Raw genomic sequence first — 144179 nt, forward strand, 5'->3', positions numbered from 1 at the left:
CTCCTGAGCTGCGAGCTCGTCTTTTATTTCCTCCGATAGTCCGTGAAGGAAGGTATCGAACAGAGGCTCTGGATTCCAGGCACTCTCGGCGGCCAATGTGCGAAAATCTACCGCGTAGTCTGCCACACTACGGGAGTTCTGACGTCCCTTCAGTCGTTTTCGGGCCGCCTCTCTCCCGGGCATCGGAGAATTGAATACCTTCCTCACCTCCACCATGAAATCTTCCAGGTTATGGCAAACGGTGGATTATTGCTCCCGAACAGCCGTCACCCAGGAGAGCGCCCTTCCGGACATTAGCGTAATTAGATAAACTATCTTCGATTGAGCCGAAGGGAATGAAGATGGCTGAAGCTCAAAAATGAGGGAGTACTGGGAAAAAAACACCCGGCAGGTTCTAGGATTGCCAGCATATCGCTCCGGAGGAGGTAAGCGGGGTTCTCGGGGAGCCAGGGTAGTCTGAACAAACCCACCACTAGTAGGGAAGTTACTGAGTGGCTGGAAGGTCTCAGATGTGGCGTGCTGTCTGCGAGCTAATTCACGGAATTGCTCCATTAACGCCTTGATCACCTGGTTGTGGTGTTCCGCCAGAGATCAGAACCCCTCCATCAGGTTCTGAAGTAGCTCCTCCTGTCTCTTAATGGTAGCTCCATACAGGGAGACAGCGACGGAGCTGGTCCAAGTCTGCTGGGTCAGTCGTGGTCAGTTCGTACTATAACGACACAAGGCATGACCCAGATACAGACATGGAAAGCAGATGGTTTGAGCTCTGATATTTATTATAATCAAAGGGGTAGGCAAAAGGCAGGTCGGGGACAGGCAAGAGTCAATAACCAGGTCAGAGTCCAAAACGGTACAGGGCAGCAGGCAGGCTCGAGGTCAAGGCCAGGCAGAAGGGTCAGGCAGGCGAGCTCAGAGTCAGGACAGGCAAGGGTCAGAACCAGGAGGATGAGAAAAACAGAGACTGGGAAAAAAACAGGAGCTAGGATAAAAATGCTGGTTGACTTGGCAAACAAGACAAACTGGCACAGACAGACAGAAAACACAGGTATAAATATACAGGGGATAATGGGGAAGATGGGCAAAACCTGGAGGGGGTGTGGAGACAAGCACAAGGACAGGTGAAACAGATCAGGGTGTGACTGACCTTATATAGACTGGTGTGTGCCTTTCCAAATCATGTCCAGTCAATTGAATTTACCACAGGTGGACTCCAATCAAGTTGTAGAAACATCTCAAGGATTATCAATGGAACAGGATGAACCTGAGCTCAATTCCGAGTCTCGTGGCAAAGAGTCTGAATACTTATTTCAATAAGGTATATTTATTTTATATAGATTTTTTTCGCAAAATTTCTAAAAACTTGTTTTCACTTTGTCATTATGGGGTATTGTGTGTAGATTGATAAGGGAAAAAAATATTTTATCCATTTTACAATAAGGCTGTACCGTAACAAAATGTGTAAAAAGTCAAGGGGTCTGACTACTTTCCGAATGCACTGTATGTCCTGATATCGAAATGTACCTCCAAATCGACATCATCTACCATATCTTGCCGATATTGCTTTTTACTCTTCAATCACATGACAGGGAAGCAGAAACGTTTAAACGTGTCAAAATGGTGTCCAAGATTGAGCGACTGGGACCACCAAAGTTAATGGTGCAAAAATGATGGAATGTTTGAGAAAGTAGGTGAGGCATGAAAGAGCCCATGAATAGGCTACCAGGCCCTGGGCTTTGCTGAAGTTCAACACAATATGGCTCTGTCACAACGTTCTGTAAAATAAGCACCAGACCTGGGTTGAAATACTATTTTAAATATTTTCAAATACTTCAGCTGTGCTTGATTGTGCTTGCCTGCTTGCCTGTCCCCAAGGTGCAGACCACGCCTACCTGGCACTCCTAGCAGACCAAAGCAAATGCTCAAAAGTATTTCAAAGATTTCAAATAGTACTTGAACCCAGGTCTGATAAACACAACTCAGGGTGAAGCAGGGCATCCCTCTGCCTCTCTTCTCTTCCCTCTCTCTCGTTCTTTCTTCTCCAGACAGACAGGGAGAGAACCAGGGCTGAACGACCACACTAACACCAAAATGCCTTGCGAAGCTAAATTAATGGGGTTCAGCACTGCGAGACAGTCGTGGTGATGCTAAACGCTCTGCACTGCCTGGTTGAAAAACACCGTTAGCCGCCGCAAACCCATTTATTAAAAGGGATCTTGGGGGAACCTTGGTTCTAATTTACAGGTCCTCGGGTCCACCACGAAGGGAGTGTTGTGGTTGCCCAAGGATGCCAGTGCTACTGCTCCAGATCTAGTTCTCGAGTCAGTCAGGTCAGAGAGAAACCATTAAAGGAGACGGGCAAAGGGTTGTTATAAAGGCACATACAGTACATGCTTATAAGAAGTTTATAAAGCAATATACCCGAAGGCTTTTAGTAGAATGTTACCAGTTTCTTTTTATGGACTAGAAACGTGGTAATGAAAGTAATAAAATGAGGAATGTGCGGTTTAGACAAGATGATATCGTGGCACTTCATATGTATGACTACAGAATATGAATGTGCTATGTATTGTGTATAACGGTAACAAGCAGGTTGCCATACACAAGGTCGCTGATTCGATTCCCACCCCCAACACCTTACCCTGAACTTAACCAATCACGTCTTGACTATATTTAGCCCAATCCCTAAACAATTAGGATTACTTCCCTAAATTTAATGTGGCACTCCAGTCTCCTTTTCACCTCATTTAACAGCTGATTTGATTAACAAAAGGCACATCTCAATAGGTGGTTCAGGTTAGTCATAGCATAGCACAAGTTGTCTATTGTTCTGTATGCTCCTCTAATGTTCCTCAAGCACAGGGGGAGGCCGTTGACGTCACGGATTCCCATCAGACCAACTCCTTGAATGCCCTACTGAACTCCTTGATGTTTGCAAAACAGTTTTTTTTTTTTACCTTTTAGTGTGTGTACTTTACTGTATTTATACTTGGGATGTCGCTTTTCAACAGTAAAAGTAAAAAATATTGCTGGAGGATGTCTTTAACCAATCTTCCCTAAACTTCACCAATCACATTTGTTTCTGCCCTCGTGGCAGAGCTGCCCTCAGAAAAAGATTGAATAAGAAAAACAACTCTGAAAGTTGCTGACACAAAGAAATGGAAAATATATAGAACTCTATGTCTCTGACATTAGCAAGCTACCAGTCACTAAACCTATAGGTGCTGAGTCATGTGGCTATATTATGTGGCTTTTCTTGAACACTGAATAATTTCCCACCTCGGGGAAGCCAAGCGAGCAGACAAGGGGTACAAAGACAAGAGGAGAGACAGCATGAGACAGAAAGAGAAAATGGAGAGAAGAGAGAAGGAGGAGTGCAGACGGACTACATGGGAACTAATCATCTGGGAACTAATAATCCATACACAATGGCCCCAGGCATGAAGGTTCTGATCCGCACCATGGTGGCTCTCCCTGGTCCCGCACATTCTTCCCAACCCAGGTTTAGTTCCTCTGGGAAACGGCACCCACGTTGGGTCTTTTTCCCACTCCCCCGTAGAAGCCAATATCTCTGATCTTTCCCCGGGTCCATATAGCACAAGGTTGGGGGTCGGAGGGAAAAACGTCTGACTCATACCCTTCATGCCTCTTTGTAATAGCTTTTTAAGTATCAAGGTCAGACTCTGCATCACTGTAATAGTTACACAACTTAAAGAATTGTTACAGAAAATCCATTTGATTTGTCTTTGAGTACTGATTCATTTTAGTCCATAATCTCTCTCTATGGAGTGCAAAATGTCACATAGGCATATACAGTAACATGTGCCATGGCAGGTCAATCATACTACTCTGTCTTGTTACAGCCCTCCCAACCTTTGTCACTCTGCCAGAATACTTTTTGGATCCTGGATCCAATTCAAAGATATGCAAATCATATAAATCATTGTTTTTGCATATTTGTGGACATACTTGGAGCACTAGCTGAAGCATGCGGAGCGATTGTTATATATTACAAGTCACCCCTCCCGCTCCCATCATGGTCTGTAAAGAAGAGAGGAGGCTGGGGAGTAGCTGTGGCATCCCTGACTCTAGGCCGTACAGCATCAAGCTTTAGCAGCCATTCCACAGCTAGTGCTAGACAGGGGTGATGTGAATTCCATCATGGCAAAGTGAAACTTAATTTACAGCGATGCTTCTGTTTCATTGGACATACAGAGAGAGAGCGAGAGATCCCCATCAGGCCTGGAGAGCAGCTGCAGCCCACACCTCTATTCCCTCGCGTTTCCCCCTAGACTACTTTGCCTCAGTCAGCATTTTACGTAAATAAAGCTCCTTAAAAGCTCTGTTTCTCTCTATGTGACAGCAAGATGTTTCAACAGAGATTAACATTCCACAACCGGTGTCTGTGTGTGTCCTTAGTCTTCACACTCCAGTATGTGCACACTGAATACTGGTTATTGATAGACTGCCATTCCACAATTCTGTGCTGTATTTGGTCTTCCAGCCTTTCCCTGACAAAGCAATCCGTGCTCATTCCACATTTTACACATCTGGCCAAAACGAAAAGGGAGAAAATAGACATAGAGAGGTCAAAGTGTGTTTGTGTGTGGAGGGGAATAACAACTTCTACTATAAATCTTGTTATTTGATCAGCTGGATGAAGAGGGGAGAAGAGGCACTCCAGTAGCATCAGAGAAGAAAAAAGGAAATGCACTCCARATAGGAGAGCAGGACAAGGGGATGATTTTCACCTATTTTATAACCACCTTTGCCGGGGTCATTAAAAGAAGCCAGAAGCATTGTGGTTTGCGGGGACCGTGACAGACCTTAGGTAAACATGTCTTGAAGCAAAATAGAAGGGCGCCGTTAAACCAGAGCTGTTTTTTATGTTCTCTGGCGGAGGTCGTTGCAGGTTAGATGTGGAGACCAGTGTCTGGAAGAGGTTCGGTGGAAACACAGACACAAAGAAACACACACGGCTGCCAGGGGTGTCACTGTCTCTATCTCTGTCCTTTAAAGGTAACACTTGCACCATAGTGATATTCTGTTGTTGCTCCCCCGGGACACATAGTTGCGATGGTCCCCATCCTGTAAGCACCCAAAAGGTTGTATCACGATACCTAGAAAGAAAATGATTTCTTCCATTTGTCCCTTCCAGAGATCCACTTAAAGGCGCTGTAAGCGTTCACTTCCGCAAATATTTAAAGTGAGACGGATACGATAGCTTCACCTGGCCACCTAGGAGGTCGGCATAAGTGGTCTGGATGAACACCAACATAGTCTCATGAGCTTGATGAAAACAGAAGCTAACAAACGCAGGAGGTCAGAACGGTCTGATGAGATTTGTGTTTAATGAACATTTCCTGGATGTGTGCCCGCAATCTTCCCAGACTGATCTCGCTTGAGTCATTACAGGCCTGTTGCAGAATTGTCCAATCAAATTTCCCTATTTACTGTGATCTCTAAAAGGTTTCTATCCGGCATTGTCCTCTAGCCGAATTCAAAAAGCGCTTCAGAGTGGTACTGCTGACCGAGGATCAGGTCCCCGCTGTCCATATGATGTTTTTGATTATGATCTAAAAGGCAAAATGTATCCTGTATCAGCAAATCTACTGTGAGACTTGTGCATACGGGCACAAAGAATAAAGAACTCTCATGGGGCCCTTCTAGCAATTCTGGTTGAATTGGAGCTCAGGTCAAAAGGATGCAAAACTCAAGCCATTCTCCATTATTTTGAAGTGAAACAGCAACCCACATTATAAAAGCACCATTATGATACACATGCAGTATGTAGTTTGGCGGTTTGATACGACCCCTGTATGACACACAACATAGATTTTTCCCGGTCATGTATAGAGTATTTTCAGACCCCGGGCTAAAAGGGTTATTCAGCTGTCCCCATACGAGAACCCTTTGAGGAACCCTTTTTGATTCCAGGTAGAACCCTTTTCGTTTCAGAGAACCATCTGTGGAACTGGTTCTACATGGAACCGAAATGTTTTTTTTCCTCGAACCAAAAAGGGTTCTCTTATTGGGACAGCCGAATAACCCTTTTACAACCCTTTTTTCTAAGAGTGCATTTCAAAATGTATGGAACCATGTTACTAATACACCAAACGTTTAAAACAACTGCCTCGGGAGAATATAAAGGAAAGGACACTTCTGTGTCTCTGTGAGAGTTGTTCTCTGTGTGGTGTCTGACTGGTTCCCTTGCTGTGACTGGCCCTGTCAGACAGACAGCTTTACACAGGGAGGGTCAGGACAAACAGCAGAGGCATGCTGGGAGTCGGACAAGGGATTGTTTCCTTCTGCGCTTCCCCTCTTCACCTGACATCCTCTCCCACGTTGTTACAGAATAAATATGTGGCTTACCAAGGCAAGTCCCATGTCATTTCAATGTGGAGAATTGGGTAATATTTGGTAGATACATTGATCAATGAGATTCCAACCTATTTTCACCCACTCAAAAAGACAGCCAAAAGTTGGCTGGATGATGCAATCTCTATTGCACTCCACACTGCCCTTTCCCACCTGGACAAAAGGAACACAGATGTGATAATGTTATTCATTGACTACAGCTCAGCATTCAACACCATAGTGCCCTCAAAGCTCATCACTAAGCTAAGGACCCTGGGACTAAACACATCAATCTGCAATTGGATCCTGGACTTCCTGACGGGCTGCCCCCAGGTGATAAGGGTAGGTAACAACACATCCGCCACACTGATCCTCAACACGGGGTTCCCTCAGGGGTGCGTGCTCAGTCCCTTCCTGTACTCCCTGTTCACTCATGACTGCATGGTCATGCACGACTCCAACACCATCATTAAGTTTGCCGACAACGATGAGACAGCCTATAGGGAGGAGGTCCGAGACCTGGCCGTGTGGTGCCAGGACAACAACCTCTCCCTCAACGTGATCAAGTCAAAGGAGATGATTGTGGACTACAGGAAAAGGAGGACCGAGCGCACACCCATTCTCATCGACGGGGCTGTAGTGGACCAGGTTGAGAGCTTCAAGTTCCTTGGTGTCCATATCACCAACAAACTATTGTGGTCCAAACACACCAAAACAGTCGTGAAGAGGACACAACAAAGCCTATTCCCCCTCAGGAGACTGAAAAGATTTGGCATGGGTCCTCAGATCCTCAAAACGTTCTATAACTGCATCATCGAGAGCATCCTGACTGGTTGCATCACTGCCTGGTATGGCAACTGCTCGGCCTCCGACCACAAGACACTACAGAGGGTAGTGCGTACGGCCCAGTACATCACTGGGGCCAAGCTTCATGTCATCCAGGACCTCTATACCAGGCACTGACAGAGGAAGGCCCTGAAAATTGTCAAAGACTCCAGCCACCCTAGTCATAGACTGTTCTCTCTGCTACCACACTGCAAGAGGTACCGGAGTGCCAAGTCTAGGTCCAAAAGGCTTCTAAACAGCTTCTACCCCCAAGCCATAAGACTTAAGACATAAGACAGCTAATCAAATGGCTACCCAGACTATTTGCTTTGTCCCCCCCCTCCTCTTTTACGCTGCTGCTACTATCTGTTTATTATCTATGCATAGTCACTTTAACTCTACCTACATGTACTGTACATATTACCTAAATTACCTCAACTAACCGGTGCCCCCACACATTGACTCTGTACCGGTATAACACATATATGTATTTTTTACTTATCTATTTTTTACTTAACACTTATTTTTCTTAAAATTGCGTTGTTGGTTAAAGGGCTTGTAAGTAAGCACTTCACTATTGTATTCGGTGCATGTGACAAATAACATTTGATTTGAAGTTTGTTGAATTCCCAATGTGTTATCACTATGCTTTCAACCATTTAAAAAAAAACATTTAAAAAAGCACAACACAGTTCAAATGGGAATACAATGTGTTATCACCATGCTTCATCTAATAGCACAACCAAATGACCTGGATTGCAGTTGAGTTTACAATAAAGTGCATAGTGCAAGTGATCAATGCCGATCTATGCACAATACCCCATAATGACAAAGCAAAAACAGGTTGTTAGACATTTTTAAAATACATTTTTTATGGAATATCACATTTACATAAGTATTCAGACCCTTAACTCAGTACTTTGTTGAAGCACCTTTGGCAGCGATTACAGCCTTGAGTCTTCTTGGGTATGACACTACAAGCTAGGCACACCTGTATTTAGGGTCGTTCCTGTTGGAAGGTGAACCTTCGCCCCAGTCTGAGGTCCTGAGTGCTCTGGAGCAGGTTTTCATCAAGAATCTCTCTGTAATTTGCTCTGTTATCTTTGCCTCGATCGTGACTAGTCTCCCAGTCCCTGCCGCTGAAAAACATGCCAACAGCATGATGCTGCCACCATGCTTCACCGTAGAGATGGTGCCAGGTTTCCTCCAGACATGACGCTTGGCATTCAGGCCAAAGATTTAAATCTTGGTTTCATCAGACCAGAGAATCTTATTTCTCATGGTCTGAAAATCCTTTTGGTAAACTCCAAGCGGGATGTCATGTGCCTTTTACTGAGGAGAGGCTTCCGTCTGGCCACTCTACTGTAAGGGCCTGGTTGGTGGAGTGCTGCAGAGATGGAAGAACCTTCCAGAAGGACAACCATCTCCACAAAGGAACTCTGCAGGTCTGTCAGAGTGATCATCGGGTTCTTGGTCACCTCCCAGCGACGCCCCCCTACTGTATATGTATTGTGTATTTTTTGTTGAATCCTGGGCTGAATTTAAACAACAACTGTTGCCCACTGAAGTCGGTTACGACGCCGAACTGCAGTCAGGTCAAGACCTTGGTGAGGACGATGAGCATGCAGATGAGCTCCCTGAGACGGTTTCTTACAGTTTGTGCAGAAATTCTTTGGTTGTGCAAACGCACAGTTTCATCAGCTGTCTGGGTGGCTGGCCTCAGACGATCCCGCAGGTGAAGAAGCCGGATGTGGAGGTCCTGGGCTGCCGTAGTTAAGCTTGGTCTGCAGTTGTTGGGTTGGTTGGACGTACTGCCACGTTCTCTAAAACAACGTTGGATGCGGCTTATGGTAGAGAAATTAACATAACATTTTCTGGTAACAGCTCTGGTGGACATTCCTGCAGTCAGCATGCCAATTGCACACTCCCTCAAAATTTGAGACATCCCTCAAAATTTGAGGCATTGTGTGACAAAACTGCACATTTTCGAGTGGCCTTTTATATTGTCCCCAGCACAAGGTGCACCTGTGAAATTATCATACTGTTTAATCAGCTTCTTGATATGCCACACCTTTGAGGTGGATGGATTATCTTGGCAATGGAGAAATGCTCACTAACAGGGATGTAAACAAATTTATGCAGAAAAGTTGAGAGAAATACTAGTTTTATGCGTATGGAAAATTTTGGGGATCTTTTATTTCAGCTCATGAAACATGGGACCAACACTTTACATGTTGCGTTTATATTTTAGTTTCATACATCTGAAACTTAAAGCATTGTATTTGGTTCAAACCATTCTGTAAGACCTAAACCTCAATAGGAGCTATGAATAAAGAGTGTGACCATTGAGCAAGTTGAGAAAGCTAAACTCTAGGTATAACATTGGATGGTCAATTATCATGGTCAAGTCATATTAACAAAGTTGTTGTGAAGATGGGGAGGGGTATTTATGTTATAAAAAAGATGTTCTGCGTTTTTTACACAAAAATCATGTTCATGCTCTGGTCTTGTCCCATTTTGATTACTGCCCCATAATATGGTCAAGTGCAGCAAAGAGAGACCTAGCAAAGCTGCAGCTGGCTCAAAACAGAGCAGCATGCCTTGCCCTTAATTACACATACAGAACTAACATCAACAACATGCATGCCAGTCTTTCCGGGTTGATGGTTGATGAGAGATTATCTGCTTCTCTTCGAGAAATATTACTGTGATGAAAATTCCAGATTGTCTGCATGATTAAATAACATTTACCTCAGACACTCATACATACCCTACAAGACATGCCACCAGGGGTCTCTTCCCAGTCCCCAAGTCCAAAACAAATGTACGGCAATGCACAGTATTATACAGAGCCCTGATCACATGGAACTCCCTTCCATCTCCAGCAAAATGACCTTTAAAAACAGATTAAACAACAACTCATTGAACGGTGGGGACTGTGAGGGGACACACTAACACACACATTATTTTGTGTTGTTGTATTGTTTGTATTATTATCTGTTGTATTATTTGTATATCGTATTTTATCAGTGGTTTGTTACTTGTTTTGTGTTACTTGTATTGTGTTTTTTTGTGTACCCCAGGAAGAGTAGCTGCTGCTTCTGCAAAAGCTCATGGGGATCCAAATAAACAAATACAAAAAAATGGCATTCATATCGACGTTTATCAATCAGACGGTTAACAAGCAAATATTATATATGTTTTCCACTCGCAACTAAACCTAGCTGATTAAGCTAGCCAGTTGATCGTAAAGCTATGATGAATGTCAGAAGTCAGCTACAGTAGCTAGCTAACGTTAGCTGCTGTCAATGGAGTTCATCTGAAATGTACCATTATATTTCACATGATAAACAAACTACACCAAAAATCGATGTACACATATAAAAGAGAATATTACCGTCAAATAGATCATTTTATTCTAGTACTTCAGGCCGAGGAGTAACATTCATAGCATTACTGATGTTCTCCTCTTCAAGATACTTCCTGAAATTTGATTGATGGATCAATCTAGCAATAGTTGCAGTAATAGGCAGCTGTGTTTTTGGCTGAATGGTCAGGAGTAAAAGGTCCTACCCCTAGAGCTGCTCAAACCTCGTTTTTAATTGCAAATCTCTTTCTACAAACTTAAAAAGAGTTCAACAAGCTTACGAATCTTTTAGTAAAGTGATAGAACTCTGAGCGTGCACAGATTCAAAATCTGCATGTAACGGCTGTCGTCGATGGAAGAAGGTGAGGACCAAGGTGCAGCGTGGTAAGTGTTCATGATGTTTAATAATCATCAAAACAGAACACTGAATAACAAAATAACAAAGAATCAACCGAAAATAGTTCTGTCTGGTGCAGACACACAAAGACTGAAAATAACCACCCACAAAACCCAACAGAAAACAGGCTACCTAAATATGGTTCCCAATCAGGGACAACGATTGACAGCTGCCTCTGATTGAGAACCATATCAGGCCAAACACAGAAATAGAAAATCATAGAAAAACTAACATAGACAACCCACCCAACTCATGCCCTGACCATAGTAAAACAAAAGACAAAACAAAGGAACTAAGGTCAGAACGTAACACTGCAGGTGTATTTTTTGATTCACAGCAGAATATTTATAGTCGTAAATGGACCAAAAATCCTATTGAATGTATTTAAAGTTTGCGACCATTGTTACATTTTTCACACATCATGATACAAGCTTGCGAAATTAAATTACACATTTGCGAATTGTATTTGCAACCACGAATCTCAATGTGTGACCACAAAATTCAAAATACAAACTCATGGGCTTCCGTTATCATTATCCCATAGAAAATTGGTTATCATGATGACATAATCTTGTGGTTTAAATTTTACCCTCAAAACAACAGTTGCTGACTTTTTCAAATCCAATGTATTTTCTACATAGATTCCACAACACAATACATTGACAAATTATGTTAAAACAACATTGATTTACACAGCTTGTGCCCAGTAGGTAGTTACTGAAAGGTCTCTGTATCGCATAGAAAGTTCTGCAAATGTGCTTGAGCAGGAGAGGTATTACTTTACCAATTGGTCTCACTTAATATTTTACCTCATAGATTGAGGTTATCAGCCAACCATTTGTTTTACTGGGTAAAAGGCACAAGATAAACAAAGTAAAGAGACCCTAATTGAAGCATCTTGTGGTTTTTAGTATCACAGGCGTTTCACTTTTCTCACAAAGTTCAAGATGGAAATGTGATGTATGGTGCCATAGTCCCTCTGCCCAGAGTCCCAGACCTTTTCCCTTCCTCCCCAGGCCCTCTCTCCTGGCAAGAAAAGTGAGGAGAAGTGGTTTCTTGGTTCTCTTTGATCCACACTGGACCATGACTCTTTGGAGAGGGCAGAGAGTCGTTGTAATCATCTGTGCTGTAGATACATCTCACTGCATGACCTCAGTGGTTCCCCCTCAAAGTTTCAGGGTGCCACGAACCTCGGGCACAATGGTCTTCTCTGTTGTCTATCTAATGCAAAGTGCACCAGATAAACAGTGGAGACAAGGTGGCACAGTGGGTAGCGCCCGCCACAGAAAAACTAGAGGAGTAGGAGAGAGTGGAGGTGCCCACTGGGGAACACAGCACTGTTTCGATTCAACTGGAGAGAATTATTGGCAGGGAGCAAGCATGGCTTAATGCCCTCTTTAAACTTACCGTGCAAAACATATTTTTAGCCTTCCCCTCCAGTTTTACATCACAGCATGACCGCAATCCAGTTACTGACATTCAAACTATAGCCCGCAGTCCAAGCTCTTTACATTTGCACGAACACCCCAGATGCACAGACGTGGTGCGAAGGAGAGGCCTGAACTCCATGAGAGCTCATCGTTGGACTTTGGAGAGTGAGGAGCGTCCGAGCGTGTTTGTTTTGGACCGACTATAGACAGACCTACATCTGCCAGCTTCTCTGAGCAAGTGCTCTGGCAGAAAGCAAATGGCTCGGGAAACTGAGATTGCGGGCGGGGAATCGTTTTCGCGTTTCACTTCAGATTAGCGTGGGGTTTCCGAGAAAACCTCGGCTGCACATATTTTTCTTATCAGAAGGTCATTCTTTTATTGTTACTTTAAACACTCTGGGATAGTTTGCATACTTGCCTTCCTTAGTGTGTTTCATTTGAAATACTAGGCCCGTAAGAAACAGATGAGTGTGTTTTCAGTCACATAAAGAAACAAGCGGTGTAGAATAAAAAAGGAGAGCAAGCTTTGAATCTTTTTGGTCCTAAAGGGCTGTGGGAGAGCAGTTTCCTTGATGTCCTGTTGCCTTGGTTGTTCCAAGACACAAGTCTCTCTCTGTTAGTTCAGTCATGCACCCTGTTTTACAGATTTTGTAGTCCTTGATATTGTTTCATCAAAAGACTCTTGAAAGTATAGTTATTTCGACTTTTTGGGCTTTGCTCGTAATTGCTCCCACATGTTTCATTGGAGATCGCTATCTGATCAGATAAAACACTAAACAAAAGTGGAAAACTATTTTCAGGCTAACTAATAAATGCCTTTCAATGTAGAAAATGACTTGTAAAACCCCTGACTCGCTATAAAACACTTTCAATCACAGGCTCAATGCGAAGAAAATTTCTTCCTTCAGAGGTGACAAAGGTGACAACATAGGCTGTTTTATTCTCAGTGGCCATGCACAAATTTCCACTAACTGTGATGCTCACTTGTGATTTGTGGCAAAGGGAGACTATGTAGGTGGCGAATTAGCGCGCATTATGAGTCAGTATGATGGCGGGTATTCCTCACTACTGTGAGGCCTACATCACTTCCCATTGGGCACAGACGTCAGTTCAACGAACTGTCACCCTTTAACTGGATTTAGGTTCAAAGTTGGGTGAAAAAGAATTACGAAAATTCCCTTGTGTTGATAACTTTTTTCAAATCCAATCAGTTTTCCCCATTTATTCAGCGTCGTCACATTAAATGTTTTTGTTGATATGACGTGGAAACAAAGTTGATTCATCCAGTTTTTGCCCAGTGGGTTGCTCCCAATATGATTCCAATGCAGAGGAAAAGTCACTGAATGACTGACTGTAAATTGGTAGCATGAAATTAACTGATGAAGTTAAACAATGGTGAAACAGAGTATATCAGTTTGGATTCTAGCCAGGTTAGCAGATTGGATCCTACCAACAATCTAGGCAAAGGTTCAGCTAATGTACTACATACACTCGGCCTAACCCTATTGACGGAGACATATAGCCCAAACAGTAGTTTATATGCCGTAGATTAGGCCCCATAAACACCATTCATTAAAAGAGTGGGCGCAGAGAATGCCTCTCAAAGCCCCTGCCAGCATATAATGCCATGATTTATGTGGTGTGAAAATTGTGGCCACGGCAAGCTGGGGAAGTGGGGCAAAAATAAACAGAGGATAAAACCCATTAGTAAAACATATCTCCTTAAAGAAGAAAATACAAGAAGTGCCGTAATTCCATTCCAGCTGGGTTTTTCCAACATTGTTTTCATTAGTTTTAGTGATTCACCGTTTGTTCCCGTCTTTCCATCTTTCTCTCGTTCGATCCCCTACCGTGAATTCCAAACCGGTCTAATCCCACATTAAACTGGCAATAGTCTGTCCACATATTTAATGAGGTGTAGGCGGGTGAGTGATCTGCAGACAGTGCTGCTGGGTAGCTGCTTTGGCCTGTTAGCCGAGTGTGGGTAGATGGAGATCGAGGAGCTGAGATAGCCGCTGCCTCATAGCAAAAACCACAAGCCCTCAAGAAGATCTTCAAATGATATATAATGACACAAAGTGGGAATGTTGGAACTGCCTTAACAATTGGGTTTAGCTCTGCTGAACATGCTCCCACCCAAAGGAGATGGAATCTCGTTTCTCTGCGTTTCCAACCCACAACTGCATCTACACCTTCTCTCCATCGATGGGTGATCCCATTCGAATGTGGTGGCAAACCTCTGGGTTATTTCGATGAAATGGCTCAAAGCAGCAGTGGCTCCGTCAGCACTTCGGAAGCACTTCAGTCCAGCTCTGAAACCCCCTTGTCATGAGAGCAGGTATTCTACAGCAGGGTCTCCACAGCACAGCACAGCGCTCAGAGTGCGAGAGAGAGCTTAGAGCATCAGCAATTAATCTCTTTTTGTTTAGTCAGGCCGGTCGAAGGCTGTACTCCCTCACCAGGTCCACGTATCCCATTTTGACTCAAAGCAGAGCTTCTTCGAGACCCTTCTAATTAACCACACTGAGATATTATCTACAAATGTACATACACAGTCAATTAGGAGCTTACTTCAATGCGACGCCACGCCGAGCCGAAGTGGAATAACTCACTAGGCCTAGCCTGTTTTGATCATCCCCTCTCGCTGCATGCTGTCGATTTTAAAAGGCAATTTTACCTTTTAGCCTCGTTGTATCCTCTGCATCTGGCATTTGTCTAGCTGGTGCATAGAGAGAACAAATGTTTTCAACGAAAAGAAAATGTTTATAATTCCTGCCACAGCGTATTAGTGCCCAGCCAAACAATAGCGAGGGAGGAATTGCCTAATTGCATTGCTTATGACGAATCAGTGTGCTTTTCGGTCACTGCGGTTTTATACCAGCTTTAATTTGATGCTGCTGTGGCCTTTTGAGATTTTTCAGGGCTTCACTGTACAGAAGGGGGGCTTTTAACGCCTGCCTTTGTGTTTTGGAATTACATTTTCCTGTAGGCCAAAATCTGTCCTCAGTTACAGATTCTGAAGAAGTTATGTGATTTGTTTTTCTCTGACAAAATGAAGACAGAGGCCACACACTACATGTTCCTGTGATGAACACCTAAACAACGCTGACCTGAGTTTGACCTGCATTCCATCAACAGCCATAGAACAGCAATAGAGCAGCTCAGGTTTCTCTGTCTTATATCATCTATGTTGCTAGGCACAGGTAAGCCATCAAGGGGAATTGGTTCTCATTCATTAAACTGCACCAGCCTTTCTGAACCCTCGTATACTTAGGTTAGCTTGAAGACACCACCTCTGCAGTCTCTGAACCTTGTTCTATATGGTAGCCTAAGTGTAGCAACATCAGAGGTGAATACATCATTAGCCCTGCAGTGTTACTTAAGACATAACTGAATAATCCCAAAGCAAAGCAATGATGGCCTAACGACAACGTTTACTGTATCCACAGGTGTAAGAGCAACTTAACGTAAAGTGTTACCCAACAATACAGTTTACTATGAGACGCCTTGACTCTTAGCACAATACGAGGTCCAGTGTTGTGTTTATTATAAAACATATGATCAGCTCTGATAGCTCTGCTGGGAAACGGTGTTGTCTGGATCTCACGTCCTACTTCTGTGACGTCAGTCACGAACACGCTCCACGGAGGAGTCCGCATCCATCCAAGAACTTGATTGAGTCAATACCAACCCGCAAGAGGGATGCCATGACCTCGCTCGTTGGCCCTGGGCAGAGGCAAAGACGAAATAAACAAGTTCTCATTCCCATGAGGCTCCAGAAGAGGACCCAAGAAGAAGAAAGGGAAGAGAAGCACTCTGCAAGTCATCTGTCAAATATTTCTCACACTGGCTCCTGGATGAGTGGCCAGAGCACATGGGGCTCCCCTACTTGCTAGCCCACTTTGTTATATAGTTCTATAAAAACTAATACACGCAGAATCCTGTAATTTAATACAAGATTGCTAGCTAAATCTGCAATTTATTGCAGTGGTGTAATTTAGCTGTGTCTGCCGCCGCTTGCTCTGTCTGCACGAGAGCACTGTGACCTCACTCTCCCTCCAAGACACGGCTTAGACGCTCCAGAGTCTGGGAGCACTGATACATGCTTTTGTAAACCTGCCTGAAGAGTAGGGCATAAATAACCTTACCACACAAGTGGAGGAGAATATAGACCCATCTCACATGGCAAACATCAACAGGATCACTTTGGTGTGCGTCCCAAATGGCACCCTACTCCCTAAATAGTGCACTCCTTTTGACCAGAGCCCTATGGGGCCTGGTTAAAAGCAGAGCACTAACTAGGCAACAGGGTTTCATTTGGGACGTACCCTTTGTCTGTTTAAAGTCAACCTACTGAAAATGTAAAATACTTTGCAAAACCCCTATGATACAAAGTGACATAGTACATAGTTTACGAAAGTTGAATCAAGAACGCTGGTCTGAATGCTTGTTAAATTCATCAAGTATTCAGAACATAATTTACTGTGTTTCCTATTAAATGGGCATAGTGGGAATGAATGCAAACATATCATCATCAGCATAGCGTCTTGCTTCTTCTCCTCTTTCCTTTGCGGAATGTCATTCACCTATTTACCTCATAGCCTATAAGCAAGGCACAGTAATGCACATTCCTCATGCTTGCTGTTCAACCTATGGGCTCACTCTTGCAATTATCACCAACTCTCTCAACCAAGGGGTATAAATCTTGGGAGGTATTTTTGTCAACTTACTCATGTTCTCTCACTTGCTGTTTTTCAGCAGCAGTTGTCGACAACCATCCACCTCCCCACCGCCACCAGCATAATAACCTTAAGGCCAGTCACTGGAACTCCTTTCCCCCAGCGAGGGGTTTTGATGCCAGCTGCCCAGCATAGGGCTACCTGTCATCAGCATCTGGCTCTGATGAGTATACCCCAAACTATTCAATAAAATTCCATATTGCATTCTGTCTTTGTTGTCTATTCAGTTTAGTACTCGGTTGAACTGTTCTGCTTCTGTTAGACGGTATAGTGTCTCCTACCAACTACAATGAAAACAAATGTCTTAGTCAAAATGTTTTCCGTATGTTGTAGATGGCTGGTTCCACATGGTAGTAATGACTGGTTACACTTTGCAACATTCATTTACAACACTTTATTGCTCAAAGAACAAAATGTTAACAAAGATAAAACAGGAATAGGGTATTTATTATCTGTGACGTATGATATGACCAGAGTAATACTCAGAAATTACCCTAAATTGCACTCCCACTCTAATCTAAACGGTTAGGAAAATGTGAAGTGGTCTTGAAGCAACAGCTCTAATGTTAAAAAGACAGATGAGCTCAAAAAGGCAAAAGGTATAAAAGCTGAAAGTAATTCAGGAGCATTTGTCTGTTCTCTCTTTGTTTGTCCTGACAAGACCCCAGCCTTTGCTTGAGATTTCAATACATTTTGAAGGGAAAACGCAGCTTTGTGATCTGAGGGTGCTTTATTTATTTATTTATTTGCAGTGCATTGCTGATGCCGTCTGTTCCAATTTCATCTGTATGAAAATTAACAGAGAACATTACTTGGTTTGGTCAGAACTTTTCTCCTGCTGCTGTTGCGAGCTTACTGGAGTTGAACACTGGCAGAGCCACCTTCAGAGGCAACGAAAATGAACGCTACGGCATGGCACTGTGCCATATAGTGTAGTACTACCACAGTAGCCAACTCTACACAATCTTATCTTTACTTCTATAAAGTGTTTAGTTGAGTGCAATTTATGTTATTGCGTCGTATACACTACCAGTCAAAAGTTTTAGAATACCTACTCATTCAAGGGTTTTCCTTAATTTTTACCATTTTCTACATTGTAGATTAATAGTGAAGACATCAAAACTATGAAATAACACATATGGAATCATGTAGTAACCAAAAAAGTGTTAAACAAATCAAAATATATTTTAGGTTCTTCAGAGTAGCCAACCTTTGCCTTGATGACAGCTTTGCGCACTCTTAGCAATCTCTCAACCAGCTTCATGAGGTAGTCACCTGGAATGCATTTAAATTAACAGGTGTGCCTTGTGGAATTTCTTTCCTTCTTAATGCATTTGAGACAATCAGTTGTGTTGTGACAAGGTAGGGGTGGTAAACAGAAGATAGCCCTATTTGGTAAAATACCAAGTCCATATAATGGCAAGAACAGCTCAAATACGCAAAGAGAAACGACAGTTCATCATTACTTTAAGACATGAAGGTCAGTCAATCCAGAAAATTTCAAGAACTTTGAAAGTTTCTTCAAGTGCAGTCGCAAAAACCATCAAGCATTATGATGAAACTGGCTCTCATGAGGACCGCCACAGGAATGGAAGACCCAGAGTTACCTCTGCTGCAAAGGATACGTTCATTAGAATTACCAGCCTCAGAAATTGCAGCCCAAATAAATGCTTCACAGAGTTCAAGTAACAGACACATCTCAACATCAACTGTTCAGAGGAGACTGTGTGAATCAGGCCTTCATGGTCGAATTGCTGCAAAGAAACCAGTACTTAAGGACACCAATAATAAGAAGAGACTTGCTTGGGCCAAGAAACACGAGCAATGGAGCAATTAGACCGGTGGAAATTTGTCCTTTGTTCTGGAGTCCAAATTGGAGATTTTTGGTTCCAACKGCAGTGTCTTTGTGAGACGATGTGTGGGTGAACGGATGATCTCCGCATGTGTATTTCCCACCGTAAAGCATGGAGGAGGAGGTGTTATGGTGTGGGCGTGCTTTGCTGGTGACACTGTCTGTGATTTATTTACAATTCAAGGCACACTTAACCAGCATGGCTACCACAGCATTCGGCAGTGATACACCATCCCATCTGGTTTGCGCTTAGTGGGACTATCATTTGTTTTTCAACTGAACAATGACCCATCACACCTCCAGGCTGTGTAAGGGCTATTTTACCAAGAGAGAGAGTGATGGAGTGTTGCATCTAATGACCTGGCCTCCACAATCCCCCAACCTCAACCAAATTGAGATGGTTTGGGATGAGTCGGACTGCACAGTGAAGGAAAAGCAGCCAACAAGTGCTCAGCATATGTAGGAACTCCTTCAAGACTGTTGGAAAAGCATTCTAGGTGAAGCTGGTTGAGGGAATGCCAAGAGTGTGCAAAGCTGTCATCAAGGCAAAGGGTGGCTATTTGAAGAATCTCAAATATAAAATATATTTTGATTTGTTTAACACTTTTTTGGTTACTACATGATTCCATATGTGTTATTTCATAGTTTTGAGGTCTTCACTATTATTCTACAATGTAGAAAATAGTAAAAATAAAGAAAAACCCTTGAATGAGTAGGTGTTCTAAAACTTTTTACCGGTAGTGTACCTTGATGACGAAAGTAAAAAATACTCAGTAGGCTGTTAAAGTGGAACCTTACAAGTCTCTTCCGACAGGGTAAAATACCTCTAAACACACAGTGAAGGTAAAACACTTTTAAATTCCTTTAAACGTCATATAAAATGGATATAGAGGACCATTATTAAGCTGGGTATGCTTGTTCCTTATTGGCAACGTGCAAGGCCTTTGATGCCATTATCTACGCATTCCACAAGGTATCTGCACAGGTTTCAAGTGTATTAGCCTATAGACTGTAGGCAAAACACATATATTTGTCAGGGCTGTACCGTCACACGCAAAAATACCTTGAAGACCACATTTTCATAAACGTATCTACTATGAGCACAGATTGTTGCAGAATAACAATGTAATCTAACCAACATTTGCATTTGAGCTTAAACTGATGCATTTAGGCTAACTTTTTAATAAGTTAGTGGATAAGTAATCAGAATGACAGTGTTTTCAGTTAAGAATGGAAACAACAGCAAAAAGACAGGTACGATGTATGACAAACAGTCCAAAGTTGGTAGTTAGGCCTATATAAATCGATGGCACACATGGGTAGGGTATAAAATAAATTGTTATGTGGTTAAATAAAGTGCAACTGTAAAACTAAAATGGGAAGGCTATTTATAATCCCAATTTATAACCTGAAAGAACAGTTGCAATAGGAATAGATGTATAGGATTGACAGTAAAAGGCTTAATGTACACTTTTGTGCACAATCCTCTATGACCCAGGCAAGCAAACCAATACAACTGTATTGCACCCTCTTCTGGAAAAAGCAGCAATGTGCAGAATTATAGCATTTAGTAGCTAGTATCACCAGTACAAGCTACTATATAAATAGGGTCCACATTAAAAAAAACTGCTTTCTCAATTGGTGATAAAAATAAATAAAAAATCTACAAAAAAGTGAAAGAGCAGAACATTTAGTTTGGGGAGGGGGAGGTCACCTCGAAAAAGACAGAACATGTATTTTATTGGTCGTTTTGGGACGTGGTTTGCATTGTTAGTATTTCGCTTGGCTAAACAGCACCCGTTTGGGAATTTGTTGGGGAATATAAAATAAGCAGAAGACCTTAGAACACCAGCTAAACGATTTTTGGACAAAACTGCATAGGACATAGCCCAGGATGTAGGTCTACGCTTAAGGAGCCTACCGCTAAGATCCAAGGATGTTATATATTATTTTCATAGGTAACTGGCTCTGCCAGCCAAAACAGCCAAAAGCTCCATCTAAATGTGAATTGATTCTCAATTGCTATACGGTTCTCAAAACATAAAGCCCTTTCCTTTCATGTCACATTAAAATTATTTCACAAATGCAAAAATATACACTTACTATGCAGTGTTTTAACTGGCTTCATCACAGTTGCAGCAGACAGTATTTTTCAATGATCAAGTTTACATTCGCACAGTATTCATGATAGTAGCTCATATCCCGCTTAAGGTGTTATTTGGGATAAGCTGTTTACATGCACCTTTGATATCCCGCTCATGAGTATCCCTGTATCTATGAATAAACAGAATTTACCTCATTTAAATATATGGGTTAAATGGATAGTAACTGAAATATGAACGCTGACTGTAGGCCTTTAACCTCTCACCTGTAGTGTAATATACACTGAACGAAACATGTAAAGGGTTGGTCCCATGTTTCATGAGCTGAAAGAAAAGATCCCAGAAATGTTCCATGCGCACAAAAAGCTTATTTCTCTCACATTTTGTGCACACATTTGTTTACATCCCTGTTACATCCCTGTTAGTGAGCTTTTCTCATTTGCCAAGATAATCCATCCACCTGATTTTTGTATAGTATAATATTAATTCCTGCAGAATTATACATTTATTGCAACGAAATTATACAACAAATGTTCATTTTGTTTTGGGAACAGGAGTGAAGAAATATATATATATTTTATTAGCATCGCTTGAGAAAATGCGAATGCACGTGTAATGTGTTGTCTTTGACACTGTTAAGCAAGCAGACAGTATTTCAACCACATAAAATATGCACCCATAGGTGTTTCATCGTTTCCTCAGCTTTTCATTTCCTTAAAACTGTTCAAAGTGATTGAATTGCCATTGCCATTTTGCACAGGACCAATCTTTGCACTGTTTTGGAGTTATTGTGTTTTCTCCCTGCTCCTTAAATAAAACAGAAACCTTAACCAGTGTTAACTACACTGAACAAAAATATGAACACAACATGTCAAGTGTTGGTCCCATGTTTCATAAGCGGAAGAAAAAAAATCTCCGAAATGTTCCTTAAATACAAAAAGCTTATTTCTCTCAAATGTTGTGCACAAATTTGTTTATATCCCTCTTAGTGAGCATTTCTCCTTTGCCAAGATAATCCATCCACCTGACAGGTGTGGCATATCAAGAAGCTGATTAAACAGCATGATCATTACACAGATGCACCTTATGCTGGAGACAATAAAATGCCACATACTGTATCTCGTAAGTTTTGAGGGAGTGTGCAATTGGCATGCTAACTGCAGGAATGTTCACCAGAGCTGTTGCCAGATAATTTAATGTTCATTTCTCTACCATAAGCTGCCTCCAACATCATTTTAGAGCAATTGGCAGTACGTCCAACCGGCTTCACAACCACAGACCACGTGTGACCACGCCAGCCCAGGACCTCCACATCCGGCTTCTTCACCTGCGGGATAGTCCGGGGGGGATTCATTCTTGGCTGGGCCTGGCTTGCCAGTGGGTGGGCCCTGGCTGACAAGTGGGTGGGCCTATGCCCTCCAAGGTACCCATGGCTGCACCCCTGCCCAGTCATGTGGAATCCATAGATTAGGGCCTAATAAGTTTTTTTTAAATTGACTGATTTCCTTATATGAACAGTAACTCAGTAAAATCTTTGAAATTGTTGCGTTTATATTTTTCTTCAGTATAGATTACTAATGCATTAATTCTATCGATGTAAGACATTATTCAGGTGAGCACTACATTATTTAGTCTTCTGGGGGAACACGTATTGATAGAAGAGAAGCTGCGTGTATCAAACTATAGTTGACAAACAAATGGCCTCCCAAATGTCGGAAATTATAATATGGCCTAGCAAATGTTGGAAATTATAAGCAGAAAGTTGTCTAAATTAGGGGTGAAAGTAGCCAGTAGTAAATTATAGTAAATTAATTATAGTAGGCTATATTATTATGTTGGATTGAACTGCGCAGGTTGAACTGCTTTTTGAAGTGATTTGTTTGACAATCAGATGAAAACATCATCACACAACATCCATGATATGTGAAACTGATCCTGCACAGACCGCAATACAACAGTAAACAGGATAAGATGTTTACATGCAACAGTATCCTGTTTTAGATCAGCATATTCCAGGCATCTTATCCGGGTTTTTTAACACCGGGATACAAGCTTTTTCGGGTTATTGTAAACGAGATATGAGGTTTATACAGTATGTGTCAACTCAAAAACAGAATACTTGAGTATCCTGAATAATACCATGATATTGGTGTGCATGTAAACATGGTCACTGACAACATATTTCAGGCGGCCTTAATCCATTAGCATGCTAGATAACTAATTAGCACAGGTGGTCCCTCTGTCTTCTGTAAATACATGCTGTAACATGGATGTATGGCTGTGTGGGAACAGTAACCCTAACCCTATAGATAGCCCCGGGAGGGCGCTACAGCATCCCCTGAGAAATCTGAATTAAAAAATGTGATTTAGTGCACTGCGCTTTTAATAGTCCTTTAATAGTGAAACTATATGGCCATGGGTTAAGAGTTATGTTTAAGGTAAGGGTGGAGAAGTCCTAATGATCCCGGATAGCACTGACCCTTACTTGAGCATCACATGGTCAGAGATTTCATGTAGCGTTCAAAACAACTGGGAACTCGGAAATCTCTGACTTCCGACTTCAGTGTGTTCAAGACAACTGGGAACTCTGGGAAAAAACGAGCTCCGATTGGGAAAAATAATTTTGAGCGGTCCTCCAACTCAGAATTCCAAGTCGTAAACTCTGCCATCTTTCTAGAGCTCCGAATTTCTGGCCTGAAGATCACTGACATCATGATTTCACCTTGTTTTTTTTTAGTTCCCAGTTGTCTTGAACGCACCATACCTATCACTAAAATCTGACCAAATAATGCAACGTTCAAAGTCACTGGGAGCTCGGAACTTGGAAATAACTAAATTCCAACTCGGGAAATCTGGCCTCTTCTAGAGTTCCGACTTTTGTTTTCCGAGATCCCAGTTAGCTTGTGCCACGTTCAAAACAACAGGGAACTCGGAAAATACAAGGTCAAATCATGACATCAGTGATCTTCAGGTGGGAAAGTCGGAACTCTAGAAGAGGCCAGATTTCCCGAGTTGGAATTTAGTTTTCCCATTCGGAGCTCTTTTTTAATTTTTTGTTTGTTTTGAATGCACTGAAGTTGGAAGTCAGAGATTTCAAAGTTCCCAGTTGTTTTGAATGCGGCATAAGCCTAATGCGTTTCGTCATTGTATACAGATCAGTGTTTTGGTACATGTATTGTCAATGTGACCCTTTTGGTCACATTCTTTGTCTTGTTATCAACTGTAACAACATCATTATTACTATTACCAACATTTACGGGTACAATTCCAAACTTGAAAATTATCAGTTACTTGAATCTTTGGAAAAGCGTTTTCTCCATTGGCTAACCAAGTTCCCTAATGCTTTACTTATAGTAGGTAGGGATTTTAATATTTCTATGAATCATTTAATTGATAGATGGCCTCCGGGACAGTCCACTTCTATGAATACAAGTTTGAGGCAGTTTTTGGAAAGGTTGAATATTATAGATATTTGGAGAGTAAAGTTTCCTAATGACAAGTCTTTCACTTGGAGTAATACGGCATGCTCCAGACAATCACGCATAGATGTTTGGCTGGTGTCTAAATGTTTTGATAAACAGGGTATTTCTGTTAACATCCTGGCCACTCCCGTTACTGATCATATAGCTATTTATATTGACATTAAACCTTTTATCTCTGATGATGGCCTTGGCAGAGAATCCTACTGGAAGCTTAATAGCTCTATATTAAAACACGAGTTGGTCAAGATGGAGATAAACAATTTAATTACACACTTCTGGAACAAAGCTATAATGACAATTCATACAGTAATAACTGGGAGCTTTTTAAACATGAGGTTGTAAAATATTTCAGAAAATATGGGAGTATTCTTGCCAAGACGAGCTGAAGAAGAAAGTGTAATTACAAAGATCACCTCTCTTGTTCAAAAGCCTGTTGAAACTCTCTCAGAGGAGGACAAATCTGTTATTTTTGAGCTACAACACAAGTTGGATGATATGTATGAACTGAAAGCAGAGGGAGCCTTTGTCGGATATAGGAAAAAGTGGCTAGAGGAGGGTGAACAAAAGTCATCTTATTTTTTCAGTTTAGAAAAATACCACTCAAAAAATAATACAATTCAACAATTAAATACAAATGGTCTCATCACAGATGATCCCAAATTAATCTCTAACTTTAGTTGCAACTTCTACAGGAATTTATATAGTTCTAAGTATTGTGAGATGTCCTCAACTCTTTTTTTTACTCTCTGGGGGATGTGAAATCAATTGGGGAGGCTGAACACCTTCAAAAGAATACGTCTCCTGATGGTATATCTGCTGAGTTTTACCAAACGTTTCCTCAACAGTTGGCCCCATTTCTGTTGGAGGTCTTTTCTGAAAGCATTGAAAATAATGCTCTCCCTCCCAGTTTGACTCAAGGTCTGATTACCAGAATCCGTAAGCCCAAGAAGACTTGCTTCTCCTCGATAATTGGCGTCCAATCTGTCTGCTCAATAATGACTACAAAATATTAGCCTGTATAGTTGCAAAAAGAATGAAGGCAGTATTGGACTCAATTATAGAAGAGACCCAATCTGGCTTAATGAGGAATAGACATATATCTAATAATATCCGACTTGTGTTACACCTTATTGACTATTCTGATCTAATCTTTGAAGAGAGTTTTATTGTCTTCTTAGACTTTTATAAAGCATTTGATACAGTGGAACATGAGTTTCTATTTCTCTCCCTTGAGAAATTTGTCTTTGGGGAATTATTTTGTAGTACTATTAAAACTATTTATATAAATGGGAACAGTTCCATTAAATTAAAGCATGGCATTTCTCCTAGATTTTATTTGAAAAGAGGAATTAGGCAAGGTTGGCCAATTTCGCCTTACCTCTTCCTGCTTGCAACCCAACTTCTTACAAGTTTTGTTAAATCCAGCGATATAAAAGGGATCTCTATTGCTGACAGAGATATTATCATAAGTCAGCTTGCAGATGACACCACCCACTTTTTGAAAGATGCTGACCAGATTCCTAGAGCAGCCGATAAATATTTTTTCCAAAGCATCTGGTCTTTGCCTATACCTTAATAAGTGTGAATTGTTTGCTGCTAAAGTGAGATACCCTCTATATGCAATATTCCAGTCAAGGAAAAAGTAACATACCTTGCCATTATCATATCTGAGGATCAACAGGAAAGATGCTCATTAAATTTCATATTATTGAAAAAAACAAAAAGTAGTTGAACCATTGGTTGCAAAGTGATTTATCCTTGAAAGGTTGAGCATTGCTTTCTAAAGCTGAAGGTATCTCCAGACTTACTTATGCAGCCCTTATGCAGAAAAATCGTACACATTATATTAGGAAATCTGTCGTTATGAACACATATGAATATGGTGGTCTCAATTTTTGGGATTTTCCTACTTTGAATAATACTTTAAGATAACTTGGGCTAAACATTTCTTAAAGAATCCAACTTCCATTTGGAATTTCATCCCTTATTATATCTTAAGATCTTAAGATAAATTGGGCTAAACATTTCTTATAGAATCCAACTTCAATTTGGAATTTCATCCCTCATTATATCTTCTCCCGTTTTGGTGGCTTCAATTTGATGTTACTTTGTAACTATTTTTTATTTCATTTTTTATTGAACCTTTATTTAACTAGGCAAGCCAGTAAAGAACAAATTCTTATTTACAATGACGGCCTACCCTGGCCAAACCCGGACGACGCTGGGCCAATTGTGTGCCGCCCTATGGGACTCCCAATCACGGCCGGATGTGATGCAGCCTGGATAACATTGATAAGATTCCTACAAAATTATCTGCTTTTCATAGACAAGTTTTCTTGGCGTGGTCGTTAATATATAAACATGATTTTTTCCCCCTGCATAGGTATTTCATTTGGAAGGATATTTTGTATAGAAAAAAGTATTTTTTAAGAACTGGTTTAATAATCATATCCTGCTGGTGAGTCAACTTTTTAATGCAGAAGGATTGTTACTCAATTATGAGGAATTTATATCTCGTTACAATATCCCTGTTACACCTAGAGTTTGCCATAGTCTTTGATGCTCTTCCATCTGGAACTCTCATGTTGTTTAGAGGTGTAACCAGACCTCAACTTCTTGACCTACCCTCGCTTAATCCAGTTGACTCTTCAGTAGGAAAAATGTGTTTCTCCTTGTTCCCTCAGAACAGATCTATACGTGCTTTATTTCAAAGGGATATTGTATCCATTCCTTATGTCACAACTTACTGGAATACATCTGTCTAAAATATCTGTTGGGGAAAAGTCTGGTTATTACCACACAAATACCTGCTTGTTAACAAGGTCAAAGAGGTCTCTTTCAGAATGATCCATAAGTATTACCCTGCGAATCATTACCTGAAGAAACTCAAAAAAGACATTCACAATTTTACCTCATAAATCAAATTGTGCTAATGGCAAAATTTCATATTCATAAATTTAAATTCACTAATAAAAAAACACTTCCATGTTTTCTGTAAGGAATTTGAACAGTACATTAAGACCATTCTGCATTCTTCTAATAAGAAAGCTGTTAAAACAATCAATATGTGTGTATATTTTAAGGTCTTTGTATAATCTGTAATTTGTTTTACCCCCTAGCATATGGTATCTTTGCCTGTTTGTATACATATATATATATATAAACTAAAAAAGAAACATTAAAAAAATAATAAAGAACACATGTATTGTCGCTCTCTGATGACGTTCTTCCGGAATGTGCGGGACTGATTTAGGACACGTGGTTCGGGTACATAGAAGAAGTTGAAGCTATAACTTGACATTTTGAGTGTTTTCTACTTGTGTCAGATAACCTGTCAAGATGGTGAAGCCACGGTTCAAGGGGAAAAGCACGATAAACACATCGGCGGCCAGCAGTAATCCTGGTAAGTTACAGTCCATGCTCTATGTAACGTTACTGTTTGTTTACAGTTAATGTTAGCTAGCTAACGCGATAGACTTTCTCTCTGATAGATCTGTCTGTTTCGTCTAACTACACAGACACATTTGGTCCATATGTGACATTCGTGTTAGCTACAAATAAAAACGTATACAATATGTTTGGCACTGACATAATTAGTTCAGTAACTAGCTAATTTAGCTACACATTCTGTTTAACTTTATGCCAAAAACACAACGTAACTTTCATAACAAAATTGAGAACTACACTTTTTATATCGATTTCCAATATTGTTCTGACACTGACAATGAATTAACCCAAAATACCACCACACACACACCTATAATCTCTAACACTGTGTGGCATATAATGTTGTCACCATAACCTTACGACTCTACCTTTTACAGACCGACCAAAGACTCCTGCAGGTTCAGGCAACAGCATGAGGGACCGGGCAACTGTCAGGCGTCTGAATATGTACAGACAAAAGCAGAGATGGTAAATGATGGAGAGAAAAAAACATGTGACACTTACTTCCATATGAACTCTTTCCTTTAATGCTAGTGTAACTCTCAGGTCAGGGGTTGACATCAGTTCCTGGTATTCTATATGTTGCTCCTCTTCATTTCTTTTTTTTAATGATTGTGTTGTAATATATTTGACTAATATAACCATGTGACCACTGACTATTTCCTCTGCCATTAGCAACAACAGAGGCCAGGTGATCAAGCGTTTGTCGTACCAGTCCACTGTGGCTGATGGGACACAGGCCAGAGTGGAGCCCAACATCAAATGGTTTGGTGAGTAGTGCTGTTAACTGCAATTGCCACACTGTCTCAGGTTAATCCACAAATTCTCTTGGGTCTGTTTTTATTATTGATTGGACAGGTATAATGGCAATTTGTCTAACAATTGATTGGCTAGTTAAAGCAAGTTGAAACTGCATACAGAATGGTGGAGTTCTTGTCAATAATGACTAGCAAACCCTTGATTTGTAAGAATAAATCTGTTTTATGTATTTTTAAATATCTGTGTATGGAGAGATAAGATGGCAGCCTCAACTCACACACACACTGGTTAATTCTTCCCCTCTGGTCTCAGCAAACACTCGGGTCATCAAGCAGTCATCCCTACAGAAGTTCCAGGATGAGATGGGTGCGGTGAAGAAGGACCCATACCGCGTGGTGATGAAACAGAGCAGGCTGCCCATGTCCCTCCTGCACGACAGAGTCAAGGCACATGTGGGTACCAAGCAGGGGCGCATTCATTTGCGCACACTGTGGTGTTGTCACGATACCAACATTTTGACATCGATACCAGGTTTAGTATCAGGACACTGAAACAATACCGTTGCAAAAAATGTCACAGAATAACCACTGGCCTTTATTTTTTTTAAACATTGAACAATATGTTTAACTAGTTTTTATTTTTATTTAACCCATATTTAGTACAACATCTAAAATAATATATTCAATTACTTTCAAAAAATAAAACTCCATATTAATTACCACCTATAGTTATTTTTTACTATTTTCTACATTGTAGAATAATAGTGAAGACATCAACACTATGAAATAACACATGGAATGATGTAGTAACCAAAAAAGTGTTAAACAAATCAAAATATATTTTAGATTCTTCAAAGTAGCCACCCTTTGCCTTGATGACAGCTTTGCACACTCTTGGCATTCTCTCAATCAGCTTCATGAGGAATGCTTTTCCAACAATCTTGAAGGAGTTCCCACATATGCTGAGCACTGCTTTTCCGTCACTTTGTGGTCCAACTCATCCCAAACCATCTCAATTGGGTTCAGGTCGGGTGATTGTGAAGGCCAGTTCATCTGATGCAGCACTCCATCACTCCTTGGTCAATTAGCCAGTGAACAGTTGATGTTACTTGAACTCAGTAAGCATTTATTTGGTCTGCAATTTCTGAGGCTGGTAACTCTCTAATGACCTTATCCTCTGCAGCAGTCATGACGGTCCTCATGAGAGACAGTTTCATCATAGCGCTTGATGGTTTTTGAGACTGCACTTGAAGAAACTTTCAAAGTTCTTGAAATTTTCTGGATTGACTTATCTTCATGTCTAAAAGTAATGATTTCATTTCTCTTTGCTTATTTGAGCTGTTCTTGCCATAATATGGACTTGGTCTTTTACCAAATAGGGCCATCTTCTGTATACCCACTTACCTTGTCACAACCCAACTGATTGGCTCAAATGCATTAAGAAGGGAAAAAAATCCACAAATTAACTTCTAACAAGGCACACCCTTTAATTTAAATGCATTTCAGGTGACTACCTCATGAAGCTCTTTGAGAGAATGCCAAGAGTGCAAAGGGTGGCTACTTTGAAGAATCTGAAATATAAAATATATTTTGGTTACTAAATGATTCCGTATGTTATTTCATAGTTTTGATGTAGAAAATGGTAAAAATAAAGATAAACCCTTGAATGAGTAGGGGTGTCAACTTTTGACTGGTACTGTATGTTCGTCATTCAAATTTAGTTGCTAGTAGAATAACGTTACAATGCAAATGTTCTGTGTACAGTGGCAAGAAAAAGTATGAACCCTTTAGAATTACCTGGGTTTCTGCATAAATTTGATCTGATCTTCATCTAAGTCACAATAGACAAACTCAGTGTGCTTAAACTAATAACACACAAATTGTATTTTTCTGGTCTATATTGAATTTAAACATTCATAGTGTAGGTTGGGAAAAAATTTGAATCCCTAGGCTAATGACTTCTCCAAAAGTTAATTGGAGTCAATGAACTTGGAGTCGAATCAATGAGACGAGATTGGAGATTTTGGTTAGAGCTGCCCTGACCCATTAAAAAAAAAAAAAAAATCCACATAATTTGAATTTGCTATTCACGAGAAGCATTGCCTGATGTGAACCATGTCTCGGACAAAATAACTCCGAAGACCTAAGATTAAGAATTGCTGCCTTCCATAAAGCTGGAAAGGGTTACAAAAGTATCTCTGAAAGAAAGTCCACGGTAAGACAAATTGTCTGTAAATGGACAAATTTCAGCACTGTTGCTACTCTTCCTAGGAGTGGCCGGCCTGCAAAGATGATTGCAAGAGCACAGCGCAGAATGCTCAGTGAGGTTAGGAAGAATCCTTGAGTGTCAGCTAAAGACTTACAGAAATGCTAACATCTCTGTTGACGAGGCTACAGTAGGTAAAACACTAAACAAGAATGGTTTTCATGGGAGGACACCATGGAAGAAGCCACTGCTGTCCAAAAAAACATTGCTGCACTTCTGAAGTTCGGAAAAGAGCACCTGGATGTTCCACAGCGCTACTGGAAATATATTCTGTGGAGAGATGAAACTAAAGTTGTGTTGTTTGGAAGGAACACACAACACTGTGTGGAGAAAAAAAGGCACAGCACACCAACATCAAAACCTCATCCCACTGTAAACTATGGTGGAGGGAGCATCATGGTTTGGGGCTGGTTTGATGCCTCATGTCCTGGACAGCTTGCTATCATCGACGGAAAAATGAATTCCCAATTTTATTAAGACATTTTGCAGGAGGCTATCTGTCTGCCAATTGAAGCTCAACAGAAGTTAGGTGATGCAACAGGACAACAACCCAAAAGACAGAAGTAAATCAACAACAGATCAACAATATGCCTTCTGAAGTGGCCCAGTCAGTTCTGACCTCAACCCAATTGAGATGCTGTGGCATGAACTTGAGAGCGGTTCACGCCAGACATCCTAAGAATATTGCTGAACTGAAACAGTTTTGTGAAAAGGAATGGTTTAAAATTCCTCCTGACCGTTGTGCAGGTCTGATCCGCAACTACGGAAAACTTTTGAGTTTATTTCTGCCAAAGGAGGGTCAACTGTTATTAAATCCAAGGGTTCACATACTTTCCCCAACCTGCACTATGAATGTTTATACGGTGTGTTCAATAAAGACATGACAAATTATAATTGTTTGTGTTTTTACTTTAAGCAGACTGTGTTTGTCTATTGTTGCGACTTAGATGAAGATCACGTTTTATGACCCAATTTATGCAGAAATCCAGGTAATTCTAAAGGGTTCACATACTTTTTCTCCACACAATTTTTTTTTTTAGGTTTTGGAATCAACCTTCCTTGCACTGCTTTGTAGCACGTTGTGCTTAGTTGTTTCTGTTGGCTGGCCCTCATCTGCTCTGTACGCAAAGTATTCCCATAGTTCACTTCTGGATATAGTTTTGTCAACAACCTGGGGGCGTGGAGATATGATGTTTTAGTTTGAAGAAGCCATGCTGTCGGCATTTTCTCTCTCCTCCCGCTTGCTTCTCAAATGTGGCTTGCGCTGTGTCTGCTGCATGCGCAAGTAGCCTGGCTATCTTATTACTGTCCCCCTTGAAAAGATTCAGACAAATTACTAGATGGACTAGCTCCTCTCAATCCGTATGTGACTTGAGAAACATTTGACACAAGTGCCGAAAGTAACAAATTCTAGTATCAAACCGTTTTTCATGTTTTTAGTATCGAAAAGTACCAACGCTTCGGTAGCCCGTGCTACATTACATGTAGCAAATGTTTTGCGACTGAAAATTAAAAGTGGTTCAGAACTTTTAGTCTTCTGTTTGGTGCCTAATGAATACGAGCCCGGTCAAATTAGGACACCAAGTGACTCAACACTGGGGTGGAGTTGGCTACTTGATGCTGAGCAGACGGCACTCTCCCCACTGTGCTTTCATATTTGTGGTGGTGATGTTTTTGACTACAGGGAGTTTTCAATTGTGTTCGATCCCACGCAATTCAATATTGTCCCATCTGGCAAAGCTGTAGCGGTCTGTCTATCTTGTGTGATATGAACATGAATTTTTATTTATTTGGATCCCTATTAGCTTTTGCAGAAGCAGCAGCTACTCTTCCTGGAGTCCACAAACTCAAAACACTGATGGACAAGTCACACACATTTTAAATACAACATGAAACAAACAATACAGCTATAAAAAAAAAAAATATGGCTCCTCATTGTCCCCGCTGTTCCATGAGTTGCTTTTTAATCTGTTTTTAAAGGTAGTTTTGCTTGAATAATTGGAGATGGGAGTCCCATGCGATCATGGCTCTGTATAACACTGTGCGTTGCAGTGAATTAGTTTTTGAACTTTTTGAAGAAACTCCTGTTGGTATGTCTTGTGGGGAATGTATGGGTGTCTGAGCTGAATGTTATTTGATTATATAGACTAGAGGTCGACCGATAACTTGAGAATCGCCATGCCAATTATTAATAACAATCGGTAATCGGCCTTTTTGGATGCCGATTATGGCCGATTTACATTGCAATCCACGAGGTGACTGCGTGGTAGGCTGACCACCTGTTACGAGAGTGCAGCATTAAAATGACCTTGTGGCTGCAAGGAGCCAAGGTAAGTTGCTAGCTAGCATTAAACTTATATTAGAAAAAACAATCATTCTTCACATAATCACTAGTTAACCTAGTAATATCAACCATGTGTGGTTAACTAGCTTGTCCTGCATTGCATATAATCAATGTGGTGCCTGTTAATTTATCAACGAATCACAGCCTACTTCAACTTTGCCAAACAGATGACAATTTATCAAAAGCGCAATTGCGAAAAAAGCACATTCGTCAGACGGAGGCCCCAGCTATGATAGTCAATGTTTATTCACGGGCGCGCTGGTTAGTTGTACAAAACCATTCATTTTATACTAGCTCCTTACGCACACAAACAGAATTCATACGCACATACATTTGCACACAAACAGTAGTTGTCCTACGCACATACTGTCCTGCTACCCAGCCGACAAAGATTAGGGAGTCCGTGAGAATCACTCCCCATCCTCCCTCAAGATAGGGAGACCCTGGGAAGTACTCTGTGGCCCCCAGCCAAGGTCGGCACCGAATCTTGCTCAGACAGTCTGTGTTTAAGATACTGTAGAGACATATTGTTTTACTGACAAACTACACACATCATTATTTATAACTTTATGATTCTAGTCAATTTCATACAATTATATAGTTTCAGGGTGGAGTATTCTAATCATTCATTTAACTTCTCTGCGCACAGATCCCGTTAGCGGGATTAAATTTGACAACATACGGTTAGCGCTACATAAATAGTCATATTAAACATTCCTGAAAATACAAGTGTCTCACATGGTTCAAAAGCCTAGAATCTTGCTAATCCAACTGCGTTGTCAGATTTAAAAAAGGATTTACTGCGAAAGAATACGATGCGATTATCTGAGGACAGAGCCCCATACCAAAATACTATTTTAACCAGCACAGGCATAACAAAATCACAAATTGCAATAAAATAAATAATTTACCTTTTGAAGATCTTCCTCTGTTTGCAATCCCAAGGCTCATTGTTACACAATGAATGGTCTTTTGTTTGATAAAATCTGTTTTTATAGCCTAACACGAAACATTTTGTGAACCGCTTGTGTCATGAATTCCGTCTCATTCAATTTTTGACGGAACATTCAATGTAAATACACACACTAAACGTGCTTTTATCCAGTCATGTTTGATTTCATTGCAATCAACTGGTTGTGTGTAACACAACCAAACATGATGGGTCTCTTCGCGGGACGTATTGACCGAAAGAAATCGATTTGAAGACAAGTAATAACCTCATTGTGCACCAATTATATGACCGCTGATTCGTTGATTGACTGTATTTTAACCCAATGACCACTGATCGTCTTGAAATCTTACTTGGTAGATAGCCAATGAGCTGAGGTAAACGGCAATATGTAATGGATATGTGTTGGAAGACCAGCCCATGTAGTAAACTCCGGCGTAAAGAGGGTCATTCGCCATTGAAGATTCATACTGGAAGGAGCCACGTGTGTTACGCACAGCACTATTTTGGTAAAGCGCATCTTCAGCTGTTTATATATCAAACAATATGGCGACTAAGTCAGGGAAAGCTAAATCTAAGTCTAGATATACAGATGTACACAAAATTATAGAAGAAATTGATAGGGAAAGTGAGACAGAGAGGCTCTTGGAGGACGATTCAGTTAGCGAGCATAGCTATGACTCCCAAATGGAAGATTATTTTTTGAACGGAGAGGACATCGTTTTGGACTGGTAAGTTCTTCTCATGCTAATGCCGTTGTTTGAAATTAATAATCTCAAATATTATTATTATTATTATTATTTTTTGTTGCAATATATAAAAATGTAATGAAATGTGTAAAGTACACATTGGCAATACATTGTGGGTGGGGGTATGTATGTGTATGACCCATAGCCTGTGTGTGTATATATATATATATATATATATATATATATATATATATATACTGCTGAAAAAAATAAAGGGAACACTTTAAACAACACAATGTAACTCCAAGTCAATCACACTTCTGTGAAATCAAACTGTCCACTTAGGAAGCAACACTGAATGACAATAAATTTCACATGCTGTTGTGCAAATGGAATAGACAAAAGGTGGAAATTATAGGCAATTAGCAAGACACCCCCAATAAAGGAGTGGTTCTGCAGGTGTGACCACAGACCACTTCTCAGTTCCTATGCTTCCTGGCTGATGTTTTGGTCACTTTTGAATGCTGGCGGTGCTTTCACTCTAGTGGTAGCATGAGACGGAGTCTACAACCCACACAAGTGGCTCAGGTAGTGCAGCTCATCCAGGATGGCGCATCAATGCGAGCTGTGGCAAGAAGGTTTGCTTGGTCTGTCAGCGTAGTGTCCAGAGCATGGAGGCGCTACCAGAGGACAGGCCAGTACATCAGGAGACGTGGAGGAGGCCGTAGGAGGGCAACAACCCAGCAGCAGGACCGCTACCTCCGCCTTTGTGCAGGAGGAGCAGGAGGAGCACTGCCAGAGCCTGCAAAATGACCTCCAGCAGGCCACAAATGTGCATGTGTCTGCTCAAACGGTCAGAAACAGACTCCATGAGGGTGTAGTAGAGGGCCCGACGTCCACAGGTGGGGTTGTGCTTACAGCCCAACACCGTGCAGGACGTTTGGCATTTGCCAGAGAACACCAAGATTGGCAAATTCGCCACTGGCGCCCTGTGCTCTTCACAGATGAAAGCAGGTTCACACTGAGCACATGTGACAGATGTGACAGTCTGGAGACGCCGTGGAGAACGTTCTGCTGCCTGCAACATCCTCCAGCATGACCGGTTTAGCGGTGGGTCAGTCATGGTGTGGGGTGGCATTTCTTTGGGGGGCCGCACAGCCTCCATGAGGTAGCCTGACTGCCATTAGGTACCGAGATGAGATCCTCAGACCCTTGTGAGGACCATATGCTGGTGCGGTTGGCGCTGGGTTCCTCCTAATGCAAGACAATGCTAGACCTCATGTGGCTGGAGTGTGTCAGCAGTTCCTGCAAGAGGAAGGCATTGATGCTATGGACTGGCCCGCCCGTTCCCCAGACCTGAATCCAATTGAGCACATCTGGACATCGTGTCTCGCTCCATCCACCAACGTCACGTTGCACCACAGACTGTCCAGGAGTTGGCGGATGCTTTAGTCCAGGTCTGGAGGAGATCCCTCAGGAGACCATCCGCCACCTCATCAGGAGCATGCCCAGGCGTTGAGGGAGGTCATACAGGCACGTGGAGGCCACACACACTACTGAGCCTCATTTTGACTTGTTTTAAGGACATTACATCAAAGTTGGATCAGCCTGTAGTGGGTTTTCCACTTTATTTTGAGTGTGACTCCAAATCCAGACCTCCATGGGTTGATAATTTGATTTCCATTGATAATTTTTGTGTGATTTTGTTGTCAGCACATTCAACTATGTAAAGAAAAAAGTATTTAATAAGAAAATTTCATTCATTCAGATCTAGGATGTGTTATTTTAGTGTTCCCTTAATTTTTTTGAGCAGTGTATATATAATATATATATATATATATATATATATATATATATATATATATATATATATATATATATATATATATATATTAAATGGATGGAGTAGAATTAACAGCAAACCCACACATCTCAACACAGCGACCATGCTTCCTCCACTCAGTCAACATATTGTGGATTAGAGGGAGCATGTTTGAGATGCGTGTGTCTGCCGCTCCACCCCACCCCCACATGAAATAGCCTATTTGAGGCTGTTGAGGCAGGCCCACAACAATGGCCAAGGTGAAATGGAACAGCACTTCAACCTAATGTTCCCTGTACTCTATATATATATATATCTGTTTATTATACCTGTTGATACAGGGCTCATATGTGAAACTATTCTAACTGAACATTTTCTTTCACAGTGACACTGACTCCGAATGAGAGCCCCCTGTGCCAAGGTGTCCATCCCCCACTGAAACTGGTTCATCCAGCCGGAACCCTGCTGTCTCCGGCTCCACACCTCCCGGTCCATCTAGAGGTGTGAAGGCACTGACAAAGAAGTGGAGGAGGGGAAGTGTGCAACCTGCTAACGAAGGGCGTTGGCACACTGTCCTAGAAGAAACAAACCAACCAAGTGGGGTTACAAGCTGTTTGTGTTGGCTGATTGTGTGTGTGCTTACACATGCAATTTTTTTGTCTGAGGGGAAGAACAGTTTTGCTACCGGTAAGGGACTTAGCTATGACTCTGTAATGGAGTTATTGGATTTTCAACTGCTAGGGAAGGGCTACAAACTGTTTGTGGATAACTTCTACACAAGCCCTACCCTGTTTGCAGACCTTAGGAAGCGGGATGTGTGGGCTTGTGGCACCATTCGTACCAACAGGGTGGGCTTTCCGAAGACGAAGGTGAACGACATGCCTAAGCAGGCTGAGCGGGGCACCATGCTATGGATCCGTGAAGATGGCCTGCTGTTTGTGAAGTGGATGGATACCAGAGAGGTGGTGATGTGCACAACAATCCACAAATCCTTCAGTGGCGATCACGTCGGCAGGCGTGTGAAGGGCGCTACTGGGGCATGGACCACAAAAAATTTCCCCATTCCAGCTGCAGTGAAGGACTACAACAAGAGCATGGGAGGTGTGGACCTATCAGATGTGCTGATAGGCTATTACAATGTTCTCCATAAGACGATGAAATGGTACAAGACATTCTTCTATTATTTCATCGACATTGCTGTGGTGAATGCATTCATCCTACACAAGGAAATGGCTAAGAGCTGTGGAAAGCCCCTTCATCTCACAGCTAGCATTCAGAGAGCTGCTCATCAGGGAGCTTGCTGGCTACAGCACCACTGCACCACGTTCTGGCCCCTCTACCTCTGTCCCTTCTGCTCCTGCCACAAGTGGTGTTCGTCTGCACAAATTTATTTCTGCAGGCATGGATGTGCCTCGGGGCCAAAAGGGTACAGCATGGAGGCGTCGCTGTGTTCTTTGCATAATGAAGTCCCCCATCACCTGCACCACATGCTTGGTGACCCTCTGCTTTACAGCAGAAAGAGACTGCTATGGCACCTGGCATCAGCAGCACAATATCGTGTAGAGGACTGAGGGTCTTCCAAATATTGAAAGTGTATGAAGAGTTACCCTTGTTATTTTGTAAATTTATATATATATTTTTTTCATTTTTTCAACCATTTTTTGTGGGGGGGTGTGTTAGAATACCATTTTGGTATTTTGTATATAGTTATTTGTTTCAAAATGTATAACTTCACCAATTTGGCCACTTGGGTACATTTGGGCTACTTGTGTGGGACACCTGGGTGACTTCATGATAAATGTCATGTAGCACACTCATTCCTGAAATTATCATTATGAAACTTTGCACAAGTACTGTTGCCTTATGTTTTTCACTGAAATTGTCCCCATCCTATCTGAATGTTTGTTTTTTTCTTGTTCATTTTAAAGATGATGATGCAACAATAAAAAAGAAAAACGTATGGTTTTTTCATTATCTAAACCAGATCTATTGTGTTATATTCTCCTACATTCAATTCACATTTACACAAACTTCAGAGTGTTTTCTTTCAAATGATAGCAAGGATATGCATATCCTTGCTTCTGGGCCTGAGCTACAGGCAGATAGATTTGGTTATGTCTTCAGGCTGAAATTGAAAAAGGAGGGGGGGTTAGCCTTAATTCCAACAACAGTTAGACATTCATGTTAGCAGGCAATATTAACTAGGGAAATTGTGTCACTTCTCTTGCGTTCAGTATAAGCAGAGTCAGGGTATATGCAGCAGTTTGGGCCACCTGGCTCGTTGTGAACTGTGGGAAGACCATTTTTCCCCAACAAGGACCATAATTAATTTGCCAGAATTTTACATAATTATGACATAACATTGCACAACCTTCAATGTAACAGCAATATTTAGACGTAGTGTTGCCACCCCTTGCCACCCCTTGCCATCGATAAAACTGAAAGAATAAACGTTTTGTTTTTAAATGATCGTTTCCGGATTTGACCATATTAATGACCAAGGATTGTATTTCTGTGTGTTTATTATCAATAAGTCTATGATTTGATAGAGCAGTCTGACTGAGCGGTGGTAGGCAGCAGCAGGCTTAATTCAAACAGCACTTTACTGCGTTTGCCAGCAGCTCTTAGCAATGCTTGATGCACAGAGCTGTTTATGACTTCAAGTGGGTGATGGCAATACGAAAGTGCCTATAAGAACATCCAATAGTCAAAGGTATATGAAATACAAGTGGTATAGAGAGAAATAGTCAACGTGTCATAATTCCTATAACTACAACCTACAACGTATTAACTGGGAATATGGAAGACTCATGTTAAAAGGAACCACCAGCTTTCATATGTTCTCATGTTCTGAGCAAGGAACTTCAACGTTAGCTTTTTTACATGGCACATATTGCACTTTTACTTCTCCAACACTGTTTTTGCATTATTTAAACCAAATTGAACATGTTTCATTATTTATTTGAGATTAAATTGAATTTATTGATGTATTATATTAAGTTAAAAATGTTGAAATTGTCATTATTACAAATACATACAGTTGAAGTCGGAAGTTTACATACATCTTAGCCAAATACATTTAAACTCCGTTTTTCACAATTCCTGACATTTAATCCTAGTAAAAATTCCCTGTCTTAGGTCAGTTAGGATCACCACTTTATTTTAAGAATGTGAAATGTCAGAATAATAGAGTGATTTATTTTAGCTTTTATTTCTTTCATCACATTCCCAGTGGGTCAGAAGTTTACGTACACTCAATTGGTATTTGGTAGCATTGCCTTTAAATTGTTTGTTTTACCTGGGTCAAATGTTTCGGGTAGCCTTCCATAAGCTTCCCACAATAAGTTGGGTGAATTGTGGCCCATTCCTCCTGACAGAGCTGGTGTAACTGAGTCAGGTTTGTAGGCCTCCTTGCTCGCACACGCTTTTTACGCCACTCCAATACCTTGACTTTGTTGTCCTTAAGCCATTTTGCCACAACTTTGGAAGTATGCTTGGGGATCATTGTCCATTTGGCAGACCCATTTGTGACCAAGCTATAACTTCCTGAATGATGTTTAGAGATGTTGCTTCAATATATTCACATAATTTTCTCCTCGTGATGCCATCTATTTTGTGAAGTGCACCAGTCCCTCTTGCAGCAAAGCACCCCCACAACATGATGCTGCCACCCCCGTGCTTCACGGTTGGGATGGTGTTCTTCGGCTTGCAAGCATCCCCCTTTTTCCTCCGAACATAACGATGGTCATTATGACCAAACAGTTCTATTTTTGTTTCATCAGACCAGAGGACATTTCTCCAAAAATTACAATCTTTGTCCTGATGTGCAGTTGCAAACCATAGTCTGGCTTTTTTATGGCGGTTTTGGAGCAGTGGCTTCTTCCTTGCTGAGCGGCCTTTCAGGTTATGTCGATATAGGACTCGTTTTACTGTGGATATAGATACWTTTGTACCTGTTTCCTCCAGCATCTTCACAAGGTTCTTTGCTGCTGTTCTGGGATTGATTTGCACTTTTCGCACCTAAGTACATTCATCTTTAGGAGACAGAACGCGTCTCCTTCCTGAGCGGTATGACGGCTGCGTGGTCCCATGGTGTTTATACTTGCGTACTATTGTTTGTATAGATGGAACGTGGTACCTTCAGGCGTTTGTAAATTGCTCCCAAGGATGAACCAGACTTGTGGAGGTCTACAGTTTTTTTTCTGAGGCCTTGGCTGATTTCTTTAGATTTTCCAATGAAGTCAAGCAAAGAGGCACTGAGTTTGAAGGTAGGCCTTGAAATACATCCACAGGTACACCTCCAATTGACTCAAATGATGTCAATTAGCCTATCAGAAGCTTCTAAAGCAATGACATAATTTATTGGAATTTTCCAAGCTGTTTAAGGCACAGTCAACTTAGTGTACGTAATCTTCTGACCCACTGGAATTGTGATATTCTGAAATATAAGTGAAATAATGTCTGTAAACAATTGTTGGAAAAATGACTTGTCATGCACACAGTAGATGCCCTAACCGACTTGCCAAAATTGTAGTTTGTTAACAAGACATTTGTGGAGTGGTTGAAGAATGAGTTTTACTGACTAACCGAAGTGTATGTAAACTTCCAACTTCAACTGTATATATAAATAAATAGTAATCGTCCGATTTTAATAGGTATCGTCTTTTTTGGTCCTTGAATAATCGGCGTTGAAATATCAGAATTGGTCGACCTCAAATTTTCGTCAGTAATATTTCTTATAAAAAGTAGATCAGAAGCAGTTAATCGCTCATCAACCCTCAACCAAGAAAGACTGGCATGCATGTTGTCTATTTTAGTTCTGTATGTACAGTTAAGGGGAAGGCGTGCTGCTCTGTTTTGAGCCAGTTGCAGCTTTGCTAGGTTTTTCTCTCCTGCACTTGACCCTATTACCGGACAGTAATCAAGATGGGACCAGAGCAGAGCCTGAACAACTAGTACAGTTGATTTGTGTCAAACGCAGAACATCTTTTTATAACAGACATAACCCTCCCCATCTTCACCACAACTTTGTCAATGACTTGACCATCCAATGTAATACCTAGAGCAAGTTGAGGAAGTTAAACTCCTATGGTCATACCTTTTATGTACAACTCCAGTTGAGGTTTAGGTCTTAGAGAATGTTTTGAACCAAATACAATGCTTTTAGTTTTAATGTAGTTAAGACCAGTTTATTATGAATCACCCATTCTGATGCTAACTAACTCCTTATTTAGAATTTCAGTGAGCTCTCCGGCTTTGGTTTCTGAAATGTAGCGTGTGGACTCATCTGCATACAGTCTTTATAGCTTTGTAGCAAATCATTTGTATAAAAAAAAATAGATGCGTAACGGCCCAAGGCATCTGCCCTGAGGGACACCGCACTGCACATACACTACTTGACCAAAAGTATGTGGACACCTGCTCGTCGAACAGCTCATTCCAAAATCATAGGCATTAATATGGTCCCCGCTTTGCTGCTATAACATTTTCCACTCTTCTGGGAAGGCTTTCCACTTAGATGTTGGAACATTGCTGCGAGGACTTTCATCATTAGTGAGATTGGGCGCTAATGTTGGCTGATTAGGCCTGGCTCGCTGTCGGCGTTCCAATTCATTCCAAAGGTGTTTGATGGTGTTGAGGTCAGGGCTCTGTACAGGCCAGTCAAGTTATTCCACACTGATCTTGACAAACCAGTTCTGTATAGACCTGGCTTTGCGCACCTGAGCATTGTCATGCTGAAGCAGGAAAGGGGCTTCTCCAAACTGTTGCCACAAAGTTCGAAGCCCAGAATCATCTAGAATGTCATTGTATGCTGTAGCATTGATTTCCCTATGACGGTGCCACATTGAAAGTCACTGAGCTCTTCAGTAGGGCCGTCCTACTGCCAATGTTCGTCTATGGAGATTGCATGGCGGTGTGCTCGTATTTTTTATAAAAAAAWWTTTTACCCCCTTTTCTCTCCAATTTCGTGGTATACAATTGTTAGTAATTACTATCTAGTCTCATCGCTACAACTCCCGTACGGGCTCGGGAGAGACGAAGGTCGAAAGGCACGCGTCCTCCGAAACACAACCCAACCAAGCCGCACTGCTTCTTTACACAGCACGCCTCCAACCCGGAAGCCAGCCGCACCAATGTGTCAGAGGAAACACCGTGCACCTGGCTACCTTGGTTAGCGCGCACTGGCCCCGGCCCGCCACAGGAGTCGCTGGTGCGCGATGAGACAAGGATATCCCTACCGGCCAAACCCTCCCTATCCCGGACGACGCTAGGCCAATTGTGCGGCCGGCTGCGACAGAGCCTGGGCGCGAACCCAGAGTCTCTGGTGGCACAGCTAGCGCTGCGATGCAGTGCCCTAGACCACTGCGCCACCCGGGAGGCTGTGTGCTCGTATTTTATAACCTGTCAGCAACGGTGTGGCTGAAATAGCCGAATCCACTAATTTCAAGAGGTGTCCACATATACTTTTGTATATATACTGTATCTGATGTTAGAACACTCTCTAGGTTCTGTTGGATAAATAACTCTGCAACCATGTGATGGCTGGTGATGTAAAGCCATAGCAAGTGAGTTTTTTTTCAATAACAATTTATGATCAATAAAATTAAAGGCTTCACTGAAATCTAACAATACAACTCCAACTATCATCTTATTCTTTTATTTTAACCAATCATCAGTCATCTGAGTCAGTGCTGTACAAGTTGAGTGCCCTTCTCTTTATTTATGCTGAAAGTTAACTTATTGTAAAATCATTACTCTGTTTTCTTCAGGTAGCCTATTTCTTAGAGCCTGGATACACCAGACTGAGCGTTCATTCCGGTTTAACCAGGCTGTATTTGTGAGGTGAAAAATGCACGGGTTGACAGGTCAGGTGGGATCTTCCTCTCCAACTGGCCTATTCCCGCTCGTTTTGCTCCGCTTCACAATGAACCAACCTGCCTGTATCGAGTTGTGTTTTGCAAGAGAGAGTTCGATGCAGTTGGCCAACTTTGCGCCCCCGGGTGATTTTGCTACACAATGTTCCTGTAGATTACTCTAAAACCATTATTTTCTCAACCGTAATAGCCTATGCATTATGTTGATTCCTGCTATGAAAGTATCTGCCTGTCCCTGTTTCGCGGCCTGCTGCTGTGTGAGCTGTGCGCATGGTGGAGGGAGAGATGCATTCTGAGAAGCACAACCATATGACCGTTGACAAATGCTACTGCAGGCAAATTACGGTTTTTTAAGCTACTACTGTTTTAGAAACATCAAGTAGCCTACGCCTGGCACTGGAAAGTTGTTGTTGTAGGACATTAGCCTACATTTTTACTGATGGATTAATAAATGATCCTACATGGCTATATATAAACACTCAAATATTTTGAGTTATCAATCTAGCAAAATGTTTTGAGTTTGCACTTCCATCGGGATTTGAATAATTTAGCTTATAAGCCAATATGAACAAAGATGTCATCAAATTCTCTGAAGAGCCAAAAATAAATCAGATCATTCTGGATCTTATTTTGACAGGTTTCATATCAAAATATTAGTCATGCATTCCCTGTATATGCTACGTGAAATAATAGCTCTTTTAATCAGAGGCTGCCATCTCTGTCTTACTGGGTAATTGTCCAGAGCCCACTAATGTGCAGTGAATGTTCTTGTATTTGTTATCGAGCAACATGGTCAAATGTATCACAATATGACTTATTGTCCATTTCGCCCAGCTAAAAAAAAAAACACCCCAAAAGACTACAAACAATACTTCTGTCCAGTTCTTCATGTTCTCTCTGAACATTGTTGTTGACTGAGTTTTTCTGTGTTCTTTCCCTTCTAAATAGCTCCATATGCGTGCAAGACCTTTCAAGACGCTCAAAGCTGTTGGAAATGAATGGCCTTTTCCTTTTTTACTCTCCCTCCTTTCCCCACTCCTCCTTCCTCCTGCCATTTTATGTCTTACGCCATTTAGGGAATTGAACCCCATGCCAAAGCAATGTGAGCAAGTCCAGATATGTTGCATAAATCATTTTTAATTGGATGCCAATTTTGGTACTCTATCTTTTGATCTGTTCCTGATCTTCACTGTTTGTTGGCTGAGTATTCTCGCCAAGGTCTTTGTCAGGTCTCTTATTCTATTTTATGGTGATGTTTTCACCATAGTTTCTGTCTTCAGTCAGTAGCACGTATTTGGAGTTTTTGCTCCCCCCCCCCCCAAGGGGAAGAAAAAAAGGTCATTTACTGTTCGATTTTAATTTAAAAAGCCAGGCTTAGCATTAGAATACTTCAAAACAAGACCAGAAGGGGTGGAAGAATGAAACTGGAGGTGATGGACACATCGTTTTAGAAAGAACAACCTCTAAAACATCCTGGCGGATGGTCAAGGTGAAGCTGAAATCTTAAACATCGTTGCTTTTGACAAGATCCGTAAAACTGTTTGTTTTCTCTCTCTCTCTCCGTGTTGCAATAGGACTAAGGCTACCTTTTACGGTTGTGTCGGAGGATAATTTAACTCCTAATCAGATCTGGCTCAGACAATGCAGTTTATTGACAGTTTCACTGCATACTTGAGGTTCTGTGTGCTGTGTTTGTTCTCCACCGTTGTTTATTGGTAGAACCCCTGGAACATGGCCACCAGCTCCGTCGCATAAAGCTTTGCAGTTTGCTCCAACTAGTTATAACCTAACCTATACCTCACACGGAACACACATGGAATTCTACATCACTGTTCTTTCTCTCTACTACTGTTCCACACAAGAGTTGTGTTCCAACTGTTACCCCCTCCAAGCCGTTGGGTTTTTACTCTGCTTGTTTCTTCGCAACGAGAGAGAGGGAGAGAAAGAAACTGTTGCTTTAGCGGAAGCATTTATTTTGCATTGCATGCAGCATTACAAAGCCACACTCTGTGATACAACGCAGGCGGCCGTAAATCTGTTGGGCGAGCACAGAACTGCTCCTCTCCAGCCCCCTGGGTTGTGGTTTGTCTGTAAGGCAGCTGAACAACTTGCAGACATTTTGAGGACACTTATGGTTATAGAGCTCAGACACCCATTTGAAGACCATAATAAGAGAGTACAGCACAGACATAATCGCATCTATCGTCCCACATTTCCACATCCATCTTTCACATCTATCGTAAAGTCTTCCCCCTGTCTGTCTTCCTAATGTCTCCCTCCTGTTGCTTCTCTCAGGAAGCAGCTGTGATAGAATAGCCTCTCAAATAGATTGCAAAAGCCCCTGTTTCTCCTCCTGTTATCTAACCAGTGCAGTCTGTCAAACAATTCTGTCTAAATTATCTCTCCCCGTCTCATCCCCTTGGCCACCGTCTTCTGCAGAACTCTAAGGTACACATCCTGGACACCGAAGGCTTTGAGACCACGTTCGGGCCCAAGGCGCAGCGTAAACGACCCAGCCTGATGGTGGGAGACGTGAAGGACCTGGCAGAACAGGCTGAGGTCTTGGCACAGACCTACAGCACTGAGAAGGACCGCGACTTGGTCACAGAGGACGATGGGGTCAGGTGAGTGCAGTAGCGCCTGTTCATTTTGTCACTGGCTACTGTCACTGATGTCACTTTGACTGACAGTGACAATGCCTTCCAAACGTACTGGGCTTCTTCAGGTATATCAATAACTACTAACCATTTTCTATTTACTACTACCCCAATTCCATGATAGATACTCCATTTTCTTTGTTTTGATAATATAGCCTAGCTTTAGACTGTATGTTGGACCACATGAGCAGTTCCAGTCTGTGGTTAATGTTGGGGTGTGGCACCTGTTGCACTGTATGTAATCTACACACAGAGAGGTCGCTCGTGAGGAGATCTTCAAGAAGGGCCAGTCGAAGAGGATTTGGGGAGAACTCTACAAGGTACAGCATCTTTCTATCTGATCTAGGAATGTTTATTTTAGTTCACCTTGATATTTCCTAATAGATACTGTGTACGGTGCAGGTATCAGGGATGCAAACTTGCCACTATGTTTCTCATATCGAAATGAATGACAGAATGCATCCCTACGCTTCCTACAAATAGAATATCAATGTTCAGAGCGTGATGTCCGATATGTCAGAGCAGAATGCGTCATCCAATAGTACCACGTGTGACAGCTGTGAGCAGCCATCCGCATCCCCTAACAAGCCATTAGTCTACACATCTGCTTTTCTCTCTCCATTCTTTCTGTGCACCTCTATCAGTTTTAAAATGTTATTTAGCCGTGATGGCGAGCTGGGGTGTGCAGGCAGTGATGAGGTTGAATACGCGAGCGTATCACCTGTAAGAAAAAGCAGGCCAGTCTGACTAGGCTTTGCAGTCATGCATCCTCAGTCACTGCCATAGAGGAAAAATGGACCACAGTGACAGTCATGCTTGCGCCTTTATATCACTGAATTTTTTTCTTCTGAAATATAGTGATTTGAGATGAGTTTAGATCAACTACGAACTCTCACTCCTGGTTATGCCCAAACCCTGACTCTGTCTTCCTCTCTCAATATCACTCCTTAACCCACAGGTGATAGACTCGTCAGACGTCATCATACAGGTGCTGGATGCCCGCGACCCCATGGGTACGCGCTCGCAGAGCATCGAGACCTACATGAGGAAGGAGAAGCCTTGGAAGCATCTGATCTTCGTGCTCAACAAGTGTGACCTTATCCCTACCTGGGTCACGGTAAGAGATCCCTTTACTCTATCCTGAGACAAATGCATGTGTAGGGGGCTAATAATTATTGTGTATGCGTATTACACTGACAACAATATCAATGCAACATGTAACGTGTTGGTCCCATGTTTCGTGAGCTGAAATAAAAGATCCCAGAAATGTTCCATATGCTCAAATGTTGTGCACAAATGTGTTTACATCCCTGTTAGTGAGCATTTCTCCTTTGCCAAGATAATCCATCCACCTGACAGGTGTGGCATATCAAGAAGCTGATTAAACGGCATGATCATTACACAGTGCACCTTGTGCTGGGGACAATTCAAAGCCAGTAAAGAACAAGAAGGCCTACACACTTTTTCAAAGGCCAAATGTGCGGTTTTGTCACACAACACAATGCCACACATCTCAAATGTTGAGGGAGTGTGCAATTGGCATGCTGACTGCAGGAATGTCCATCAGAGCTGTTACCAGATAAATTAACATGAAATGATCTACCATAAGCCGCATCCAACGTCGTTTTAGAGAATGTGGCAGTACGTCCTACCAGCCTCACGACTGCAGACCACGCTTAACCACGCCAGCCCAGGACCTCCACATCTGGCTTTTTCAACTGCGGGATCGTCTGAGACACCCGGACAGCTGATGAAACTGGGTTTGCACAACCAAAGAATTTCTGCACAAACTGTCAGAAACCGTCTCAGGGAAGCTCCTCTGCGTGCTCGTCGCCCTCACCAGGGTCTTGACTGCTTTTCGGTGTTGTAACCGACTTCAGGGGCAAATGCTCAGCTTCAATGGCCACTGGCATGCTGGAGAAGTGTGCTCTTCAGCGATGAATCCCGGTTTCAACCGTACCAGGCAGATGGCGTTTATGGTGTTGTGTTTGGGCGAGCAGTTTGCTGATGTCAACGTTGTGAACATGGTGCCCCGTGGTGGCGGTGGGGTTGTGGTATGGGTAGGCATAAGCCACGGACAACTAGGTTTGCACATTTTGGGGAATATTCAGAGGTGGAAACTTTCCGTGGGAATTAACAGAAATATATGGGAATTAACGGGAATATAAGGGAATTAATATTAATACCATTTAAATGTAGATGTTTTTTGCATTGGATATATTTACCATATCATGTTGGAGACAGAAATATAAGTATACATAATTGCAAATGATTAAATCCTTCCAATAGAAATAAAAAACTATTTAGAATACAAATTGAACTTGAATTAAATTAGTTGACTCATAACATGGGATGATTTCACTGAACATCAAAAGAAAGAGAATATTGAATGATCCCCACTGATCCATCGCATCTCCCAAAAACGTTTTCAACATACATCTGTAAAATGATAGTCTAGAAACTAAAGCTTTGGTTGTCTTCCTCTCAGGCTTCCATGTCTTCTCTCTGGACCTCCTCAATGTACACCTCTTGAACATCAGACTCTGAGGCCTCATCTTCAACGTCACATTCCAACCTTGTTAAGGATGGCTCATTGTCAGGCTCAAAAAGCCTAAAAATTGCCTGGATGGCGACCAATTTTTCAACCCTTGTCTTGGTCAGCCTGTTGCGTGCTTTGGTGTGTGTTCCCAAACAAGGACCAGTTGCGCTCTGAGGTGGCTGATGTTGGTGGGATTTGGAGGATGATGGAGGCAACAGGGGAAAGAACCTCAGATCCACAAAGTCCCTATGACCAGGTGGCTGATGAGATATGTTGGCACGACTGCCATATTGCATCTCCATCCCAAAGCCCTTGCTTGGAAGTGTACTTTGCCAGACTGCCAAGAACCTTGCTGTCATCCAGGCCAAGGTGGCGAGACACGGTAGTGATGACACCATAGGCCTTGTTGATCGCTGCACCCGACAGGATGCTCTTGCCAGGATGCTTGGGGTCCAACATGTACACTGCGGCGTGTATGGGCTTCAGGCAGAAGTCTACACGCTTTTTGATCCAGTTTCCCAGTCCCTGCCGATGGAAAAACATCCTGGAATGGTATTCTCGGGGTGATGAGAGGTGTTGGGTTTGCGCCAGACAGCATTTTCCTTGATCGCCAAAAAGCTCAATTTTAGTCTCATCTGACCAGAGTACCTTCTTCCATATGTTTGGGGAGTCTCCCACATGCCTTGTGGCAAACACCAAACGTGTTTGCTTATTTTTTTCTTTAAGCAATGGCTTTTTTCTGGCCACTCTTCCTTAAAGCCCAGCTCTGTGGAGTGTACGGCTTAAACTAGTCCTATGGACAGATACTCCAATCTCCGCTGTGGAGCTTTGCAGCTCCTTCAGGGTTGTCTTTGGTCTCTTGGTTTCTCTCTGATTAATGCCCTCCTTGCCTGGTCTGTGAGTTTTGGTGGGCGGCCCTCTTGGCAGGTTTGTTGTGGTGACATATTCTTTAAAAACAATGTAATAATGCATCTAATGGTGCTCCGTGGGATGTTCAAAGTTTTGGATATTTTTTTATAACTCAACCCTGATCTGTACTTCTCTACAACTTTGTCCCTGACCTGTTTGGAGAGCTCCTTGGTCTTCATGGTGCCACTTGCTAGTGGTGTTGCAGACTGTGGGGCCTTTCAGAACAGGTGTGTGTATATATACTGAGATCATGGGACACTTAGATTGCACACAGGTGGGCTTTATTTAACTAATTATGTGACTTCTGAAGGTAATTGGTTGCACCAGATCTTATTTAGGAGCTTCATAGCAAGGGGGTGAATGCATTTGCACGTACCACTTTTCATATATATATTTTTTTAACAGGTAATAATACTTTTTGCCTCACCAGTTTGGACTATTTTGTGTATGTCCATTACATGAAATCCAAATAAAAATCTATTTAAATTACAGGTTGTAATGCAACAAAATAGGAAAAACCCCAAGGGGGGTGAATACTTTTGCAAGGCACTGTATGTTTTAGGCTAGTCTAACCAGCAATAATGGCACACAAGCAAAAAACGGTGTCAGAAATCTTTAAAGGGGTGGCAGGTAGCTTAGTGGTTAGAGCGTTGGACTAGTAACCGAAAGGTTGCAAGATCGAATCCCCGAGCTGACAAGGTAAAAATCTGTTGTTCTGCCCCTGAACAAGGCAGTTAACCCGCTGTTCCTAGGCCGTCATTGAAAATAAGAATTTGTTTTTAAACTGACTTGCCTAGTTAAATAAAGGTACAAATAAAAAAAATCAAGTATGTCACATCGTTGTTCAGTGATAACAGTAATTCGTCTGATCATAATACATTTGCCAGCAGCATACCACCCTGCATACCACTGCTGGCTTGCTTCTGAAGCTAAGCAGCGTTGGTACTGGTCAGTCCCTGGATTGGAGACCAGATGCTGCTGGAAGTGGTGTTGGAGGGCCAGTAGGAGGCACTCTTTCCTCTGGTCTAAAAATAAAAATATCCCAATGCCCCAGGGCAGTGATTGGGGACACTGCCCTGTGTAGGGTGCCGTCCTTCGGATGGGACGTTAAACGGGTGTCCTGACTCTCTGAGGTCATTAAAGATCCCATGGCACTTATTGTAAGGGTAGGGGTGTTAACTTCAGTGTCCTGGCTAAATTCCCAATCTGGCCCTCAAACCATCAGTCACCTAATAATCCCCAGTTTACGATTGGCTCATTCATCCCCCTCCTCTCCCCTGTAACTATTCCCCAGGTCGTTGCTGTAAATGAGAATGTGTTCTCAGTCAACTTACCTGGTAAAATAACGGATAAATAAAAGAAAAAATAAAGAAATGTATGTTTTATATTTTGGTAAAATGGTGCTATTCTATAATTTATGTATTCAAATAGCTAAAGGCTTCATAAAAACTGAACATAGGTGAAGTGTCAAACTTATGGCTGAACAAAGATTGACATTTCTGAGTCATGAAGATCTATCTGCAATTGCAGATGGTCAATAATTTTCTAATGTCGCAGGATTTTGATACTCTGTACTTTAGGTACCTTTTTATGGTGAGGACCTTTTTAATGGGTTTTAAAAATTATTATTCACTACAAAACAGTTCTGATATCTAGTATGTGAAATCTGATGCCCAATATCTCAGAACTATGCTTTGTGCAGATAGAACCTTTTTATAGTCCTACAGACAAACGATTTTGTGACCATTGAGGCTACCAGACAGCCCTTTTCATTATTTTGTTTATGTAATAATTAATTTAGCAACAAATACCTAATGCAAGCTTCGAAACTCAATTATCAATTCCAAGCAATTTTGACATACCGTAAGACCAGCTATGCTAATAATTGTTGCTTGATGCTTCGCCCCCACCCGACCTGTGTTGATTGAGAGCTTGCTGGTCCAATCAGAGGGCCGAGTGTGCGTTTCACTAGCCAATCAGTTTTATTTCAAGTGCGATGCTGTCTGGCTGCATGGTGAGTAGTGACAAAAACCTGCCCAGATAATTTCCAAGTCTAAGTCGAGTCCAGAGTCTTAAGGCTCCAAGTCTCAAGTTTTATTTTCGATCAAGTCGCGTCTCAAGTCATCATTGTGATTTGGGTCCGTCTCGAGTCCAAGTCGTGTGACTCGAGTCCACACCTCTGGCCAAGCCTACACATGGACCCCGTTCACTCTATTGTGCCGGCCCAAACTGTACTCAGCTGAGTTTCTTTTCACATTGTCTTTTTCAACACGGTTCCAGCAACTATGGCAGATGGAAAATAAACCAGTCTGGTTTGGCTCACTAGTGTTTGATCAAAGACTGGCAATGCCTTCTATGCCAATTGTTTTCTGGAGTGAGTTGATGTTCTCGGGAGTTTTATGTAAGTAGTTATCCACAACTCTTTATTTTTTCAATCCCGTATCATGCTTGCTCTACCTTGACAAAGGATAGCTTGTGGCCTCAAATAACATGTGTGTGGATTCGGGGGTCACCAAAACAGGAAGGATGGTGTCCGCGCCAACTGTTTTCGTGATGTGCTGCAGGATCTTGCTGTCGTGCCAGTAGAATACACTAGAGATGCACTGTTATGAATGAATGTCAGACTTACATTGGAATGACACATTGTTTGTGCCTGTGTTAAATGGGTTATTCTTCAGTGCTAATCTTGTGTAACCACCCCTCATATATTATTTACTCCATCAGCATCAGAGAAGATGCTGCCCGACCCTTAGAGTAATGATTCATTTCTAGACATAAATTGTTCAATGGCCAACTGAATTGTGCGTACTTGCAGGATATTTGATGTGTTTGACATTCGCCTGGTTTGTAGACTACTATCGACATACTTTCCTTTCATACTGACACACGTGCTGTGCAAACTAACATTTCACATAGAGTAAATGTATGTCCATGTCTGTCTGACTTAGGTCTGTCTGTTTTGTCTTCAAACCAGAAACGCTGGGTAGCCGTGCTCTCTGCCGAGTACCCCACCCTGGCCTTCCATGCCAGCCTCACCAACTCGTTCGGCAAGGGCTCCCTCATCCAACTCCTCAGGCAGTTTGGCAAGGTAGGCACCGCCTTCTCACACACGAGTCCCCCACTCCACACGGACCGAACTAACCTCCCCATTTGGTCAAAAGTAGGTCCCTAAGGAGCAGAGGCTGGTACAAATGGCCAACTTTTGTCATGGCACCCGACTCTAAACACCCTTATGAGCATACGGCTCCGCTCGGGGTCCTCACATCTGCTGCCGAGCTATTTTTGGTACGCACGAGCCATAAAACAGGGCCTTGGATGCTCAGAGGAGAGCACAGGCTTAGTTAACATAAATCAAGTTGAAAGGTATATCGCTGACATTTTCTCTGTTGGGTTTAAGATAACTGTGTTGAGTAGGAAACATACCAATGTTGCCATGATCGGGTTGTACAAAAAGAAATGGCTGTTAGAATTTTACCTTTTGGGGAAAAAGTTTAGAGACTAATATTTATGCCTACCTCTTGGTTTTGACAGATTTTTGATCCATGGTGTAGACTTATCTGCTTCCAGTAGCTATTTTCTGCTGGTGAAAACAAGCTTTTTTAGATTACGTGATCACATGTTTTATTAGTATTGGCCTACATCAAAGTGTGGTCTGGAGTTGTTGCTGTCCGGAATTGAAGACAGGTTAAGTATAGACTGTTGTTCAGGAAACTGCTATTTTAACTTGTTTTGCCTCTTCAGCTCCACACAGACAAGAAGCAGATCAGCGTTGGGTTCATCGGCTACCCCAACGTGGGAAAGAGCTCTGTCATCAACACGCTACGCTCCAAGAAGGTCTGCAACGTGGCACCCATCGCCGGTGAGACCAAGGTATGGTATTGTTCCCCTCAAAAATACCTTTTTAAAATAAAAACACTTGAACATAAGCCCATATTGATACCTGGGGTGTCATGATGAGCAATGTACATACGTCCATGTAATCTCAATAATGGCCAATGCAGGGGGGGGGACGATCTCACGCAATTCCCTTGATTGCTAAGAGAGAGCACAGAATAGAATGTTGCAGGCTGCATTGTTTGTTTATCAGTGTGCTACTTATATCCTAAGTAACTTCTCAACGATGCGCTGAAGTATATGTATTTAAACCCTCCGCCTCGATTATACACGTCTGATACCTGGCAGAGACATGGCCAAAAAGCAAGAAACAGTAACCCTCATCCTTCATTTCCTCTCTCTGGACCTGTTCATCCTGTTTGGAACCAAACGGTGGATCTGGAGGTCTGGAAACCCCACTGAGGGTGATGCTATCGGAGTTGGCCGTCTGTTGCCAGAGCTGTGAGCGTGCAAACGAGATCCAAGTTTTTTTTTTTTCTCCCCTTTGGGATCTATCAGATCGGCGCGTAACCAGCGAGAGTTTATCGCCCAATGCAAGGTGGCTCTCGCCAGAGGCTGCTAGCGTCTGTCTGCCTGTCTGTGGCCAAACAAGGTTGTTCAGCATTAGGCTGGCCCTCCTGTCTCTAACTCTCTCACACCCCGGTTGTTTGAATGGATGTGCAATGCGTTTGTTTCTGTGTTTAAAAAAAAAAAGAAGCTTGTAAAATATTTCCTTCCGTCGTCCAAATGGGGATATGAGTATTGGTTTTCAGGCAGAAGAGAAAGCAATGTGATTCTCAGTACAGTAGCAAGCTCCTCTCAAAAGCAGGAGACCTTCTTACCAGGGGTTGGAAATTAAATAATTTTCCAATTTCGTCCGTTATTTTGGGGTTCCTTTTAAACCTCTGAAATCGATACGTTAAATTACTTCACCAATGGATAGAGAGCCGCTTGCTATGGAGCGGGCAAGCTATGTACATGCATTGGACAGACAAGTGTACACTGCGTGCACAATTATTAGGCAAATTGTATTCCTCAGGATTCATTTTATTGTTGATCAAACACAGTGGTTTCAGTCAATCAAATGTTATTTACCTCAAACCTGAGTGTTTAACAAAGGAAAAGTGAGTTTTGTCTTTCTCAGGGGAATATATGTGTGCACAATTATTAAGCAACTAAATTACAAAAATAATTTCCCCCAACTCACTTGTTTATTCTACATTTTTAGAGTAAGTGTAACAGATAAGTAACACAAAATGACAATTAATAAAAATGTTGGCCTTTCAAAAATATTCAATCACTGCCATGAGCCTTCCATCCATGGAGTCTGTCTATTCACGATCAACTTTTGCTGAAGCAGCAACCACAGCCTCCCAAATGCTGTTCAAAGAGGTGTATTGTCTTCCCTCAGGTTTGAGAAGGGCCCAGAAGTTCTCAATATGATTTAAGTCAGGTGAGGAAGGGGGCCAGGTCATTATTGGGGCATCTTTGAGGCCCTTGCTGGCTAGCCAAGCAGTGGAATACTTGGATGCATGTGATGGAGCATTGTCCTGCATGAAGATCATGGCCTTCTTGAATGCTGACGACTTCTTCCTGTACCATTGCTTGAAGGAAGAATCTTCCAGAAACTGGCAGTAGGTTTGGGAGTTGAGTTTCAGTCCATCTTCAACCCGAAAAGGTCCAACTACCTCATCCTTAATGATAGCAGGCCATACTAGTACCCGTCCTCCACCTCGCTGGCGCCTGACTCGAAGTGGTGCCCTGTGTCCATTACTGATCCAGCCACGGGCCCGCCCATCAAGAGTCACTCTCATTTCATCTGTCCATAAAACCTTTGGGCAACAAAAAAAAACATACCTGAAGACAGATCTTTCAATTTTGACGCTTCAACTTTTGAATCTTATTCAGTGGTGGTCGTGTTTCAGCCTTCTTGACCTTGGCCATGTCTCTGAGCACCTTGTACTTCTGGACACTCCAGGTAGGTTACAGTTATGGAATATGGTGGCGCTGGAGGATAATGGGTTCCTGGTAGCTTGACGTTTAATTCTTCTCAAGTCTTTTGCAGTTAATTTGCGCCTTTTCTTCTCCATGCGTTATGACTATTGGCATCAAAGCGTTTGAATGTCCGGTGGTCACCCCTCAATAGTTTAGCTTTTTCAAGAGCGTTGCATCCGTCTGAAAGGTATTTTAAAATGTTTGACTTTTCAGTGTCAACATTTCTATAGGCTATGCAACTGCGTGAGAAAACAGAATGATGGCTTCTATTAAAAATAAGAGGATCCCATCAGCTTTCTATAGGCTAGGTCTACTATATTTATATCTCAACTTTCCTAGTATTAAGCACATTGCTTGTCTTTGCAACAGGAGTATAGCCTACCTGGCAGGCATGAAAATTTGTTTCGAGACAGGTGTATGGTAATGGTCCATTGTAAATCAAAATACATTTCAGATTCGATTTAGTATATGTAAAGAATATTTAAATCAAGAATAGTTTGAGTTACAATATTAGCCTATCACTTGTGAATGATGCCCAGTGTAAGGCAAGAAACGATGCATACCTTTTTTGGCGACTTCAAATCAAACTTTATTTGTCACATGCGCCAAATACAAGTGTAGACCTTACCGTGAAATGCTTCCTTACAAGCCCTTAACTCTTCTTGAACTGCACTGTTGGTTAAGAAAATATTTACCAAATGAAGTATAAAAGTAACACAATAACATAACAATAACGAGGCTATATACAGGGGGTACCGGTACTGAGTCAGTGTGTGGGGGTACAGGTTAGTTGAGGTAATTTGTACATGTAGGTAGGGGTGAAGTGACTATGCATAGACAATAAACAGCGAGTAGCAGCAGTGTACAAAACAAATGGAGGGGCGGTGTCAATGTAAATAGTCCGGTGGCCATTTGATTAATTGTTCAGCAGATTTATGGCTTGGGGGTAGAAGCTGTTAAGGAGCCTTTTGGTCCTAGACATGGCACTCTGGTACCGCTTGCCGTGCGGCAGCAGAGAAAACAGGCTATGACTTGGGTGACTGGAGTCTCTGACAATATTTTGGGCTTTCCACTTCACCGCCTATTATATAGATCCTGGATGGCAGGAATCTTGGCCCCAGTGATGTACTGGGCCGTATGCACTACCCTCTGTAGTGTTTTACGGTCAGATGCCAAGCAGTTGCCATACCAGGCGGTGATGCAACCAGTCAGGATGCTCTCGATGGTGCAGCTGTAGAACTGAGTTTCAAGTTTGAGGAAGATAATTTTCACCATAAAAATGCACCTTTATAATAAAAGCATTAAATGCATAATCGCATTTGCGGTCCCTTTTGATAATGGTGTTTTCCCGCTAATGGCAGAATACAATAGTTCAACTTTTGTACTATGGGGGATAGTAGATTGACAAAAGCTAGTGCTTTTGCTGGTCGCTAGTCCTACTCACCTTGTTGGCTGACGAAAAGTACATGTGGACAGTTCTGCGGTGCGCTCTGAGGGTCTGTCCTCTTTTTAAGATCTGTTTTGTTTATGTTGATGCAGTAGGGTCTTCATTTCTGCTACATTATCAAATGAAATGAAATTGTCCCAAACCGGTGAGTTCTTGTGAATAGGTTCTGAGTAGAAAGTCATTAGACCCTGTGATTTAGCTGATGTTGGGCCCGGTCTCTTCTTCCAGGTGTGGCAGTACATCACCCTGATGCGACGCATCTTCCTCATCGACTGCCCTGGTGTAGTTTACCCCTCTGAAGACAGCGAGAGCGACATCGTGTTGAAAGGAGTGGTATGTTATTTTTCTCCATCAATAATCTATATGGTTGTTTTGTTTGTAGTAAACCATTTTTTATTATTTTATTTGAGCAGGCAGGGTTATACAGTGAGCTCAAAGTATTGGGACAGTGGAAAATAGTTTTGGCTCTGTACTCCAGCACTTTGGATTTGAAATGGTTAAAGTGCAGATGGTCAGCTTTAATTTGAGGGTATTTTCATCCATGTTGGGTAATCTGTTTGGAAATTACTTTTAGGGGACAAAAAATATTGGGACAAATTCACTTGTGTATAAGGTCGTCAAAAGGTGAGTATTTGGTCCCATATTCCCAGCATGCAATGATTTCATCAAGCTTGTGACGCCAAACCTTTTCTGTTTGTTTAAGTTGCGTTTCAGATCATTTTGTGCCCAATAGAAATGAAAGGTAAATAATGGATCATTTTGGAGTCACTTTCATGGTGAATAGAATGTTTCTGAACACTTGTATATTAATGTGAATGCTACCATGATTACAGAAAGTCCTGAATGAATAGTGAATAATGATGGGTGAGAAAGTTAGATGAACAAATATCATACTCCCCCCCCCCCCCAACTCCCCAAAATGCTAACCTCCCCTAATGGTGAGAGATTAGCATGTCTTGGGGGTATGATATTTGTGCATCTAACTTTCTCCCTGATCATTTTTTTTTAATACTTCCATGTCTAAACCTGTAGCATTGTCATTGTATGCTTCACTGCTGTTCCCCAGGTGCAAGTGGAGAAGATCCGTAACCCGGAGGAGCATATCCCGGCAGTGTTAGAGCGGGCCAAACCAGAGTACATCCAGAAGACGTACCGCATCCCCATCTGGAGCTCCCCAGAGGACTTCCTGGAGAAACTGGCGATGCGCATGGGCAAACTCCACAAGGTCACTGCCTGGGTCATATTAATTAGTGCACACTGTTGGAAAATATTTTAACGGAAAACAACAAGTGTTTCTTATTGGACACGACCGGATAGTCCCTCCCTGTTTCAGTCAGTTGTCTCGTTTGGTACTTAATTAACATAACCCTGGAGTGTATCAATGGGGGCTGAAGTCACGGTACAGGGTAATTGTCCGTAGGCTGTTGCTCGCCCCAGATCCGTTTGTGCTTCATCGCCAGCTCTTATGGTTGTTGCTTGGCATGCTAATGACCATATGGATTGGCAAGACAACACAGATCTGAGACCACCAGGCTACATTGCCTGGGCTGCTTGTCTTCAATTCTGACCATCTTTCATCTACCTGAATGATCTTTTATAACTCTTTGTGGTTAAGGGAATTTGAATGTCACAATATACTTTAGTCCTGAAAGGTGTGTGTTATATTCAGGATTTATCTTTTGTGTGGTAAAAATTATCTTCCCTAAATATACACTCTGTTTTTGTATGGGCCATTTTTTGGATCAGTTTGAAATTCAACACTTGACCCTAAAACTTACTTAGCTTATTTAGAACCCATAAATCCCGAGTGGAATATAAGGTCTATATAAGGACACTCCATTTATTCTTACTTTATTTCCTTCTCATGTTTCCCTAATGCATTATCTGTTGCAGGGTGGTGAGCCAGACCTTACCTGTGTCTCCAAAATGGTGCTGAACGACTGGCAGAGAGGACGCATCCCCTTCTTCGTAAAACCCCCTGGCTGTGAGGGAGAGCATGAGGTGAGAGGTGGACGAACGGCTGGAATAAAACTCTCTTCCTCGCATACGAAAATAAAGAGACATTCTCAACAGTAATGTTAGCACATATTCTGGTTGTAGTCTGCCACCCTCTGCCTAAACGTAAAATATCATCACAGGCCTTGCCAAGAGTGCATGCATGGTCACATTGACTTTGTTCAAGCTATCTTTTTTATTAGATTTATTTGACAAGTAAAAATCGATAAAGCTGCTCCAGCCGGGGACAACGATGCATACATTAAAATGACTGAGGCTAAAACCCAAAGTCGTATTTCTGTTGTGGTCCTCTCAGGTGAGCAATATTGTCCACTCAATCTGAAATGTACACATGGTCTGCATGCATCCCAATTCTCTCCCTTTCTCCTGCAGTGTGCACTTGCACACTCCCCATTGGATCGGTGTAAGCATTGGCTGGAGGGAGTTTCCATCATTTTTAAATCCACGTCGAATGAGTGTGCAAGTGCACACTTCAGGAGAATCGGAACCTAGCCATGATTATGAAAGTTGTACTGACTGGTGTGTTGTTTTCAGGGCAAGGATATACTGCCAGTGGAGGGGGCACCAGAAGCTACAGAGCGTGTACAGGAAGAAGGAGCAACAGAGGAGCAGAGCGAGGAGGTGGTGGCTGCCCTGTCGGCCGAGCAGGAGGCCCAGCAGCAGCAGAAACACAAACATGAGCAGGTGCAGAAGATTCTCTCCAACGTCCGGCAGAACTTCGGCAAGATCAATGTGGCGCCCGAGTTCAACGATGAAGACCTGGCACCCGTGCAGACCGCCTACCTCGTTTTCTCGGACGTGTCCGGCTCGGACGTGGATGAGGAAGAGGAAAATGGAGATGAAGATAAGGGGGATGGGGAGACAGCAGTTGGAGATGCTGAGGGTGCCGCAACCACCCCAGCCGGTCAGCCTGCCAAGGTGGAGGAAAAAAAGAGTTCGCTTGAAACGATCCGCGAGCTGGATGGGAAGATTGCAAAGTACAAGCAGTTCCTGGACCGGGCCAGACTCAAGCGCTTCTCCGCCATCCGGTTTGTCTTATTCTTCTCCGTTCTCCCCACCACTTATCATTTCAGTCTTGTTCTGAAGATGTGCTTTATTATTTTCTAATAAACCCACATCAACCCCGGTTCTTGTCCAAAAGACCGGCATAGCTCTGTCCCAAGTGGCACCCTATTCCCTAGATAGTGAACTACAAAAGTAGTGCTCCATGTAGGAAATAGGATGCCATAGAGAGATGAAGGGTGCCTGGGTCCTTTGAGGTGAAACATGCCCTGTTTTTCACTGTCCAGGCACCTGGGGATTGGCAGCTGCTCATACCGTTCTGTCTGATAGATGGGGTTTTCGATCACCATTTATGTCATGTTCCGCGCACTCACCAACTGTCTCTCTCGCTGGTGAACGTCAGCTCACGCCCTCGCTCAACAACGTAAATTTTTTAAATATTTGTACATTTTTATTTCACCTTTATTTAACCAGGTAGGCAAGTTTGAGAACAAGTTCTCATTTACAACTGCGACCTGGCCAAGATAAAGCAAAGCAGTTCGACACATATAACAACAGAGTTACACATGGAGTAAAACAAACATACAGTAGAAAAATAAGTATATACAATGTGAGCAAATGAGGTAAGGGAGGTAAAGGCAATAAATAGGCCATGGTGGCAAAGTAAATACACTGCTCAAAAAAATAAAGGGAACACTTAAACAACACAATGTAACACCAAGTCAATCACACTTCTGTGAAATCAAACTGTCCACTTAGGAAGCAACACTGATTGACAATATAATTTCCATGCTGTATTGTGCCAATGGAATAGACAAAGGTGGAAATTATAGGCAATTAGGCAAGACACCCAATGAAAGGAGTGGTTCTGCGGTGGTGACCTACAGACCCACTTCTCAGTTCCTATGCTTCCCTGCTGATTTTTTGGGTTCACTTTTGATATTCGGCTGGTGCTTCACTCTAGTTGTAGCTTATGAGACAGTCTACAACAACTACGTGGTCTCAGGTAGTCGCCATTGTTACTCATGGCTCCGAGGTTATGGCACCACATAGGCTATTCTGTGTTCAATCACGCAAGATTTAGCTGTGGTTTATGGAGCACAAAGGTGTTTTTGTCGTGTGGAGTCGCTCGTTCTGCCCGTATGTGTCCATGCAGCATGCGAATAAGATGTAGCGCCTGTGAGCCGCGCAGAGAAGCAAGGTCCACTAAGACAGGAGAATGACAGATGTAAAGAGGTTCATGATTTTCCGCATAGACGCGTGACACCGAGAGAGACCACCTCCGCTCCAGAGAGGGCCCTCAACACACTCCAGCGTCCTAGTAAGACGCTAGACGATCTCTCTTCGTCAACAACTCTATACTGACAGAGGGAGAGAGGGAGGGAGAGGACACATAGCGAGAGGAGATCGAGGCATGGCACTGGCACCATCACGGGGAGGCCACAGAGTTGTCGCAGATGTGGTCGGCGCTTCGCGAATGGGTCGAGGGTGTCAAGAGAAATGAACTTCTCATAGACGGTGGTTATGAGGGCCGGACGTCCACAGGTGGGGGTTGTGCTTACAGCCCAACACCGTGCAGGACGTTTGGCATTTGCCAGAGAACACCAGATTGGCAAATTCGCCACTGGCGCCCTGTGCTCTTCACAGATGAAAGCAGGTTCACACTGAGCACGTGACAGACGTGACAGAGTCTGGAGACGCCGTGGAGAACGTTCTGCTGCCTGCAACATCCTCCAGCATGACCGGTTTGGCAGTGGGTCAGTCATGGTGTGGGTGGCATTTCTTGTGGGGGGCGCGCACAGCCTCCATGTGCTCGCCAGAGGTAGCCTGACTGCCATTAGTACGCAGATGAGATCCTCAGACCCGCTTGTGAGACCATATGCTGTGCGGTTGGCCCTGGGTTCCTCCTAATGCAAGACAATGCTAGACCTCATGTGGCTGGGAGTGTGTCAGCAGTTTCCTGCAAGAGGAAGGCATTGATGCTATGGACTGGCTCGCCCTTCCCCAGACCTGAATCCAATTGAGCACATCTGGGACATCATGTCTGCTCCATCCACCACACGCCACGTTGCACCACGAGACTGTCCAGGAGTTGGCGGATGATTTAGTCCAGGTCTGGGAGGAGATCCCTCAGAAGACCATCCGCCACCTCATCAGGAGCATGCCCAGGCGTTGTAGGGAGGTCATACAGGCACGTGGAGGCCATACACACTACTGAGCCTCATTTTGACTTGTTTTAAGGACATTACATCAAAGTTGGATCAGCCAGTAGTGTGGTTTTCCACTTTAATTTTGAGTGTGTCTCCAAATCCAGACCTCCATGGGTTGATAAATTTGATTTCCATTGATAATTTTGTGTGATTTTGTTGTCAGCACATTCACTATGTAAAGAAAAAGTATTTAATAGAATGTTCATTCATTCAGATCTAGGATGTGTTATTTTAGTGTTCCCTTTATTTTTTTGAGCAGTTACAATATTAGCAATTAAAACACTGGAATGGTAGATTTGACAGTAGATGAGTGTGCAAAGTAGAAATACTGGGGTGCAAAGGAGCTAAATAAATAAATACAGTAGGGGTAGAGGTAGTTTTTTGGCTATTTATAGATGGGCTATGTACAGGTGCAGTGATCTGTGAGCTGCTCTGACAGCTGTGCTTAAAGCTAGTGAGGGAGATAAGTGTTTCCAGTTTCAGAGATTTTTGTAGTTCATTCCCAGTCATTGTCAGCAGAGAACTGGAAGGAGAGTGGCCAAAGAAAGAATTGGTTTTGGGGGTGACAAGAGAGATATACCTGCTGGAGTGCGTGCTACAGGTGGGTGCTGCTATGCGTGACCCAGCGAGCAGAGATAAGGCGGACTTCCTAGCAGGTCTTGTAGATGACCTGGAGCCAGTGGGTCTGGCGACGAGTATGAAGCGAGGGCCAGCCAACGAGAGCGTACAGGTCGCAGTGGTGGGTAGTATATGGGGCTTTGGTGACAAAACGGATGGCACTGTGATAGACTGCATCCAATTTGTTGAGTAGGGTGTTGGAGGCTATTTTGTAAATGACATCGCCGAAGTCGAGGATCGGAAGATGGTCAGTTTTACGAGGGTATGTTTGGCAGCATGGGTGAAGGATGCTTTGTTGCGAAATAGGAAGCCAATTCTAGATTTAACTTTGGATTGGAGATGTTTTATGTGAGTTTGGAAGGAGAGTTTACAGTCTTACCAGACACCTAGGTATTTGTAGTTGTCAGAACCGTCCAGAGTAGTGATGCTGGACGGGCGGGCAGGTGCAGGCAGCGATCGGTTGAAGAGCATGCATTTAGTCTTACTTGTATTTAAGAGCAGTTGGAGGCCACGGAACGAGAGTTGTATGGCATTGAAGCTCGTCTGGAGGGTTAACACAGTGTCCAAAGAAGGGCCAGAAGTATACAGAATGGTGTTGTCTGCGTAGAGGTGGATCAGAGACTCACCAGCAGCAAGAGCAACATCATTGATGTATACAGAGAAGAGAGTCGGCCCAAGAATTGAACCCTGTGGCACCCCCATAGAGACTGCCAGAGGCCTGGACAACAGGCCCTCAGATTTGACACACTGAACTCTGTCGGAGAAGTAGTTGGTGAACCAGGCGAGGCAATCATTTGAAAAACCAAGGCTGTTGAGTCTGCCGATGAGGATGTGGTGATTGACAGAGTCGAAAGCCTTGGCCATGTCAATGAATACGGCTGCACAGTATTGTTTCTTATCGATGGCGGTTAAGATATCGTTTAGGACCTTGAGCGTGGCTGAGGTGCACCCATGACCAGCTCTGAAACCAGATTGCATAGCGGAGAAGGTATGGTGGGATTCGAAATGGTCGGTGATCTGTTTGTTAACTTGGCTTTCGAAGACCTTAGAAAGGCAGGGTAGGATAGATATAGGTCTGTAGCAGTTTGGGTCAAGAGTTTCCCCCCTTTTGAAGAGGGGGATGACCGCAGCTGCTTTCCAATCTTTGGGAATCTCAGACGACACGAAAGAGAGGTTGAACAGGCTATTAATAGGGGTTGCAACAATTTCGGCAGATAATTTTAGAAAGGGTCCAGATTGTCTAGCCCAGCTGATTTGTGGGGGTCCAGATTTTGCAGCTCTTTCAGAACATCAGCTGACTGGATTTGGGAGGAGAAATGGGGAAGGCTTGGGCAAGTTGCTGTGGGGGGTGCAGGGCTGTTGACCGGGGTAGGGGTAACCAGGTGGAAAGCATGGCCAGCCGTAGAAAAATGCTTATTTAAATTCTCAATTATAGTGGATTTATCAGTGGTGACAGAGTTTCCTATCCTCAGTGCAGTGGGCAACTGGGAGGAGGTGCTCTTATTCTCCATGGACTTTACAATGTTCCAGAACTTTTTTGAGTTTGTGTTGCAGGAAGCAAATTTCTTGGTTTCTAACTTCCCTGAAAAGTTGCATTTCACGGGGGCTCTTCGATGCTAATGCAGAACGCCACAGGATGTTTTTGTGTTGGTTAAGGGCAGTCAGGTCTGGAGAGAACCAAGGGCTGTATCTGTTCCTGGTTCTACATTTTTTGAATGGGGCATGCTTATTTAAGATGGTGAGGAAGGCACTTTTAAAGAATAACCAGGCATCCTCTACTGACGGAATGAGGTCAATATCCTTCCAGGATACCCGGGCCAGGTCGATTAGAAAGGCCTGCTCGCAGAAGTGTTTTAGGGAGCGTTTGACAGTGATGAGTGGAGGTCGCTTGACCGCTGACCCATTACGGATGCAGGCAATGAGGCAGTGATCGCTGAGATCTTGGTTGAAAACAGCAGAGGTGAATTTAGAGGGCAAGTTGGTTAGGATGATATCTATGAGGGTGCCCGTGTTTACGGCTTTGGGGTTGTACCTGGTAGGTTCATTGATAATTTGTGTGAGATTGAGGGCATCAAGCTTAGATTGTAGGATTGCCGGGGTGTTAAGCATGTCACAGTTTAGATCACCTTGCAGCACGAGCTCTGAAGATAGATGGGGGGCAATCAGTTCACATATGGTGTCCAGAGCACAGCTGGGGGCAGAGGGTGGTCTATAGCAGGCGGCAACGGTGAGAGACTTGTTTTTAGCAAATTGTTTGGGTACAGACCTGGATAGTAGGACAGAACTCTGCAGGCTATCTCTGCAGTAGATTGTAATACCGCCCCCTTTGGCCGTTCTATCTTGTCTGAAAATGTTGTAGTTAGGGATGGAGATTTCAGAGTTATTGGTGGCCTTCCTAAGCCAGGATTCAGACACGGCTAAGACATCCGGGTTGGCAGAGTGTGCTAAAGCAGTGAATAAAACAAACTTAGGGAGGGGGCTTCTGATGTTAACATGCATTAAACCAAGGCTTTTACGGTTACTTCAGTCATCAAATGAGAGCACCTGGGGAATGGGAGTGGAGCTAGGCACTGCAGAGCCTGGATTCACCTCTACATCACCAGTGGAACAGAGGAGGAGTAGGATAAGGGTACGGCTAAAAGCTATGAGGCGATAAAAAAGATTCAAGGTATAGTGTACAGACAAAGGTATGGTAGGATGTGAATACAGTGGAGGTAAACCTAGGTATTGAGTGATGATGAAAGAGATATTGTTTCTAGAAACATCATTGAAACCAGGTGATGTCATCGCATGTGTGGGTGGGTGAACTGAAGGGTTGGAAAAGGTATAATGAGCAGCGCTAGAGGCTCTACAGTGAAATAAGCCAATAAACACTAACCAGAACAGCAATGGACAAGGCATATTGACATTAAGGAGAGGCATGCTTAGCCAAGTGATCATAAGGGTCCAGTGAGTAGTGAGGTTGGTTGGGGTCACGGTGATTCAGAAAGCTAGCCGAGCCATGGGTAGCAAGCTAGCAGAAGATGTAGGTCTGTTTTTAGCCACCCCGTGCGTTTCCGTCGGTAGATTAGTGGGGTTCCGTGTGGTAGAGGGGACCAATCCAATTGTCAAAATAGTTATAGTGGCCCAAGAAGATTGTTCGATAGACCTGTTCAGATAGCAGCCGATATGCTCAAGACAGCTAACGATTAGCGGACCGCAGTTAGAAGATGGGCGTTCAGGTTACGTCGCGATGGAGGGGCCAGTTGAATAACTCCCTCGGGCAGATAACGTCGGTATTCCAGTCGTGAAAGCCCGGTGGTGCTCCGCATCGGCAGTAAAACGGGTCCGGATAGGTGATTGTAGCCCAGGAGTGGCTGATGGAACTCTTCAGCTGGCTAGCTCCGGGATAATTGGTGTTTGCTCCGGAATCGACGTTAGCCAATAGTCACTCGGATAGCAGCTAGTTAGCTGCAAGATCCAGGTGTAAATGTCCAGAGCTTGCGGTAGAAATCCGGGGATATGGAGAGAAAAGAGTTGTCTGCGGCCAATATGCTTTCCATTGTCGGCTCAGCGAATTCCAACAGGACTAAACTGTCTGGATGTGTAGGGAGTAATGAGGTTGTATGTGACGACTCTTTCTACTGTTTGGACAGGATTCCGAAGGCACTCTCTGACAAAGTGCTCACAGACATGAAAGTGAAGCAGGCGGCGAATAAACTTCAACCTAAAGGTAACAACTTAATTTCAACTTATTTGTGATTTTCCTTTGTGGGCTTATCTGACATCCCAAATGCAGGGGTTAAAGTTCTGTCATGTATTTCTGTCATATGGATTCTTTTTCCAATTGAAAAGGACTGGAATTGGTCAAACTTGCAGTTTAATACATGTACAAAATGATCCTCTTTCCCTAAAAACATAATGGTCATGATTATTATTCATTTTTTACATGAAAGGGGAGGTTCACTTCTCTCCGCAGACATTTGATCTGAGATCAACTTAAGTTTCAGTCATGGGATTTATTTTCTTTTAACCCGGCAAATGTATTCCATCAAAGAATACAAGGGCCTTCTAGCAAAATATGCACTTTCCTTTACACAAAGTACAGACTTTATACAAGTCTTCATGGATAGCAGCAGATAAAATGTATAATTAGAGTAGGTATTTGGCCAAAGACCACTGTCAAACTGAAACCAAACAAGCAATCAAACCATATAAATAGAATGGGAATGTCCTATTAATTGTTTTAGGAATTCCATGCCTACGGCTCATCCACTTACTGGCCAACATTTTGTTCCTCAGCTGTAACACAGGTTGGCAAGAAGAGGAAAACCGATGAGGCAGAGGAGCCCACGCGTCCAAACAGAAGTCTAACATCCAAGCAGGTACTGCGTGTTTGACATCAAACAGGCCTATCTATCTAGACTGGATGCCTCCGATGGATGGCTGCTCCCCTACCGCTATTGTTAATGGAATGAAGGAAAGCACTGTTCTTCCTCAGGTTTAAATCGCCCTCATTTGTCTTTCTCCCCCCCCCCCCCTCCTCTGCAGAGGAGAGCAGCGGATCGTGCTCAGAAGGTGAAGAAAGTTGGAACGCGCTATTACGAAACACACAACATCAAGAACAAGAACAAGAACAGAAAGATGCCTACGGTGCCCAGTGAGGGCAAGAAAGCCAAGAGATTGAAGCGCTAGTCTGGGGTCCAAGAGACTAATAAATATTTATTTTAATGACCCTGTCATTGTAATGAATTGTTTTATGGCGTCTTGGTACCTACCCTTGGTATCTTGATGGAAAGTGATTTGGGTAAGGGGCATTGAGTGAATTAGGTTTTGATTAACCTCTTAATCAAGTGAATCGCTTGATGCATTAACCTGATCCTGAGTGACCTTCAGCGAAGTGACAATGATCACTTTCGTCAAACTATTACTTAAACTCATATGGAGCTTCACTGCAAAGTGAAAGGATGGGTCTGTCATCCCCCCCAAAAAGTAGACTTGTACTGCAAAGCCTGGGTGCCCGTCTGTTTTCATTATTTTGCTAACTGTCAAATTTGGCATGACAATTCCATAAGGAGTTGGCTAGAGAGCAGAAACACTGGCACCCAGGTTATGTACTGCACTTTTGAATAAAAAAAACATAAAGTAACAATATTTATCCAAATATACATGTCATACCATAAAATAAAGAATATGAACAAATTATTTCATTTTTTTTATTTTATTCTGCTATAGTAATGCAAGGCTTTATGGTTATGAAGTAGACTTTTATTACATAATGCTGTGTTGGACCATCTGAAATCTGCCGGTTATAGATCACTTGTGGAATGAAGGAGTCACTTTTTGGGGGCAATGATCCCCTCCAGCTGGGCCTGTAAAGGATAAGAAATTGAAATGTTAAAAATATCTATCAAATATACATACACCAATTTGAAGGGATGTCCACATACTTTTGTATTTGGCTAGTTCAGCCATACCCTTTGCTGGTAGGTGTATACATTTGAGTACACAGCCATGCAATCTCCATACACAAACATTGGCAGTAGAATGCCCTTACTGAAGAATTCAGTGACTTTCAATGTGGCACCGTCATAGGATACCACCTTTCCAAGAAGTCAATTTGTCAAATTTCTGCCCTGCTAGAGCCACGGTCAACTGTAAGTGCTGTTATTGTGAAGTAGAAACATCCAGGAGCAACAACGGTTCAGCCACGAAGTGGTAGGACACACAAGCTCACAGAACGGGACTGCCGAGTGCTGACGCGCGTAGTTTGGAACTCCCTACCGAGTTCCAAACTGCCTCTGGAAGCAACGTCAGCACAAGAACTGTTCAACGGGAGCTTCATGAAATGGGTTTCCATGGCCAAGCAGCATCGGCTGGAGTGGTGTAAAGCTCGCCGCCATTGGGCTCTCAAGCAGTGGAAAAGCGTTCTCTGGAGTGATGAATCACACTTCAACAGACAAACCTGGATTTGGCGAATGCCAAACAAGTCTCAATGTCCTTGAGTGGCCCAGCCGATCGAACATCTCTGGAGAGACCTGAAAATAGTTGTGCAGCAACGCTCCCCATCCAACCTGACAGAGCTTGAGAGAATCTCCAGAGAAGAATGGGAGAAACTCCCCAAATAAAAATGTGCCTAGCTTGTAGCGTCATACCCAAGAAGACTTGAGGCTGTAATCGCTGCCAAAGGTGCTTCAACAAAGTACTGCATAAAGGGTCTGAATACTGAAGTAAATGTTATAATTTTTTTATATAAATTAGCAAACATTTCTAAAAATCTGTTTTTTTGCTTTGTCATTATGGGGTATTGTGTGTAGATTGAGGGGGGGAAACGATTTTAGAATAAGGCTGTAACCTACCAAATGTGGAAAAAGTCAAGGGTTCTGAATACTTTCCGAAAGACACTAAACAAAAGTATAAACGCAATATTCAACAATTTCAAATATTGTTGGCAGTCTCTATGGGGGTACCACAGGGTTCACTTCTCGGGCCGACTCTTTTCTCTGTATATATCAACGATGTCTCTCTTGCTGCAGGTGATTCCCTGATCCACCTCTACGCAGACGACACCATTCTGTATACATCTGGCCCTTCTTTGGACACTTAACTAACCTCCAAACGAGCTTCAATGCCATACAACACTCCTTCCGTGGCCTCCAACTGCTCTTTAACGCTAGTACAACCAAATGCATGCTTTTCAACCATTCGCTGCCCGCACCCGCCCGCCCGACTAGCATCACTACTCTGGACGGTTCTGACCTAGAATACGTGGACAACTACAAATACCTAGGTGTCTGGCTAGACTGTAAACTCTCCTTCCAGACTCATATCAAACATCTCCAAACCAAAATCAAATCTAGAATCGGCTTTCTATTTCGCAACAAAGCCTCTTTCACTCACGCCGCCAAACTTACCCTAGTAAAACTGACTAACCTACCGATCCTTGACTTCGGCGACATCATCTACAAAACAGCTTCCAATACTCTACTCAGCAAATTGGATGTAGTCTATCACAGTGCCATCCGTTTTGTTACCAAAGCGCCTTATACCACCCATCACTGCGACCTGTATGCTCTAGTCACCTGGCCCTCGCTACATATTCGTCGCCAGACCCACTGGCTCCAGGTCATCTATAAGTCTATGCTAGGTAAAGCTCTGCCTTAGCTCACTGGTCACGATAACAACACCCACCCGTAGCACGCGCTCCAGCAGGTATACCTTACTGGTCAACCCCAAAGCCAACACCTCCTTTGGCCACCTTTCCTTCCAGTTCTCTGCTGCCAGTGACTGGAACGAATTGCAAAAATCGCTGAAGCTGGAGACTTACATTTCCCTCACTAACTTTAAACATCAGCTAACCGATCGCTGCAGCTGTGCATAGTCCATCTGTAAATAGCCCACCCAATCTACCTACCTCATCCCCCATATTGTTTTGTTGCTCTTTTGCACACCAGTATCACTACTTACACACCATCTGCTCATCTATCACTCCAGTGTTAATCTGCTAAATTGTAATTACTTTGCTACTATGGCCTATTTATTGCCTTACCTCCTCATGCCATTTGCACACACTGTATATAGACGTTCTTTTTTTTCTATTGTGTTATTGACTGTACGCATGTTTATTCCATGTGTAACTCTGTTGTTTCTGTCGCACTGCTTTGCTTTATCTTGGCCAGGTCGCAGTTGTAAATGAGAACTTGTTCTCAACTAGCTTACCTGATAAAGGTTTAATATACAGTATATATATTTTTTTTAGTCAGTCAATCTAAATAAATTCATTAGGACCTAATCTATGGATTTCACATGACTGGGAAAACAGATATGCATCTGTTGGTCACAGATATATTTTTTTAAAGGTAGGGGCGTGGATCAGAAAACCAGTCAGTATCTGGTGTGACCACCATTGGACTTATGCAGCACGACATCTCCTTCGCGTAGAGATGATCAGGCTGTTGACTGTGGCCTGTGGAATGTTGTCCCACTCTTCAATGCCTGTGGTACAGTTTGAAACTGGGATTCATCCGTGAAGCACACCCTTCTCCAGCGTTCCAGTGGCCATCAAAGGTGAGCATTTTCCCCCTGAAGTCCGTTACGACGCCGAACTGCAGTCAGGTCAAGACCTTGGTGAGGACAATGAACACGCAGATAAACTGACTGTTTGTGCAGAAATTCTAAAGTTGTGCAAACCCACAGTTTCATCAGCTGTCCGGTTTGCTGGATTCAGAAGATCCCGCAGGTGAAGAAGCCGGATGTGGAGGTCCTGGGCTGGCGTGGTTACACGTGGTCTACGGTTGTGAGGCCGGTTGGACGTACTGCCAAGTTCTCTAAATTGTTGGAGGTGGCTTATGGTAGAGAAATATACATTAAATTCTCTGGCAACAGCTCTGGTGGACATTCTTGCAGTCAGCATGCCAATTGCACGCTCCCTCAAAAATGTTGAGGGAGCTTGTGGTCTTTTATTGTCCCGAGCACAAGGTGCACCTGTTTAAATTATGCTGTTTAATCAGCTTCTTGATATGCCACACCTGTCACGTGCATGGATTATCTTGGCAAACTAACAGGGATGTAATATTTTTGTGCATGTGAAAAGTTTCTGGGATAATTTCAGCTGGTACCAACACTTTTGATGTTGCATGTATATTTCAAATGACATCAAATTATTGATTTCATTTCAAAGACTTCAGGAAAATCCTGCCTTTCTTATTTGGCACGACAATGCCCATAGGAGTTGGCAGGACCGCACAGCGATGATGACTGAGCGCCTTTACCTTGAGCTGCTGGTTGGTTCTCTTCAGGAACTGAATCTCCTCTGTGTGTTTCTTCTCCTCCACCTGCCGTCTCTCAGTCTCCCTCTTCTCAATGGCCTCACACTTGGCCTTCTGCTCGTTAACCTGTCTCTCCAGGTCCCTCTTCTCGTTCTCCAAATCGGAGATCTACACAAGTAGATGCAAATCAAATTCTCTTTGGGGTAATAAAGGTTTTTAATCATTCAATGGTGCAGCAGTCCATTCACTTGGATTGTTTCTCCTCATTTACTATCTTTAGCTTTATCTGTAAGATGAAGTGGTAAAAGCTGAGCGTTCTCTGACGTCATGGGCTGGGTTTAGACAGGCAGCCTAATTCTAATATTTATTTTCACTAATTTGATCTTTTAACCAATCAGATCAACTCTGAAAAAGATCTGTGAAAGGATTATATGTGATTGATCAAAAGACACAATTAGTGGAAAAAAGATCAGAATTAGGCTACCTGTGTAAATGCAGCCATGAGGGCTAGGAAGATGGCTCCCTCTGCTGGTCTACACTAGCTTGGTTGCTTGAAAAGTTTTCCAGTGACACTGCAGACAGGTCAAGCATTCTAAATGTAGAGGTCAATCTACAATTATGCAAAGGTTGGAAAATGCAAATTTATTTTTTGAAAAGTGTAAAATGTTTGTGTGTGAACCATTTCCTTACCCTCTTCTCCATGTCAGACTTGCCCTGCTCAGCCTGCAGAGCTTTTCTCATGCCAAAGGCCACACTGCTCTCGTACAGTGTCTGGTAAGCAGCAATGGTCATACGGATTTCGTCTCTCACACGCAACAACAGCAGTCCTCTCTCAGCACAGTTGATGGTTACCTGTCTGATCAACTCATCTACAGGCAATCAATGGCTTAGAGTTTAACACAAACTCACAATGCAACATTTTTTAGAACCAGTTTCCCGGACACAGATTAAACCCAGTGAAATTGCTTTTTAGTTCAGAACCAGCTTGAGGCTAGCCTAATCTAGGTCCTCTTGGAAACTGGCCCGGCTTTTAGGATTTGTATCCAACACACTTTTCTACTATTACTACCGTCCATGCATCTCATCTCGCCTTCCTCTCTCTCCTTACCGAAGCACTGGGAGTAGAGCTCCCTGCGGACTGGGCAGATGCCCGTCTCCCTGGCCTGTCTCTGCTGCAGCTTCAGATCCAGCTGCTCCTGTAGGTGCACCACATCCATGCGGGTACACGGCGTGCTGGACACCTGCTGCACCCACAGCTGGTTGGTCTCCATCCATTCCCTGTAACAGTGGTAGAGCTGAGATTAACACAGGGTTGCCAAATTTCAGGTTTTGCGAAACCGGGAATATTGGTTAATTTCCCTAAGAGGAAAAAATAGGGAGAAGGGTGTTATCAGTAAAGATGTGTCCGTGTCATGTCATACCTGGGTGGTAGGATGGCATTGAGGATCTCCTCGGTTTGCTGTTTGTTGGTATCAGCTGAGGGGGTCTTGGGTTTGGGTGGAGGTGGCACAGGGCCAGTCATGGCAGGCTGTTGTGGAGCCACTTTCAGGGGCCGTGCCTGAATTTGCAGTACACATCATTTAGATTAGAAGAACATCAATCTTCAGCCAATTTGTTGAAAAAATAATAATACAATTGATTGACATCTCTCACAGTTCACTAGGCACATTGCCATGACATTGATTTCAAAATAATGACAGTGGACATAATTAATGTATGTTAGATACCACTATATGGATACATTTAGCTACTGTAACTAACGTTAGCAGCCAGCATTAAAAACGTGTTTTAACGTTATCCTACCTTTGGAGACTTCTTTTCTGTGTTTCTGCTCACCAAGACTGGGTTGTCATATTTCAGCAGAGAATCAGCCGGAGGAATCATTGTGATACTTTGATTACACTACACATAAAAAAGTGTTTTGTTGTAGCAGGTAATGTCTCAAGGAATGTGTGTTGTTGAAATGTGAATTGAAGACGTTTAATTGTTTATTTTTACCATGGCAACTTAATTCCATGCGCTACTCACTAACCTATCCGAGCTGCTCGAAGGCATGATTCAGAGTTGTTTCAAACATTTGACGCTATGAAATGGGGAAGGAAAATTAAGTACATACATTTAAGTATAACATTGTGTAGGTGTATGACCTTATTGAAAAGATGATAGAATAGGTCTGCAATATTACAACGGAACTAAAGTGAACTAGTCCATAGTCACGGTGAAAAATATTTAAAGCGTTCTGCCGGAAGCGGAAACTCGTTTCCTTGCGCACAATAGAGAACTTTCTCAGCGTTTACAGTGGGGTTTGTTGTTCACTTTTTAAACATATGTATTCGCTATGAACTTTATTTAGTCGATTTACAACTATTGGTTAAGTTTCATAATGGATAAAGAGAGACGGCATAAAAGAGTGGAATCCCCGGTGCGGGACTCAAAAACGAAAATCAAACAAGAGAAACTCAGCCCTGCTAGGCCCCAGAGATCACGGCGCTCGAGTTCGGGGTCCAACGGCAGCCCAAGCCCACCGCCGCAGAGGAGACGAACGAGCAGGTACCCTGATTTCATGGGTGTATGGTATTGTAGTTAGCGAACACAAATTACACCGTAGGGTTGCAAGGCCATGATGTTACACATCAATAATAGCAACTAGCTAGCCACTAAGCTAACGATTTAGCTAGCTAACTAGTAGGCGTTATTGTTATGCTTTAGTCGTGTAACGTTAACCCTCAATTAGCCCTTGATCACGACTCTTGTTCCATTACATTAGACAAGTCATTGAACAACGTTGTCTTCTGTACGGGGAGTTTTGTTATGAGCACCGACGCTCAATCTGAACATTAACACGCGTCGCTGGCGGTACTTATTTTTCATATAAATAATAATTTTCGAAAAACAAAAGGCTAAATTGATACACGCCTTGATTGGATTAAGGTTAGTGTTCCCACACTGAAATATCTCCACGTTAAAGCGCTTGTTTCTGAAGACGAGGCGACCGACCACCTGTGCTAATTAGCTATCTAGCTAGCATGCTCCATCCCAAAACCTGTGTAAACATAATTCGTTAAGTGTAGTTGAGTGTGGTTTCATCTGGTGGAGGTAACCATAGCTGAATGGATCTGCAAAACTGTTTGAGTGTATTTTTATTTTATTTCTCGCTGATAAGTTCCACATGTCTTGAAAGACTTATGGAAGTGATGATTATTGACGTTTCTAAACGTTAATAACACGGTGTCAGGATTGTACCTAGTTCTTATTAGGTGGTAGTGTGCAAAGTAAATGACTGAATGCAGCCTAGTTTTCCCTCAATTAGCTAGCTCATTTAAGCTAGCTAGAATTCAAATAAAATTGTCACAAGCACTGGAGACTTTACCGCGAAATGCTTGCTTACGAGCCCATCCCAATTATGCAGAGTTTTGTTAATTTAAAAAATATATATTTTTATATATTTCGTTTATTTAGGAAATATTTTCTTAACTCTGTTTTCTTAACTGCATTGTTGGTTAAGGGCTTGTAATGAAGCATTTCACGGTAAGGTCTATATACCTGTTGTATTTGGCACGTGTGACAACATTTTATTTGATTTTGATTTGACAGTATATACAGCAAGTACCAGGTCAATGTGCATAGGTACGAGCTATTTGAGGTAGATATGCACATGAAGACGGTGACTTCGCTAGGCATCAGGATAGATAATGAGTAAAATAAAGAGGAGCAGCAGCAAATGATGAATGTAAATGTTTATGCATGTGTAGTTTGTATTGTCTGTGTGGGAGTGTCAGTATAGTGTATGTAGTCTAGTGAGTGTGCTTAGGGTCAATGCAGATAGTTCTGGTACCATTAACTGGCTATTGAGCAGTCTTATGGCTTGGAGCCTGTATCGGAGCCTGTTGGTCTGAGAGCCGATGTTCCGGCCGGCAGCAGAGTGAATAGTCTGGCTTGAGTCTTTCGCAATTTTTCTAGCCTTCCTCTGACTGTGATGTACTGGGCTGTCCGCACCACCCTCTGAAGTGCTTTGCGGTCAAGGGCGGTGCATTTGCCATACCAAGCGGTGATGCAGCCTGTCATGCTCTCGATGGTACAGTTGTAGAACTTTGAGGGTCAGAGGGCGCAGTCGCGTGTGGTCATGCAGCTGCGTGGGTGAACAGGGAGTACAGGAGGGGACTAAGCAAACACCCCTGAGTGGCACCTGTGTTGATGGTCAGCGTGGCAATTGTTGTTGCCTACCCAGGATCCAGTTGCAGAGTTAAGGGTTCAGTCACTGGGTCCCCTAGCTTGGTGATGAGCTGTAGTCTGAAAAGCATTCTTGCATAGTTATTTCTGCTCTTGTCCAGGTGGGAGAGGGCATTGTGAAGTGCAATTGAGATTGCATCATCTGTGGATCTGTTGGGGCGGTATGTGAATTGGATATCAGTCATCCGGGAAAATGGGCTTTCAAGCAAGGCACAGTGTTCTATTCCTTGAAGCGAGCATGAAAGGCATTTAGCTTGTTTAGGAGTTCTGCATCGCTGGGCAACTCTGGGTTTCCCTTTAATCCCTTATCATCTGCAAGCCCTGCCACATATCACGAGTGTCTGTACTAGCAAAACAGTCTTGTAGCCTCTCGTCTGCTTCCGATCACCTCCATATTGAGCACATCACTGGTACTTCCTGTTTTGAGCTTTGGTTTGTTAACAGGAAGCAGGAGAAGGGAGTCATGGTCGGATTTGCCCAACGAAGGACGAGGGAGGGCCTTGTATGTGTTTAGTCTTATTAATCAGGCAGTAATACACAGTTAATTGGTACGCAGCCCGAAACTCATGCCTCCAGAATGTTGAATAAAATTACATTTAAACATTACTGGTTGTCTGAGTGGTTTGTCCTTCATCTTCTCCAAATTTGAGAAAATATCCACAGCAAAGTATTCTTTACCCAACTTTTTAGAGAGCCGGTAGGTATATGGTTCGATTTAAGGGACATTTTTAAGGAACATTTACATGATTTTGCGGTCATTTGTTTCAGGCTGTATATACCAATTCTGTATTACAGCCTGATTAATCAGACGAGCTATAAATGGTAAATTTGCCAGTGGCACACCAGCCCAGTGCCAACTGAAAGCTACTGGACCAAATGGAAGAAATTATACACTGTCCCGGGCCAAGATCTCACAGGAAAAAGGATAATGCGCGCATAATTTAAATATCAGTTGATTATATACATATTTTGCAGGCTGAGCAAGTAGCCTATAATAACCTACCCTCCATACACTAATAATTTCATTTTAACTTGACAATATAATATTTACATTGATTGTTTATAAAACCTTAACGTAATCTCAAAGGGTGTTATTCGTGATTTTTAACAGTCAGCAGGACCCTATAAAATCATATCTTTTGCTAAATTCAATTTTCCCAGTTTCTGGGTTTTCCTATTTTTGTCTGGGTTTCACCCTCAAAATCACACTTTTTATATATAGAAAATTATAAAAATGTGATGTTCTAAATCCCAAACAATGCTTAAACCACATCAGGAGACCGCTTTTGAGGTCAGGAAAAAAATGTATGTTGGAGGAGGGTGTAGTTGCCTTTCAATTAAATTGCGCACCTAGCAAGAGACAGTTCGGCTAATGGTGTTTCTGTACTGTACCATTTGGCCTAAATGTGATGCCAGAGTTAGCAAAACAAATTGGGAAGGTTTTTTAGGAAAGCATTTAGAAATGTTCATTCAGAGCCTGATGACTGAATTGCGCATCACAAAGATTTAACCATGACATCGGACCAAACTTTTTAAATACCCGGTTTGCATACCCATTGTTGCCTTAGCTTTTACTGGAAGTTGGCATAAGTTGAAACGTCTTCTGTGACAACCAGTTGAAAGCTGCATCCTCTTGCTGCCCGACAGATTATTTTCTTCTCAACGGCTATGTGTGCGGTGCGTGTTATAAATAATGTGCATAAAGAAGTAACAGCTTTGTGAATTTCAGTTTTTCATCAAATCTATGTCCCAGATTGAAAATAGCATTATTACAATATATTTTTTCACTGGCCCAAGCAGACCACTGACACGGATGATTGACTCCCTAGGCCAGCGGCCATCCTGTATGTCGAACCCCGTATTACGAATTATTTGTCAGATGTCGCTGAGAGAAGCTAGGAGCTGTCCGTTGTAGCTAGTTAGCCTTGGTGTTAAATTAGCTATTGGTTTTAAAGACTTTCCTTGTTGATTTGATTGACTAGATCGCCACCCAGGGCAAAAGGTCATTCGCCAGGTAGAAGGGCGTTGGGAAGACGAGACAGATCGCCCAAAAACACCGGCAGGAGCCGAAGCCCTCCCCGCGGTGCCGATGTCAAAATAAAGCGGGTGATTCTATCACTACTTATGAGTAAATGTAACAATTGGGGGAAATGCATTCATGTAAAACTTTCAATGCAGCAAATATGTTCTTTAAAAAATAACACTTTTCCAACTAATTTTGACCCGGTGCTTGACTTGGGAGTTATGCTAATATTCCTGTCCCACTGTCTCCCCAACAGGAGCAGGGTGACCACCGCGGTGCTGACCGAGGTGCCGATGACCATAGAAGGCGCGACCGCAACGACAAGCCAGAGCCCTCGGAGCCACCAGTGCGGCGAAGTAGGTGGGAGCAGGCTGACGGACCCGGAGATTCTGACAGACCCAGGGAGAGAAAACGAGGAGAGAGAGAGCGGGGTGGAGGTGGGGACAGGCCCAGAGAGCGAGAGTCCCGCTCCTTCCAGGAGCAGCAGGCAGAGAGACAGCAGCACGACAATCAACGACGGGACAACCGGCACCGGTTTGAGGAGAACAATGGTGAGGGACAAGCTTTCGGACATGGTACCCAAGAGGGGGGCGAGGGCAATGAAAGCCCCCCAGTCGATAAAGAGAAGCCCAACTTTGAACTGTCTGGTGCGCTCACGGAAGATACCAACACGTTCAGGGGGGAAGTGATCAAGTACAACGAGCCCCCCGAGGCTCGCATCCCCAAGCGCAGGTGGCGACTGTACCCCTTCAAGAACGATGAGCAGCTTCCGGTCATGTACGTGCACAGGCAGAGTGCCTACCTGATGGGGCGGCAGAGGAAGATTGCTGATATTCCCATCGACCACCCCTCCTGCTCCAAACAGCACGCTGTGTTCCAGTACAGGTGAGATCTGACAATCACTTGGTTGCTCAAATCAGGCCCTCGGGATGACATAAGTTTAGCTGCTAATCCTTTGAAATGGTCTCTGTTTTGAAATTATGCCATTTTCCCACTTACATAATTTCCCAACATTTTGTTGAGGTCTGACACTTATGACATCTGGTTAATGTAGTTCTGTTGGGTTTATGTGATTTCAATCTCTAGGTCGGGACACTCAACATCTGGGTAATGTAGTTCTTTCTGTGTCTGCTGATTTCCAGGTTGGTGGAGTTCACGCGTTCGGATGGAACTGGCGGGCGGCGGGTGAAGCCCTACATCATTGACCTAGGTTCGGGCAATGGCACCTACCTGAACAACCAGCGCATCGAGGCGCAGCGCTACTACGAGCTCAAGGAGAAGGACGTGCTCAAGTTTGGCTTCAGTAGCCGCGAGTACGTCCTGCTGCATGAGTTCTCCGACACAGCCGAGGTGGACGCCAGGGCGGAGGAAGATGACGAGGGCCTGGACAAGTGAATGCAAGATCTCTGAGCCTTTTCGAATAGTTGCGACATGCGTCCTTCCGTCCTACTTTCCTTCTTGAAGTAATTACAGAGCTTAATTGGTTAGATTGTTGAAAATAGTAGGATTTTGCTTAGTAAATATGTGCTTACCTCAGGGAAACGCGGAAGGAAATGTGCGTGCTTTCAAGTATTCTGACAGGGCCATGGATTATCCAGTCAAGTGTATTTTTGGAAAATAATATTCTCACTGATGCCTACCACCTGTTGGCCATCTCCTTAACACGGATGGAACAATGAACTGCACAGATGGCGTGTTGCGTTAAGCAGCTTTCAGTGTTAACGGAACAAATAAAAAAAGTGGTAGGAGAAGTCTTTGTGGTCTCTTTGGCGGTCATAAAAACCTGCTTTAACCTGCAGTAACAGGTCTCAGTACTCTCTATTCTCAGGACATTAACTTAAGATCAGTAGTGTGGTTGATTTCTTCCCCCTCCCATATCTGACTGCTTACGTTCAACACAAGTGCTCAATGCCAGAAAGAAGTTACTTTACAAAAAATTATTTTGTTATTATATTTTTGGAATAGAACATTGAATATAAATTAGTATATTGCTGAAGGCTAGCCTATGTCCAGACCTTAATTGTAAATACACTGGATGTATTGAATGTGAACGCTGGATTCATTATGTAGTGTACTGTATTTGGGTTTGAGCGTTGCAACCAGGAGTAAAGAAAGCATATGTGTGTATGTATCTGCTTTAAATGTGTGCTGCTTGTGACGTAGAGAAAAACGTGTGTGTCGCAGTGTATTCTCGTTTACCCAGTCTTTACCACCGAATTGACTAGGCTATGGAGGTTTCTGGACAAAGATCATACCACACTGTACAGCGTGACTATTCCCACTACAAAGACAATTTTGTTTTTTACTTTTTTGAACACCATCTACATTGTAGTTCCATTTTAGGTGTTTTGTATTGTACATAAAGGTTGTGAAAGACTTAGTTTTGTTGATATTTGTTCGCCATAACTTTGATGGTTGATGTATGTTCAAGTAAACCATCGTAACCACACAGTAAGCCACGTCAAGTTATAAACCACATGTAAATTTCGCAAGCTCTACAGACTAATGTACCCAAAATTCTGATAACCGCGGTTTTCAGTTTTATTAGCCTCGCCTGCAGTCCTATGCCGCGCTGCTTTGTGTGAGTAACATTTTCTCATTTGTCATATCATCAGTAATAGTATCACGTAGACCCCTCAAACTTAACTCTGGACCTCAAAGCCAGTTACACTGCATTTTCTTTTCAGGGACTGATTTAGACCTGGGACACCAGGTGTGTGCAATTAATTATAGGTAGAACAGAAAACCATCAGGCTCCGGACCTCGTAGGTTAAGAGTTGAGTACCCCTGACGGTTCTCAAAGTTTGAGCCACAGAGGTACTGCCAGATAAATATTACATGAATATTGCTAACCACAACAAATTGAACATATTTTGGCCAAAGACTGGTATCTATCAAATAAGTTTAGAGGGTGTAATGCAATACAATGTAATAATATTTTTTTTAACTAATGTAACATTTTTGCATTGTAATTTCAAGAAAGTCCTTAAATGTCCTTTAATATATATAGTGATATATTTTCAATTGTTTTTTTATTGGGGGCTCACACAACTGCATTCTAATGGTGCAGCCTTATTGGTCAACAAAGGACGAACTGTCTCTTGTCAAATTGACTGTGGCCAACAAACGTCAAACATGTAGAAATCGCACAGCCCCAGTCAATTTGACTATGAGATTTGCTGGCCCCAGTCAATTTCACAACGAGATTTGCTGGCCCTGGTCAATTGGTCGTCACTCGTTTCTATAACCACAGAGTCATAAACCCCGCCCAGTTCTACAATTTCTCTTAACATTTTAATTTAACCGTAACAACTGCAATGCTAACCTTAAATTAAACCCTAACCTATTTTTTTTTGTAGCCAATTTTGACTTTGTGGCTGTGGAATCTTAATTTGGGGATATAGAAGGGATTGATTGTTTAGCAACAAACCAACAAGTGCGCAACTATGGGGCAAAACACGGGGTTGGCATAGATTTTAGTCTATCTCCAATGTTTATTGAAAACACAAAGTTGCACAATGAGCACTTGTTTCTTTCTCAATACATTCTTAGGTTGTTGGCTAGATACCAATTTCTTTGCCATATAATCATAGATGTGACATCAGTCAAAACACCTACAAATAAAACATGGTATTAGGATCAACTGAGCTGAAACGAGCCACTAAGGATTCACCACATGTCAGTTTCTTGTCATTGTTGAAGCGAAAGGAAACTCAGTCAATGTGACCACGAACTGGTTGTCTTTTGTTGACCAATAAGAAAGCTCTACCCTTAAATGTAATATTGTGTGAACCTAATACATTTTTTGGGAAGAATATTGTGAAACACTATCATTCTACTATTAATGTCGATATTAAGAACAAAAATAACTTATAGCCTAGCTCCTTTTCTACAGTGTATGTTCTTAACCCTGGGCAACATGGGGCTTGGAGGCTCCATAGTACTCCATCAATACTTCTTGTATTCCCCTTGAAATGTTTTTGGAACATAACACAGTTCTGGTTTTCTGCCTCATGGCAAAATGTGTAGAATTGCAGGATATTAGCTTTAACGCTGCAACAACAAAAAGTCTCTGCCCCATTACAAAATGTGTAGAATCGCAGGAAGTTAGCTTGAAAAATGCCAAATTTTGTCTGATGCTGTCGTAGAGACTCAATGTTGAAGCAGCCTTATAGGCAGTAAGCAGCAGGAGCAGGTGCAAAATGGTGTCCAATTTTTTTAACAGTGAAAGGTGGTTCCTGGTGAATGACGAAATCCAATGAATGAATATTTACATAATCTACATATTTACAAAATGAACAGACTCTCAAAAATACAGAGTTTAATCTAAATAGAAAACTTAAGCCGTAACCAGTCCTACACTACTAAACCAGGTTGGGGTATACCATGCTATGGACAGCCTCCCACACATCTCACATGCTAGAACGTAACTCCAGCTCATAGGTGAAACAGGTACCTGTATGCCTATGGCACCTCCCTATGGACCATACCATTATTAAACATGGAGCTCTTTGCCCAAATATGAAATATGGCATATTAACCCTATACAATTTCCACTGCCCTGCGGAAATCAATTTAACATAATAAAAAAATCCTTCTGTTTAAAACAGATCTATTTCTGCATGGGATGTGTCTCAATCAACCCCCTCCCCCAGAAGTTTCAACGGGACGTCTGTCTGTAGCAGCCGAACAGTTGGGGCTACATACATGTCGGTTGTTTTGCTCAAGAGGCAAACACGCCTCACAAGACTTATCTGAAGGTCCCCCGGTACCAGTTTAATGAATACATGTTTAATAACAATAGTTCTACAGGCCAATAGGTGGCAAAAGTATTACTTATGGAGTCGCCCGTGCTCCCATTACGCACGGACGTGACAGATAAGACATGGAGCTCTGAGACACGCAAACTAAAAAACACAGGACACATTACAATATGGAAATAAACACAATTCTTTCTCCCTTGGAAAAATGTGTAGAATTACAGGAAATTAGCTTTAAAATAGCAATATTTTCTATCAGCATCATAGCAAAATGTGTAGAATAGCATGAGATTAGCTATAAAACGACCAAATGTATCTAAATAGCAACATTTCTGCAGGCCCACCCAACGAATTTCTGGCTACGCCAGCAGAGGTCGTAGAGGAGCCGCTGTAAATCCAACAGTTAATTTGACCTAGATAGTTTGTGTGTATGCATTGATATGTAGGCTACATATGCCGTTTAAAAATGTTTTATGTGGTTCTGTCCTTGAGCTGTTCTTGTCTATTGATGTTCTGTGATTATGTTTTGTGTGGACCCCAATAAGAGTAGCAGCAGCTAATGGGGATCCTAATAAAATACCAAAGGGGATGCGATGTTCAGGTGCACATGAACACTTGCTACACCAATGAGAAAGAAGTTTGTTTATATCCATATTGTAACGTGTCCTGTGTTTGAGGTTTGCGTGTAGACATTGGGCGAGTTCGTAGCCGGGGATATGGGAGGGGTTGAAGGCGTGTAAGGGAACAGTTCGCGGAATGTCACTGGAGACGGGTCGAGACGAGACGCACCTGGGGAATTTACAGGAACAGAGCTCCACTGTCTATGACATACTGGAATATGCGTTCTTGAATATTTGGGAAAATGTATACCACCGAACGCAGGCGTATGAGCCTGCACGAGGTCAAGAGAAAGGATCCTGTTTGGGTATCAGCTGGAAGTTTATGGCAGGACCCCTTGGCTATTGATCTCACCACCTCGAATAAGCACATTATTTCACCCCGGAGTCGGACTAGGGCTGTTGCTGTTGCATACATTATCGTTGAGGATGCATCCCTGCCACAGACAGAAGATAATCTGTCACTGAAGTGTGTGAAAGAAGCCTGCGCGGATACGCACGCGGTGTTCAAAACCATTCCTTTCGAGAGGATATCGCTTGGGACGACTGACGTTCTTGATATCTTCTACAATGCAGGCAAGTATAGTCATGTCGACTGTCAGCAAGGCATTTGCGACACCACACTACTTAATTCTTCTAAATTGTTGTTGGCCAAAAAGTTAGTGTGTGTTCTGCACACACAGGTATTTTAAATGTGTATCTGCGCTGCACGGGTGTTTTCGAATTTCGACACTTAATTTGACCCTTCTCTTTTGACAGATGTGGCAGTGGTGGAAATTAGTGACACTTGCTGCCAGCAGTCACTCTTCTATCACCTGGGCGTAAGAGAGAGCTTCAGCATGACCAATAACATCATCCTGTATTGTTACAAGCAGGACAGTGACCTACAAGCACTCAAGGTACACGCAGGGCATCGTGAGAGTTTACAATAATTAAATGATTGACGAAGGGACCAAGTGGGCCTTTTGCCAGCTCACTTTGGGGGCAAATTGGGTTGTAAACAGATTTTAGGGTGTGACATTTTGGAAGAAGTAGGCCACAGTGCCATAAAAATGTCCTTTCCATTGCCACAACAATCCCACCACCAGTTGCATAATATTGCCAATAACTACTGCTGTACTTAAAAAAAAAAAAATAAGGATTTGTGACTTTTTTAGCCCAGATGTCTCTGATATAGATTGATCCTAAGGTTGTTTTCTCTGCATTGTTGAACAAAGGTTGAATTGCAGTCTTTTATCGGTTTATAGGGCAATGGATTTCCTTAGGCCTATCAAGCGGATGTGTGTGTTTAGTAGATATGTGTGTTTAAAGCAGCGCCACTATTAGAGCATGATACCACTCTGGAATGGATAAGGTAGCAAGATGAGTACTCCATTGTCATAAGTCCTCAAGCAGGCATATGACAATGGAACAATGTTCATCACCTCATTTATATTTATAAAGCTTTTGCAGAGATGGGATTAAGCAAAAACATTTCCTAATATTTTAACACATGTTAATACAGTGGTTCCAAGGTGAATATTGTATATGTTTCTGTTTGCTAATAGTGTGCCGGGTTTTGGTCATCATATGTTTATGTATGCTGCATATAGGTAATGCTTGTGTGTGAGAGCTTGTATGTTAATGCCCGTATGTGTGTCTTCCCTCAGGAGCAGTGTGGGAGCTACACGTTCATCCCGTATGTAGTGTTGCCACAGGGCAAGGTGTTTGCCTGCGACGCGACCCTCTTAAGCGGCATCAAAGAACTGATGCAGCCAAGTTTCCAACTGGAACCCCTCCTCACCCCACTGGTAGAGAGGCTCATTCAACTGCTGGATAATGTGCACGTTCATGCCAGGTCAGCATGTCATGCTACCCACGCTGCATGTCTAGTTATTCCCTTATGACTCCCTCATTGTGTCTTTCACTTAGTTTTTTTGCCCAACCAATCTGCTTGGTTCGCTAGCTTGTTTGGGTGGGAGAATAGCAGCAAATAAAGTACATGGTTAAGCTTGGAAATGTCTAGACTGCCCAACTGCAAATGTCTTTCAGTTAGACATGAGCTATTATCAGTCATTTGTGTTATATACAATATATGCCCCTGGATCACAAGCATTTTCAGGGGTTAAGTGTAAGTGTAAAACTGACTCTCTTATTAGTGAGTACTTCCGGGAGTCCATCCGGCATGAGATCCGCACGGCCCGGGAGCGCTTCAGTGGCCAGGACTTGAGTCAGGAGCTGGGCCGCATCCAGAAGCGCCTTGACACGGTGGAGCTGCTCAGCCCAGACATCATCATGAACCTACTGCTGTCGTACCGGGATGTCCAGGTGGGCTTAGCTATGGGAGCGAGGGACCTGGATCATGTTTATTAGGTTACACTGTAGCAAAGCTTTGTGTAATGGAATATGAAAACGAGCGCTTCTTATCGGACAAGTCCAGGTAGTCCCTACCATTTGGTGCCTAATGAACACGACCCAGGGCTCAGTGGTTCTGTGTTTGCCAGTGTCAAGACTGCCCTTGTTTATGTTATGGTGGCTGTTGTGTTTGGGCAGTAGATTTTTTGGCATGGGCTCACTTTTATGACTGTGGAATGCTTTTGTGAGAATCGGCGATATGACCACGAGCAGAAGACTGAACCACACATATTGCAGACAAGCGTGACGCAAGACAGTTCACTCACAGAGTAACTGCTGCAATGTGATAGCTGCGGGACCAAAATAGCTGAGCATTTTAGCCCCGTGCCTCGTACTTTTAGTTGGTGTGGAAATTGGCCCAACTCTGCAGTTTACTTCATGCATCGCCGAATCTACCTTTAAAACCTGTGTGTTAGTGTGGCGGATCTACAGTCTGCATGATGTTTGCCTGTGTTTGGTTGACTACCTTCATTGAGACATTAATGCTCTTTCTCTGTGTACACAAAGACCAATATAAAGGGGATTGAATGCTAACAATGATTAGATAGCAGCCCTCCAAGGTCATTCTAAGTAAAAAATAAACTCATCTTATCAGGGGTCTCGGTTGTAGGCAAGAACTTTTAGGGTTGGGTGATATTATGATAGTATCGGATATCGAAGACGATTGCAAGTTCTCGCTGATGGTGATGACATCGTGATGTGACTGACAATGTATAGCCTGTTTCAACTTGATTGGCTCCACGCAGCAAAGAGCTGACAGAGCAGCCCACAGCAGGGCCATGCCAAGTGGGCTTTTTCTTTGCTATAGCCTGCATAACCTATTTCAATAAATATGTTACAAAGAATTTACAGAATGCAAAAGAGCGATGTAGACAGCTAAGATTTTCACCAAAGCAGCGCAAAATGTCCTTTCAGAAACATATTTTTTCTTTCTCAATGGGCATATAGCCGAAGCATATACATTTTTTTTATAGCGGACAATCCGGTGTCTAATTATTTTAAAATCCAAATTTTGTATTTTCTCCCCATTTGACTTGAATATGACATCCGTTTTTATGCATGCTGGCTTTCTCCTGCCTCCTCCCGTCGTACTACTTCATGATCAAATACAGAGTTCTCAGACAGTTTCAAGTTGTTTTTGAATAACTTAACATGATAGTCCTAAGGTAATAATGAGAGGTGGAACATACGAGAGCAAGATAGAAAAATAGAATGAGTAGTTTCAACAAACCTTAGTCTAAAATAAGTTATTCATCCCTCCTACTTGCCGTTGCGAACCAAACGGCCAAAAGCCAAATCCTACTAATTAAAATAGCCTATCAAAAGCATTAAGACAAGTTAAAGTTATAAAAGATATTTCCCAAGTAGGCCGCTGAGCAAAGCTTATGAAAGAAATGATGTGTAGAGTAGGCCTACTTCAATAGCCTATTATTAACAATGTACAGAACCTACCTACAACGTATAGAAACCTAGGCCTAAGAAGAGAGGAAGATTAGGCAAAAATGCAAATCATTGAATAATTATCCAGTTCTGGGGACAGCAGAGTTGCATGCTCTGCAGCCGGGCCCTTCATGATTTACAACCCATAATATATGTCGGCACACACAGACACACACTTATTTTATGCCACAGCTCCAACAGAGAGGAATAGGCTACTAAAATATGTTTTAGCAGGCTTTTTAGTGTCCATTTTATAACTGTATGTATTATTGTAAATGTAAACAAATATACAGTACCAGTCAAAACGCATATGGAATCATGTAGTAACCAAAAAAGTGTTAAACAAATCCAAATATATTTTATATTTGAGATTCTTCAAAGTAGCCATCCTTTGCTTGTGACTGCCAAGAGTGTACAAAGCTATCTCTCAAACAGCTTCGTGAGGTAGTCATCTGGAATGCATATCAGTTAACAGGTGTGCCTTGTTAAAAGTTAATTTGTGGAATTTCTTTCCTTCTAAATGCGTTTGCGTCAATCAGTTGTGTTGTGACAAGGTAGGGTTAGTTTACAGAAGATAGCCCTATTTGGTGAAAGACCAAGTCCATATTATGGCAAGAACAGCTCAAATAAGCAAAGAAATTGACAGTCCATTACTTTAGACATTAAGGTCAGTCAATCTGGAAAATTTCAAGAATTTTGAAAGTTTCTTCAAGTGCAGTCTTAAAACCATCAAGCGCTATGATGAACTGGCTCTCATGAGGACCGCCACAGGAAAGGAAGACCCAGAGTTACCTCTGCTGCAGAGGATAAGTTATTAGGTTACCAGCCTCAGAAATTCCAGCCCAAATAACTGCTTCACAGAGTTCAAGTAACCACACTTCAACATCAACTGTTCAGTGGAGACTGTGTGAATCAGGCCTTCAAGCTGCAAAGAAACCACAACTAAAGGACATCAATAATAAGAAGAGACTTGCTTGGGCCAAGAAACACGGTGGAAATCTATTTTTTGGTCTGATGAGTCCAAATTTGAGATTTTTGGTTCCAACTGCATTGTCTTTGAGATGCAGAGTAGGTGAACGGATTATCTCTGCATGTGTGGTTCCCACTGTGAAGCATGGAGGAGGAGGTGTGATGGTGTGGGGTGCTTGCTGTTGACACTGTCTGTGATTTATTTAGAATTCAAGGCACACTTAACAGCATGGCTACCACAGCATTTGTAGTGCTACGCAATCCCATCTGCTTTGCGCTTAGTGGGACTATCAATTGTTTTTCAACAGGACAATGACCCACACTTTCTCAGACTGTAAGGGCTATTTGACCAAGAAGGAGAGTGATGGAGTGCTACATCAGATGACCTGGCCTCCACAATCACCTGAGCTCAACCCAATTGAGATGGTTTGGGATGAGTTGGATCGCAGAGTGAAGGAAAAGCACCAAAGTGCTCAGTCATATGTGGGAACTCCTTCAAGACTGTTGGAAAAGCATTCCAGGTGAAGCTGGTTGAGAGAATGCCAAGAGTGTGCAAAGCTGTCATCAAGGCAAAGGGTGGCTACTTTGAACAATCTCAAATATATTTTGATTTGTTTAATACCTTTTTGGTTACTACATGATTCCATTTGTGTTATTTCATAGTTTTGATGTCTTCACTATTATTCTACAATGTAGAAATAAAGAAAAACCCTTGAATGAGTAGTTGTGTCAACCTTTGATTGGTACTGTATATATTTTTGGCTTGGCAAATAAAGGGGGATATTAATTTTATATTACCAGTTGTTACGGCTACTTAATCACGTTTGAACAAAGGTTGACATCGCCCAACCCTACATGCATGTGTAACAAGTACTGCAGGGGTTAAAGTAAATCAATTTGAGGGAGGATATTCACTTTGTATGTCTATTTAAAAAATATTAAAGGTGTCTGCAGCTATGCCTAATTTATAATGCTTTGAAATCAGAGATGTTATTATAATGTTGATAAAGGGTTTGCTGTAATCCAGTCCTCTTTCTGACTTCAGGACTACGATGCCATTATCAAACTGGTAGAGAGCCTGAACAACTTGCCCACGTGCTTGGTGGCTGCCCAGCAGAGTATCAATTTTCACTACATATTTGCTTTAAACAGGTACCACTGTTCCTCCACTTGTCTTGCTCACATATTCTGTTTGACGATAGTCTTTCACATGATATCATAAAAGGAAATAATGTGTATACAACACTAAATGGGTGAGAGCCAACCCCCATTTTAACACATAATTAGGGGGCTTGCTGAAAGCATAGTACTGTTTTTCCCCTATCTTTATTATTTTAGACGACTGAATCAAGCACACAGATTTTCTTCAAGAAATTTACCCGACACTTTAACTTTCAGCACGACACAGGCTGTTGATTCTGAGGATTCCATCTGTCATAATGTTTCCTAATCTTTGACCTTCAGGAGGAATCGTCCAGGTGACCGTGCCAAGGCCCTGGAGMTGATTCTGCCCATTGTGGAGTCAGGTGYCAGGGTGGCGTCGGACGTGCACTGCCTCTGCGGCCGTATCTACAAAGACATGTTCATGAGCTCTGGCTTTAAAGACCATCGCAGTCGAGACCAGGCCTGCTACTGGTGAGACCTACCATTACGGTGTCCATATTAGTACAGCCTTAGAGTCACAAGGAGTTGGTGTCAAAGCCACTCGGACTTGTTGTTCGTCCTAATATCCACGCCGTACGCACAGCATCCCTTCACTCACTCCAGTCAAGTCCTCCTTACTAGGGCTCTACATCAGTCTATGTTATGTTATTCCTTTGAGTTCCCTCCATCCTTTTCAGTTACACTTGAGTCCTCTGTCATAAAGGCTGCATAACACTGTTAGAATTAAGACATAGCAGATGGCATAAACAGACATGACACCTGGTGTCAGGCTTATGACAGCTGACACACCTGATACTATATGATACGCTGTTATTAAACAAATCATTGGTTAGGTCAGCTCATTGACTAGGCAGCAATATGTGTTAATTAATTAATCCATTTGAATCTCCCTTCATGGATTCTCCCCCAGGTACGGCAAAGCCTTCGAGACAGAGCAAACCCTTCACTCCGGCATCAACAACGTTGTCCTCTTGATGGCTGCCGGCCACGAATTTGACACCTCCATCGAGCTGCGCAAAATAGGTACATTGTTCTCACCGACACTCCACTGCCCTGAATCAGTACCTTGTTCTCAAGGTACATAACCCAATTTAATTATATTCCTCAGTCTGCAAACCAGAATTTGTAAGATCCTGGTCGAATGAAAGGCCCAGCTAAAATAGTCAAAAAGGTTTATTCACGGGAACGTTCTGAAGTCAAGAATACAAAACAATTCATTTTATACTGACTTCTCACGCCCACACACTCACACAACCATACGCACACAATTGTCCTGCTACCCAGCCGACAGAGATTATTGACCTTGTCCTTGAGACGTACTCCCCGTTCTCACCCAAATCTCTAGTCAGGTCGGCACCAAGCTCAGACAGTCTGTGTTTAAAATACCATAAAGACATGTTGTCTTTACCCTCATTCTGACTAGACTACACATTTATTGATGATGATTTTATACATTCTAATCAATTCCATCCAGTTATATGTTTCAGGGTGGAATATTCTAATCATTCAATCAACAGATGATTCTCTCCTATCATATTCTCACTATCTAACCTCTGTGTCTGTCTGCGCCCGTCTGTGTGTTTGTGTTTGTTGTGTGTGTTTCCAGGCGTGTCCTTGAGCAGCCTGCTAGGGAGGAAGGGCAGCTTGGAGAAGATGCAGGACTACTGGGATGTAGGCTTCTACCTGGGAGCCAGCATCCTGGCTAACGAACACAGGAAGGTCATCGAGGCTTCAGAGAAACTCTACCGGCTCAATGCACCCATGTGGTGAGAGGCAGTCACAGTCCATCTTGTTAGATCCTATGGTCATGTCACTGCAAACATTCAAGACAGCACAAAACAGATCTGGACCAGCAGGCATTCTTGATGGAAATATATGAGCATATTCATTCTAACAGATTCCTCAATAACACATATGTTATATGAACCTGGTTTTTGAGAATGAGATGATTAGAAACCAGGATGAGAGGCACATTTCAACATATCCTGTTAAAAGGGCAAGTACAGTCATCCGGATTAAATGTAAAATAGCCTTTATATTTTTTCACGATTTTAAAAATGATCAAAATTTGAGAAATTCACTTTTTCTCTCCATGTCTAACTATCAGTAAGGCTGAAAACGGCTATGGCGCGGAGTAATAGGGGAGTGGGGGGAGCTCCCTGACTGACAGTTCTTTTAAAATACTTATGACAAGCAACTGAGGTAATGAGCAGTTTTGCAGTCATCATCATAGCAACTAGTTCATCTTATAGTTAGTTCATCTTGGACAATTTCAGTTGAAACTGGACAGGTGAGGCCTGGTATGCCTCATAAAAATACACTGCTCAAAAAACTAAGGAACACTCAAATCTAACACATCCTACATCTGAATGAAAGAACTATTTTTATTAAATACTTTTTCTTTACATAGTTGAATGTGCTGACAACAAAACCACACTACAGGCTGATCCAACTTTGATTTAATGTCCTTAACAAAGTCAAAATGAGGCTCAGTAGTGTGTGTGGCCTCCACGTGCCTGTATGACCTCCCTACAATGCCGGGCATGCTCCTGATGAGTGCGCATGTCTCCTGAGGGATCTCCTCCCAGACCTGGACTAAAGCATCCGCCAACTCCTGGACAGTCTGCTGGTGCAACGTGGCGTTGTGGATGGAGCGAGACATGATGTCCCAGATTGCTCAATTGATTCAGTCTGGGAAACGGCCAGTCCATAGCATCAATGCTTCCTCTTGCAGGAACTGCTGACACACTCCAGCCACATGAGGTCTTAGCATTGTCTTGCATTAGGAGGAACCCAGGGCCAACCGCACCAGCATATGGTCTCACAAGGGTCTGAGGATCTCATTCTCGTAACTAATGGCAGTCAGGCTACCTCTGGCGAGCCCATGAGGGCTGTGCGCCCCCCAAAGAAATGCCACCCCACACCAGACTGACCCCACGCCAAACCGTCATGCTGCGAGATGTGCAGCAGCAAACGTTCTCCACGCCGGCTCCAGACTGTCACATGTGCTCAGTGTAACCTGCTTTCATCTGTGAAGAGCACAGGCGCCAGTGTCGAATTTCCAATCTTGGTGTTCTCTGGCAAATGCAAACGTCCTGCACGGTGTTGGGCTGTAGCACAACCCCCCACCTTGGACGTCGCGCCCTCATACCACCTCATGAGTCTGTTTCTGACCGTTGAGCAGACACATGCACATTGTGGCCTGCTAGTCATTTTGCAGGCTCTGCAGTGCTCCTTCTGCTCCTTCTTGCAAAAGGCGAGGTAGTGTGGTCCCTCTGCGTTGTTGCCCTCCTACGGCCTCCTCCACGTCTCTCCTGATGTACTGCCTGTCTCCTGGTAGCGCCTCCATGCTCTGGACACTACGCTGACAGACAACAGCAAACCTTCTTCCCACAGCTCGCATTGATGTGCCATCCTGGATGAGCTGCACTACCTGAGCCACTTGTGTGGGTTGTAGACTCCATCTCATGCTACCACTAGAGTGAAAGCACCGCCAGCATTAAAAAATGACCAAAACATCAGCCAGGAAGCTTAGGAACTGAGAAGTGGTCTGTGGTCACCACCTGCAGAACCACTCCTTTATTGGGGGTGTCTTGCTAATTGCCTATAATTTCCACCTGTTGTCTATTCCATTTACACAACAGCATGTGAAATTTATTGTCAATCAGTGTTGCTTCCTAAGTGGACAGTTTGATTTCACAGAAGTGTGATTGCCTTGGAGTTACATTGTGTTGTTTAAGTGTTCCCTTTATTTTTTTGAGCAGTGTATATACAGTTGAAGTTGGAAGTTTACATACACTTTAGCCAAATACATTTAAACTCAGTTTTTCACAATTCCTGACATTTAATCCAGGTAAAGAATCCCTGTTTTAGGTCAGTTAGGATCACCACTTAATTTTATGAATGTGAAATGTCAGAATAATAGTAGAGAGAATGATTTATTTAAGCTTTTATTTCTTTCATCACATTCCCAGTGGGCCAGAAGTTTACATACACTCAATTAGTATTTGGTAGCATTGCCTTTAAATTGTTTAACTTGGGTCTAACGTTTTGGGTAGCCTTCCACAAGCTTTCAACAATAAGTTGGGTGAATTTTGGCCCATTCCTCCTGACAAAACTGGTGTAACTGAGTCAGGTTTGTAGGCCTCCTTGCTCGCACACGCTTTTTCAGTTCTGCCCACACTTTTCTATAGGATTGAGGCCAGGGCTTTGTGATGGCCACTCCAATACCTTGACTTTGTTGTCCTTAAGCCATTTTGCCACAACTCTGGAAGTATGCTTGGGGTCATTGTCCACTTGGAAGACCCATTTGTGACCAAGCTTTAACTTTCTGACTGATGTCTTGAGATGTTGCTTCAATGTATCCACATAATTTTCCATCCTCATGATGCCATCTATTTTGTGAAGTGCATCAGTCCCTCCTGCAGCAAACCACCCCCACAACATGATGCTGCCACCCCTGTGCTTCACGTTTGGGATGGTATTCTTCGGCTTGCAAGCCTCCCCCTTTTTCCTCCAAACATAACAATGATCATTATGGCCAAACAGTTATATTTTTGTTTCATCAGACCAGAGGACATTTCTCCCAAAAATACAATCTTTGTCCCCATGTGCAGTTGCAAACCGTACCAAAGTATGTTCATCTCTAGGAGACAGAACACGTCTCCTTCATGAGCGGTATGACGGCTGCGTGGTCCCATGGTGTTTATACTTGCGTACTATTGTTTGTATAGATGAACGTGGTACCTTCAGGCGTTTGGAAATTGCTCCCAAGGATGAACCAAACTTGTGAAGGTCTACAATTTTTTTTTCTGAGGTCTTGGCTGACTTCTTTAGATTTTCCCATGATACCAAGCAAAGAGGCAGTTAGTTTGAAGGTAGGCCTTGAAATCCGTCCACAGGTACACCTCCAATTGACTCAAATGATGTCAATTAGCCTATCAGAAGCTTCTAAAGCCATTCCATAATTTTCTGGAATTTTCCAAGCTTTTTAAAGGCACAGTCAACTTAATGTATGTAAACTTCTGACCCACTGGAATTGTGATACAGTGTGTTATAATTTAAATGATCTGGCTGTAAACAATTGTTGGAAAAATGACTTGTCATGCACAAAGACTTGCCAAAACTTTAGTTTGTTAACAAGAAATGTGTGGAGTATTTGAAAAAGGAGTTTTAATGACTCCAACCTAAGTGTATTTAAACTTCCGACTTCAACTATATATGTGTATATGTTGACTGCCAGACCATATTCATAAACCATGACTATCAATGATGTCAGGATCTCCCATTTGGCATGTCTCTTATGTTGCATTTTGCAGCAGAACTGACAGATATTTTATTATTTTACCTTTATTTAACTAGGCAAGTCAGTTAAGAACAAATTCTTATTTTTAATGACGGCCTCGGAACAGTGGGTTAACTGCCTTGTTCAGGGGCAGAACGACAGATTTTTCCTTACCAGCTCGGGGATTCAATCTTGCAACCTTCCGGTTATTAGTCCAACGCTCGAATGTTGACATGACAATTGCGTATGAGTTTTGAACGACACTCCCCCCTTTTGTTCCATGCTGGCTGAAGAACTAGCTAGCCAGTAACTAGCAAACACCAGACACAGATGAAAGGGGAAACCTATAATTATCTTTGCCGTAAATGAAAAGGAGAAACCTGTTGTTTGATGTCACCTTGCAGTCAAATTTTAGCACCAGTACACTAGCTAGCTATGTAAACCACACCCCTCTGCAAACACACCTTCTGTGCTGATGGTTACGAGTCGATACTTATTTAAATTAGGCAAGAGAATAACACGTTACCATTGGTGTATTATAAGGAGGGCTTTATGTGATGTCACACGTAACCCTAAATTTTCCCGCCACCTGAATTCAAGTTTTTGACACGAGGAGGGGACCAGTAGCTTTATGATCAGACTTGATCAATGTACAAGCAACAGTAATTTTTCCTATTTTGTTCATCCTACTTTGATTTGGTTTCATCCAACTATAATCCATTTGATGAAAAACATGATTTTGACTGTGGGATCTTTAATGTTAAAGATACTGTCCATTTTAGAGGACCCCTTTCCCCTAAGCAAAAGTTTGGTATGACCTCTTTTAAGGTCAATGTTTTGAACTTTGATTTTGATTTTCAAACACTTTTTCGCATCTTTCTTTTGAGGTATGTGGGCTCGATCATGGAGACGTTCATCTTGTACCATCAGTTCACCAAGCCCCCGGAGGTGAAACCGTCTAAACAGGAGACCGTGGACTTCTGGATGGAGCTGATGCTGCAAATCTGCAAGCCCACTGTTTCCACTGACCGCTGCCCAGTAAGACCTCACCACAGCTCCCAGTACATTCAACTTTATTTAGTTAGAGCATAGCGGCATGTTTCCAAGTCACTCTGTCAGACACTACCGCTCCAAGTACTCCCAGTTCCTCAAACCCACATTGCTTTGTGAGACCTCAATAGATTCTCTCTGCCTACTATATAACAGTTCTGGCCATTCAAATGCAGTGCAGTAAAAAAAAAAAAATAGCTTTTACATGTATTTAACTGCACGGTCATGGTCAGATAATTGCTAATGATGTTGGCACTTGGCGTCACCCTGCCGGGAGAGTTTGTCACGTTGACAATGCACAGTACCTTTCTGCAGCAGAAGTATTTGGTAAAGTAACCTTTTAATGCCCAAAACGGTTATCACCATTAACCATTGCCGTTCCTCAGGTTCTGATCCTGGAGCAGACCAAAGTGCTCCAGCCCACCATAGTGTGTGTGAGTGAGGAGGACGACAGCTGCACGGTTCGGCTCAACCACATCACACCCCTGAAGGTACAGACCATGTTTGGCATGACAATGACCATAAGAGTTGGCTAATACAGTACAAGCAGATCTGGGACCAGGTAAACAGACCCCTCTACCGCCTTGTAGATATTGAACTACTGAGTTATACTGTACACGTCTACAGTTTTCAACCTGTTAAGACATAGAAAATGGTAGTTCAGGAATGGTGTGTTTAACCAGAATAGGCGTGGGGTGTTTTCAAAACGGCACCACGTCAGTGACGGGAAAGAAGACATGCCTATAATTGCCTAATGAGGATGTGTAAACCCGCGTGTGTGTGCAGGCGCGTGCATACTTTGTGTGTTTGTTTAGACTGTTGAGTGAGCATTTTGACAGTCTGCCGTGTCTTCCCTTCCCTAGAAAGGCCAGAAAGCCCAGTGGACTTTCCCAGCCTCGCAAATCCGGGGAGTGAGGTATGGTAACGGACAGTACAGAGTGTGCTAACATTTCTGGGTTAAGTTCCTGGCCCTGTGATGTGTGGGTGTGTCGTGTTCACGCCTGCAGCCCATACACATCACCAGGGCTAGTCTACCAGACATAGGTTCAAATACTATTTGAAATATTTCAGTTTTTCCTTTAGCCTGCCTGGAGTTCCAGATGGGCAGAGTTTGCAGGTTTGCGACTACTCTATTGGTTCCATTGAGCCAGGCAAGCTCAATCAAGCCCAGCTAAAGTATTTGAAAGGATTTCAAATAGTATTTGAAGCCAGGTTGCGGTTTACTGAGTCTAAACACTATCTGTCTGGTGGACTTGGCCACTGGCCACACAGGGTGTTTTTGTCTGTTGTTTTCAAAGACTGTGACTGGATGTGTGTGTGTCGGTGTCTATTTGGCTGTGGAGGTCACTGTGTACTTTACCCTTGTTTTGCTTACCGAACTGCCTTCAGGGCGATATAGATTTATTTTCTTTCAGTTTATATTTGCAACACTGTCACCCAGGGCTGGGCGATATGGCCAAAATCTCATATCCCGGTTATAGGTCATTTCATATCCCGATAACGATACATATCACGATATACACATTTTCTGTAAATTCAATGAATAAATAGTTTATATAAAATGACCACATGTAGAGGCCTATTTCTTATCACATTTAGAATTATACGCAACAAATAAAAGGTACTTATTCATATTTGATTATTTCTCCTTTTCTTTAGAACCTTTGTGCAAATTTTCAATTAAGCATCTAACAAAATATAAAATATGGAGGTATATAATCTAAAAAGGTAAATAGAAAACATCTCAACTGTAGTTGCAAACAAAATATATAATAAATATTTTTAGGGGCTTGCCTGTTTTGCATGTTATTTTTGCATTAACACGTGTCACGTATCAATTTGGTACCTTGGGTCGAGGTTAGCACCAACTCACGAAACCCCCGTTTCTCGACCGTGTAAATTGGGGCCATGTCTTTGCAGATGTAAGTTGTAACGGCAGCTGTTATCTCCTTCCATCGTCGTGATTCTTTGCCATATGGTGTGCCGCGGGCAAAAGCCTCTTGCAACGTCTGAGTCGGGGGTTTGTTTGAGCACTTGACTGTACTTTTTGGGGTCTCATCCGTAGACTCTCTCCGCACTGTTTCACATGATTCTTACGTAGGTGGTAAAAGAGGTTAGTGGTGTTTGAGCCTGTTGTCGGGACCGGCCTGCGGCATATTATGCAGGGGACGATTTTCTGGTCCGTGTCAGACTTTTCATACCCAAACCACGTCCATGCGACCGAAGTAGCCCCTCTTTTAGGTACGAGCTCCGTGCTCTGTGTCACGTTCACTCTCCTCCATGTTTGTTTGTGTTGCAAATTTCCTTCCACACGGCACGTTTGACTAAAAATATTGTCGTGAAGTGTGTGATTTGCGACACAACGAAGTAAACGAAACGATAGACGTTTTTCTATCGTCACACAATATATATCGTCATATCGCCCAGCCCTACTGTCACCTGGTGGCTTCAGACGTATCAGTATTTCAATCTATACGAGATAGAAAGAAAGAAAGAAAACGTCCTTCTCTGAATTGGAGAGCCACATATTGAATGTGCTATTGTTGGCTTTTCTTGTCTTTATTCAAATTCCCTTTGTTTGCCTGCATTGGTATTTTGAGAATACTTGTTGTTATTTCATTGTGATGCTGCTGTTAGCTCTGAAGGGTTGTGTAGCTCTTAATGCCCCTCTTTAACCTTTTGACCTGCTCAGTGTTTCCAAGTTTGACGAGCGTAGCTGCTTCCTGTATGTCCTGGAGAACTCGGATGACTTCCAACTCTGCTTTCCCAGCGAGCTGCACTGTAAGGGGTGAGTCCCACACACGTACAAACACACTTGTACATAGACACACACACGCTCACGCACAAACGCACATCAAAAGGCAGCCTTTAGCCCAGCTGTCTAGCAGGAAGGGGTATAACAACCAACCATATCAACCATTGATTCATTCCCCACATTCTCCACACAAAACCTACATACAGATTGGGCCTGTTCTTTCAACCATTATCACATGATTTGATTGTGTTGACATGACAACTGTTAATGTTTATTTTACTCTGGCCTAGTGAAAATAGAGCCTGCTTCTCTCTCCCCTTTCGGTGTGGATTGATAGGGATGTGCATTTTACATTGTGTGCTAATACAGTACATTATTAGCTAGGTGTTGTGTATTGGGATACAGTAAAACCCAGGTGTTATCCAAGACTTTCTGGGAAGGAAGGAAGTAGGAAGTGGTTTTCATAGTAGTATTTGTGGAATCAGTGAAAGGCGAGTAACTGGCAATCAAAAGGTCCCCTTTAATAGTTCATGACATATAAGATTGATAACAGTGCTGTGTACTGAATTTGTTTGTGTAAGTTTCTGCAGGTCTTATCTATGATTTGCCTGTGAGGTCCATGAATACATGACTGACTGATATGTGACATGCTCCCATGTATTTGAACAGTCTTTCCAGATTTAGTTTCTTGTGTGTGCCGTTTCTCCATCAGGTTCTGTGAGATGGTCAACTCTCTCCTAAGCCAGGCAGAAGCCCCAGTGGAGTACCCCAGCGAGCTCACTGGAGGATTACTGGAGGTCAGCTAGGCTCTTTCTCAATCCATATTTCCTCGATTTCCTCTCTTCTTTCCTCCTTCTGAAAACGCTTTGGAAACCAGGGCTCGAGGGGAGAGACATAGGACCTTCTCCTTCAATACGGTTGAAAAGGAGGTGAGGAGAAAGGATTCACGGAGTTGTGGAGACACAAATTGCGATAGGGCCGCAGAGTCCTCCCTCTCGAGGCTGCTTTTCCATTTTTGACAACCCCCCCCTCTACCCTACCAGTACACAAACAAGCCCTGTCATGATGGGGTCAATAGGCGAAAAGTTTCCCTTAACCGTTGCCCAAGTAGTGCTATGGTTACCGTATTCCCGACCTCTCATTTTTTCGTGTGTGTTAAGTTCCTGGTATTCACAGAACATTGGATTCAGTCCAGCATGTCACTCCAGCAAACCTGGGTTCAAATACTATTTGAAATCATTTGAAATAGTATTTCAGTTCACTGCAGTTCAGAGCAGCAGAAGATTTCTAAATAAACATCCTTTTCCATTGCTTTGTGCTCTCACTCAACCTTTTCTGTTGTGGTTGCTTGTGAAATTCTTTACAATATTTCTAACCCACACACTCTCTTACACATTTTTTATGAAACACGCACACGCACATTTAGTTTCACACCCGTCTTCCTGTTGAATTAAACCTCCCTTACAACCTGCAGTTTATCTATGAGACCAGCGAAAACAGAGACAAGGTGGTTCTGGGTAAAGGAACCTATGGCGTGGTGTATGCTGGGAGGGACCTGAGCAACCAAGTCCGCATCGCCATCAAGGAGATCCCAGAGAAAGACTGCACGTATGGAAAACACATTTCCCCCTTCTTTTTTTTGTTGCCTGGTCCCAGATCTGTTTTAGCTGTATTGTCAAACAATGACCATACTTGTTGACACGGCAGCACAACAACACAAACAGTTCTGGGACCAGGCTACATTTCCCCCTTTTTTTTTGTTGCCTGGTCCCAGTTCTGTTTTGCTGTATTGTCAAACAATGACCATACTTGTTGACACGACAGCACAAACAGATCTGGGACCAGGCTACTTTCCTTTGCACATGATACCATAAATCCGAATGATTATTTTAGCCTAATATGTGTAATATATTATACAATGTGAGCGAAACGATTCCCGATTAATGATGAGAATAATGAATGCGCAGATGTTTTTCTCAGCATGCCAAATGTGTCATGTTTGCCCAGTGTCCCCATAGCTACACTGGAATCTACTCCCTGAAGAGATGGATGTCTATTTAGATTTCCCCATTCCTTGTTTACGAGCCTTCGACCTCGACTAAGAGCTTCGCCCCATAGTTCAAGAAATGTTAGTACTTAGTTCCTCTGTAGAATTAATGGCCACATAGGTTAAAGCAGCACATGACGGGTGCTTGTAAAGCTCTCATCAAATTCATACAGTACGTGTGGGTCACAGCTACACCATGTCATCACAAAAGCAATATTGGAGTGGATTTTCAGTTGTTTTTCAATGACGGCACAGCTAGCATTAATATTGTTTATGTTTTGTAGAAATGTTGTTATAACGGAAGATGAACACTGTCCCATTTGCTAATACTATGTTAATCTAGTGCCAATGCTAACTGTTGGTTCTCTCCCCATCTGTGTGCGAATCTCAGTTACTCCCAGCCTCTGCACGAGGAGATGGCTCTGCACAAGAGGCTGAAGCACAGGAACATCGTTCAGTACCTGGGCTCTATGAGTCAGGACGGCTTCATCAAGATCTTTATGGAGGAGGTTCCTGGAGGTACAGTGCATAGAAATAGAATCTATTTCATTCTATATTCTATATTGAATCTCATTCTGTTTCTATGGTCCCATAAACCAGGTCACAATAGAACCAGTTTATTCAGTGTTTCTAATTTCAACTTTTGTGCCTCTCTACTACAAATGTGTAGTCTTTAGACAAGTCTTTCTACCATTCCTTCACTTGGTATGTACAGTATTCATTCATTCTCTCACTGACGGAAGTTTTGGTAATCTTGTACTGCTTTACCTTTTTAAACTGCCACATAGCTACTGGTTTCAGTATTCACTTCTCGGTTGTTGTGTGTCTCTCTACTACTCATTCTCCTTCCTTCAATCTCTCCCCACCACTCACACACTGGTACTGTGTTCACTCATTCTCTCATCAATACTTCCAGTCCTGCTCATCTTTCTCTGCTCCCCTAATTATGAAACTGTCACATCAATCAATCAAATGTATTTATAAAGGCCTTCTTACATCAGCTGATGTCATAAAGTGCTGTACAGAAACCCAGCCGAAAACCCCAAACAGCAAGCAATGCAGGTGTAGAAGCACGGTGGCTAGGAAAAACTCCCTAGAAAGGCCAAAACCTAGGTAGAAACCTAGAGAGGAACAGGCTATGAGGGGTGGCCAGTTCTCTTATGACTGTGCCGGGTGGAGATTATAACAGAACATGGCCAAGATGTTCAAATGTTCATAGATGACCAGCAGGGTCAAATAATAATCATCACAGTGGTTTTTGAGGGTGCAACATGTCAGCACCTCAGGAGTAAATGTCAGTTGGCTTTTCATAGCCGATCATTCAGAGTATCTCTACCGCTCCTGCTGTCTCTAGAGAGTTGAAAACAGCAGGTCTGGGACAGGTAGCACGTCCGGTGAACAGGTCAGGGTTCCATAGCCGCAGGTAGAACAGTTGAAACTGGAGCAGCAGTACGACCAGGTGAACTGGGGACAGCAAGGAATCATCAGGCCAGGTAGTCCTGAGCCATGGTCCTAGGGCTCAGGTCCTCCGAGAGAGAAAGAAAGAAGGAAGGAAAGAAAGGAAAAAGAGAGAAAATTAGAGGGATCATACTTTAATTCACACAGGACACCGGATAAGACAGGAGAAATACTCCAGATATAACAGACTGACCCTAGCCCCCTGACACACAAACTATTTGGGAGACAATGTGGCCCCGTCTGACGATACCCCCGGACAGGGCCAAACAGGCAGGATATAACCCCACCCACGTTTGCCAAAGCACAGCTCCCACACCACTAGAGGGATATCTTCAACCACCAACTTACCATTCTGAGACAAGGCCGAGTATAGCCCACAAAGATCTCCGCCACAGCACAACCAAAGGGGAGGCGCCAACCCAGACAGGAAAGGAAGATCACGTCAGTGACTCAATCCACTTAAGTGACACACCCCTCCTAGGGACGGCATGGAAGAGCACCAGTAAACCAGTGACTCAGCCCCTGTAATAGGGTTAGAGGCAGAGATTCCCGGTGGAGAGAGGGGAACCGGCCAGGCAGAGACAGCAAGGGCGGTTCGTTGCTCCAGTGCCTTTCCGTTCACCTTCACACTCCTGGGCCAGACTACACTCAATCATAGGACCTACTGAAGAGATGAGTCTTCAATAAAGACTTAAAGGTCAAGACCGAGTCTGCATCTCTCGCATGGTTAGGCAGACCATTCCATAAGAATGGAGCTCTATAGGAGAAAGCCCTGCCTCCAACTGTTTGCTTAGAAATTCCAGGGACAGTAAGGAGGCCTGCATCTTGTGACCGTAGCGTACGTGTAGGTATGTACGGCAGAACAAAATCGGAAAGATAGGTAGGAGCAAGCCCATGTAATGCTTTGTAGGTTAGCAGTAAAACCTTGAAATCAGCCCTTGCCTTAACAGGAAGCCAGTGTAGAGAGGCTAGCACTGGAGTAATATGATAACATTTTGGGGTTCTAGTCAAGATTCTAGCAACCGTGTTTAGCACTAACTGAAGTTTATTTAGTGCTTTATCCGCGTAGCCGCAAAGTAGAGCATTGCGGTAGTCTAACCTAGAAGTGACAAAAGCATAGATTCATTTTTCTGCATCATTTTGGGACCAAGTTTCTGATTTTTGCAATGTTACGTAGATGGAAAAAAGATGTCCTTGAAACCGTCTTGATATGTTCGTCAAAAAGAAAGATTAGGGTCCAGAGTAACGCTGAGGACCTTCACAGTTTTATATGAGATGACTGTACAACCATCAAGATTACTTGTCAGATTCAACAGAAGACCTCTTTGTTTCTTGGGACCTAGAACTAGCATCTCTGTTTTGTCTGAGTTTAAAAGTAGAACATTTGCCACCATCCACTTCCTTATGTCTGAAACAGACTTCAGCTGTGTGTTGTCCGCATAGCAGTGAAAGTTAACCTTATGTTTCCGAATGACATCACCAGGAGTTAAAATATATAGTGAAAACAGTAGTGGTCCTAAAACGGATCCTTGAGGAACACGAAAATTAACAGTTGATTTGACAGAGGACAAACCATCCTCAGAGACAAACTGATATCTTTCTGACAGATAAGATCTAAACCAGGCCAGAACTTGTCCGTATAGACCAATTTGGGTTTCCAATCTCTCCAAAAGAATGTGGTGATCGATGGTATCAAAAGCAGCACTAAGGTCTAGGAGCATGAGGACAGATGCAGAGCTGACGCCATTAAAAGGTAATTTACCACCTTCACCAGTACAGTCTCAGTGCTATGATGGGGTCTAAAACCAGACTGAAGCATTTCGTATACATTGTTTGTCTTCAGGAAGGCAGTGAGTTGCTGCGCAAAAGCTTTTTTTTTTGAGAGAGAGAGGATTGGAAGATTCGATTATAGGCCGATCCACCGCTTTTTCAAGACAGGCTTTATTACTGCCACTTTTAGTGAGTTTGGTAAACATCTGGTGGATAGAGAGCCGTTTACTATGTTCAACATAGGAGGGCCAAGCACAGGAAGCAGCTCTTTCAGTAGTTTAGTTGGAATAGGGTCCAGTATGCAGCTTGACGGTTTAGAGGCCATGATTATTTTCATCAATGTGTCAAGAGATATAGGATAAAAAAACTTGAGTGTCTCCCTTGATACTAGGTCCTGACAGTGTTGTGCAGACTCAGGACAGCTGAGCTTTGGAGGAATACGCAGATTTAAAGAGGAGTCTGTAATTTGCTTTCTAATGATCATGTACTTTTCATCAAAGAAGTTCATGAATTTATCACTGCTGAAGTGAAAGCCATCCTCTCTTGGGGAATGCTGCTTTTTAGTTATCTTTGCGACAGTATCAAAAATACATTTTGGATTGTTCTTATTTTCCTCTATTAAGTTGGAAAAATAGGATGATCGAGCAGCAGTGAGGGCTCTTCGATACTGCACGGTAGTGTCTTTCCAAGCTAGTTGGATGACTTCCAGTTTGGTGTAACGCCATTTCCGTTCCAATTTTCTGGAAACTTGCTTCAGAGCTCGGGTATTTTCTATATACCAGGGAGCTAGTTTCTTGTGACAAATGTTTTTGTTTTTAGGGGTGCGACTGCGTCTAGGGTATTACACAAGGTTAAATTTAGTTCTTCAGTTAGATGGTTAACAGATTTTTGTACTCTGACGTCCTTGGGTACGTGGATGGAGTCTGGAAGGGCATCTAGGAATCTTTGGGTTGTCTGAGAATTTATAGCACGGCTTTTGATGATCCTTGGTTCAGGTCTGAGCAGATTATTTGTTTCAATTGCAAACGTAATAAAATGGTGGTCCGATAGTCCAGGATTATGAGGAAAAACATTAAGATCCACAACATTTATTCCARGGGACAAAACTAGGTCTAGAGTATGAGTATGGCAGTGAGTAGGTCCGGAGACATGTTGGACAAAACACACTGAGTCGATGATGGCTCCGAAAGCCTTTTGGAGTGGGTCTGTGGACTTTTCCATGTGAATATTAAAGTCACCAAAAATTTGAATATTATCTGCCATGACTACAAGGTCCGATAGGAATTTAGGGAACTCAGTGAGGAATGCTGTATATGGCCCAGGAGGCCTGTAAATAGTAGCTATAAAACGTGATTGAGTAGGCTGCATAGATTTCATGACTAGAAGCTCAAAAGACGAAAACGCTGTCGTTTTTGTTTTTGTATATTGAAATTTGCTATCGTAGATGTTAGCAACACCTCCGCCTTTGCGGGATGCACGGGGGATATGGTCACTAGTGTAACCAGGAGGTGAGGCCTCATTTAACACGGTAAATTCATCAGGCTTAAGCCATGTTTCAGTCAGGCCGAATACAAAATGTGTAGACTTTACCGTGAAATGCTTACTTACAAACCTTTTCCCAACAATGCAGAGTTAAAAAATAATAATACAAAAATTACAACTAAATAGCAAAAAAGGAAATGTTAACACAATAAAATAACGAGGCTATATACAAGGAGTACCGGTCCCGAGTCAATGTGCAGGGGTACGAGGTAGTTGAGGTAATGTAGGTAATATGTACATGTAGGTAAGGGTAAAAGTGACTAGGCAATCAAGATAGATAATAAACAGAATAGTGTGTGTGTGTTGGCGTGTCAGTGTAGTATGCTTGAGTGTGGGGGTAGAGTCCAGTGAGTGTGGGGGTAGAGTCCAGTGCAAGAATATCAGTACAAAATAATGGGGGTCAATGTAAATAGTCGGGGTAGCCATTTGAGGAACTGTTCAGCAGTCTTATGGCTTGGGGGTAGAAGCTGTTCAGGAGCCTTTTGGTCCCAGACTTGGCGCTGTTGTGAAGGCTTAGTGATATCCACTGGAATATTACAAAATGATCGTATTTTAGTTTCCAGGAAGTCTGGAGGTCTTTTTGGTGTGTGTTTGTGTCTGAATGCATGTGTGTGTGGCTCAGTTGGTAGAGCATGGCGCTTGCAACGCCAGGGTTGTGGGTTCATTCCCCACGGGGGGACTAGGATGAATATGTATGAACTTTCCAATTTGTAAGTCGCTCTGGATAAGAGCGTCTGCTAAATGACTTAAATGTAAATGTGTGTGTCTAATTCAGTGCAATAGCTACAGGCAGGATATGACACAGGAAGTGTGGGTGTTTCCATTATCACAGCGATTGAGAAAAATGGATTTCACAATGCAATCAAGTCACTGATGTATCCGTGTTAAAAAAGTGACAACACTTAAAAAAATTCATGTTTTATTTCAGCTTCTGACATTTTATCATTGTGAATATTCTGGGCCTTGTTTCCCAGAGCCTTAGTAGCGTTAAGATTACCGTTAGAACCTTCTTACGATGTATCTTTAGTAGCCGAGGTGATTCCCAGTTCCTTCGTTGGTAACGTGGCACATCTAGTGATCCAGACCACTCGTAGCGCAGCCAAAGTGCATCAGCATATGCATTTATTTTGTCCTTTCGCGTCACTTTATTCACAGATCTTCGCTAAACAGCATAAACATCTTGATTTTTTTTTCTTCTGTCTGACTGTGACTACCGTTACCTTCAGAACAAAGTTGACTACAAATACAAAGTTGCCAAAGTGTTTGAAATTGTTACAAACAAGTGAAGAATAAAATTATGCTTCGAATGAAAACCGAGATGACTGCATTAAAATATGCTTAGCCTACATGGGTCTATGCAGGCTATTTCCATCAATTGAGTTCTATTTTTGACTAGGCTATTGTCTGTACTTTTTGCTTCAAAGTTTTTCATGATGTGTGACAACTTGGTCAATGATGTGCCCAATCTGTGATGTAGTGCATTGTTATTGGGTAAGCATAATAAGCTGCCTCGATAGCCTATTTTCAGCCGTAGGTGGTAATATCTCTCTAGGGGCTGATCCTTGGTCAGTATTGTGGAATCATTTTAATGTTAAGATTTGAATGGCGAAATCTGATCTGAAAGCCAGCGCTGCTTTTCTTTTGATGCTATCAGTGTCGACACGTGGTATAACAAGGCACTAAGTGAACGTTCTCACCGGGTGGTTGTTTGGGAAACACTCTCTTAAGAAGTTGGCTCGTATATAACGATGCGTCTGGTACGTCATCGTAACGCTTAAGTTACATCGCAACTGGGAACGAGGCCCACAGGTGTTGCAAATCCTAAATAGAATCGCTTACATATCTAACCGTAACCCATTCCAATGTCATATCTCCCATGTAGGAAGCTTGTCCTCTCTCCTGCGTTCCAAATGGGGACCCCTGAAAGACAACGAGGCCACCGTCATTTTCTACACCAGGCAGATCCTGGAAGGGCTTAAGTATCTCCATGACAACCAGATAGTCCACAGAGACATCAAGGTGAGTTTTGTTGTTGCAAAATAAAAGTTTTTTTTTTTTAAGTACCAAAGTCACAGCGGATTTAAATTCTCACGGTCAGAAGTAGTTGTGTTCATTAGGTACTAAACGACGGAAAATGGAGTGAAACAGGAAGGCGTTTCCTGGACTTAAGAAACGCTCCTTTTTGGTTTCAATTTCAAAATGTTTTGCTACGTTGTGGCCTACTGAGCATGAACCTGGTGTATGTTGCTTACTCAACTACCAACGTGTCACAATGTGTTGTGGGGAAAGTGTATCTAGTGTAAGAAACAAGTCATTTTCTCACAGGGTGACAACGTGTTGATTAACACCTACAGTGGTGTTCTCAAGATCTCTGACTTTGGCACCTCGAAACGACTGGCGGGAATCAACCCTTGCACAGAGACCTTTACAGGTGTGTGGGTGTATGTTTGGTGCTTTTGTATGAGTGTGGTTGGGTATGTGGCCATTTTTTTTTTTGCATATGAACACTGTATTTGACTTTGTTGGTATGAATATTATTTACATGTGTTGTCTACATGTTTGTGTAGGCAGGTGTCTAAATGTCTCTGTGTGGTGTTTTTAGGGACACTGCAGTACATGGCTCCAGAGATCATTGACCAGGGCCCGCGGGGTTATGGAAAGCCTGCAGACATCTGGTCCTTGGGCTGTACCATCATAGAGATGGCCACGGGGAAACCACCCTTCCACGAGCTGGGCAGCCCACAGGCAGCCATGTTCAAGGTAATCTTTCTCTTAGAAACCTAAAGGTTTGACAATTAGTATGTTATTACATTGTAGCCTATACCTTGTTAGTACCTGGTGAATACTGGACTGTACAGACTTTTACCAGCTGAATCCTTTGTGTTCATAAAGCATCAAACTGAAGATGTACTGAAACAGGGAGGGACAACCTGAACTTGTCCAATAAGAAACTGTCAGTTTCCATTGCAAAACGTTTTACGTTGCGTGCCCTAATGAACGCATACCTTGAAGTGTACGTACTCTGTTTCCGTCTCCCTCTAGGTTGGGATGTTCAAGATCCACCCGGAGGTGCCGGAGTGTATGTCAGCTGAGGCCAAAGGCTGCATCATGAGCTGCTTCACACCGGACCCAGACAACAGGGCCACGGCCTCTGAGCTGCTCAAGGATTCCTTCCTCAAGTCCACCTCTCGGAGGAAGGCCAAGCCAGAGCCTGACACACTGCCTACGGATGCTGGTGAGTCTTCTTCATCATCGTAATCATAGATAGCGTTATTTTAATAATCATATTTATCACCATCATTTTTATAGTCATCATCAGTGCCAGAGTCTGGTCTTGTGGTTGCACTGCCTACTCCGGACCACATACCCCCCGACGATGGGAACGCAATCCCTTTCTTAGCCTGTCTGTCTGTCTGTGTTCTTTTAAAAAATACATATAAAATACAAAAGGGATCCTAATTTCAATCACCACACTCATTATTTTCATAATTGTCTGAAATATTAATTATTATTGCCCTTGTCTGTCTATAGTCTTCCTAATTCAGAAACGCTATGCTCATCGCCATTCCATCACCATTATTGGGGTAATTAATGACTCTGCCCTGCTTTGTGTCCTGTAGGTGACATCTACCAGCGGAGTATGTCTGTCCCAGTGTCTATACGTGTGACAGATACAGACAGGGACACTGACAGGATGGACCTGTCGTGCTCCTGGGACCTCCGGAGGACCATCTCCCCCCTCAGAGGAAAGGACATTACAAAGAGCCCACCCAGCACCAGAGGCTTCCTGCTGTAGGTCATAACATCCTATACCCTCTGGTTCCCCATTCGATTACATCAGATTTGTGAAGCAACTTCATTGTAGATCATTGCCTTACTGTAAATGCAATATAATGCAATAGATAACCTCAAGATAGACCATGGCTTTTCCTAAATTGTCTGAAAAATCCAGCTGCTCTTCGATGAGCTTCCACCATGTCTTATTTTCCAATCACTGCAGATAGAGGGGGGAGTAGAGGAGAGGTCAGATTTTCAAGCAATTGAGATGGAGCCCATGCTATATATTGCCAAAGACCATATTTGTATGGCAGAATGTTTTATCTATGTGACATTGGTGTATATCTGTCTCCCCCTTGTGGTGGCCAGGGTGTCAGAGGAGCCCTGTACTGTGGACATGATGGCTAGTCCAGCCACGTCAGGGGAGAACCTGGGCCTGTTCCTACTGAGGAAGGACAGCGAGAGGAGGGCCACACTGCACAGGATCCTCACTGAGTACATCACCGACGTGGTGCACAACATCCAGAACACACTACCTCAGGTAGAGAGCGTATCAAGAGTGTCAGAGTAGGAGTGCTGATTTAGGATCTGTTTTGCCTTTTAGATCATAATGAATGAGACAGGATGGACCTGATCTTAGATCAGTACTTCTACTCTTTGACAATTTTTGAATATGGGCCCAGAGAAGGGTCTATCCCTAATTGAGATACAGTCAACTCCTGATAAATGCAATGGCTTAGGATTGTTATGAGGGCATGCACCTAACCGATCGGAGCATGCATATATCCAGAGCAATTAAAGACAATGTATGGTGATATAATAATAATATATACCACTTAGCAGACTTTTACGTATGGTTGGTCCCGGGAAAGTGAACCCACTACCCTGGTGTTACAAGCACCATGCTCTACCAACTGAGCTACACAGGGCCACAAGGCACTTAAACTGCGTTTACCCTCATCAGGAGTCTGCTGTACATGTTAGGTGTGAAAGAATGAGTGTTTGTCTACATTTGACATTTGTAGGTTTCTTTGCCTATAATTACTTTATCGCGTTTCCTCTCTCCTTGCCTCTAAGCAAACAGACGTTGGGTCCGTGACCTCAGAGCACATCTCTGAGCTGATTGGCTGCCTGCGGGAGAACATCCGCTCTCCAGACAGAAGGCACCTGACCAACAGCCTGGTGAACTTGCGCTCCACACTGCTTGCTACTGCAGTACCCGTCAAAAACCTGCGAGCTGTGCTCTTCAGCTTCCAGGATGCGGTAGGTCACTGGAGGTCACGGATGTGTTCATTAGGGTATGCAACGGAAAACATTATAAACATCTTGAAACATCTTATTGGACTAGCCCGGGTAGTCCCTCTCTGTTCTTTTTCATTTGGTACATAATGAACATTACCCAGGAGTTGCAAAGCCAGTCCTCGAGGGCAGTAGCCCTGCCGGTTTCTATTTCTCCCTGGCACGTAAAAGATTGCGTACTGTCATTGATTGGCCATATATTTCACACACATGGTTCCTCAAGTATTAGATAGTTAGTAATCACAAGGCAAGGGTGCACATGGGATTAAACAGGGGGAGTCGTATATGTGTCAATAGGCAGGAGTTTTACCACTCGACCTCAGGATCTGCGTCACACCCAGTAGGATTGTGCTAACCCATTCTTCTCACTCCCTCGTATGTGTGTGTGTGTGCAGGTGAAAAAGGTGTTGAGGCAGCAGCAGGTGAAACCTCACTGGATGTTTGCTCTGGATAACCTACTGAGGCAGGCCGTACAGGACGCCATCACTGTGCTGTTACCAGGTAAGAACCAGCAGAGTCAGGCCTAATTCCATCTCAACTTCTATCAGTTGTATTGGACATAGAAATTCCTCATAGAACTACAGTTCAATTTCATGATATGACTCTGGGATTTGGAATTGAGTCTAACCCCGCCATTCAAAGACCTCACCACCTCCCAAACCCCCACACACGCACACACTTGCTCACACACACCTCAATGTCTTTCAGAGCTCAAGCTCCAGCTGCAGTCTTGCTTTGAGACGGAGGAGAGTAGCCCAGAGAGAGAGCAGCGGCCCAGTGAGCTAGTAAAGCTTTTGCCTGCAGTTTTCTCAGATGACCAGGTGGCGGCGCCAGCCCACACCGAGACCACAGAGGGGGTTTCAGAAAGCCCCTGCTTACCCAATGGACTCCAGTACAACACTAACTGTCCCCTCAGTCAGGAACTGACAGATCTACGGCTAGAGACTCGCAGGTTCAGTTCCATTTACTTAGCTGTTTATATTACATTGCTTTATTGTCAGGACAAAAAAATGCACTTGTATTGTCATTTTATTCTTTATTCCACCTTTTAACCTGGGGTTTCCTTTTATTTCAACTTTAGTATAATGGGCTTTAAAATTTAAAGAAAATAAAGTCATTCCTACAAATTCAGTGAAAAGTGCCAGCCCACCACCAAGGATTAAATTGCAACCAGTTACAATATGGACAGTGAATCGATATGTGTAAATAGGGAAATGTACTGTTACTTCAGGCCTGGTCCATAATGACTAATTGTGTGTTTCAGACTGCTGACTCAGCTGAGTGAGAAAGAGAGGGAATACCAGAAGCTACTGAGGAACTCTGTCCAGAGGAGACAGGATCAGATCGACACTACCAGGAACACATCAGAACCCACAGGTAATGTTTTCAGCTCCTACTCCGTCCCAAAGCGGTCTGACTGTTGCTAATCTCAGCCCATTTAAGGCTGGTGTGTTGGTAAACATTGCACGTTTGGGTGAAGTACCTTAGTGAGCCAAATTCTGTCACTCTGCCACACCTTAGTATGTAGCAAGGCCGAACACTCTTTGCCTAATAAATAATGAATATCAGGCGTTAAATCCGGCGTGTTTTTGAATACATGTAGACACTGGAGGTTGTAGCTTGTGGTATGACAGTGGCCCAACAAGTCACAGCTTGCCTACTGTAATGTTCCTAAAATGGAGAGATGGAATGCCATTGAGACAGTTGGTAGGCTTTGTGATTCACACCCTGTGTTTCTAGATCTCTCTCCACACCTCACCCTCAGACAGTGGGTTTCTGCTCTACTGGTTTGAGTTTCAGGCGTGTAGCTCATTGCCCGCTGAGATTTGAGACTTCGAACCAGATGTGTCAGACATAATAATGAATAGAAACTGGCATCGGAAAATGTTGGCCTGTTTTTGTTTATAAGACCCTAATTAACGCTTTTGCTTAGTATCTGTCAGGTTTACTTCCTTTACCGTTAACGTATACTGTCGCGAATAGCCCCGACCGGGACTCAAAACCTCAGTCCCTGTGACTGTCAGTCTAACACCTTAACCATTACTGAAAATCTGCATTTGAAATACTCATAATGTTCAGCCTAGTAGCATGACGGTGCAAACTGGTGACCAGATCATACCAACTTGTCTTCTCATCCTCCTGTAGACACAGAGTTGTCCCTGCAGATAAGTTCGAACCCAGAAGTCAAGTCCTTGGTTTGCTGGCTGAAGGCTATCCCAGTAGATCAGGACACCATAGACAAGGTAAGGAACTTCAAAACGACTTTGTGATTTAATGATGTGGGATTGATTATCAAAATATGGTGTGACTATTGATTGATGGGTAACTACATGCATGGAATAAACCATCTAACTGGTGAAAGAGTGAGCCTTATTCACATTATAAAAATATGACAAGTCACAAAAGTCTATACCACGAAAGATCTGAAAAAATAGGAAGTAATCCATTATGACAAAATTCTCTTTATAATGTTGCTCAGTTTCAGTCAGTGTTTGCGTGAGGCTTGTTCTCACTGATGTTGCGTAAGTAGAATTCACGCTGTGCTTTTGTTTCTAGTTACTCTCTCACGAGTTCACCTTGGACTGTCTCCTCACCATGGCCTGCAGGGATGATTTGATGTACTGTGCCATAAGGTGAACTTCCTCCTCCAATCATGTTCGCACATCCTTAAAGCAGAAACAGGAAACTGATCTGCGCTATTGAGGAAAACCCATTGTTTTCTGTCTGGATGGTTGTTGTGTCGTTATTCAAAGGACTGCGGAAGTACTGTGAATCGCTGAGATGTGTCAGTGTGTGACTAGGGATCTGTGCAGTAGGAGGGTGTACGGATGTGACACCCACCCACACACAAAGGGTCTGTACCGTAATGGTTGTTTGTTTACTGTTACTGTTTCTCCACAGAGGAGGGATGCTGTGTCGTGTCTGGGCGGCCATCACGACACGGAGGAAGTCACGGCTCAAATCTCAGCTCAGCACACACTCTGAAGAGAGCGAGGACACCATTCTCTGATGGGTCGTCACGTGTTCCACTAATAGGCTGGCACTATAAGCACAACATGGTACAAATTTACTGGGTCTGTGAATTTGTCTCATAGTTAAGATGCAGGAATTAGTGTGTGTGTCAGTGTGTGTGCGCATGTGCGGTTTTCTGAGAATGAGATAATCATGTCATAAAAAGTGGACCTACCTTACTATTTCCCCAAAGTTGTTATATTGAAACTGAAATGGTTACAGAAAGATAGATGAACAGTAAAGGATGTGTTTTTCTATCATTTCTTATTGTGAATAACTATACTTATAAAACGTGTTCTGTGAAATCTGCAGTCTGATTGGCTGAAATGGGGTTCTAAACCATTGACAATTCCCTGATATTCACAATGCATATGGAGGGGGGAGGGAGGGAGGGAGGGGAGAGGGGGAATATTTAGTGCCAACAGCTGTCATATTTTTTACCTCAACAGACATTCCATGCCTCCATGATACTTTATATTCCTTTGTTTGTTTGGTGTGTAGTACAAAACAAAATGAACCTATTTAATGTACACCATTTCTGAGATCTTCGCAGGGCCTCGGACTTGAAGGAAATGTGTGTTATTGATGGTAAATATACACTTTTGCGAGAATGTGCACTGGTGATTGGTCACTTAAATAAGTGGGAATAGTGGTGTACATATTGGTGGTTTCTGTAATATATGTATATGGGTCTTTCGATAAAGAAAGGGGCCAATGTTCATGTTAAAAATGTCATATGTTTAAATATGATTTTTCTTTCAGTTTCACATGGGTAGTTACAGGAATAAAAGTCTAGGTAGGCATACTGACTATAACACCACCTAGCAACAACAAAACATCTACATGTCATTCAAAATGTCACATGAAACATGGACACTGCATGTTTCTTTGTCATGCCTAGTAGCCAGGTCTGTTTGTGCTTTAGTCAACTTTTCTATAATTTATAGCCCTGCTAAACATTCCTGATTTCGTGGTATCCAATTGTCTCATCGCTGCAACTCCCGTACGGACTTGGGAGAGGCGAAGGTCAAGAGCCGTGCGTCCTCCGAAACACAACCCAACCAAGCCGCACTGCTTCTTGACACAACGCCCGCTTAACCCAGAAGCCAGCCATACCAATGTGTCGGAGGAAACACCGTACACCAGGCGACCTTGTCAGCGTGCACTGCGCCCGGCGCGCCACAGGAGTCGCTAGTGTGCGATGGGACAAGGACATCCCTGCCGGGCAAACCCTCCTCTAACCCGGACGACGCTGGGCCAATTGTGCACCGCCCCATGGGTCTCCCGATCGCGGCCGGCTGCAAAAAGAGCCTGAACTTGAACCCAGATTCTCTAGTGGCACAGCTATTACTGCGATGCAGTGCCTTAGACCACTTCACCACTCGGGAGACCCAAAAGTAATTTTAAATATTTTTTAATTTTTAATTTAAAAACAAAACAATTGACCTTTTTCACATTTCTGATTGCTCCATTTTAACTCGGGAAAACAAACGATCAAAACGTACACTGACTGTAATCTTATCTCAGGAATCCTGACTTAATGTTGTCCACAGAGTAGGCTAATTATCTTGACCGCCATAATAACATGGACACAAACATGTTCTGTCAATCCTCGAGATCAACAGTAATTCCTGCACTTTGGCAGTTGTTCAATCACATGCGGTATTAACGAGCTCTTTATCGCTTGACTGTCATTCAACAAAAAAATCCTGAATCAGATGATGTAGCGCGATAATGTCCCCTTTATATACTAAACAGCTAGACATCAAATGCGCATCAAACAACTATGCATACAGTGGCAAGAAAAAGTATGTGAAACCCTTTGGAATTATCTGGATTTTGATCTGATCTTCATCTAAGTCACAACAACAGACAATCACAAGCTGCTTAAACTAATAACACACAAATTATTATATTTTTCTTGTCTATATTGAATACATAATTTTGAGTTTGCTATTCACAAGAAGCATTGCCTGAAGTGAACCATGCCTCGAACAAAAGAGATTTCAGAAGACCCAAGATTAAGAATTGTTGACTTCCGTAAAGCTGGAAAGGTTTACAAAAGTATCTCTAAAAGCCATGATGTTCATCAGTCCACGGTAAGACAAATTTGTCTATAAATGGAGAAAATTCAGTGCTGTTGCTACTCCGTAGGAGTGGCCGTTCTGCAAAGATCTCTTTGCAAAGATGACCGCAAGAGCACAGCGCAGAATGCTCACTGAGGTTAAGAAGAATCCTAGAGTATCAGCTAAAGACTTACAGAAATCTCTGTTGATGAGTCTACGATAAGTAAAACCCTAAACAAGAATGGTGTTCATAGGAGAACACCACGGAAGAAGTCACTGCTGTCTAAAAAAAATAAATCATTTCTGCACATCTGAAGTTCGCAAAAGAGCATCTGGATGTTCCACAGCGCTACTGGCAATATATTCTGTGGAGAGATGAAACTAAAGTTGTGTTGTTTGAAAGGAACACACAGCACACCAACATCAAAACCTCATTCCAACTGTAAAGTTTGGTGAAGGGAGCATCATGGTTTAGGGCTGCTTTGATGCCTCAGGGCCTGGACAGCTTGCTATCATCGACAGAAAAATGAATTCCCATGTTTATTAAGACATTTTGCAGGAGAATGTAAGGCTATCTGTCCGCCAATTGAAGCGCAACAGAAGTTGGGTGATGCAACAGGACAACGACCCAAAACACAGAAGTAAATCAACAACAGAATGGCTTCAAAATAAGAAAATACGCCTTCTGGAGTGGCCCTGTCAGAGTCCTGACCTCAACCCGATTGAGATGCTGTAGCATGACCTCAAGAGAGCAGTTCACACCAGACATCCCAAGAATATTGTTGAACTGAAACAGTTTTGTAAAGAGGAATGGTCTAAAATTCTGTTGTAAAATACTGTTGTAAGCTAAACGATCAAAAGAAGGAAAGAGGATCATATTTGTGTACGTGTGAGTGTACACACGCCCCTGCTCACTCAATCTCTCACACACACACAGATGGAGAGAAATCCAAACACACAGTCTGGTGGAAGAAGTGATGCAGTGGTGCCCACACTGTAAAATCCCACACATGCTTCCCCATCTGTTTTCATACTGTTGACATCACCTTGGAGACAAGTGTTTGGTCCTTCCTGTTATCCCAGGCCATATGGCTACACACTGTGTGTGTGTGTGTTTCATCCATTTAGTTGTGTAATTATTCCCCAGTATTCTCTATGGTCCTATATGCAATTGGTGAGATGGGACAATGAAGTCAATTATTTTCAGAACTACAATAAGTGATGGAAATATTAGAGGGCTAGTGAAGTACAAGTTTACTCAAACACTGCCTCATAAGGAATATTAAATCATTTAGGGATTGGGCTTGGTTCACTTTAATGTATGAATAATACCAACACAGGCATATCAGTATTGTCTGTTATTTAGATAAATGTTTTTTTCCTTTCTATTCTTCTCTATATGAGTGTTTTTTCTCTCCATATTCTATTGCATGTAGCACATGGGTACATGATTAAAAACACCCAGAGAAATTGGTTCAGAATAAAAAATTGTACATTTACATTTTAGTCATTTAGCAGACGCTCCTATTAAGAGCGACTTACAGTTCATCTTACGATAGCTAAGTGGGACAACCACATTTCACAGGCATAGTAAGTACACTTTTCCTCGATTTAAGTAATTGTCAGCCAAGTCAGAGCTAGGAAGGGGGGCAGAAAGTTCAAGTGTTGGTTTAGGAAGTAGTTTTTTTTTGGGGGGGGGTGAGGAGGGTTATTATTTAAGATTCTCTTTGAAGAGGTAGGGTTTTAGGTGCTTTCGAAAGATGGGCAGGGACTCCGCTGTCCTCGCTTCAGGGGGAAGCTGGTTCCACCATTGGGGTGCCAGGACAGAGAAGAGCTTGGACTGGGCTGAGTGGGAGCTGCCCCCCTGTAGGGGTGGGAGGGCCAAGAGACCAGAGGTGGCCTTGTAGTGGATGCGAGTTTAGACTGGAAGCCAGTGGAATGTGCAGAGGAGCGGGGTGACATGGGAGAATTTGGGAAGGTTGTCCAGGGTCACACCAAAGTTCTTTGCACTCTGGGAGGGCGACCCTGTGGAGTTGTCAACCGTAATGGAGAGGTCCTTGTGTGGGCATGCCTTCCCCGGGAGGAAAAGCAGCTCGGTCTTGTCGAGGTTGAGCTTGAGGTGATGGACTAACATCCAAGCTGAGATATCGGCCAGGCACGTAGAGATGCGTGTCGCCATTTTACAACCTAAGTTGAGGTGGAAGGGGAATGGGAACTGGCAGCCGTGTCAATAAAGTCTGTCTACGACCGTGGAGCTGAATCAGTGCTAAATGGTTGCGTCACAGTCCATAGTGCTGAATTGTTTAGGATTGTACACCGTGCACATCTTGGGGTTTCCCAGATGTCAACATTTAACCCTTGGCTTCCCTCCTAATTAAGTGGCAAACCCCATGATAGCCTAAGTCTTACTCAAGAAATGAAGTAAGAACATAGAATTACTCATCACTGGAAAACAAGGCGCAGGGGTTGTTGCACAGAGCGCTCATGGGACATCAATTATTTGACCCAATGTCTAAATCTGTACAATCAGGTCCAGAATTATTGGCACCCTTGATAAAGATGCGCAAAAAACACTGTATAAAATAAATAATACTAAATAATGAGCTATAATGTACGCTCAAATCTTTCTTCTCTAAAAGATAGGCGTCAAAATGATTAGCACCCCTGTTTTCAATAGCTTTCTATACCTCACCTTGCAAGGATAACTCCTCTGAGCGGCCAGAGCCTTTCCCTAAAATGTTTTATGAGATTGGAGAACACATAGGGAGGGATCTTAGACCATTCCTCCATACAGAATCTTTCCAGATCCTTGATATGCTTTGCCTGCACTTATAGAATGCCCTCTTCAATTCAAACCACAGGTTTTCAACGGGTTTCAAGTCTGGACGCTGAGATGGCCATTGGAAATGTTGATTTTTATGGTCAATTAACCATTTCGTTGTGGATTTTGATGTGTGCTCGGGGTGTGAGTTTCTTTCAAGCAACAGCACCAGTGTCCGTCTTCATGTTTAAAAGGTTGTTTTGGTACTGATAGCTTTTACTGTTTTGGCACTACCGGTGACAGGAAAACTAATAAGTATGTTGGATTCCAATAGTTGTTCTTGCCTTCAGCAAACACATCTAATGAGGGTATTCTCAAACCCAATAAGCACAGAGTTTTTTTTTACAATGTCATCCAATAGTGTTCTGTAGATAAGGACTGCACAAGGTATATTTGAGAAGTTATTGCACAATTAAAATGTGTGCCTCTGGTCTCTGATAGGTCCAGGTCAATAGTGTCTCTAGGGTTTGTTGCTAGGGTTCACATCAAGTTTCGAGTCAGGTGAATAACCATATTAGTAATACAAACCAACATGTCATTTTTTGAGTAAACAAAGTGTTCTCAGTCAATGACTGACGATGACCAATGTAAGAGTTATAAATGATGCTCTCTATACAGATAGTGTCTCTTTCATTTCCAGTGTCCTATTGTACCTCAATGGGAGCTCAGAATACAAATTCTAAGTAGAGGCTTGAGGAGCCAAAGTCCGAAGATGTCCTGATGATGTTGGACGGTTTCCCATGGGAAGGATCTTCCATCACCAAGAGTTGCAGTCTGTTTTGGAATGGGTGGTCCTGAACATCTCTAAAACTAAGAGCATTGCATTCCCTAAGTTCTAGACCTCAGCTGAATCTGGTAATGAATGGTATGGCTGATGAACAAGTTGAGTAGACTCAATTACTTGCCGTTACCTTAGATTCTAAACTGTCATGGTCAAAACATACAGATTCAATAGTTGTAAAGATGGGGAGAGGTCTGTACGTAATAAAGAGATGCTCTGCTTTTTTGACACCACACTCCAAAAAGCAAGTTCTGCAGGCTCTAGTTTTGTCTAATCTTGATTATTGGCCAGTCGTGTGGTTGAGTGCTGCAAGGAAAGACCTAGATAATCTGCAGCTACCCCAGAACCGAGCGGCACGTCTTGATCTTCATTGTAATCAGAGGGCTGATATAAATACTATGCATGCCAGTCTCTCTTGGCTAAGAGTTGAGGAGAGACTGACTGCATCACTTCTTCTTTTTATAAGAAACATTCATCCCAAATTGTTTGCATAGTCAACTTAAACACAGCTCTGAAACACACACTTACCCCACCAGACATGCCACCAGAGGTCTTTTCACAGTCCTCAAATCCAGAACAAATTCAAGAAAGTGTACAGTATTACATAGAGCCATTATTGCATGGAACTCTGTTCCATCTCATATTGCTCAAAACCTCACGGCACACCTCTCCCCTATTTGACTTAGATAGTTTGTATGTGTTGATTTGTAGGCTACGTGTGCCTTTAAAAGAAATTGTATATAGTTCTGTCCTTGAGCTGTTTTTGTCTATTAATGTTCTTTATTATGTCATGTTTCATGATTTGTGTGGACCCCAGGAAGAGAATCTGCTGCTTTTGCAACAGCTAATCGGGATCCTAATAAAATACCAAAATATCTTTATCCTCTTCCCAATCACCAGACCTCAGGATAGAGCATTCCTCTGTTCAGCACTCAATAACCTAAATTCTGGGTTAGTTCAAGTGTTCTCTTTTCCTAACTAACACAAATAGACAGAAGTAGATTGTTTTGTAGTTATAAACAGGTCCAACATTAGGTTGAACAGAGGACTCTATTGACAAGTATGCATATTGTTACGAAAAACCAATGACTAGCCTACTGATTTTGCTGCACTTGTTATGTCTAGGGTCTTAGGACTAGTTAACTGGTCTGTAAGATGTGCATCTATGTGAGAAATCAGCATAATGTGCCTAGGTGTTGAATGTACATGTGCCTTTCCTTGGTCCAGCGCTAGCTCTGTCTCTATTGACCTCTTGGTCGGCGAGTCCAAGCGGATTATTATGTTCAGATGGTGACGGAAACAAATATATACAAAAATGAAAACTACAAACAGGTATGCCTAAACAAAATGAAAGGCCTCATGGCCACCAAACGAACCAGCCGCCTCACGGCTTGCAAGTTGGGGCACTGACTGACAATCGCCCTAATTGACTGCACCTGATGTGCTTATCAACCAGGCTCAGCACCAGGACAAGGTTGCTCCTGCCCCCTTGGGGAATTGAGTGTGGAAGTGGTAGTGAGCTGTATTGTGCTGTAACTAAACTACCTAACCTATTCCAAAACAATATGATGTTGATTTTGAATGTCTGTTGCAGACCACTTACGGAAGAAGACCAGGCTCACAATTAGGATGTTGGAAACTCGGAGAGCAAAAAAAATTGAACAAGCTTTTCGAAGTCACCGAGGACTAATCTTTCAAAGGAGGACTTGACCATGGCCGTTAGTGCTGTAAGTGAGGTCCTTGTCTAATCCTCTACTTGCCTTACCACCAAGATCCGTGCTTCGTGACACTCCTAACTCAAAATGTTGTCATCAGTTTCCCAGACCTGGCGGCAGAAGTGTTGGAAATATTGAGACCGGTAGATAAAGACTTGGATATAGAGATGCCTTTTCCAGTTCAAGTAGCCACAGCCACACCTGAGGAGCTTCAGGATGACTTGAACCATGCTGCCATCGCCATTGTTCCTATCAATTATATACTTCCATCCAGGGAGAATGATAAACTTTCAGAGACCCAGGTAAAGGCATTGGGACCTTTTGTGAGTAACTCAGCAAGAGTTCTCATTCCCTGCCTGCCAATGCCCAGGAGGCACACCAAGGCATGGGAGGAGTCAGGCTGCGCAGTCTCAAGACGTCTGTCCCCACACCTGTCGGTGCAGACCAGAATGAGACTGTGATCTCAGAGACCACTTTCATTCCTTCCAAGAGCTCAATATGTTTTGACCCCTAGACTGGGCCTGAGTTCCCCAAGGACTGGTTGCGCTCTGCTGCTTGATTTTATAGCAAAGTGAGGGTCAAGGTGGACAAGTTCATCCATCCCCCTAAATCCTCAGCTTTTGACTCAATGGAGGTAGTTCAACCTGCTGCTAGTCTGCAGAGATGCACTAGTGATGCAACTACAGTATCACCTCCAACAAAGGCAAGTGGATCAAAACACTATCGACCTCAGACAAAGTCAGTGATTCAGATCATTCCCTGCTCACAAACAGTGGTTTGGGTTTCATGTTCTGCAGCGTTGGAACGGTGTTCAACAATGATGCCTCTGTTGAGATATACATTAAAGCACCACTGAACAACTCCCCTGTGTTACGTCTGAATGAGACAAGATGTGTGTCTGATCACACAGTGGGCTCAGAAGATTTATCCCGTTCTTCAAAACTATCATGATTTGTACAACCTCTTCCACCACGCCCATAATCCCATATGACCAGCCAACAACCACCATTACTATCTTCTCTTCTGATGGTACCTTGAAGGCCATTGCCACTTCTCAAAATGGCAGTAGCAGCCTGACCGTTAAGCCAGAAAAAACTAGTGTTGGACTTTGTGACAACACAATGAGAAGAGACAGCTTTCAGCTCCTTCTCCAGGCTATCTGAAGCACCTCGTCATCTGTAAGACTCACGGATAGAACCCTTAGGGTCATTGAAGCACTGGAAAGAAGGGCAGGAAGTGGCACAACCAGCTCAGTCTCACAGTCAGAGGCATTAGATAAGGCCAACACAGCAGAATCCAATCTCATGGCAAATATGTTGGCTACAGGGAAGGATGAAGCTTCAGCTGAGAGAAGCCTTCAGACCCTTCTATCTACAGGCATCCTCCGGCCATTCATAGACCACCTGGTGGAGCAGATCTACAGCTTCCTTCCGCAGAACAGCACCCCGTTGTCTTCAGTGACCTGTCTGCGCAGCAGAAGGCAGACAGGTGAGGTCCAGAGGGAGCTGCCGACAGAGGGATACTGGGAGATAGTCTATGCCTTCACAGAGTCGTCTCTCAAGTCCCTTCTCGAGCAATTGCTCCAAATCCTCCTCCCTTTCTCAGACCCATTGCGAGTCTGACACCCACTTCATATTCACATACAGGCTGACTGGTGAATCGTACCTCACTTCCATCAGCGAGAGCTGTAAACAAACTGTTAATTGCACTAACCAAGTTCTCAAAAGGATTCTCAAAAAGATTCCCAAGGAGAAGAAATCTGATCCCAACCCAAATGACCAGCCCAGTGGTTCCAGGGATGAGGCTGTTGCCGATCCCAGCCTACCCGCAGCCAAACCAGGTACAAAAAAAAGAAGGGCAAGAAAATGTCCTTTCTTCAAAAGCTTTGGAAGACCAGCATCAAAAAGAAGGTGGAGCGTCTTTAGGAAATGGCATACATTTCCTTTGATTATCTGGAATGAGTTCACATTTAGGATAGTGGCAAGGCGCCCAACATTGAGATACCCCTACCCGAGGTATAACAAACACAACCATATGGTTGTATAAAAATATTTTACTGCAAAAGTGGTTAAATTGATAAATATTGTGACACAACCCCTTAACTCAAAAAGTGCAAAATAATGTAGCCCAATATTGCAATCTCTGATATTGCTCAAATTTGGAATACAGTTAGTCAGCTGTCTGCCCTACATACACAAACAAACAGCATCTTGGAAATGAAGACCTGTAAACACACAGATACTATAGCAGAAATATCAACTATGAATATTTATGATAAACTTCACTTTTTGGTAGCTGTTCATTAGACAACTATCCGAGTCAAATGTCTTCTCTCTTATTCAGTGCTGTATGGTGCTGCCTGAAAGAAAAAATACAGTTACACGTTTTCTCATGTTGTTGTGGCTATTGTAATCGGCTCTAAGGAAAACAAGTGGGCTCAGACATCGAGATTAAATGTTTTGGGGTCCAAGGTTCCTTAAAGTATTTTGTATCTTTAGCCCCAAGTCTTGCAATTAATAATAATCACAGATTATCTTTATATTTTGGCGTCCAAAATCCAATATGGCTGCCATATTTTGAGTTAAGTCAAATCACCTGTAAATATGAATTTTGTAAATGAGGCATTTTTTCAGAATTGTGTACAACAGTCATGCCTATAAAAACTGTGTGAATACATTTGATTCTGAATCCAATACAGCCAACGGGATTACACTCCAACACCTTCGCCTGCATATAAGTAGCCCTTGTTCATTTTCTATTGTGTTTTTCAGTCTTTAAAATGGTTTCATACAGCTCTTGGCATATCTAAGACTATGAGTGGTACTGCCATGCCTCTGTTGAGTTTGAGTAGCCGAAGCCAGCTAGTTGTTCAATGTGTGTTCATATTTTAATCTCATTCACACACTTACAGCATATCAACAATGGGCAATTCCACAAAATATAATAACGAGCCTTTCACAACACAAGCACACAGTAGCGTAACCAAGTTACAGGAAAGCAACCTGTAGTACAACAGTAGTGTATATGTACAACCCTCTTTTCCCCACTAAAACTAAGTATGCAAGGTTGATTCAAAGTCTGAGGCGACCAGGACATGAGTGAGTCCTCTAAGGGTGAGGAGACAAAGTAGCCAGTGGTAGTTGTAGTTCTGGGGCCTGACCAGTAGCCAGTAGTGGTTGTAGTTCTGGGGCCTGACCAGTAGCCAGTTGGTGGTTGTAGTTCTGGGCCTGACCAGTAGCCAGTGGTAGTTGTAGTTCTGGGGCCTGACCAGTAGCCAGTGGTAGTTGTAGTTCTGGGGCCTGACCAGTAGCCAGTGGTAGTTGTAGTTCTGGGGCCTGACCAGTAGCCAGTTGTAGTTCTGGGGCCTGACCAGTAGCCAGTGGTAGTTGTAGTTCTGGATTCAGGCAGCCGTATTGGACTAGCAATGAATCAAAGCTCACTTCTAAATGATAAGGAGGTGACTTAAGAGTTAGTAATCCTGGAGGCACAAGTTATACCACAGTGGGGGCAAGTTGTAGAGCTAGGGAGAGGGTGTCAGGGTTGGAATCTCTTTCCAGTCGTTGGAGCCTCCCAGTTGCCTCATTGATCCTCAAAGAGGCTTGTCACTTGGAATACTTGGTGTTGCCATGCCAAGCAGTCTGCTGCCTTTTTATATATCCAGACAAAGGTGTTTGAGTGTTTATGATGGGCATATTGGATTCCTAACATAAACTACATGGCCAAAAGTATGTGGACAAGCCTTCAAATTAGTGGATTCGGCTATTTCAGCCACACCCGTTGCTAACGTGTATTAAATTGAGCACACAGCTATGCAATCTATATAGACAAACATTGGCAGTAGAATGGCCTGTACTGAAGAGCTCAGTGACTTTCAATGTGACACAGTCATAGGATGCCACCTTTCCAACAAGTCAGTTGGTAAAATATTTGCCCTGCTAGACCTTCCCCGGTCAAATGTAGGTGCTGTTATTGTGGAGTGGAAACATCTAGGAGCAACAATGGCTCAGCAGCGAAGTAGTAGGTTAAAAATCATGTTCTCGGTTGCAACACTCCCTACTGAGTTCCAAACGGCCTCTAGAAGCAACGTCAGCACAAGAACTGTTCATCCGGAGCTTCATGAAATGGGTTTCCATGGCCGAGCAGCCGCACCCAAGCCTAAGATCACCATGTGCAATGCAAAGCATGGGGTGGAGTAGCGTAAAGCTCAGCGCCATTGGACTCTGGAGCAGAGGAAACGCGTTCTCTGTAGTGATGAATCCCACTTCACCATCTAGCAGTCTGACGCACGAATCTGGGTTTGGTGGATGCCCGAATGCATAGTGCCAACTGTAAAGTTTGGTTAAGGAGGAATAATGAAACTCTTTGCCACCAAAACTTTTACGTCAATAAAAGGGAAACATTGGAACATTATTCCTGACATAAAATGTTAAGAATGGTCGGTGGGGATCTAAAGGATAATCATGCCATATTGTTTATTATTTTGTGATGCCATTAAGGATGGTACTACAAAGTAACTGTCTGAAAGTGTACGCATTCTATGTATCAACTTTACATCTAAGTGTTGTATAAAATATATGATTAAATATGAGAATACGTTCGTGAAGATAACAATGTGACTTTAGCCTTCTAAAAGATAATTGTTTTTCATATAAACTTGTGCCCAGTCAGTAACCACGCCCAATTGAGCACAGACATTGTGTCGGCATGATGGAACGCCTCCTTTTTACCCGAGGATAAAAGCCTTGTTAACAAAATTTACATTAGACCAGTTGATGTACAGTGCGACCAAGCAGACGGACAGTGTAAGCCGGACATCACGAATGGTTAAAACTACAAGAACAGAAAGCGTGGAGTTGTGACTACACAGCTGAAAATGCTGAGACCAGTAAATTGCCAGGTTACTACTGGCGTGTAAAGTGGTTGGGAGCTGAACCCTGAATAATCAATCATTGAGACCACCACGAGACCAAAAGACGTGAGGCCATGGTCCACACATTGAAATGGTTAGAAACTGAATCTCTCAACCTCTACACAAGAAGATGAACTCAGTAGACCTTATCATATCAGTCTGCAGCTGGCATGTAAAGTAGTCTAGAACTTTGCCTAAAGACACAAGGTGGGAAGGAGAATCCCATCTCCGACAACCGTTGGTACATCTGAAGTATTTGTTCTAACAAATGCTTCACTACCAGAGAAGCTCTACAACTAAGAAGGCCGTTGTGACCTCTGGTGGACAACCAGAGCCTTACATTGAGCCACTCCCCATAGACGGATCGATTGGTTTCAACAGAGAGACGACAGAGAAAGACATCTACACGTAAATATATATATTGCATTTCTTATCCGAATGAGCGGTGGTTCCTGTGCAAAGTATTACTATTCATTTGTCTCTCCCTCTCTTTACCTACCCCTCCCTCTCCAGATGTGTAACAAGCCGTCATATCTTGTCAGTCCACTAGGGACTTTTATCTCATGTAAGTGTGTATGTGTATTCTGTGTTATTATTTAGTTAGTAAATACATAATTAAGCCAATTTGTGTATTGCTGATTCATCAATAAGGTTAGGGTTCTTGCAGATATCAAGGAGTATGCAACGTTCAGAAAGAGACTGAGGTGTTAATGATTAACAAGTGACTGTTATTGATGTAAGATATATCTACATATCTTTAGAGTTTAAGTCGGGAGATAGTAACTCGTTAAACTTTTCCCGTGGTGCCCCAAATTCCTAATGAGTTAATTCTTATATGATTAATTGAATCAAGTAACAATTAAACATAGTTGATAAAATAAATAACAGTTATCAGATTAATTATAGTCATGTAACGACAGACCCATATACAAAGCGAGGTCCATACAGAAATGGTTTGTTGAGATCGGTGTGGAAGAATTTGACTGGCCTGCACAGAGCCCTGACCTCAACCCCATCGAACACATTTGGGATGAATTGGAATATCTACTGGGAGCCAGGCCTAATCGCCGAACATCAGTGCCCAACCTCTTGTGGCTGAATGGAAGCAAGTCCCCGCAGCAATCTTCCAACATCTAGTGGAAAGCCTTCCCAGAAGAGTGGAGGCTGTTATAGCAGCAAAGGGGCGACCAACTCCATATTAATGCCCATACTTTTACACAAAAATAATCTTGAGTACAGTACATAGGTGCAGTACACAAATCTGAAAAATTTCTCTGAATTTAAAATGTGTATATATACAGGTGATTAAACCACCATTTAATGGTAATGTGGCAGCCATATTGGAATTTGGACTCAATATTGGATTTGAGTCAAATCTAGTGGGTTTCCCTGACTTAATTGCAAGACTAGGGTCTAAAGATACAAAATCCTTCATGGAACCTTGGACCCCCCCAAAATTAATTTTGATGTCTGAGCCCACTTGTTTTCCTTAGAGTCATTTACAATAGCCACAATATTTAAAAAAACGTGTAACTGTATGTATTTTTGTCAGGCAGGACCACACAGCAATGAATGAGATGAATTTTGACTTGGAAAGTTGTGTATTGAACAAAAAGTTAATCATCATAAATATTCATAGTTGATACTTCCTCCTATGGTATCTGTTTTTACAGGTCTATATTTCCAAAATTCTTTAAGATATCCTAATGTTGTTTGTTTGTATATAAGGCAGACAATATTCTGTTTTCAACCTGCAGCGCTATGACACCACAGACTGCACAAGAGGTGAATTCTGTCTCCTGTTCTTCCGAGAAGGAGAAGAAGAACAAGCAGCCCTTATTCGTGAGAGTATTTTCTGCCATGACCAGAGCCCTGAACTGATAGCAGGACACCTCACTAGACTTGTGAGTATCAGTACTGATCTCTCTCTGTGGCAATGTACTGTACATTGGTTAAATGTACAGGGGCGGCAGGTAGCCTCGTAGTTAGAGTGTTGGACTAGTAACTGAAAGGTTGCAAGATCGAATCCCCGAGCTGACAAGGTAAAAATCTGTTGTTCTGCCCCTGAACAAGGCAGTTAACCCACTGTTCCTAGGCCGTCATTGAAAATAAGAATTTGCCTAGTTAAATAAAAAATGTATAAAAATAAACAATAAATCAAGCCAGGTGTTCGCTGCTGTGTCCTTGGACCAAGTTGTCAGCAGGCAAACTTTGTCTGCTACTTTCCAATCTTTATTTCAGTAAAACCTTTCATAGTGTGTGTGCCAGTATAGTGCATTATGATGGGGTTATTATGCATTGTAAGACTTGATATAAGCATGAATAACCCCCTTTATAATGTCTTATTATCTTAGGGGACTGCAGCTGTCATCTCAAAGACATTCCTCATAGGATAATTGAATGCAAAGTTAAAAGATGCCCTTGAGTCACTGCAGTAACAGGCTTTGTACCTCAGTGGTATTAAGCATGTCCATCTAATGGGATAAAACTTGTTTGTTGTCGTCAGAAGTCATTCCTCTAGGATTGTATTGGAATTATGTTGAGTTTCTCTGTGTAACATGATTGCGTCCAAGCTGATGTGGGACAGAACACTAATTTACAGAAAAGCGGATAGGAAATTGAATTTAAGATGGTTGGTTGATAGTGAGGCCTTTTCAAAGGTTTTTATTTACTCTGAGTGACGGAACATTCTATAAACTAATTTTAGCCGCCAACACTGAACCAGTGGTTGTTGGACAGGCCCAAAACGGAATACTAGGCCTACAGCGTTCTTCTTGCTCTCATATTTGATACAGTATTTATTCCATTAATATGTTCAAGGACAGTGCTGTTTGCATTTCTAAGTTTATAGGTAAAGTAAGGACAAACGGTTAGCTCTATTTCCATTGCTTATAACCTATAGCTCTTAACACTCCTCAATCATCTTCTCTCCTCCCCCTCCCCCTCTGCAGTGCTGGCTGGAAGGTGGGGCTAACCCATTGATAGGCGAATAATGAGAATCTCTAACAAAGGGATTGCAAATGAGGATTGGGGTCTCTTTAAGAGTCCGGTCTAAACCACTGGGGACTAACACGGGGGGGATTATCCTAAAATAGATCATTCTGGTGTACTGCTTGTAAACATCTCTTTGGACTAATAGTATAAAAGTGGAGAGTATTCTGTACTCTGTATTTGAAAGACTGCACCCTCTTGAGTACATACCCCTCATGGGTCATATTGGGGGGCACAACTGGTAAATAACCAACTCATCTGCCTAATCATACTGCAAACTACAGACCATTTTCAAAATCACTAACATGCTGTGTTGCTTCTACTGAGATCTTGTGTGTATGTGGTGCACACCAGGTCAGGGACATCATCCTCATTATTTTCACTCCTAATGAGACCGTATCCCAAGGTGGAATCTGTCCTAATACGGACACCTTGGCCTATATTTCAGTTAGTTGACTGAGTCTGGCGGTGGCCAGTTAACAGGGAATGGGACTTTTTAATGACCATGTTGGTGGCAATGGTATGATATATGGACAGTGATGAGAGAGAATTAATTACTGTTACAGACATTGTCATTCGAAATGTGTTCATCCTGCCAGCTGTCCAAATGCTCATTGTGTGTGTGTGTGTGTGATGGTAATGGGAAATGGGGAGTCACAGTCACAGACCTTTTGACCTTTCCCCTTAGTTATCTCAACCTGCTGTGCCTGTGTGACACTTTGACAGTTGTCGCCCATGTGACCTCTAATCAATACATTTTTTGGGGGGGGGCTTAGTACCGTAGCCAACAGTTGGCTGCAGACGGCAAAGCAAATGTGAGCATTCCTACCTAATAGCTCAGTCTAAAAACCCAGTGCACCATGCTTCCTTGTCTCTTTCTTTTTTATGAAAATGATGTACATGAATCAATTCCTTAAAAAACACGTCTTTCCTAACAACATGAATCTGTCCTTCTCTTGATCATCCTTGTGAAAAAAGCACTGATGTACTCCCGCTCCAATAAATGATTTGTTCAGAGTGTTCTGAACACACGCAACTACATTTCTTGACGCACAACAATTCATAAATGTGCTGACCAATGGAGGTTCAGGACTACTCTATCAGGCCAGTAGGAGAGAGAGACAATCCAAACATTCAGCTGCAACCAGAGGTCAGGAAGGAGGTGCCATTCTCTCATTTACTTTTCCTTCTCTCTGTCTATTTCTCTCTCTCTCTTCTCTCTGGTTTGTCATGGTAATGAGGGACTGAGGGAGGCTCTTTACCTGCTGCTGAGGGGGTTGTGTGTATGTGAAAGGGGGGGGGGGGTCCGATGAAATGAAGCGATGCAGTCATATAAACATGGAGTGCATTGTAGCAGAAGAAGGATGGAGGGAAGAAGGGGGTAGAAAGTGGTATGGCGTGGGACCCGGAGGACAGGCAAGGTGGACTGAGTGCATGGAGTCTGGAGGCCCACGTGTTGTGGAGCAGTCTGGTGTTCGCCTCCGGTACCCTGTTGCCCAACAGACAACACATTCGGCGTCGCATTGTGTCACCTTAGTCTGAACTGTGTCATTTTTTTCCACTACATAATGCTTTACTTAGTACGGTACACCCTTACCAAAAAACTGGCTTCTGGCAAACAAATTTGCGGAAAACTCATATTTTCACATGCAATTAGTTTTGCTGCAAACTGTTGGGTAACTTGTGAACATTTTGTTTACTGCGAAGGTTTTTCGTTACTGCGTTTTTAACAACATTGAAATAAGTATGTTAAATAAACAGAATCACATAACTTTAAATTAACTTACTTAAAATAAAAACATACTAAATGTAGTAAATATACTGTATATATTTACTACAACATACATTCAATGTCTTTAACATATAAACATAAATTCAATACAACTTGAAATCATCAGCATGGTAATGAAGAAAATAGCAAAGACAAGTAAATGGTTTAGTCTTTTTATGTAGCTTCAACATTTACATGAGAGAAGTGTGAACACTATGGGGATGTTGACCTTAGGGTGTTTAAATKGACAACTACAGAATGATTTAAATGTGCCAAGTGATAATTGAGCAATAGATTAACCAATGGAAGTTTAAAATAGAATGAACAAAATATGAATAATTAAAACAACAAAAACTAAATCAAACCCATTTCAGAACTATTGTCTTTTTGAGTGAACTTCGAAGATGGCGGCCAAGTCCTTCATCCAAAGCTTGTTGAATGCATGCACTGAAACAATCAAAACAAAACAAAATTAGGATACTGAAAACAATTACTGAAAAATATTTATATTTTGGCATCTTAAAAGGTAGAAATTGAGTTATGCCTAATATGACAATTCATATTATAAAAATATATATATATATTGTTACTCTAAAAAATGCTTGGTTAAAAATTACCCAACAACCCAGCGCTGGGTCAATATTGGATAAACACAGAATTTGGTTCATTCAACCCAGCACCTTGGGTTGAGGGCTTGACCCAACTGCTGGGTAAATTAGACTATATTACTGGGTTAAAACAACCCAGTGTGTTGGGTTGTGACATAAACCCAGCAAATTGGGTTGGTAGATTGACCCAGCTGCTGACTAACCAGGTTTTCCTTAGGCAGTTTGCCTGTGCATAGCTGTATTCCTGTCACGTTGGTATAAAGGGATCGGGAGACAGGCGCAGGAATGCGTAATAGTTTTTTTTATTGACTCAAATTACAGCGTGCCATGTAAAGGCACAGGGACGAAGACCAAACAAACACATATACAAAACACAGGGTTGAGACCCAAACAAAAGAGTACCTTGAATAAATACACACGCGCACAATGATTAACACACGGGACTAGAGACCCGTAATCATCTGTGCAATACAAGTGGCACGAAAGCCAAAACAACAAGGCACAGGTACTCACAGGCACAATGGACATTGGAACAATAATCGACAGGACAATGGTGAACAAAGGGCACACTTGTACAGTTACTAATCAGGGGAGAATATGGGGACCAGGTGTGCGTAATGACACAGTTCAGTTCCTAGAGGCCGGTGAAGTAGACCTCCTGAAACTGGTGCACGGAATGAGCAACAGTACCGGAGGGATCCGTGACAATAACCCCCCCCCCCCCCATGCGCCAGCAGCGGGATGACACCGGCCTCGAGGACGATCACAGGAACGCAGTGCTGGTCGATCAGGACCCGATGCAGCTGCCGAAGTTGCGTGGTCGGACGGGCCAGTTGCCTCTGCTGAAGTTACGTCTCCGGACGTACCAGTCGCAGCGTGGTCGGACGGGCCATTATCCTGTCACATTGGCATGAAGGATCAGGAGACAGACGCAGGAATGCGTAATAGTTTTTATTATTTTATTATGGATAGCCGTGTAAAGGCACGGGGGACGTAGACCAAACAAACACGTAACAAAAACACAGGGTTGAAACCCAAGCAAAAGAGCGACGAGTACCTCGAATAAATTACACGCGCGCACAATGATTAACACATGGGATGAGACCCGTAATCATCTGCGCAATCCACAAGGGCACGAAGCCCAAAACACATAGCACAGGTACCTACATGCACCAACGGACATTGTAACAATAATCGACCCCCCAATGGAATCCAAAGGGCACATGTATACAAATACTAATCAGTGGGAATAGGGGACAGGTGTGCGCAATGAAAGTTCCGGAGCAATCCGTGACAATTCTGTTTCTTTTTATCCTAAAAAAAATCCATAGTCCTTGCCGATGACAAGCATACCCATGACATGCTTGAAAATATGAAGAATGGTACTCTGTGATGTGTTGGATTTGCCCCAAACATAATGCTTTGTATTCAGGACATGAAGTTCATTTCTTTGCCACATTTTTTGCCGTTTTACTTTAGTGTCTTATTGCAAACAGGATGCATGTTTTGAAATATATTTATTCTGTACTGGCTTCCTTCTTTTCGGGTTAGTATTGCGGAGTAACTACAATGCTGTTTTAATGCCACCATTGGCCTCATGGTGAAATCCCTGAGTGGTTTTCTTACTCTCCAGCAACTGAGTTAGGAAGGACGGCGGTGTCTTTGTAGTGACTGGGTGTATTGATACACCATCCAAAGTGTAATTAATAACTTCACCATGCTCAAAGGGATATTCAATGTTTGCTTTTTTGATGTTTACCCATCTACCAATAGGTGTCCTTCTTTGCGAGGCATTGGAAATCCTCTCTGGTCTTTGTGGTTGAATCTGTGTTTGAAATTCACTACTCGACTGAGGGACCTTACAGATAATTGTATGTGTGGGGTACAGAGATGAGGTCATTCAAAAATCATGGTAAACGCTATTAATAAGTCCATGTAACTTATTATGTGACTTGTTAAGCACATTTTTTAAAATATATAAACTATTTTGACATTGTGGAGTATTGTGTGTAGGCCAGTGACACAAAGTTGAGTTGCAACTTATCATTTTTAAATTCAGGCTGTAATACAACAAAATGTGGAACAATTCAAGGGGTGTGAATACATTTCTGAAGGCACTGCACATTACTAAGGTTGCTGTGTTCTAAGTTGGGAGTCGTTTTACAGCTTGCATTGATGGTATCATGTTTCTATAACTAAATAATTAGATTACAAATAACTGTTAGCAGTTTGTCGGACATTGCCAAAACACAGAAATGTGTTTAGAAGAAATAAATATACACAATATGTAAAACCAGGTCCACTTCGAATGACAGAGATCGATCATGTTGAAATCTAAAGCAGATAGCTTGCTACGGCCCACCACATTCAACAACTTCTAGACAAACACACTGCTATAAATAATTACTTCATTGCATATTTTTAACTGCATTATAATATTGATCTACTTAGTTACGTAATGCGTCGTCACATATGCAATATTTGAGGACATGCAGTAGAAAGTAAAAAAAAAAGAAAGGCTGCTATCCTACTCTAAATGAAATCAAGTGGGCGAGAATAAATTGGCCACGTTAGCTACAATCTGGGCTTGTGTCAAAGTCATCACAGTCAAATGCAAATGTTGACTTCCCACCTGCACCAGAGCTTGACAATGTTAGGATGGATGCCATCTTTGGTGTGTTTGTTGAATGCACTGAATGAAGTGTTGGCTTTCAGTTATCTTTCTTTATATTACTGATTAATTTTTTCATAAAACGTAATGCGTCTGCATCCGGTGGTGGGGGTGAAGATCTTGAGGGAGGCTGCACAGAACAAATTCTCCAATAAAAGGAAACCCAGCAAACCGGGAACATTCCCATAACATTAGTGTCACGCCCTGACCTTGGAGATCCTTTTTATGTCTCTATTTTGGTTGGTCAGGGCGTGAGTTGGGGTGGGCATTCTATGTTTTCATTCTATGTTTTCTATTCCTATGCGTTTGGCCGGGTGTGGTTCTCAATCAGAGGAAGCTGTCTATCGTTGTCTCTGACTGAGCACCATACTTAGGTAGCCTTTTCCCACCTGTGTTTTGTGGGTAGTTGTTTTCTGTTTTGTGTCTGCACCAGATAGGACTGTTTCGTTTCGTTCACTCTCTTTGTTGTTTTTGTTATTCAGTTTATTTATTAAATTTAACATGGACACATACCACGCTGCACCTTGGTCCTCTCCTTCTCCCTTAGAATGTCGTTACAATTAGCTAAGATAAAATAACTTGCTTGGGAACCAAACATTGCAGGTTTAACCCCACATGTGCAGATTGTCAACATATGAAGTGTAAAAAAAACATGGTTGTGTCTGAATGAGTAACTGCTGTTCAAATGTCCTATGAATGAAATCACGTGCAGATTGTCAACATATGAAGTATAAAAAATGTGTTTGTATCATTAAATGCTGTTCAAATGTCCTATGAATGAAAGACAGTCCCCAAATGTGAATTACCATTAAATCTGGATAAATCAGAATTGAGATGTATTCCAATCTGGTTTAATTTGCATGCTGAGAATGTTGTGGTAATATTAGGTAAAACTTAAATATAACATTTTCGAAATGTTCTTGAAATGTTCCCAGGACCTCGAAGACAAGGTAAAATGTATATTGCGTGAACATCAATGGAATATTATGTTAAACTTAAAACAAATATGCTATAAATGTCATAAAAAAACAGGGAATGTCCTGTGCAAGGGAATGTCCTGTGCAACCTATATGAAAATCACAAGAATATTCTTGTAACATCTCAGACAACTCCCATAACTTAATGAAATGTTCTGGGAACCTTTAAAGAACTTAGACCTGGTGTTCTGTCAACATTCTAACCATATTCTAGGAATGTCCTGTGCAACCTATGTTAAACATTGTATCGATGTCATCACAACTGAGCATATTTTGTGTTTTGGGAACAACTCCCACAACCTAATTAAATGTTTTGGGAACCTTTAAAGAACTTAGTAAGGCTGTTCTGTCATCATTCTTGCAACATCATAGGAATGTCTTTTGCTCCCTGATACAAACATCATCAGCACATGTCTTGTCATGTCCCCACAATGTTCCCACAACCTAAAGAAACGTTCTGGGAAACTTTAAAGAACAGACAAAATGTGTTCTGAGAATGTTCTTGTAATATCAGGTGAATGTTTTTTGCCAACTAAAATAAACATTGTAAAATCCTCCGCACAACTGGACAGTGTTCGTGTTTTGGGAACATATGTGTCATCTTGGCATAGTTTCAGAACAGATGTTGTTTGGAATAACTAGCTAGCTAAGGACTGGTTATTTAAGTTTGAATGTCAAATCAAATGTTATTTATCACAGGCACTGAATACAACAAGGGTAGACCTTACAGTGAAATACTTGCTTACAAGCCCTTCCAAATGATGCAGAGTTAAAATAAGAAAAAGAAAAACAAGAGAAATAAAACACAAGAAGGAAGCTATATATAGGGAGTGCAAGTACCATATCAATGTGCAGGAATACGAGGTAGTAGCAGCAGTGTATAAAATTAGTGAATGTGTACATGTGTTTGTGTAAGAGTGTCAGCGTGAGTGTGTGGATAGAGTCCTGTGAGTGTATATGGAGTTTGTGCAAAATAGTTTCAGTGCAGACAGTCCGGGTAGACATTTCATTACGGGGGGAGGGTGTAAATGTCCATGGGGGGAGCAGCAGGGGAAGTGGGGGAGGGGTGATGGAGGCGGGGAGAACAGGCAGTGGCTCAGGTGGATGAGGTCCCTAATGATTTTCTTGGCCATCCTGCGATGGCCATCCTGGTGTTATAGGTGTCCTGGAGGGCAGGCAGTGTGCACCCAATGGTACTGTACATTTGGCTGAGCGTACCATCTTCTGTAGCGCCTTGCGGGCGGCAGTGGTGGAGTTGCCATACCAGGCTGTGATGAAGCCTTACAGTATGCTCTTGATGGTGCTACTGTAGAACACTGAGGGCCCTCAGGGTCAGGGCAAATTTCTTCAGCCTCCTGACGTTGAAGTGTCACTGTCGTGCCTTCTTCACAACGGTGTCTGTGTGGTTTGACCATTTCAGTTCCTTGGAGATGTGTACGCCGAGGAACTTGAAGTTTTTGACAGTCTCAACGGCGGCCCGGGTTGATAAAGATGGGAGCATGCCCAGCCTGGTTACTCCTGAAGTCCGCAATCAGCTCCTTTGTTTTGCTGACGTTGAGGGAGAGGTTGTTTACCTAGCACCATGCCGTCAGAGTGCCTACCTCCTCCCTGTAGTGCGTCTTGTCATTGTTGGTAATCAGGCCTACTACTGTCGTGTCGTCAGCGAACTTGATGATGGAGTTGGAACTGTGAGGCCACGCAGCCGTTGGTATACAGGGAGTACAGGAGGGGACTGGGAACTCACCCTTGTGGGGCCCCCATGTTGAGCATCAGTGTGGAGGAGGTAGTGTTCCCTACCTTCACAACCTGGGGGCTGCCCRTCAGGAAGTCCAGGACCCAGTTGCATAGGGAGGTGTTCAGACCCAGGGCCATGAGCTTTGTGGTGAGCTTAGAGGGCACTATGGTATTGAAGGCCGAGCTGTAGTCAATTAACAGCATCCTCACATACATTCCTTTTGTCCAGGTGAGTGTGGGCAGTGAGCAGTACAATGGCGATTGCGTCGTCTGTGGATCTGTCGGGCGGTAAGCGAATTGGAGAGGGTCAAGTGTGTCTGGAAGGGAGGAAGTTATGTGGTCTTTGACTAGCCTCTCAAAGCACTTCATGATGACGGAAATGAGTGCTACAGGTCGGTAGTCTTTCAGTTCAGTTACTTTCCCTTTCTTGGGCACGGGGATGATAGTGGACATCTTGAAGCAAGTGGGGATAATGACTTGAGTTAGAGAGAGATTGAAAATGTCTGCTGGTCTGCAGCTAKKTTGCTGTCTGGGCCGGCAAGGGTTAACACGTTTGAAGGACTTACATACGTTCTCCATGGAAACCATAAGCACGTAGCCCTCGTTGTCCTCAAGGGCTCTCCTTGGCAGCTCAGAGTCGTCGTTATGCTCGGAGCATGAGAAAAAGGTGTTAAGCACGTCCTCTAGGGCGGCATTGGTGTCTGCGACATGATTGGTTTCTTTTTGTAATCCATGATCGTTAGAAGCCCCTGCCACATACGCCTCGTGTCCGACCCGCTGAATTGTTCCACTTTGTCCCTATACTTGTGTTTCGCCATCTTGATTGATCTGCGTAGGTAATATTTGTACTGTTTAACCATACAATTGTCTCTAGTCACCTTGCTATGTTTATAAGCAGCATCTCTCCTTCAGTTTCACAACAAGGCTGCCATCAATCCACCAGTGGAGGCTCCTCAGAGAAGGAAGGGGAGGACCATCCTCCTCTGTGAATTGAATAAAAATATAAATAGTGAAACATTAAAGAAGTTATCCTTTTTAGATAAAACTATACTAAATATATTCACGTCACAGCAGCACTCTGTAGAGTAGCACCATGGTGTAGCCAGAGGACAGCTAGCTTCTGTCCTCCTCTGGGTACATTGACTTCAATACAAAAACTAGGAGGCTCATGGTTCTCACTCCCATTAATAGACTTACACAGCAATTATGACAACTTCCTGAGGACGTCYTCCAACCTATCAGAGCTCTTTTTTTRTTTTGTATTCAAGTCAATGTACTYAGAGGAGGATGGAAGCTAGCTGTCCTCCAGCTACACCATGGTGCTACCCTACAGAATGATGTTGAGGCTTTGCAAAATAGTGTGTTTTAATCAATTATTTGGTGACGTGATTATATTTAGTGTAATTTATTCTAAAAAGGATAACTTTAAGGTTTTTAAAAATGTTAATCAYGAAATTCACTGAGGAGGATGATCTTCTCCTTCCTCCTCTGAGGATCCTCCACTGCCACAGTGAAACTTTATTCCGTGAGGAACTATACCTTATCACGGAGTGACATTTCACTGTGGTCACGTGGGTTGTATTGGCTTACGGATGTAAAAATCCCTCAAAATATGGCGTTGGAGACCATTCAAATTAGCCCCAAGGTTGCTTGTTAAATCTTGTTCATTCTCTCAAACTAAATAMCATGACTGTTTTCTCATTAGCTGGGAATGTTATTTGATATGTCCGATACAACATAATTTGGTCGGTATCATTACCAAGCTACTGCATATTCCTTAAAAATATACATTTCCTGTGCAGAGTGAGCATCGCTAGCATTCACTGGTTGAAGACAAAGTCACTTTTGAGTGTAATGACATGAATATATATCATTCACAACATTTTGACGGGAGTTATAATCCAGTTATAATACCCCCCAAAATGTAACTATGGTGTATCAATATTGCTTTAATTCAGGCTTGGCTGAACTGCTTTCAATTGGGAAAGATTGGCCCGTACCCCGATTCCGTGATTTTCATTGAAAACGTTACTTCCCCATGTGGACCTATGAAAAAGGTATTGACTCCAATTGAAAAAAAATTGTTAGCATTCTAATTGTCATGATAGCTGATGCTAAACAGATTAGCATCTCCTATTTTCTTAGAGTATTTCAGATAGCATCTATGCACGCGGTACTTCCGCATTCCACTGGGCCAGCTTGCCAACTCCCTGTGCTACTGAAAGCTAGCCCGGTCACCAACTGAAAATGTTGGTATGKAGCCTTGTGATTATATGCTCTTACAGGAGTGGACAATTGCAGTCCTCGAGGGCCGGATTGGTGTCACAGTTTTGCCCCAGCCCCAGCTAACACACCTGACTCCAATAATCACCTAATCATGATCTTCAGTTTAGAATGCAATTTGATTAATCAGCTGTATTTGCTAGGGATGGCGAAAAAGTGTGACACCAATCAGGCCCTCGAGGACTGGAGTTGCCCACCCCTGCACGGTCTTACACATAGCATAGAATGTGAATTATAGGATATTTAAGCTTTCATCTCACAACATAAAAAAGTTAACATTACTAGAGACACGTTGCACTTGATTGTTCCGGAACACTTCCAGAGGTGGGCAGCCAGAGCAATATCAGGACAAAATGGGTATTTTGCATGTCCAGACCTGTCATTTAAAAGCAAACTCATGTGTTTGGATGACTCAGCTCGTATGTATCTGTCAGGTCTTAACATGCTCAATGGACTGCTATTGTGGAATTATGCTTATCATTTTCAAAGGCATTGTACAAACATCAGCGTCTGTTGCTAGTAAGTATTTCAGGGTTGTATTACAGGTTATAACACACAATAAAAAAAACATTTAACGAAACACTTATTCTGACCGATAGTTTTGTATAACAGCAATTGTGCAATTGATGCTTTTCAGGTTAGCATGAAAAGAAATTCAGACACCACGAAATCCAGCAGATAGGCTGACAGCTAACTATTGTCTTGACCAAGCTTCCTTGATGCTACTCTACCCACGCATCACAGAAAGCATTGGCAACATTCAGAGCATTGGCAACATTCAGCATGTTCATTAGACTATACGAGCTGGCTGGGCGTACGCTCTCCTGGGACATTCTGGACATTCCTGCTATTGTTATTTCATTAAGGGGCCATGGATGACCTCGGCCATTCACAGCAGCTGACCTTCAGAGTCCAGACTCATTGTGTCGGTGGACACTAGGCTCTGTGGAATAGAGACCAGAATAGGTCTGTGGCCACTGCACTGCGCCCTCTAAAACAAGTACCCTCTCACCCACTTGCACGCACGCACACACACACACACACACACACACACACACACACACACACACACACACACACACACACACACACACAGCTATCTGAATTTTTTTTTCTAAATAAAACTATCTTCTGGCCAGGGTTGGGAGTAATTGATTTCATGTAATCAGTTACATGTAATCTGACAAAAAAAAACTGTAACTGTAATCAGTTTCATTACCAGTGAAAATATTGTAGTTGGATTACAGATACTTTTTGGATTACTTTTAAATTCAGAAAGGATGTTTGAAAAAATACATTGACACCTTTCTCTTTCCTCAATTACATTCATAGATTGGAAAAAGGTGCAAGTTTAAGTTTGTTCTACTGGTGAGCTGACCACAAGTCAGAGACACTATGATGACACACCAAATGTGTTTGTTGGAACCTTGTTGTCTTCTTTTAGGTAATCCAAAAGTAACTGAAAGAAATATTAAGTTATTGAGCTTGTATAATCAAAAAGTTCCATTACTGATTACAATTTTGGACAGGTAACTAGTAACTGTAACAGATTACATTTAGAAAGTWACCTAMCCAACCCTGCTTGTGGCCTATATCGTTACCCATCAGGGACAACCATAGCCAATATGTTCAAAGAGTATAATGCTCAAAAGGGAACTGTACAAAGAAATAATCAGATCAGGCGAGTTTCGAGTGTTATCTGTCTGTAGATAAGTTATCTTGTGCGGCTTTCTTTCATTCTTTGTGGTATCAGTCGCTTTTCAGTCTCCCTGCAAAGGCTCTCCATAATTTCATGGCAAGATCTGTGATCTGTCTGTCTGCTATTATCATGTATTATCTGTATTTACTCTGCTTTTCTATTGTTTGTTTGTTTGTTTGTTTGTTGTTCATTTGTTTCCTCAGTGATAGTTTGAAAATCTCAGTGCCATTTTATTTACCCCCCTATTCCCCAATTTCCTTAATTAACTGCTGGGCCTCAGGCCTTCGCCACTCAAAGCAGTCAGTAGCAATTTATTGAGCGACGTGTGATTGCATGTGTGTGTTTCTGCTTGCTTACTGGCCTGCTTGCATGTGTACTTGTTCCTGTTAGTGATTATGCATGTGTCTGACTTTGAGGGTCTCTCCCTCTCTCTTTGTGTGTTTGGGTGAAGAGAGTGCAGCTGCAACTCTCAAATCAAGCCCTTTCCTGAGCAGTGAGTGAATAAACGAGGGATGAGAGAGGGGAGGGTGGGACCCCTCTTCCTGTGTGCAGTGTGAAGTGTGTGCGATGCAATGAAGTCTAAAGGCGGCTACATGGTTTACGTGCGTAGACTCTTTTTGTTGCGTTACACCCAKAGAAGAAGTCYGCCTTGTGTAGTGTATATCCACTAGGGGGCTTGGGGTAAGCCAGAGTAGYTTACCAAGGAAGAGGGGCCGAGGCACTCTTTTTGACTCTMGCTCRCGACGACGTTTGAACTTCGGCACCTGGTGTCATATGCCTGTTTACGAAAGCTAGCTAGCCACAGAAGCAAACATGTCTCTCTATGAATTGCAGTTGCTAAAGTTTGAAGAGCAAGAGCCTGAACTGCTCTTCTTACTCAGGAGGAGAGAAAACTGAAAACCKACAAGAGGGGACGATGGAGAATACAAGTCTCTTGTCCAACCTTTGCAAAGCATTGACGAGGAAAGACATTTTCAATACTTTTGGCTCTCTGTTGCCAGATTTGACGGCTCGCTTCAGCGGCTTGCCCCTCACATCGTGTATGCGAGAGAACTCACAGCTTGCCCGTAATTGATGCAGGAAGGCTGTCTGTGACCCTTCGGCTTTTGGCGATTGGCAGCGCACAGCAAAGTATTGTAAGTTAGGAATCTCAACAGTTTGTGTCATAGTGACGGAAGTGCGCTGTGCCATCATGCATGTCCTGAAGGAGGATTTTGTTGCTTATCCCTCCTTGGCAAAATGGGCTTCACCGTGATCAACTTTGCCGCATAGTCTGAAGCAAGTTCGGCCAGCTGCCGCTACCAAGGCCAGAGTGCTTGCCGACGTACCCAAACACTGAGCCCATATGTCTTTGTGGGAGACAATGCATTCCCTCTGATGGTAAACCTAATGCAACCATATCCAGGTAAGATATGCTAAATACATGTGACTGTACTGTACATACAGTATGATGTGAAAATTATGACATTTAAAGATGTTGTAATTATATGTCTTGCATAAAAGTGATCTGGCATCCCAGTGAAAGGATAAAGGCCTATGTCCAAAGCATAGGCCACGCAATTGTTACAGTACACATTTSATAGCCATCGTGTCGTTGTTCAATACTAATGGAAATAATTATTTTATTCAAAGGTTCTTCGGGCCTTGATGAAGCCAAGAATATCTACAACTACCACCACTCTCAATTTCAAAGAACTGCTTTGGGATCCTTGCTGCAAGATGGAGGATCCTGGAACGAGCCCTTGAGGTTGCCCCACAGAAAGCTGAGACCATTGTGAAGGCCTGCGTGGCCCTCCACAATTACCTTTGCACTACAGACACTGACGACACAGTCATCAACACGCTACACACGCTACTTTATTGCTATGGTACAGTGGTGAGAATGAGTGTCCAGCTGTAGGCAATAAGGACAGACCCCCAATACATTAACCTCATCTACATACTGTAGCTCATGTACAGTACAAAGCAGTAGAAGTTTACTGAGTGACTGATTCAGAACAGTAATATTTTAGTGTAAATATCCAGACAAATACATTTGCAGACCTTTTTGATATTTATTTAGGAAAATAGTTCAACGTAAAACAATGTAATACACAGGTGAAAAGTGTAATGAAAGGGGAAATAAGAGAAAAAACACAAAGTAAACAACAGTAACATGAATTAGGAAATAAGTAAATATATTTTTTAAAACATGCTGGTGAGAAGGGCCTGGGCGTTGGGGAGAAGGGTCGAGGAGGTGATGAACCAGGCCGGGGAGAGCGATTGTCACGCCCTGACCTTAGAGAGCCTTTTTATGTCTCTATTTTGGTTTGGTCAGGGTGTGATTTGGGGTGGGCATTCTATGTTCTGATTTCTATGTTTTTGTATTTCTATGTGTTGGCCGGGTATGGTTCTCAATCGGGGACAGCTGTCTATCGTTGTCTCTGATTGGGAATCATACTTAGGCAGCCTTTTCCTCTTTTGTCATTGTGGGAAGTTATCTTTGTTAGTGGCACTATAGCCCTGTGAGCTTCACGGTTGTTTCTTCGTTTCTTGTTTTTGTTGGCGACATTTACTAAAATAAAAGAGAATGTACGCTCACCACGCTGCACTTTGGTCCTCTTCTTTCGACGGACGTGACGGCGATGATGAACCAAGGGGCAATGAACCACCTGTAGATGGGCCATCAGGGCTCAACTCTGTTTCTGGGCTGTCCAAAACACCACCCCACTCCACCACCTACAAGCAGATGGCGAATACATTAGAAAACATTGCAAGCAATCTTAAAATATCTTCATAGGCTCCTTTTGAGTTAAAGTGCTTACTCAAAATAACAGATTTTTTATAAACATCTCAGTCTAATTAGCACACATACACACCACAGTGTCTTATTTCAGATTGTTGAACTAGCCCTGATAATCAGTATGATAACAACACTGAATAATTCCCACTCACAATTTCTCCCATCCAGAAAAGAGCAAATTCCATATGATCTAACTACGTCTAAAAACATAGGATTGGAAACACACACACTGTACAAAAGGACTCGGCTGCAAGACAGAACACAAGTATTTCGCTACACCTGCAAWAWCATCTGCTAAATATGTGTATGTGACCAATGCAATTAGATTTAATTTGACAAGAGTACATACCGTATTTGGCATATTATTGGTGTCTGTCTGACGATGTTTCATGTGAACACGAAACCAATCCAGGTGTCAGACAATCGGTGGGACACACACACCAGCGGCAGCCCCACTCCTCATCTCCTTCACCCTTTTCAGATTGCGAACATACCGGTCCCAAATCTTTCTCCATGTTTCTTTGATATCAGTATCAGTGATCAAGTGTGATATCCGTGATATCTCCTTCCAGCTGTTGTCTTTTGCRTGTTTCTCCGAATACAACTGCATCGAAGGGTTGTAAAGCCTCTCGTATGTCTCACCAGTTTGCACAGACGCTTCCTAAAACTTGTGACGAAAAACGACATTGCGACACTGCGCTACGCTCTGTCAGCCCTGTTTGCGAATTCTATGTAGACCCCTTTACATGCAGAAAGCTAATGGAAGCCCTCATGTCAGGCCATTTTCTCCTCTCTACCCCCACCTTGTTTCCAATGGCTCATTACCACCACATGGTAATGCTTTCTATAAGAACATAGGCCTCCTGACTCCTCCAACCGTGTGCTTTCTTCTGGGCCCTTTCATTTTCCTATCACGCTGTCAGCTCAAGCAAATAAAGAGAGAGAACGCCAGAAGTATACTGCTGTATAGAATGGACCATGGATGAGACTACCTTTAAAAGTACATTGAGGGTGTTCCACCAAAATAAGGTGAGTCAACTCAATGTAATTGAGTCAACCCAATGTAATT

General features: G+C 42.7%; 4 protein-coding genes and 1 long non-coding RNA gene across 7 annotated transcripts; 3 read left to right on the forward strand and 2 right to left on the reverse strand.

The window, feature by feature from the left end:
- The first annotated feature begins 27783 nt into the window (after nucleotides 1-27783).
- On the forward strand, nucleotides 27784-68146 carry LOC111959174 (nucleolar GTP-binding protein 2). 2 transcript variants are annotated; one of them, XM_023980654.3, is made up of 16 exons: nucleotides 27784-27951; nucleotides 28373-28463; nucleotides 28671-28765; nucleotides 29067-29206; nucleotides 46138-46322; nucleotides 46609-46675; nucleotides 47314-47472; nucleotides 52778-52891; nucleotides 53545-53673; nucleotides 57347-57451; nucleotides 58185-58343; nucleotides 59012-59119; nucleotides 59669-60162; nucleotides 66600-66676; nucleotides 67246-67328; nucleotides 67495-68146. In XM_023980654.3, exons 1-16 carry the CDS (start codon nucleotides 27888-27890, stop codon nucleotides 67636-67638), a joined length of 2214 nt encoding a protein of 737 aa, XP_023836422.1. In that variant the 5' UTR covers nucleotides 27784-27887; the 3' UTR covers nucleotides 67639-68146. The 2 variants fall into 2 exon arrangements, with proteins under 2 accessions (XP_023836422.1, XP_070293572.1); XM_070437471.1 differs by lacking the exons at nucleotides 27784-27951; nucleotides 28373-28463 and having other exon boundaries at nucleotides 28745-28765; nucleotides 29067-29132; nucleotides 29165-29206.
- Nucleotides 68147-68159: 13 nt separating this feature from the next.
- On the reverse strand, nucleotides 68160-73903 carry dnali1 (dynein, axonemal, light intermediate chain 1). Of its 2 annotated transcripts, none has more exons than XM_023980657.2 (7): nucleotides 73744-73903; nucleotides 73515-73613; nucleotides 73133-73269; nucleotides 72820-72989; nucleotides 72402-72580; nucleotides 71715-71879; nucleotides 68160-68315 (listed from the first exon to the last, which is right to left on the reverse strand). In XM_023980657.2, exons 2-7 carry the CDS (start codon nucleotides 73593-73595, stop codon nucleotides 68280-68282), a joined length of 768 nt encoding a protein of 255 aa, XP_023836425.1. In that variant the 5' UTR covers nucleotides 73596-73613; nucleotides 73744-73903; the 3' UTR covers nucleotides 68160-68279. The 2 variants fall into 2 exon arrangements, with proteins under 2 accessions (XP_023836425.1, XP_023836424.1); XM_023980656.2 differs by having other exon boundaries at nucleotides 73710-73903.
- A 57-nt stretch (nucleotides 73904-73960) lies between these two features.
- Nucleotides 73961-80344, forward strand: LOC111959175 (smad nuclear-interacting protein 1). The gene is made up of 4 exons (XM_023980655.3): nucleotides 73961-74261; nucleotides 77924-78047; nucleotides 78221-78849; nucleotides 79107-80344. Exons 1-4 carry the CDS (start codon nucleotides 74095-74097, stop codon nucleotides 79357-79359), a joined length of 1173 nt encoding a protein of 390 aa, XP_023836423.1. The 5' UTR covers nucleotides 73961-74094; the 3' UTR covers nucleotides 79360-80344.
- Nucleotides 80345-83404: 3060 nt separating this feature from the next.
- LOC111958856 (mitogen-activated protein kinase kinase kinase 5) lies at nucleotides 83405-113919 on the forward strand. Its single transcript, XM_023980162.3, has 28 exons — nucleotides 83405-83917; nucleotides 84101-84240; nucleotides 84991-85178; nucleotides 85480-85648; nucleotides 89190-89296; nucleotides 89609-89779; nucleotides 90219-90331; nucleotides 90915-91074; nucleotides 95480-95630; nucleotides 96029-96133; nucleotides 96506-96558; nucleotides 98335-98430; nucleotides 99110-99194; nucleotides 99872-100005; nucleotides 100836-100963; nucleotides 107097-107233; nucleotides 107540-107645; nucleotides 107817-107974; nucleotides 108257-108449; nucleotides 108835-109006; nucleotides 109361-109532; nucleotides 110069-110254; nucleotides 110686-110791; nucleotides 110999-111242; nucleotides 111555-111667; nucleotides 112436-112533; nucleotides 112847-112923; nucleotides 113192-113919. The coding sequence occupies exons 1-28, from the start codon at nucleotides 83587-83589 to the stop codon at nucleotides 113298-113300; spliced, it is 4002 nt and encodes a 1333-aa protein (XP_023835930.1). The 5' UTR covers nucleotides 83405-83586; the 3' UTR covers nucleotides 113301-113919.
- Nucleotides 113920-130717: 16798 nt separating this feature from the next.
- LOC111959100 (uncharacterized) lies at nucleotides 130718-143772 on the reverse strand. Its single transcript, XR_002876617.2, has 3 exons — nucleotides 143460-143772; nucleotides 142910-143046; nucleotides 130718-130803 (listed from the first exon to the last, which is right to left on the reverse strand). It is a non-coding gene; the product is annotated as an uncharacterized lncRNA (long non-coding RNA).
- Between the last annotated feature and the right edge of the window lie 407 nt (nucleotides 143773-144179).

The sequence above is a fragment of the Salvelinus sp. IW2-2015 genome, linkage group LG35 (genome assembly GCF_002910315.2).
Source record: "Salvelinus sp. IW2-2015 linkage group LG35, ASM291031v2, whole genome shotgun sequence".
NCBI lineage: Eukaryota > Metazoa > Chordata > Actinopteri > Salmoniformes > Salmonidae > Salvelinus > Salvelinus sp. IW2-2015.

Bases quoted from the DNA above. Each gene is read 5' to 3' on its own strand.
- LOC111959174 (XM_023980654.3), top strand. From the start codon at position 27,888: ATGGTGAAGCCACGGTTCAAGGGGAAAAGCACGATAAACACATCGGCG. The intron at 60,163-66,599 runs GTTTGTCTTATT...CTGTTTGGACAG, and splicing joins AAGCGCTTCTCCGCCATCCG to GATTCCGAAGGCACTCTCTG. The intron at 67,329-67,494 runs GTACTGCGTGTT...CCTCCTCTGCAG, and splicing joins GAAGTCTAACATCCAAGCAG to AGGAGAGCAGCGGATCGTGC.
- dnali1 (XM_023980656.2), bottom strand. The intron at 73,270-73,514 runs GTAGGATAACGT...CTGCAAATTCAG, and splicing joins CAGAAAAGAAGTCTCCAAAG to GCACGGCCCCTGAAAGTGGC. The intron at 72,990-73,132 runs GTATGACATGAC...CCACTGTTACAG, and splicing joins AATGCCATCCTACCACCCAG to GGAATGGATGGAGACCAACC.
- LOC111959175 (XM_023980655.3), top strand. From the start codon at position 74,095: ATGGATAAAGAGAGACGGCATAAAAGAGTGGAATCCCCGGTGCGGGAC. The intron at 78,048-78,220 runs GTGATTCTATCA...TCTCCCCAACAG, and splicing joins CCGATGTCAAAATAAAGCGG to GAGCAGGGTGACCACCGCGG. The intron at 78,850-79,106 runs GTGAGATCTGAC...GCTGATTTCCAG, and splicing joins CACGCTGTGTTCCAGTACAG to GTTGGTGGAGTTCACGCGTT.